Here is a 114193-nt window from a genome sequence, read left to right as displayed (position 1 = left end):
TGTAGAGTAAAACCCCAAGATCAAGTTCAGCCATTTGTTTATCCGACCAAAAAAAAGACCCGGGGGGGGGCGTTAAGACTAGTCTTTAACTTAAGAGATCTGAACCAAAATGTGAAATATCAACACTTCGAAATGAAAGGTTCCCCATGGTGAAACAATTATTAAAAAGGGGGATTGGATGTCAAAACTGGACTTAAAAGAGGCCTACACTTGCATCCCAATCTTGAAGTTCCGCAGAAAATATCTGCGGATCCTCCATAGGGGCAAGACATACCAGAAGCGCACCCTCCCATTTGGGCTTGGCTCGAGTCCAAGGATTTTCACCAAAGTGACGATGCCCATTATTGCTCTTATGAGATGGATAGGGGTACGTCTAGTAATTTACCTCGACGATATTTTGCTCATGAACCAGTCAAAAGAGGGTTTAGTAAGGGACCAAAGCACCCTTATATGGATGCTACACAATTTGGGGCGGATAATGAATTGGTCGAAATCTGTGACCACACTAACATAAAAATAGTTTATAGGTATGACAATCGACTCAAACAAAATGGAGGCATCCTTGCCTGTAACAAAATGCAAGGGCATCATTCAAAAGTGCAGGGACCTATTAAAGTTCACTCAGAATGCGACCTCGGAGGCAGTAGCTCCAGCGGCTCTATACATAAGAGAGCTACAAATGCACAACACAAAAAACCTGTTGAAATAACAAATTACAAAACTATAATAACACTGTCCCCGGAGTGCAAATCAGAAATAAATTGGTGGGTATAGAACACCTACAAAAGTGGAACGGGAAAAATATAATCTTCCCAATCCCTGATTTAATCATAGAAAGCGATGCATCGTCTCTTCACGGGAGGGGAGCAGTCGATAATATAAACAATATAAAAATGGGGTCCTTGGAACGAGCAACAAAAGCAACTGCACATAAATGCATTTGCGTTAAAGGCAGCAATATTTGGCCCGAAGTCTTTAGCAAAATGCTAATAAAAAAAGATGGATAACACGACAGAAGTAGCCCACATACCGCATGGACTCGAAAAATCCCCAAATCTTATGAAGATAAGTCGCGGAATATGGGAGTTTTGCTTCCAAAGAGGGATAATTCTAACTACAGAATTTATCTGTCAGGCAGATAGGGAGTCCCGACTCACGGAAAGTTCAAGCGACTGGATACTGAACAGAAGTGTGTTTAATCAGATAAACAGAGTAACGGGCCCACTGAGTGCTCAGCTGAGCAATTATGTCAGTTGGCGACCGGACCCATTCGCAGCTCTGACAGATGTGTTTCAGATGAATTAAAAGGGCAACGGGTTAAACGCATTTCTCCCGGTCTGTATGATTGCCCGCTGTCTCGCAAAAGCGAATAAAGAGGAATCGAGTCTGGTCATCATAACTCCGTCGTAGCAGACTCAGGCTTATTATCCGATGTTGTTAGAAATGGCAATAGAACGCCCGATTCCGCTACCTCTACTGAAAAATCTGTTGATAAATCCCAAGGGAGGGTTTCACCCCCTAATAGAAACAAACACCCTGAAATTAGTGGCGTGAAAAGTTTCAGGGAAGATCTAGACAAAGATGAACAGAACCTTAATCCTGTTCAGGCCTCTGTGGAATCTGTAGCAAATTTCTTATCCTACCTATTCCAAACGGGCTACGAATACCGCAGTATCAACCTTTATAACTCAGCTATTTCGGCTTCTTGTGAGGAAACATAATTTGAGAAACTAGGGAAACACCCGCTGATTAAGCAAATCCTAAACGGTGTATTTAACAAACACACACCAAAGCCAAGATATACAGACACTTGGAACGTGAACCTCGTTCTTAGGTATCTCAATTCTTTGGATACAAACGGGAATCTTGGTTTAAAAGAATTAACCTTGAAATTAGCGATTCTTCTCCCGCTCACACCGGCCGGTAGATCATCTGACATCCAGAAATTAGACATGAACTACATGTATGTTCGCCCTAGTGAAATTGTCTTCACTCTCGTCAAATTGACAAAAACCAGGAAAGGAAAACTGGTTCATAGCCACACGAAATAGTTTTCAAATCATTCGCTAAAAATGCAAAACTTGATGTCGTGAAGTGTATTTTATCTTAAGTCGACAAATCCGTTGAACGTAGATCTTATGACTCGGGACAATTACTTTTGAGTTTTAGGAAGCCACACGGCCCGTGAAATCTTGCACCATTGCAATTGGCTAAAGCGAGTCCTTTTTTTTGGCCGGTATAAATACCGACATTTTCAAAGCACATCCTACTATAAGTGCTAGCAATTAGAGTTCAAGAGGTACTTTCGAAAAGTTTTATTGCAAGCCCTTTGATGGTCCAGAAACAGAACCGGCCACTTTCCAAACGACTGTACTGGAAATCGCTTAAAGCAAAACAACCAAAAAAATATAAATAAAAAAAATAAAATAATAATAATTAAAATAATATTATTAATAATAACATGAAGAAAGGAAGATAGAAAGAAAATTAATAGAAATAAAAATAAAAATAATTATTTTAATATTATTATAAAAACATACAATAATGTGTATGTAGATCAATTCTTCTTTCCTGGAAATATCAAACACTATTGATACTGGTTAATGAAATCAAATCGGTTCAGATTGGCATTTAATGATAAGCATGGTAGTTATGCCGCACTCCAACTGCTCGTGCATATTCATTAATTTGAATTGTAGAAGCACGTGCAGTCTTGGAGATGTAAAATTTTAGGTGGACTTGGTTAGATATTATCTTAAGGATTTTACAAGATATATAGTTAGAAGTGATTTTTTTTCTTAATATCAGAACTGGTGGTATATGTTAGCAAGTTGAATACCGTATACACATATTATTTAGTTTATAATATAATAATATAGAGCTCTATCTTGTGTTTACTTTTATTTAAACTGCAAATAATTGATTGGATTTCGATACGTGCAGTACGAATCTAAAAATATAGATGTATATTTTTATCAGAAAATCGTACTTCAGTTTTTATGTGAACTTTAAACTTACATTATTGTACCTTACTTAAGTTTCAGAAATAAAACTGAGAATTTTATAGGAGCGCGAAATAAAATTATGATTTTATGATAAAACTTAAGTAAGATATGATACCTCCCTCCCAGTCCCACCCAAATATCAATAGGAGAAAATTATCACATATTGACGGTTTTATAGATATTATCTGCTCTCTTTTTTTCTTTTGCAGCGAGAAATCGCATAACTGAGAGTCTTCATATACCTGTAGGATGTAAACCTGAGATATAAACTGACTTAGCAACCTTACTCCAGTACCAAGGACTTTTTCTAATGAATAAATAAATTTGTTCCAACTTACTTTATTTCTATTAAAAAAGGAAAATTATTTGTGTGTATAATTATACGATTTCGGGAAAGCAAAATCTGTTGTGTATTTTACCATACGAATCAGGATATCTTTGTCAACCATATTAACCAAAATCTAGAGTCAATCATCGTTCCCGGACATTTACTACACTTGCATTCCATTTTATACCAACAAAAAAACTGTATTATGATATTTTGGTATGTCATTACTCGTGACCAGAGTCAGCTGCTTCCAATTGATCGATTAGTCGGTCGTTCTCATCCTGAAATGCACGACATATCTGCCATATGACGTTAAAACTACAATCAATCAACAGAAAAACTACATATATCGTATCGTAAAATTCAGAAGTCGTTCATGCAATAGCACACATGTGGACTAAGCCGAATTCTCTTCAACACACGCAGTGGCAGGTCCAGGGGGTACGGGGCCCGGCAAAGTTACCGACTTGAACACCTTAACTGGTCTTTCCATCCTGTTCTCCTCCATGCGTAAATTTGCTAGTTCGTAAATATCTTCATCAAATGGTAGATAAGTCTAAAGTTTTGCATTTTGCTAAAGATGTTTATACATCATGAAAGTCAACGTCTTTAGATTGATCTAAAAACCCAAAGAATTCAGGTAAGTGGAAGAGCGCGAACGGCATTATTTTTCCAGATTTTATGAGCATTCCATACTTAAAATACACCATGAAACAACTGCTTCTGAAAAAAAGTATGCTTACTTATTGCAATGGAATTTTAAAAGTATGGAAACGATGTCAATGGTTATCATTTTAGAATTAGAATTAAGATATAGCTAATATTTTTATTATAAATGTGAAAAATATATCAGTTTTATTTTAAAAACAGGATTTGGAAGGAAACCGAACTGAATCAAGCTTTTATGAAAAAAGTCACCACTGAAAATGCCATCGTCTTTAAGGGTTTTGAAAAGAGAAATCCAAAAGGTCGATGATTCTTTCCTTAAAATATTTTCCCAAGATTCTATTCGCTGGTTATCCGACGATGCAGAAATGATGCATTTCTACCACAATACAGTTTACTGATCCTAAATCACCCCTTACGAAAACGGGCAATGTATCTAAATCAATGAGAGTTTCTAGATAATAACCAGCAACTACTTCAGGGTCGCTGCTTGTGGACCCAGCTTTCAACCTCATAACTTGAGAAAAACCATCAATACACGAATTAGTACATGTTCCATATGGCTTTAGCTTGTCGTACGAATCAATATACCAAATGCAATTTGGTCCCTTAGCCGACAGTGCCGGATCCAGTTTTAGATAAGGAGGCCCAAAATAAATTTCTTGACAGGATCACCGATGAGGTCACGAAGTGATCCTAATTTGCTAAGGGGTTTAGGGGCATGCCCAATTTTTCAACAATATTCTAAAATTGCAATTTTCTAAGGCCCCCTCCAACCCTGAATCCGCCACTAGACGAATATATTTATTTTGTGCGCATATTTTCTTTTTTGCACGCACAATATAATTATTTTTTCTTTGTATGTCCCTGTAAACTTTTTGTGAAGAGGTCGCTGTATATCAAAGGGTTATATATACGATTTATAGCAATAAACAGGTCGAGATGTTTATATCGGGGCTCGGTAGATTCCAACTGTGAAGTTTTCCCGCGAAATAAAAATTAAAATATGTTATCTCCCTTTTACTTTGCAGTGGCTTCTGATTGGACGACTTGTCAGAACCGGAAAGCATGGCTGCTGTTGCAAAATAAGAAAATTCGTCTGATAGACAAAAGGATTACACAACGTCATGTCGTAGAGATTATGCGTTTTTAACGCTTTTAAATACATAAAAGTCATATTATTGAATAATTCCACTTGATAAACAATCGTCATCTCCCACAGTACGAACGTGATAACTCATTTATATAGAAATGACATTTCACTGTGGTAGTTACAGTTGCAACAATAAGAACATGTCAATGTAGTTGAAAGAGAGAACGTATAATTATGACTGAAATAAAGGTAGAAGGCATTGAGCCTTTGCCTGGATCAGGTGATTTTGTAATTGAGCCATCGAATAACAACCACGAGAATGGTGAAACTGACGACCCCGATGCTCCATGTATTGACATCATAATAAACAATGTTGTTTGCACATTCAGTACAAGATGTCATTTGAACCTAAAGACTGTTGCTCTTGAGGGTGCAAATGTGGAATATAAAAGAGAACAGAATGTAAGCACACAGATAGCAGTGACATACCACTGGTTTAATTTTTTTGTATCACTGTGTCTGATCTTTACACAAATATGATAAAACTGAAGAAACACATTCCAGACCACTTATATGTGTAAAAAATGTAATGCTTTTCTTATAGTTCACTCAAATCATAAACTCTGTAATTAAAGAGATTTGCAACCAGCTGAAATCTCACATTAACATACGATCAAAACAAGATCTCATACTTACTAATTTGACATAACAACTTGAATTTTGAAATAAAATTTTCAGTTTCCCATTCTACAATATCTTAGCTTCATGTTCATACCAAATTTTTCTTTCTACCAAAAGAAACAAAAAAGAAATACTGAAAACAAGTTACCTACCCGGCCATTTTTACAAAAATGAATTACAGAATATGCTTTAAAGTTAAATTCATTAATTTCACATTAACTTATCACAACAGTTTGGTTTTTAAAGATAAATGAATCAAATCTTCAGTCTCCCATTTTTGTCCTTTGGGCATCTGCTACAATTTATTTCAGATCATTTCATCAAAAAGGGAAAAGTAGTTTAATAAATAAGTAGGAAGGTCAGAAAATCTCATCATAATTTTATCGATGGACTGGCTAATTAATGAGTTTCTTATCTGTTTAATTATGGGTCTGTTTCAAATTGATTTTAGATTTTTAGAAATCAGTGTAGGAAGCCTAGGAAGACTGTTAATTGGAGCTTTTTAACAATCTAGAAAGCTTCATGTGCAAAATATAATACTGATTTATGTTGAGAACTATGCATTTTTATTTTGTCATAGTTCGATCATTTGATTTAAATTTTTTTACATCAATTTCTGTTAAGTTGTTGGAACAATAATTTGATACTTTTTTCCATTTTTTAAAATGTAAGGCTTTGGGCTATTGGCAAAAAATGAAAATGAAACAACTCTTGATCTTTTTTACTATTTCAGCATTTTCCTAAATGCAAATGAGGACTTTTGCATAATGTGAAATCAGAACACACACAGATTTTTGGGTTTTTGATCCTTCAGGATCAAAATACATTATGTCACCGATCCATCACTGGAACTTCATTACTAAATCTGAACACTACACAAAAAATTTATAGTCTAAATGTAATTCCTTTTATATCATTCAATACCTATTTTATAATCAGTAAATATGTTCCTTGCAATTACTCATCTCAGTAATATTCTATTATTTCTGCAAATAAAGTTAAAATCTAGTCTTCATTTCAACTCAAGATTTGAGGGACTCCTATTTGGCCTTGAAAGATATTTAGTAATAAATTTGCATTTATAGAGTTTATTTCTTGCAGTAATGTGTCTGGAAGCATGAAATTTGCAAAGTATTTGTATTTTAACACGCTTATTAGTCAAATTCTCCTATTATTAATATTTAACCTTTTATAAACAGGAAGTGAAGAGCAGTGATTTTAACCAAATAAAATTAGCGGAAAAATTAAAATTGATAAAAGTGTCTAGTTTTTGATAATGTTGTGTTACGGAAATTATTTTCTTGAGTTTTATTTAAGTATAATTGTAATGTAGGATAAGTACTCTGTTAATAAACCTTTTGAATGTAAATGCAGGTCAACTTTTGAATAGATTTAAAAATGGGGAAAAGGTGAAGTTGGTTCAGTAGTATGGATTGACTTTCAGTTTCTATTTATTAAAAGACAGTTCTTAGTATTCAGGCCTTTCATTAAGAGGCGTTACCAGGTACTTTTACGCTCTTAAGCTACTGAAAGGTATCTCCTGAAATTTAAAATTTCATACATTTTTATAACAGAAAATGATAAAAAGTACCTCCTACAAAACCAAAGGTACCTGCATTGCAAAAAGTCAATGAAATCCCTGAGTATTTAAAATGCAATTAATTATCACAATTTTATTTAATATCATATAACCTTTGAAGTTTTGTTCATGCTACAATTTCGACAAAAATCAAAAAACGCCAGTGCTATCAGCACTTAGATTTTTTTTCTGTATCTTGCTATATCATTAAAAAATCTTCTCTGAAACTACTAGACCGACAGGTTTTAAACTTGGCATGATTGTTCCTTAGGATATCCCACTCAAAATGATTGGATTTTTGATTCATGAAAAAACATGGCCATCATTACTAAAAAATGAACATAGGGGTCAGAAGGCAGTTTTGATTGAAGTCATCACTACAGAAGTTTTATGGTTGTCATCATAAACTCGTGGATCATTATGGTGTATCCATCTGCGCCATGAAAACTGATTTATTCAAGGTGTCATAGTTTTCCTTTCCTCGTTTGTCTAACCCGGACTTGACTTTTTATGAGCAACTCGGTGGTTGTTTCTAGAAAAGCAGAGGGCGCTTACCCTACCAGTGCACCTGGTTCATACTTCCAGTTTTTAGTGGAGTCTGAGTTGCCCAATTGCTTTTGTTACTTTGTATGTATGATTTTAGTTACTTCATGTTCTTTGTTGTGTATGTCTGTTTTCCATGTCTGGTCTTTGTCCCTGGATTACATTCTATTGCTATATCCTTGATTCCCTTGATTATTCTTTGCAAAGAACTCAAAAACCATTGCCTTTAGCAAATTTCTGGAATAGGATATTATTGTTCAGCATCATTAGATGGACCAATTTGGAAATTTTCAGAACGATTTGTCAACTGATGTAGGAGTTACAGCCCCTGAAACAGTTTTTTTTTGGCATTTTTTTGCATTTGTAACTGAAAATCTTCTTCTCAGAAACCATTGCTTAGAATTCAATGAAACTTGGCATGTTTGTTCCTTAGGGTATCCCAAACAGAATGAATGTTGGGATTTTTGATTCATGAAAAAACATGGCTGCCATTACTAAAAATAGATCATAGGGGTCAGATGGCAGTTTTTTGCAAATAACTCAAAAAACTGTTGCCTTTAGGATATTTCTGGCATGGGTAATATTGTTCAGCATCATGAGATGGACCTATTTTCAAATCCATTCATTGACTCGTGTAGGATATGTGGCCGCTGAAACAGTTTTTTTTTATGTACAACTTTGAAAATCTTCTCTAAAACCATTTGAGATTATTTAATGAAAATTACCCTATTAGTTCTTTAGTGTATTGTGCTCAAAATGACTGTTGTGATTTTTAATTTGTGAGTAGATATGATTGCCTATACTATAAATGGAACTTTGGGGTCAGAGGAGTTTTTTGAAAATAATTCAAAAATTATTGCCTTTAGCAAAATTCTGGTTCAGGTCATGAAAATGCTTTTATAAGTATTTCCTGCATTTGACAATTCAGTTGACTTAGCCTGTCTCATTCCTCAAGTTTTTCAAATAAGCAAATGATTCGCCAGGTGAGTATTTTTTTGCAATTTTTGGCTTCAGAATGGCCTAAAACCGGAAGTGGTTAGTATGTGGGGTTGACATCATTGGAGTGGTGAGAGACATCATTATTCTATAAAAACCAGGTGAAATGTAGCACTAAGGATCCATTCTGCTGTTTTTAGAGGTGGAGAATTAAGCCCTACGCCTCAAAATCTCAGTTTTTTGTGGCCTTCTTAACTCATGACCTCTTGTTCAGCTGTCAAGTCCCAATTTTTGCTAAAACTATATATAGCCTCATTTTTAAGCACATTCACAGTGCTTGCATATGAAAGCAAATTGTGGTTTCCAAAGCCAAAAATAAAATTGTCAGAACCCCAAAATTGGAAAAAGTCCATTACCGTAATAATAAGTTTCCTGCATGGAAAGGGTTAGGAACTAAAATAAATATTGAAAATTAACTATCTTTTCAATTTTCTATGCCTTTTCTTAAATTTTACAATTTGAACATGTACATTTATTCAGAAAATATTACATGTATTAATAATAATTGAGTAGTTTATTGATATTACAAATAATTTATTATAATATATTTTAATTTGATGAGAATCCTGCCATTTGATTGGTTTGTTGACAAAAATCAACATTGTTTCAATTGTATAAACTAACTCGCTATTTAGGCCATGCCCACCTTTTGCGGAACTACTTTTTGTTTGTCAACATCCAAAACAACGTTTTCAGTCACATTGTAATGCTGAAACATTTTTGTGACAATAAATTATTAACTAACTTTATGTCCGCCAGGTTTATGTCAAATTCCTGCTTTAATAACTGTGTCTTCAATTTAGGAAAATAACTGAACCTTTCCCAGTGATAAAATGACAGCGTCTTGCCGCTGATTTTAAAATGACAGCCAATTTGTTTACTAGAATTACTACACGGCGGGAAAATTAAAGTTGCTGTTTACTCAGTGTTAATAAAAGTGATGGATATATTATTTTTTTAAATTTTTAAGTAAAATATAATGAATGTATTCAATTTCTGATTAGTTTATATGCTATAACCTAATTTGGGTCCGTTTACGCTGAAGCATAATCCGCTTTGCGGATTTTTCAGCATAAACAGACCCAAATTAGGTTATAGCGTATAAACTAATCAGAAATTGAATTCAATCATTATATTTTAATTATAGATACTTTATTTCTAAGTGAAGAATTGAGATACCTACATGTGTACCTTAGCAAGTGTGATGAATTAAATGAATGTCATACACAAAAAACAATTATATGAATAAAATTGTCTAAACAAGTTTCCAGTTGACACAAAATTTAACGAAAGACATACATCAGAGTGGGAGGATCAACTTCGGGGACAGATCAACCTGCTACCATTGGCTCTTCTATACCCACATTTTTTTTTCACAACATTAAATGCAGCTGACTGTAAATCCTATGTAATTACATGTTTATTTGATATGCTATTTTAAAATTGAATTTTTCAGGTTGTACAGAAGGGTTGTTCTGTTTTAATTGACTTACCTTATAATTAATATTTCAGATGTGCAATATGAGAATAAGAAGACCATATACAACAGCCAGTATATGGTCCTCAGGGAAGATTACATGTACAGGTGCTACCAGGTAAAAATTGATACAATCATAATTATTAATTAAATGTTAGGTCTTCAGTTTGTTAACTTAAATGTGTTGAGACATTAAAATCAAAGCTAACATTCTGTCAATATAAGACTGATATGTTACAGACACCATCAGGTGAAGTTTATTACTTGTACATACTTATAATGTTCATGCCATGTGGCTATCTTAGGCATCAGCCAGGAATCTCCAACCTGCTGTGGGTTTTTTTTGGCCAATTTCTTATCTAATACAGCTGTATTCATACTTTTTTATTTCTGCCTTAACTGTTCTCTAAGTGTTTCAGTGACTCCCTTTTTTTCTCTTACCTGCTTGTGTCCATGTAAATGCTCTCTTAACATTTCATGAATGTTCATTCTGAACACATGCCATGTACATTTATTTCTACATCTCCACATTTTTCATGTTTTTGATCATGTTGATGTTGATTCCTGTTCGATTTGAATGTTAGATACCCTTTCTGTCCACCTGATCCTTAAAATCACCCATCAGTGCCCATCAGTTTCTTTTAACCTTTTGGAGACAATCAGTTCAAGACTATTAATTATCAGAAAATAATAGCATTAAAACATATGATTTTTCAACACTGTATACTTCTATTCCCCATACTCAGTTAAAATCCTGACTTAAAAACATTATACATCGTTGTTTCTCCAAAAAATATGGTACACCTAGATACAAATATATAGTTCTTGGTAGGGATTCCTCATACTTTGTAAGAAATAATTCCAAATCATCTTCCAAATATACAGAGGAAGATGTTTACAAAATGCTGGAATTTTAATCGACGACATATTTATCCAGTGTGGTGGACACGCATTTCAACAAACGATCGGCATTTCAATGGGAACAAATTGTGCTCCTCTACTTGCTGACCTATTCCTTCACTCTTATGAGGCTGACTTTAAAGCTGATCTGATCTGAAAGAAGGAATATCGTTTACTTAGATCCTTTAATCTCAGTTTCCACTATATGGATGACGTATCATCTTTCAACAATCCTAATTTCAGGGATTTGATACATTGCATCTACACCAAAGAACTTGAGTTAAAGGATACTACAGAAACTATGAAGTCAGCCTCATATCTTGACCTACACTTAGAAATCCATGGTAAAGGAAAACTATTGACCAAACTTTATGACAAACGTGATAACTTTTCATTCAGAATTGTCAACTTTCCTTTCATCTAGGGCAACATTCGTTCAGCACCTGCATATGGAGTGTTCATATCACAACTCATACGTTATGCCAGAGCTTGCCAAAACTATGCAGACTTTTTGTATCATGCTAGAATTCTAACAAATAGGCTTCTGGAACACAGTTATGTTGCTACAAGATTGAAATTATCACTACAGAAGTTTTATGGATGTCATCATGAACTCGTGGATCATTATGGTGTATCCATCTACGCCATGAAAACTGATTTATTCAGCGTGTCATAGTTTTCCTTTCCTCTTTTGTCTACCCTGGACTTGACTTTTTATGAGCAACTCAGCAGGTGTTTCTGAAAAAAACAGAGGACGCTTACCCTACCAGTGCACCTGGTCCATGCTCCCAGTTTTTAGTGGAGTCTGAGTTGCTCATTTGCTTTTGTTACTTTGTATGTATGATTTTAGTTACTTCATGTTCTTTGTTGTGTATGTCTGTTTCCATGTCTGGTCTTTGCCCCTTGATTGCATTCTTTTGATTGCTGCTATAACCTTGGTTCCCTTGATTATCCCTATGCAACGAAGTTGCGAAGGGTATAATGTTTCTGACCCATCCATTCGTCACTTCATCATCTGTTTTCTGGACTTTTTTTTCAAATGCTTGCAAATAAGTTTGTAGTTGGTTCTGCTCCAACGATTTTTACCAAAATCACGGCCCTTTAACTTAGCTAAATTCATAGAAATATACCTTTCCTAAACCCTTGCAGATGATCACATGATTTTTGGCATACAAGTTCACCATGATAAGTTACAGGTCAAGTGTATGTTTTGTTCCGCTACGATGATATTTACTTTGGATTAACTAAAACTCAAAGAAATCAGTCTTGAGTTTGAAAGTACTATTCTGAGTTACAGAATTTAGTGAGAAGAAAAAGGTCTAAAGCCTAAAAAAACACTCTTATTCCTTATGTAGGGGTCCTACATGTTTTTCTCTTCCAAACAAATTTACTTGAGTATCCAACATGGGGACATGTTGGGTTATTGAGGGCACTCACTAAGGTTCTTTAATTATTCTTTTACATTTGTCCAGGGTTTTTGAACCAGTTAAAATACTGATCTTACATTGCTCTTCAGATACATGTAGTTATGACCACCCAAACTAGTTAAAATTTCTAGTTAAAGAAAATATACATCATTTATATTATATTGCATTTAGAGGATATAAAATTATAAAACCCATTAGGGGGTTTTCATTCAAAAAATGGATGAAGTCTGAAAGGTTTTGGAATTCATATTTACCATCTTAATGTTTGGAAAGTTACATTTCACAGTTTTTCTGCTTCATTTCTATGGGTCAATACACAGTACTAGAAAAATATCTTGATTTTATTTTTTCATAAAAGTAAAATGATAAAAAAATGTACTTAATTTAGACAAAACAGGTTTTTTTTCTCATTTTTTTTCCTCAGTGAAATCTATGCAAAGGTTGCTGCCAGAAAGTTTGCTAGACAGTTACAGAAAATTGGATTTGATGTCAGATTTAGCAAATTCAAAGTTGTCAATGTCTTGGGAACATGTTCATTACCATTTAAAATCAAAGTTGCTGATTTTGCCAGGAAGTATCCAAAAGAAGTCAGGTATGTTTGTTATCGTATGTTTACTTTTTTTACATGTTCTGATCTGTAATACTTGCAAGTAGAAGTTTGAATTGTTTATATCACACTGTATTCAGAGAAAATGACAGAGAACTTTTAAGTACTGTGAGAATCACGTGGAATACTGTATTCTTCCGTGTATACCACACACTTTTTTCAAACTTTTTCTTTGTTCCAGTAGGGGGTGCACAGAATACACCAAAACAACAAGTTTGTAGATAATTTTCGGGCTCCGTAATTTTCAGGAATCAGACTGAAGTCATCAACAAAAAACATTTAGCCACGAAAAACCATGACTAGCTTTTTATATTTCTCTTAGAACACGTTATATAACTTCTTCACCTGTGTGCAATGGAGGGTTAAATACATAGTAACAATATCTGTGATAATAATAGTGCCAACCTGTCCTTGGACCCATTCTCATTTAATTATCAAATAACAAAAGACCAATTTATGGATGAAAACAATTGTCACTAATATTTTAATATGCTTGATGAACTGTTTCCAGATATCAAATATCAATACACAAGCTTGGCAAATTAAAAACTCTTGGTCTTGACATCATTATTTTAGTGAAATACCTGATTTGCATACGAACAGGAAACGTAAACATTTCAGCTAATTCATTGAATGGATCCTATACATTACTGTATTTAAATCAATAAATGGCTTGCAAATGCAGGGAAACATAGAAGAATACTTGTAGTTAAAGATTAATGATGAAAGGATACGCATTTCAGGGAATTTATGAGAATCCTTTCATGTCAATGTGGTCTTCTGCTGGTGATTTTTCCTCACTTCCCAGTGTGTGTTTTACACAAAACTTATCTTTTTTTGTTGATCTCCCTTGCCAAGAAGGGGTAGTGGGGAATACATGGATGTGTGTAATACATGGAAGAATATGTTAGAAATGTAACATTAAGTATTGTCATTGTAGAGAAAAAAAAACAAACATCCTGATTAGTGTACACAATTAGAGTTTGTTCGATGAAAAAACTTCATACGAACTCCATGGTAAATTTGTTGATTGTGTTTATTGATAAACAAGGCTACAACTGTTATTTAAAAAATATAGGTCAGAAGTAAATATAATTAATAATTGCAGCATATCTCAAAAACTATAAGAGATCATGAGAAAAAGAATGTGTCGGTGGCTTTCCTTCTTTGGCTTGAAGAGCTTTACAAAAAAAACACCTCTTATTCTATTCAAGAGATTTGGTACTATTTGTTGGTAAGCATGAATGTATATTGTCTATACTCGGCGTCACATAAATAACATACTGTTAAAATTTGAATAAAAATATTTTCTACGACTTTATTGACACCAACCGTCGTTTAAATTGTCTTAAATGACTTGCTCATTCGTTTAGCCAAACAGCTTCTCAAAAACAAGTCGCTTATTAGCTTAAATCATGCGTAACAAATCCTTACGGGAAAATCCCATACTAATATCCGCCATGTTGGTTTTTACGGGACGATTTGTTTACAAACGAAGTTCGTAAGTTCCCGTCGAACTCCGGTGACTATCGTCTGCTTGATCAACTTCTCGGTATTGTACGTTGTTCGCGTAAAATAAATCTGAGATATCCGAAATAACGCCGAAGTGCATTCTGGGTTCTTCGGTTTTTGGACAAACCATTTAAACGTAAACAACATCTCCTAGCAACCCGATCACTGTAAACATGGCCGACTTTTTACAAGGTAAATATTGGCACCTAGAATTAAAATCTGACCGGAATTTAACGATTCAATGTTTAGGGAGAAGCCGTTTGGCTATACGAATGAGCAAGTCATTTAAGACAATTTAAACGACGGTAGGTGTCAATAAAGTCGTAGAAAATATTTTTATTCAAATTTTAACAGTATGTTATTTATGTGATGCCGACTATAAGTCCCCAGAAGGATGATCTTACCACTCACAGGATGCAAGTCCATTAAAAGCAGGAGGTATTCGTTCTGTTTTATAGACTTTTCATATCTTGACACTGACTTCAGTTAAAGTGTATAGATCTTAATGAAATTGTATCACAAGGTGCCATACCATGTAAGAAAGTCAGTGATTGATTTTGGGTTGTAAATTGCACTGTTCAGGAGTTAGGGGCCAGAAACAAGCAATTTCGTGACGTCTAGACTTGAGTATACATTTTTTTTGTAACTTGAGTAAAGTGAATGGATCTCTTTGAAATTATACAAAAAAATGCCATATGTCAATAGGAATGCTGGAATGATTTTTAGGATTGTGACTTATTGAGAATTTACAAGGCATTAGGGTCCAAAAAGGGACTACATGTACTTCAATTTGTGTTCAATTCTTTTTATTAAAGGAAGAACCCAAAATATGAGCTTTATCTTTACTTGCCCAGACTATTCAGTATTTAACATCCTCTGTGTATGTATCAAGCTGTGCCCAGCAAAGCTTATTATTAATTTGTATCTTTAAAACTATAATAGATAGAAGGAAACTTTCTGTCAATAAAATGATGCTTAAAAAAATCCATTGATGGGTGTCTGTAAATGAAAATGATAAAAGTTACGTTTTCCTTGATGAAATAATAGGGTTTGTCATGTCACCATATGAAGTCACAAAATGGGTCCTTAACACTCATTCAAACCATACTAAGTGGTTGTCTTGGCTTTGAATGCTTTCAACAGTAGAAATCCTGGATCAAAAACAAATTGAGAATGAGATGCGCAAGCACTACTTCAGAATTCTTTTTTTTTCTTGAGTGATTCAGACTTTTGAGGACCTCTAGTTTTATATTTAGACATTTGCAAATTTTGCTTCCTTTTTGTTTTTGTATTAGGGTCTAGCAAATTGTGAGACAGATCAAATTCCCTCTGCCCCTTTTCACAAAACTTTATTTGTACTGATGGGTGCACATTTGTTCCTCAAACTTAAAAAAAATATTCTATTGACATATTTTCATGTGTTTTATTCAACTAAAATAATTCTTTTTAATAGCTCACCTGGCCAAAGGCCAAGTGAGCTATTGCCATCTCATGGTGTCTGTCGTTGTCTGTCATTGTTACAATTTTTCAAAGTTCTTCTCCTCTGACTCTACTTGACCAATTGGAACCAAACTTGGTGTGAATGTTCCTTGAGGTATCTTGCATAGAACTGATGTGCAGATTTTCGATTCTGAAATGCTGAAATGATCCATACATGTATGATAAGTCCTATCAAAGTCTTCTTGAGTCAAATTTGTTCGACAACTCCTTGTTAAATTTATTGCCTTTGAAAGGCAAATTTTAAACAGGTGAGCAATTCAGACTCCTGGGAGCCTCTTTCTTCTTTTAATGCAAATTTATGAATTCAACATATTCTGAAACTTTTTTCAGTTATGAACCTGAACTTCATCCAGGGGCAACATACAAACTTAAAGATCCAAAAGCAACATTAAAGATATTTACCACTGGTAGTATAACTGTTACAGGTAGGCTATTTTGATATACAATGTAACACTGCACAAATATGGGTGCATGTAATTGCAGAGTACTCTGGTCATTGGCATCAGTAAACATTTGTTGTCTGGAAAATTGGAAAATATCTTGAGTACATATGAGTAGGTTTCAATGAAATTGTACTGCAAGTTTCCCACAAATGGAAGGCTGGGATTGATTTTAGGACTTCGGAATTATGGAACAAAGAGGGGCCTTACATGTAACAATGTAACTCAAGTATAAGTGAAAGGATAATAAATTAAACACTGCAACAATATACCACAATTTTTAATTCAATAAAGCTCAGACTGAGATAGATTTTTTTGGATGATGACTTGAACAGAATATAGAGTCTATATTGGTGTTATTGTTCAGTATTCAACATTTACTTTGTGGACACTAGTGTTGTTCCACACATCTTTACAATTTACATTAAATCATTGTTCTGATACAGTGCTTAATTATTATTATTTTTTTTTGGTTTACATGTACATGTACATGAGTATAGTTAGAACATGAAGTATTAAGATTTCTTTTTTCTTTCCAGCTCCAAGTGTTGCTAATGTACAGTCAGCTATAGAACATATATTTCCACTTGTGGCTGAATTCAAAGCTGCAAAAAGTGAAGTTAGTGAAGAAATTTTATTGAAAGAAGCCAGGTTTATCCAAAAACATAGAGCGATAAAACCCAAACGTCCCATCAATAAATATGATGAAAATTTAGAATATGATGAAGATATGGATTCATGCAGTGATTCTGAATTTGACAGCGGAGAGGATCAAGAATAGATCTGGTATTTGTTGTATTTGAGGTTGACTTTATTGTTAAGTTGACTTCTTCAGTATGAGAGTCACAGTAAATAGGAAGTATCTTAATTTTTGTTTTGTCTCATGATTAATAAGTTTTATTTCTAAAAAAATTCATCTATGATCATGGTGTGTAACTGCAAGTAAATGCTATGTTACATGTATTGTTTTGATTAAGTGATTCAACTATTACACATTTAACCAGTAATTGAACATAAGAAAAGTTTTGGATGAAAAATAAAAGTATTTAGGACATGCAAAAGGGACCTTGCTTTCATGTAATTTTGCTTCATATCAGTTATCAAGTCATTATTGCCCTTGAAAGGCAAATTTCAACCAGGTGAGCAATTCGCTCCTGGGAGTCTCTTGTTCATTTCAACAAAATTTTGAATTATTTGGTTTCTTTGATGTATTAAGATTTTCTATATCATACCAGAATTTATGAATGAAGAGTTTCAGGTTTTCTGTTTCTTAAACCTATTTTGTGTCAAATATTAAGCATAATCCCTATTCAGCAATGTATCAAGCTTAAATGTAGTGTCCATATGTGCTCCAACTGTTCAGAGTTTTATAAAGCAGCACCCACAGAGCATTTCATTACAATGTGGTACACATGTATCATTCTATTTTCAAGCAAGTTCCCTTAAGTATATGTACCTACATGTAACCCTTATAATGATAAACCAAACTAATTAAAAATAGACCCATCAATTATTCTATTTAGTCACTGATTTTATGATAAATAGGTTTTGTTTTTATTTCTGTTTGATAAACTGGTAAACTAAACATCTGTTATGTTAGAGGGGTTATGTCATATTGTGTTATACATCCACGAAATTTGTGTTTCACAATGATTTTTTTTTTCAACAGTTTAGGCATAAGCTTATTTGTTGCTGTATACGGTTGTGATTAAAATTTGATTTAAAAAGGCATTTTAAGCTCAGTCCAAGTGAGCTTTTATTATCACTTGATTTCAGGAATCATCAGCAATTTTATGAAGATCAATTGATATTGCAAGGGCTTTTAAAAACTATCCATTTTTGGATCTGCTTGTTTGAACAAAGATTGCTTTCCATATAGGAAAGATGTCTTGGCCAATATCTCTGCTAATACCAAGTCAATAGTACACATCCACTTCCCATTTAAAATAGAAGTTCATTAAAAAAAAATATGATAAAGGCTGTTTTGTATTGTATTAAAACTTGACACGAAAAGTAACTTTAGTACAGTCCAATTCCTAAGTGAGTAATGTAAGTTTCATGGAGCCTATTGTATTGTGAACACTGCCATACTGGTGTAAATGTCTATTTGTTATCTTGTTTGGTAAGTGAAATATTACTAGAGATACTTGTCATAATTATTTTGATGGATATTATTTAGTGTATGTGTATTGAACTTTCTAATGAATGAGTGAATGTAACATTAGAAGAATGCATATTGTTGTCTCTTAATTTTCTACCACAGTGGACTGTTAAATGTATGACTCATTTTTGTATTAAAAAATATTGCCACGTGCTGTAATTTTAATTTGAAGTGCCAACTGTTTTAAGCTTAGGCCAAATAAAAAAAATATGGATAGTTCCGGTCACCCAACTGATCCTAGATTTTTTTTTTTGGCCAAAATGAAAAAAAAAACTGGCTGACCATAATTTTCTATTCACTTCCATTTTTATTTTTAAAAAAATGACATGGTTTATTAGTTTGTTGCTGTCATTTGTTTCATTATCTGTAGACACTTGGTTTTTGTGAATAACTTGAGTTATGGTTGATCAATATGTATGGAATTTTGCAGTGATTTTACTTACTACTAAAGGAAAGTTCATACTTAATTTCAAGTTTGTGGTCTGTACTGTTTTAGAATAAAGGGGCCAAAAAGGATAAAAATATGTGTTTTATTAAAACACATATAGACTGTTGGTTATTTTTTTCTGATTTTGATTATTCCTTTTTTATTTCTGGTAAACCCAATGTATCAGCAGATTTGATGTATTTTTGACCATTTTCAAGTTATAAGGAGTTAAAGGGACCACACCCAAAAAAAAAAGATTTTTTTTATTTTTGGTCTGATTTCAAAATTTTTGTTTTAGTGGATTGCTGATAAAAATCCCTGTCTGCATTTTCAATCAAATTTCAGATATCTCTAAGGGTTTACAAGAGGGGCCATACCCCAAAAAATAAGTTTTTTAATTTTTGATCTGATTACAAAATTTTGTAATGTTGGATTTCTTATGAAAATTCCTGCCTGCACTTTTCAATCAGATTTCAGATATCTCTTATGCAATCTATGCAACTTGATATAGTGTAAATTGGTTTTTGTCTGGTTTAGTTACTACTTTTGGGTAAGCAATAATTTTAGCAAAGGTGGAAAAGATGCAAATTGAGAATAAAACGCTTATAGTTTACATGTCCAATAGACTATCATTATCCACAATGTATCAATGGACATATATGTACTGTGTGGAGTCGAGTGTGCCCGATGAAGCATAGTAAACACAAGAAATGCACAAAAATTCTGTATTATCAATCATTTGAAGGACCAGAATTTACCTAACCATATAGTGCTACCAGAACTCATATCTTGACAACACAATACATACATATTCTAAGAGGAATCAAGGGAACCATGATCCTAGCGGAAGTAAAAAAAATGTAATCCAGAGCAAAGGCCAGACGTTGAAAACAGACGCAAGTAACATATAACAACCAAAATAAAACATACAAGTAACAAGTACGAAATTATGGCGTTTTTATACACCCGTCTTAGACGGGACGTATTATGGTATACGTTCGTTGTCCACACTTCGGACAATAACTCAAAAACACTTTCACCAACTTTTATGAAACTTTGGTGAATTGTTCATATCTACTGGTGTAAGCTCCCTTCCGATTGGTATAAATGTCAAATTTTACGTTTCCGTGTTATGAAGTTTTACTCTTTAAAAATAGCTGGAAACGGCCAAGTCAATTTTGACAGGGCTCACAGTATTTCTAGTTGATCATATAAATTCATTAAAAGCATAAGGACAAATTAAAAGGGCAATGGGCGTATCGTGGTCTTAAAGCGAAGCTCTTTATTCAGCATAACTTGGTCACTTGCGTTGTCCACAATTCCAGGATTTTCAGGGTTGTTATGAAATTTCATGGGGTGTTACAATACCATATGGAGATGCGAACATTGTCAGGAATTTGCATTTGGACAAAATTGTAGAATTGACGGCATTTTTTTAGCAAAACTTGGTCTGATACGTTGTCCGCAACTCCTCCTCAATGACTTGAAGCAGGCGCGTAGCTGAGGCCAAATTGAAGTGTAGACAAAATTACGGCAGGGGTCTGGGGGCCTTAAGCGGAGCCCTGGTAGGGGGTCCAGGGGGCGAAGCTCCGCGGAGATAGCGTTTTAGAGCATCATTTATGCCTCTCCTGGATGTATTTTATCTAAAAAAAAAAAAAGAGAACAAACAAAAAAATGGCAAAATTAAGTGCAGGCAAAAGTTTTTTGCCTAACGGCAGCTACGCGCCTGTTAATGTTGGTTTATTTGTTGGGGTTTAGCGTCCGAGCAGCAATATTTCAGCTATATTCAGACGATTGTGATGAAACTCGATGGAGTATTAGATGTGCACATTGTCATGAATTTCTGTCAAATTCTGTTATTGTGTTGTCAACAAAATATAGTACTGATTGGTGTTTGGAGTTGGGTGTTTTAGCAACAAATTGTGTGTATAATGTGATAGACAATATCCCCCAAAAATCCTGTCCAAATGTACAGGGTTCATCATACTGCAAGGTATTAGTCCCGTTTGGGGCAATGCCCAGATTAGTACTGATTTGTTAATCATTTAATTAAGTCATTATTAGTTTTAATGCTCAGAGTTATCTTTGGAGGTAAAACTCATGAATTAAAATAGAAAACCCTGTAATGAAAGGGTATGGACAAGTTGCAACGAATTTCATGACAAAGATTGTAGTTGTACAGGTTACATCTTGTACATAACATATACACATTGAAGATACTACTGTACTGACAAAATTAATATGACAGTGGTGCAGATCCATACCTTTATTGGTCTTGTTTGTTTACCTGGATACCACACGAATGGTTTCAAAATGAAATGCATGAATATAAGGTTATAAGAGAGATTCAGGCACCCCAAAAAATTAAATTACTGAACATCAGTGATAAAGTAATTGTTCCTGAACATTTTTGCTAGGGCCCAAGAAATTTGAATTTTCAAACTGATTTGTATAGAGTTAATCTTATACAAAGTTCGTCGTGTCATTGTGTTCGTACGTACGAGACTGCTCACCATTCTTTTTGTATGCCCTCTTTAAAACAATGCAAGAACCAAACTAACCTACAGTAGGTTCTTGAATTTTGCTATATAAATCTTCATCTACCTAAGAATTCTTAGGTATTTTATTTTACTTGTGTCTAATCCATTCTGTTTATTACAAATAAAATATGTTTGAACTTAACCACAGGTCCTTGTAAGCTTATGTCACTTTGTGTCCGTCTTCATGGTCACTATTAACATTTTCCTTTAAAAAGTCTTCTCTGAACCACCTAAACCAACTCCTGACCTCGGAGAAAAAATGTCATTCTGCCTTTCAACTCTTAACAGAGTTGTTGAACAACTAGTGTGGAGCTCTTCAAGCCCGAAGAGGATAGTAGATTATTTTTCTCTATCTGACATAAGTTTTTAGATAACACCTTTAAATGTACCTTTACCACCATGTTCTATAAATAAATAAGCCTGTTGGTCGTTAATGTGTTTTTGAAAGGACGTATTCGTAAATCTTTTGCTGTTTCAAAAAATTATTTTGTTCTTTGTTACAAATCTACATATTTTTCGAAAACATCACGGAAGAGCAGTGTGCTACACAGAAAAGCAGGTTTGCGATATGCTTGATTTCCTCATTGATAACATATTTGTCACATTTGGAGGAGCTATTTTTCATCTATACATTTTTAGCTCACCTGGCCATAGAACATGTGAGCTATTGCCATCACTTGGCGTCCGTCATAGACTGTCGTCGTCGTTAACAATTCTTCAAGTATCTTCTCTGAAACTACTGAATGGATTTGGATGAAACTTAAAATGAATGATTTTTAGAGTATCCTGCACAAAATGACCGTTTGGATTTTTGATCTGTTAAAAACATGGCCGCTGTTACTATAAATAGAACATAGGGGTCAGACAGTAGTTTTTTACATATACATATGTATCTCCCAAACCGTTAGGTTTAACCAAATTCTGATAAAAGGGTAAAAGTGTTCAGAATGGTGTGATGTATCTCTGATGTAATTTTGGTGAAGATCTGTTGACCCATGTTGGAGTTATTACCTTTATGGACGTTTTTTGCTGTTTTGATGTTATTACTTTAAAAATTCTTCTCCTCAGAATCTACAGTACACAATTTAATGAAAGTTGGTGTTACTGTTTTTATGGTATTCTGCACAAAGTGACCGTTTGGATTTTTGATTGATGAAAAAATATGGCCGCTGTTACTAAAATTAGAACAAAGGGGTTGAAATAGCTTTTTTGCAAATAACTCAAAAACCGTTGAATTTAGCCAAACGGACCCTTGCCAAAATTTTCAAAATAATTTGTTGCCTGTTGTAGGATTTATGGCCCTGAAACAGATTTCTTTGTCGTTTTAATGTGTACAACTCTCTGAAACTAATTGCAACAAAATTTAATTAAAGTTGGCATAACGTTTAAGGGATTCCTCCATAAACTGATCATTTAAAATTTCTCATCAGTAAAAAAAAACATGACCGTCGTTACTAAAAATAAAATGAAAGCTACCCATAAGATAACCATGACAGGCAGTAAAAAATTATTTTTAGGCGGCCATTTTCAAAATGGCTGCTATTTTAAGACCATTTTCACCAGTTGCTCAGGTTACATCTTTAGGAAACTAGGTGTTTTAGGTTGAATGGTGATGACGAAAGATTGTTCTTGGTGGCCAATTTTCCGCTAATTTATATACTTGCTTTGATTTCAACGATAATTGGTTTACATGTAAATATGGTCTCCTGATATGAATGGTAATGATGGAAATTTTGGATAGCCGTGGTTTAACTTCATTTTATGTACTTTTTCAGCAAATTTATACTGGGATAATGCCCCTTCAGACCTGGTGGAACAACAGGGCATGGGGTACCCCTACCCAAAGTTTTTCCAGAGATTCTAAAAACACTTCGAAGGCATTTCAAACATTTTACAGTGCCTTAGGTACTCTTTTGAGCTTACAGCATTCTTCAAAGATGCTCTTTTTTCAGCAGTTTTTGGTCAAACATGGTAACAAAGCATGATACGTTTATTTACTTATTTAATAGGATATGGTTTGTCAGGTGAGCGATTCAGGCTCTTCGAGAGCCTCTTGTTCAAACATTTAATTATATTGTAGAGTATGGTTTTAAATACTACCAAATTTGTGTTCAAGTGAAATGAAGATGGATGACTGAGGTGAACTCATAAAGTTATAATAGCACATTAAAAAGAGCATTAAAATCATGAGTAGGAAAAAACACGAGGCTCCCTGGAGCCTGACTTATAAGGATCATTTCACTAATTGAAAGTTTCTTTCCATTTATCAGTTTTCAAGATATTGGCTGAAAACTGTAAAAAAAAAATATTTTTTCCTTTCCAAGGGAAATCACTCTTACAAGGAGTTGCCTAACAACTATGATCCCTGGAGACTTTTGTAGGCCTTGTAAGGATCATTTCAAGAAAAAATTAAAGGAATTCGGCTAGACCTAACCATTTTGGAGATCTATGCGAAAAACTACTGACTGACCCCTATGTTCTATTTTTAGTAACGGCAGCCATGTTTTTCAACGGATCAAAAATCCCTACATCTGTGCTATGCACGATACCCCAAGAAACATTCATAGCAAGTTTAGTTCCAATTGGTCAAGTAGTGTCAGGAGGTTTTGAAAAATTGTCAACGACGGATGTCAAGTGATGGCAATAGCTCACATGGCCTTCAGCAAGATGAGCTAAAAATGTATAGATGAAAAATAGCTCCTCCAAATCATTTGCTCTTCTGTGATGTTTTAAAAATGAATAAAGAATTGATGATTGAGCAGATTAATTATCATAATACCTATAGTCCCTAGCAGAGATCTTAGATAACAATTGCTACATTTTCCTGTAGGTATTCTTTTGCCACACATCAATCTTCAGAAAGATTTAGTTTGTACAAATGTATATCATCCATTCTATATAATTACGTTTTACAAAGTGGATTTTCCTCAGCCACGAACCCTTAGATCAGGGAGTGAAATTTAAAGTTCCTGCCTAGATTTAACACAAAACAAGACATTTTTAACTCTAATAAAATTATTTTACCATGAAAGAAACATGTTAAATGATGATGATTAATATACATGTATTAAATGATGAATCAAATGCAAATTTCATTAATTGAATGCATATTGAAAACCATGGCTGAGGCGATTAGAAAGCTATCTAGCCAAGGTATCTGTAAATTCGAATAAACTTTCCTTATATTTATACACGCTCCCTGACCCATGATTTTAAGCAGCTCTTGAAACTAATCAAACAGTTGGGAAATGAACTTATATATTGTTAAGGAGCACTCCAAGTTTTACTTTTCTCATGTCAAAAATATAAATTAAATACTTTAAAAGGGCACATCTTTAATAACAAAGCATGTTACCAGCCAATTTACATCAGTAGACACAAAACTTCTGTAGTATTAGCCGTTTGTTAAATAACAGTTAAACAAATATGAATAAATCATAAGTTTTCACAAATGAAAAAAATCTTCACATATTTCTCTGTCAAGATGCGTTAAAGTCATTTAAAAGGATGAATTAAATTTCCAATTGTTCATGACACACATTCCACAATATAATAAGTTCTTCTACAAGTTGCCATGAACAAATAATGGTTCAACTATCAGTCTAATCTTCAGGTCTTTCGGGTGGAGGTCCACATGGCTGTAACATTCTCTCCATCAAGTTAAATCGTACACGAGCTTTCGATTCATTTTCAGCCAGTGCAAAGTAGTTGAGCATGTCGTTGTGTCCCATATATGAAGAATTGCTGTCCCTGTGTTGATTTGTCATCCATTCCCATTTATTAGTGTCTGCATGTCCAGTTCCGATATATTTCGACTGCAAGTGTTCAAGCTGACTATGAATATTGTATCTCTCTCCCATTTCTTGCCTTGGTTAAGGCTCAGACTATTTTGTTTTTGTTGAACAAATAAACGCTTATACTAAGGGAGGTAACGATTGAAACACCGGAAGTAATTTTTTACCACATTCTCTGATGACCTAGTCAACCCAAAAACCAAAAAACGTGATTTTAGTGATAAGAAGGAAACGGTAAAATCTTAAATTTATGCTTAAGTAAAATGAACACGTTTTGAGCAAGTATAATATATTTTTTCGAGATAGTTTTAAAGTGGGTTTTTTTTCCAAAGTCAAAGTTAAATATTTTATTAGGACAACCAAGGAGTTAACTATAGATATAAAAATCATTGGGATAACCACCTCCCCACATTAACATGATATTATATTCAGTAAACAAAATAGAATATCATATTAAAGTTTTACAAACAAATTATCTTATACTAAAGCATATAGAAATACATAGACAAATATTTCTTGCATTTCGTACAGAGATTTAGTTCATTAATTGACACCAATCCCTTTTGGGATTGTAATTGACGCATGAAATCATTTGTTAAACTAGTGCATGAACATGGATCATTTCATTGGTATTTAAATTTAATTTCCGTAAAAGTTGCAGTCTATTGAAAGAAAATTTACTACAAAAAAAAAGAAGAAAATGTTCTTCATCTTCAACCTGATTACATTGCGTACATGATCGATTTCGACAATCAACTTTTGGTCTGAAATATCTAAAGAGGGTATGAGCTAATTCCCAGTTTAGTGAGATCTATTGAAATGGAGACTGCATGGTAGGTATTCTTGTAATTTTAATTCTTTGTTCATTTTTGAAAAGAAAAATAGCTTATTATCATTTTCTTATGTGGATAAATGGTCAAGTTTATTCATAATATGATTAGAATGCTGCTCAAGTATTTTTGTGAAAATGACGTCTAAACACGTGTTTTCGTCTAAATCTAAGTTTCCTCTGGATGAATGTATAAAACTGTACCATGATCTATGTCCTTCATTAAATAATGATATACCTCCTTCATATACCTTATCAATTCAGTATTGATTGTTTACCTAATTCACATTTCATAACTAAATATGAACTTTTTTTATGAACACACACAATATTTTACAAAATTTGTTGTTATTTTTGTTATTTTTATTATTATTATTATTTTTCGAATGGTAGTTTGTCAATATTAGATTCTTTTGTGGATAAGTTATTTATCCAGATTTCTGAACCATAAGTGCAAATTGATTTGATAAGCTCACCAAATAGTTTAAATGACTATCTTGGCGGTTTTAATGCAGATAGTGCAACAACCTACACCAATTAGATTCTCCGATCATAGTGTAGAACTAGTTCACAGGTGAGACAAAATATATTCAATCAGATTTCACGTTTTATCGGATTACTAGTCCATCTAGACACGTATTGTCCATCCAACTCGATTTTACTTGGGTACCGCTAGCAGACCACTTCTGCATTTTATACTGAAAGTCCTTCAGTTGTGTTGATACTGTCTAAATTTTTTTCTTATTTTCAGTTTTTACATGTAATTGTATTTTATTCTGTTCTGATACTTCGGTATTTTTTTTGCCGATGTTTAACACGTGTAGCAATGTCTGTAGATACAAGTCTGATAGGTCAACAATCTGTAAATATAGAATATGTGCCCACTCTCTAGCAATTGAGAAAGGTCGCTATAAAAATATCCCTAAAAATAACAGAATTTGCACAAAATGTACCATTGGGCAAATAGAAGATGAATTGCACTTTTTTATTCATTGCCCAGCCTACAATTTATATCGAAAAGAACTAATTACTAAGCTTAAAAGTAATAATGAAAACTAACTCAATAACAGAAAACAAAATACAATTTGTTTTGAATAGCAGCTCAATAATAGTCCTCAAGGCTTTCATTGAATATATCAGTAAATGTCAAGACCACTAACTTTAAATTTGTTGAGATAATGAGATGTTAAGACAATCGGTTTTCAAGATATTTAATATTAAACCCCAAATTATGCTGTAATTATTTACAACCACTCTTTCTATGATGTCTATTTGCACTTTGTTTTGTCACCTCTCGCATATTCTTACTACGCTTTTTTTTTTTGGCACAATTGAGTCACCACCGCCGCAAGTTCCTGTCTTAATCGAACTAGATGTAGACCATATGCATTTTCTTTGTTGTTGTCAGAATTTACATACTTTGTTTCTATTATTTGTGTTATGACCATTTACTGTAAATGTATTAGAAACAAATAAAAAATATTGAATTATAGCCGTATGATGCAAAGAACCGTACCAATCAACAGAGCCGCTAAATTTTACGCAGTTTCAAACAAAGGGGTGGCCTATCCCTAAAACCTTCCTAACGTGTCTCCACGGTTTCGTGCATTTATAGAGCCTTTCTTTGCATTAGACCGACATGCCGGATAGTAATATTCTTTTATTAATTACAATAGAAGACATTTTTCTCTATGAACGAAAAAAGGCCTAGTAAACAAACTAAAAACTGACATCTAAGCATCTTCCCAAGTCAGGGTTTTGAGTCCACCCTTGCTCCCTCAGCGAGGGTGGACTCAAAACCCTGACTTGGGAGGATAGCAGCTAAGTTGAAAACAAATGTGTACTGGTATTAATCTTAACATATTTTTAGTACGGTTACCGCCTCATGAAATCGGAAGCTCGAGGGTGACAAATATAGGAAGAAAACTTTGCTTAGACGAGGTAAAAGGAATTTACAATGTAGATCGTGCAATTTTCTCAGGAATGATGTCGGTCTTTGGTTAGTATTATTGCTTTTTTTAATAACCATTCTATTTGGCCATTTGACCATGTGTTATTATAAAAGAGCTGTAGGTGCTTAGGAGACTTGAAAGTGCATGGCTAGTGTCACCTTTACCAGCCATGCACTTTCCTTTACCAGACCTTATTTCATAGGTGACAGTTACGACCTGAAGGTCGACAAATTTGATTTTGACTCGAAAAGCTAACTAAAAGTTTGTAGTTCAAATGTCAGTATGTCCGAGAGAATTGTATTCATTCATCTAGGTGTTCCATGTAAACCCGACAACGAATCTGAATACTACATGATATGGCACATTGGTACGATTTCCACGTAAAAAGTCGAGCGCTGTTTTTTTTTTTTTCATTTATCCCTGTTTTTGCTATTTGACAAAAAATTCAAACAATCGATATGAATTGATTCTGTATACGAGTACTTTAATTTTAAATTTCAAAACGCTGAAGAAAAAAAGGCAGAACCCATTGGTAGACCCAGAGGGGGATGCAAAGGGTTGGCACCCCCTTTTTATTGGAAAATTTGTCATTTCATGAGTAAAATTGAAAAAAAAATGGCAAATAATGTCCTAGCACCCACTTTTCTCTGAGGAACCCTGTCTGGCACCGCCTCCTGTTTAAAATGTCTGGATCCATCCCAGGAACCAATATTATCTCAGAATAAAAATCATAGTTCAATGTATTTTATTATGCCAATCATGGGCCCGCTTGGGCATTAACCATCATAGATAATTCTAGCACATACCGGTATCACCGCTCCACTTAAAAATGTCCAGATTTGCGAAAGTGAAAAAAAAAACATGTTCGAACTAATTACTATATTATTTATCTTGTTAACAATATTTAATCCATATTTATGTGCGTTTTGGCAATAGACATTGGTGATCGACAGATCACACTGTAAAGACTGATGGAGGACTGGAGAGCATCCCTAGATAAAAGTTACTATTTCGCAGCTGTTCTCATGGACCTCTCTGAGGCATTTGACTGCTTTCCACATGAAATTTCAGTGGATAAATTGCTTTCATTTAGTATTACACCACATTCGGTCTCTTTACTAAAATCTTATCTGTCCTGGTAGAACAGCTTATTAAACTCTGAAACATTCTTAGCAATTGTGCTGGCATTCATAAAGGGGTCTCATTCTTTTCATTGTTTGCAAAATATGGATCATTTTATGACTATGCGGATGACAAAACTCTGTCATTTTCAAGTCCAGACTATGAAAATCTCATATCAACCCTTGAAATTGAATCAAATCAGCTGATAGAATGGCTTAATCTGAATAAATTACAGGCAAATTTTGACAAGTTGCAGGTAAGAGTAGTTGGGGGAAAAACTTTTGACTTTAACCCAACAATTGAAGTTATTCAAAATTAATTTGTGCAAAAGTAGTCAAATTGTTGGGTATAGAAATTGACTATCAGCTGAAATTTGACGTCCATATTCATATTGGTTATATATGTAAAAAAGCAGCTCAGCAACTCTCTGTTCTGAAACGATTGGGTTCATTTCTTTCCAGGCTTAATATTTTTTTCATACATTTATTCTTAGCAATTAAATTTTGCCACTTGACTTTGCATTTCTGCTCGGAAATTAATACTAAAATATTATAGAAAGTGCAGGAACGAGCAAAATGCAAAAGTTGATAGTAACAACACAGGTTATGAAGAGTTAATGGGAAAACACGGACTCAGTGACATGAATGAAAATGGTTAGAGATTTGCTGACCTATTTGTGATTAGATGTACAGTTTTTCCTCACAAAAATATCCATAAAACAACACGGGTCTCACCAGATCACATCACAGAAAATCAGATTGACCATTTTTGCTTTTGCAAAAAAAAAAAAAAAAAAAAAAAATAGACGATCGTTTTTAATTGTAAAAGTATACAGAGAAGCAGATGTGGCTTCAGATCACTACCTTGTAGTGGCTAAACTTAAAACTCAAGCTTGAGAAGAACTTGGCACCACCAGCAACATAGGACCTTGTGCAACACAGGAAGTTTAAGAGACATAAAATATTGGGAGAATGCAAATTGAAATAAAGAACAGATTTGAGGTACTCCAAGATCAGACAGACGACGATCAGAATATTGATGAAACCTGGAAAGGAGTGAAAGACACTGTGAATACAATGTACTTGTCAACAGGTATTGGCTCCTAGAAAACATAAGCACAAAAATTGGATTAGCGAGGGAACATAAGATCAGATTAAAATGAGGAAAAACAAAAAAGCAGATCTAAACAACAGTAGAACGAGATCAGCAAAGGCTAACGCACGGGAATAATACAGTATTGCCAACTAATTTACGAAGAAAAGCATCAGAGAGGAATAACCTAGCAGAAAAGGCTGAAAAGGCTAGCCAAGAAGGAAACGTGAAACAACTTTTATGATATTTTTGGCTTGTATTTGTTTTAGTTGCTTTTAATTATATTGCTTATGCTTGATTGCTATAAGCATGCGCATTTGTTTTAAGGTTATGTATATGTTATTTATATTCGATGGAAAGCTCACGAGAGCTTATGTTTGTATATTATAATCATGCCGAATCAAAATAAAGTTTTGTTGGTCTATATGTCTATGTTTATGTCTATGTCTATGTCTATGTCTATATGTCTTTGTCTATGTCTATATGTCTATGTCTATGTCTATGTCTATATGTCTATGTCTATATGTCTATGTCTATGTCTATATGTCTATGTCTATGTCTATGTCTATGTCTATATCTATGTCTTTGTATATGTCTATATGTCTATGTCTATATGTCTATATGTCTATGTCTATGTCTATATGTCTATGTCTATGTCTATATGTCTATGTCTATGTCTATGTCTATGTCTATATGTCTATGTTTATGCTATTGTTTGGTGTTAATTTCATATAATTGTTTATAACTGTTCATGCCCCCTGAGAGCCCTTTATTTGAAAATAAAATATGTTTAGTACAAGTTTTGAACGAACTGAGATTCAATGAACGGGGATTCGATGCAGTGACAAAAAAATATCTGGCAAAACTATTATTGCTTTCTCTGGAACCTATAACCTGCATATAATACAACTTGCAAGTTTGCTCTTACACTGCAAGAGGCTGTATTTCGGTTTTTACCAGCGTCACCAACGGTGACGAGTTGCTCGACACCGACCGTCTGTCACAATTAGGGAATACTTCGTTTAATTTGTAAAATGTATTTCGGACTTTAACAATGTTGCTGTAAAAAATGTAGTTAATGTGAACAAATTTATTTCAGAAGAAGAGAAATAAACATAGCAATAGAGATTATTTTGTAAATAAGTGTAAAAATTTGTTAAAGATTAAGAAAAAACAAAAACAAAAAAAAATGAAATTTAAAATGCCATGTTCAATAATTTGATTCGATGTACGTGCATGAAAATTGAATATCATAATCGTTAACATGGCGAAAAATATGTTTTTCCCGAACCCACCCCTCTCCTCAATAACAAATGGTCGTCCCATTACAGCATAGTTTGGAAGATTAATCAAGGGAACCAAGATTCTATCGGGAAATCAAAAGAATGTAATCCAGGGACAAAGACCAGATTTGGGAAACAGACAAAAACTGCAAAGAACATATAATAACCATTATAATACATACAAAGTAACAAAAGTAAATGAGTAACTAGGACTCCACTAAAAGCTGGGAGCATTGACCAGGTGCACGGATATGCGTCCTCTGCTTTTCTATAAACACTCACCGATTTGCACATAAAAAGTCAAGTCCACTGTAGAAGAACGTTGTCCAAGAACATCGGACCAGCTGTATTTTGAATGAACGTCCATATTGCGATTGTGTCGAACGTTGCATAGCAACTTGCATTTAGATAGTTGCAAGGGAGGCTGCTTTTGAAAACAGCGGTAAGTAAATTTTAGTCATTGTAGCACTATCAATTTTCAAATCCTTTGATCTCGAACAATCCAACCGACCTAAATGGAGACAATCGTATCGATACACTTGGTTTCCTACGAAGGAACATTAACATCAGTTTCACTTTACTAAAGAAGGAAATTAATCCATACAAGCCACAAATTATGTAAACTGGACAGTTTTAGGTTTGTCACTTATAAACACTGAGACACCCAAGAGATGTGAAGACGCTTAACAGACCAGTAGGAGAACAGACACACGGAATGATGTTTAAAATCATTCAGTACATTAAAATATACATGTTTGACCTCAACAATTGTCTTGTTGGTTTAATCAAGAGCTGCTATATAATGATATGCCTATTGAAAACAAATTATGAAGGTTATTTATAAAGAGAGAAAATTTCAACTATGGAAAACCCAGGTCTGGGTTTCAAATCAAATCATAAATTAAGATTTTCCTTCAAAACTTCTATATCAAGTGTTTTGATTGGTCGAAATTTGTGTTTAGGGGGAGTTTGAGGAAAATTCTTCGAGTTATGAAAACGCCCCTCCGAACTCACTATACTAGACAGTCTATACCTGAAGATCCAACCAATAGCATTCATAATGACATAACGGCATATCTAATGTTCAATTTTGTCTGGTATATGCCCGGGGTAGGGTGATACTATATCTAGAGTACCGGGTATGTTCCGACAAACGAGTTGAATTTTCTGCTGAATTTTCTGAATTGGGGTAAGATTTTTTTCACCTAAATTGTCTGAAATGGGGTATGATTATATATTTTGTAATTTGGTTAATAATTATTAATTCGTTTTATCAGAATTTTGCAAGATATCCACAAGTTAATCTATGCTTCATTGGAATGATCCTCTGTCAAGGGGTCTGTACATTCACCCATTTGTCTAACATGGCGTATGTAGATCCAACAACGTGTCAGAGTTTTGAATTACCAAAAGAACACCATAGCCTATCTAGCAGTTAAATCTAACAGTGATTGTAAATCATTACAAAATGACTTAGGAAAACTAGGAGAATGGGAAAAAAATTGGCACATGGCATTCCACCCCGACAAATGTAATGTTCTCTCGATCTCCAGTAACAAAAAACCCTGTCAAATATATCTACACATTACATGGCCATACACTAGAACATGTCGATAAAGCTAAATACCTTGGCATTACAATCCTATCTGACCTTAAATAGTACAGTCATGTATGCAACAAAGCCATCAATACATTAAGCTTCCTAAAAAGAAATTTAAACAACAGTTCCACCAAGGTAAAGGAGCAGGCATATAAATCGCTAGTCAGACCATCACTGGAATATGCCTGCTCTATTTGGAATCCATACACTATAGATGACATTAATAAAATAGAAATGATTCAAAGGCGTGCAGCTAGGTTTGTGACAAACAGGTATCACAATACATCTAGTGTCTCCAACATGATACAACATTTAAATTGAAGAAGCCTAGCTCATAGAAGATCACACACAAGAAGAATAATGTACAAAATCAATTATTCCCTAGTTGCCATCACAAAGACAGACCGGTTAATTCCACCTCTCAGACATTCCCGAAACATGCACTCATTGTCCTTCCAAATTCCTCAGTGTCAGTTACAAGTCGGACAACAATCTTTCTTCCCAAGAACCATCAAATTATGGAACAGCATACCAATGAACATTATTATGAGTTACGAGTCATTCAAAACAGCCATCTCAACTTGCACCTACAGTCATTAAACATCTACCAATGCATATAGTTTTGAACTCACTCTTATTGTTTATCTTTCCTTCTTTTTAATTCACTCCTATCGTTTATGTTTAAATTCACTAGTTTAATTTAGTTTGGAATTGGTAAGTAGCATGCGCAGATATAAGTGACATTATCTTCAGCGTGTTGAAGTTGGTCAGGAGATTGTAGAAGTAGATGCACAGCCCCGTGCGTATGAAGTGTTTGACTTATTCGATCTAATTGTTATACAGAAGGAAGTTTGGAAATTGGCATATTGGAATTGAATGAATTACAACCGTCTATAACTTGATACGAGAATAGGTATGGTAAATATGTCAAAGAGACAAAACCCTCACACCACAAATTAGGCTGCAGCTGGCTCCAAATCATCAGTATACCCATTTACAGCGAACGAGTTGCTCCGGGATCCTGTATACTCAAGTAACATAAAAAATAAAATAAAGGTGAAAACGAAAAAGACAAACAGAGGCCTTAATTTGAAATTAAAATAAAATCAATAAATTTAGGGCTATCAAGTTGATGGTCTTAATATAAAATTCTATTGAATTATTCGAACCCAAAATGAAAGACTAAATGACGCTGGAGTTGGTTGACCACGAACCGTCAAAGGGGAAACAATTTTCTGTTTGCGGTGGTAGAAAGCTTCCGGATGTTTTAGGAATAAGGTATGATGGCAGTAGCGCATGTGCAACGCGGCAAAGTCAAAACCATTCTGAATCCGGCAATCGTGAAAGGAAATACAAAGGTCTGTTTCTGCTATTAAGGCTATGAGTCGATCGGTTGCTCCTAATCGAAAAAAACTGCTTTTAATTAGACAATACGCATTTGGTTGACTGCTTTTCTTTTTCTTAAGTCCAAGTTCAACGGAAGTCATTGATGGAAGGAGCTCACAACGACAGAAGAATAATTTGCCATTCAGGCATTTGTTCATATGTCGAAGATATATACATTCGGGACTTTTTGAATGAGCCTTGTTTTTTCTTAAATACATATCTAATGGCATTTTGCAAACTATTCTTCGTGTGAATAGAAAAAAGGTAAAATGTTCAAACTGACTTGTTGAATCAGATTCAGAATCAAAGAAACTATAACTTTTACCTTATTTAGTTATTAATAATATATTGATTGGTTATGCAGATCACCAGAGTGCTAATTATTACTACTCATGAAATTAATTAATTCATCTGTAGGGTAAATTTATCATGTAATCATGATTGGTAGTTAAATTATATATCTTTCCTGAGGCTGCCATTTCCTGTCAGGTAACACCATTCACTGAGTAGTTCTCATTACACAATAAAAAAAACCCTGGTATTGGTAGCTTCAGTTGTTTTTACTAAAGTCTGAGCAATGACACTGTTGACTGTCACCAATCCTTTTGAGCCTAGTTCACAGGGAAATATATCTTCTCTAGAATTGCAGACAGAAGATAATCAAATGGAACGGGAAACTGGACAAAAAGAGCTTTCTAATGTAACCAAAGATGTTGATGAAATAAGTGCTGTACCCAGTGAAAATGTTGATAGTGAGCAAGAGGAGAAATCAAATGAAATTGCAGAAGAAAGGGTTAAACGAGTCTCAACTGAAATTGAAAACAAGGAAAATATTTCAGAGCCAGTTGATACTAGTGGTAGTGGAGACAAAATGGAGATTTCTGAAATTGAAGGCCTTAAACCAGTAGAAATGAAAGAAAACAAAGATGTCCACAAGGAAGACCTTAACAATAAGAAAGAAGAACAAGTGTTTTCCTCAAATATTTCTGATATAAGCCATATGAACCAAAAGGCTCCTAAAAATCAAGTTAATAAAAATATGAATGAGGAAAAACCAGAAGCTAGTACAACGAAGGGACAAGAAGAAAGCATGGACATAAATGAAGAATCAAAAGTAGACTCAGACTCAAAAAACACTACAGAAGGCCAACTGCAGACAGTTGAAGAAGTGAAAAACCAATTTTTTGATTCGCCTCCTAGAGTAAGTTGGTCTGTGTTGTCAGTGGTAGTATTAGCCTTTAGAGGATTTTTGTTAGAAACACAGGTCTAAACAAGAATCAGGCAAATTATGTTTTTCTATTAAATCTGCCAGAACATATACTGTCCATTCAGTAAGAATATGAAATACAGTGTGATAAGACTAGATAAACAGTCTTAATGTTCATGTGCATTATAGTATTGTTATGCTAAATACATACATTTTGTATGACTCATGTTCAGACACATTTTTGCCTGATTCTTATGCAGTCTTGTAACATTTTAATGTGCTTTTGTATGTTGCAGAGGTAATAAGTATCTTGTGATACTATTGTGATTATTTGATTTTCAGATGCCAGGCAGAGGAAAGAAACGAGGACGTACCTCTGATATTACCCCAGAATCTCCTGAAGCCAAGAAGAGAGTTAAAGAAAAGTTGACCGGCAAAGGTATAATTCAGTGGCTTAAGTTATTTCGATGGCAAATCATATCAGAAAAGATGTGATTCTATTTCAGAAATGTTGTACCAAATGCTTATCTTACTCTGATATTTAAGATAAAGAGAACCCATATCCATTTATTTGCAGTATTTAGCCAAAATGATGCAAAAAGTCTGTCTCTTAGTCATATATTTGCTAGTTGAAACTAATAAAGAAAATTGAATATCTTAAAAATCTCCAATTTAATCATATACAAATCTGGAAATGTTATTTCGCTACTGAAATTTGATCACATTTCTCTTTGAGAATAGGGCTGAAATTCTGACCCAAAATTGGGGTAGTCACTGTCTCTAGTTTTAGTGTTCTATACTAATTATGTTTATGTGTATCTATTTTTATAGTATCCCATCCCACCCATCCAGACTTTAGTAAAACTGGTGTAGCTTTAACATTAGGGGAAGGTGATGTTGGCCAGCTTGGTTTAGGTGAAGATATCATTGAGCGAGCCCGACCAGCTTTGCTTAAATTAGATGACCCAATGGTGCAAGTGTGTGCTGGTGGTATGCATACAGCATGTCTCACAAACGAAGGGAAAGTAAGTATCCAAATAAAGTACTAACAATTATTTGTAAGATATTAATATGACTAAAGATTTTTAATATACACTCATTTTGCAATATGTATGACTAGTTTAAAATAAAAGTGAAGGGTTTATTGAAATTTTTGCAGTAAAAACTCCACAGTAAGGCAAGAAAAAAAATAGGATAGGTAGGTAGTAAAAATATTTTATTTTTCAAAAACATTTTACATTGAGTAAATGGGGAAACAATCTAGACCTTACTGGTGTTTCAGCCAAAAAAAAAATACAAAGTTTAAGGTAGGCACAAAAAACTAGAGTAGGAAGTGTGGCAGGAAACATACATTATTTTTGGCCCAAGATATATAAAAAATACATTTGTACACTTGATTTCATTAGTCAGTTCTTTCTTGATGATAACTTGGGGATGTTTTCTTTGAGATGCTTAACAGTACACTACAAACTGATGTTTCTGAAACTGAATAGAAATTTGATCCATTACAACAGATATAAGTTTGTATGAAAATGTCTCATAAAAAGATAATGAGGTCATGAAAATGTAATTCTAGAACTTGCCAATGTATAACCCTTTGTATTTGTAGATGTACACTTTTGGTTGTAATGATGAATCAGCTTTAGGTAGAGATACTTCTGAGGAAGGTTCAGAGACCCTACCCACTAGACTGGACCTGCCATATAAAATCATACAGGTTACATGTGGTGACAGTCATACTGCTATCTTAACAGATGATGGTCATGTCTATGCCTGGGGAAACTTTCGGGTAAGTTATCGTACAATATACTTCAGTTCCTGTCTTAGTAGAATACTTAATATTAAGTGATTCAGTTGAATCATAGTTACCCATATTTTTGATGCGGGTTAGATTTAAGCATTGAAATGATGGAATGAACAATGATTTTTTTCATATGAAGCTGTCTTGTAAAAGATATTTTAGGTGAATGTTATGGCACAATAAGACTGGTCTCTCCTTAAGAGGAAAATTGTTGTACATTCTATTATTGTTATGCTCCCCACAGTTAAAAGTTGGGCATATTGTTTTTTCCACATCCATCCGTCTGCACAATAACTCAAAACGCAACAGAAAGTGATATATGTATAGTAGGTAGCTCACTGATTTTTTTTGAAATTTCAATATTTCATTTGAAAACACTTGCAGCAACTTGTGTGATATGTCCGAATTTTCGCCAGATTTGATCCAAATCAGCATGTTGAAACCAATCCTATTTTTGAAGTATAAACCTTTTAGAAAAACAGAGGAAGCTTACCCTACCGGTGCACCTGGTCCATGCTGCCAGTATTTAGTGGAATCCGAGTTGCTCATTTGCTTTTGTTACTTCGTATGTATGATTTCAGTTACTTTATGTTCTTTGTTGTGTATGTCGGTTTTCCATGTCTGGTCTTTGTCCCTGGATTACATTCTGTTGAATACCACTATAACCTTGGTTCACTTGATTACTCTTTAAAAGTATTGTCATCAATATGTGTTCTTCTTTCATATGCATATGTTTATTAAGGATTGATAGAAAATCTAATAAGCAGCTTTAAAGCTCAGTTAAAAGTTATTATACCCCCACAAAAGTTTGTTGGGTATAGACGGTAGGTAGGTATAGACCCTGTCTGTCTGTCCATCCATCAAAAGTAGTTTCTAAGCAGCTTTAAACGTTGTTATGAAACTCTGAAGAATGTAATATAACCACGTGGATATATGCATACTATCAGTAATTTATGCTTGGACAAAAATAAAATAATGCAGGGGTCGCACTGGGCTTCGCCAATGTCGCAATTTGCGATTTTTTATTTTATCTGGTGACAAAAATAGCCGGTTGGCAATTTTCTTGGCGCCTACATGTAGATTATTTTTTATTAAAATTGACAGGAAGTTCATCAGTAACGGATATTCTCTCTGATTAAACTATTGTGTGACACCTGGTCAGAGTTAATTGATACCAATTTACGACTTAAGGCAATTAAAGGTAATTAGACCAGGCAACTGGACTGACAATACCCTCATGGGAAGTGTCAATCAAATGTAAATATATTATTGAGCCAATCAAAACTCTCATCATCTGGTCAAAGGTAAACACAATTAAGGCCATATGCACGTGGCTACACACACGTTTCACAGCCCTATTTAACAATGTAATACATTTAGAAACAGACTTACATAATAACAGAATAATTTAAATCCATTTAACAATGATTATCCCATCAGGAAGTGTCTAAATACTTCGAAATGAAAGAGTTGATAAAAGAAAATGGATGACATTTGTTAGACTTTTGCCATATGACTTTTTTGGCAGGAAAATCAGTAAACAAATAGAATGGGGATTCCCAAAATCTAATTAAGAATGCTATTCAGATATCAAGATAATTAAACAGGGACACAATTAATGGGCCAACTGTAGTTTGATAGAAATTTGATCACTTGAAAAAAAGAATCAAGTTTGTTAAAAATAATAAAAAAGAAAGTAAATAATATTGTATTAGATATATTAGATCATAAAGGACAGAGGTGAACATGTGTTAAAATCAGGGACTGTATGAGAATAATAATATAGTCTTTGATAGAAGTAAAATACCTGTTTCTGGAGTAGTACTTAATATTTTATGCATATGAAAGTGACAGACTAGAGCTAAAAACATGCTTTATACATGCATCAAGAGTGAATCTTGGGTACATGTATGTCATGAATGGAGAGGTTATTTTGATGAATTGACAAAGATCATTTATCAGTGAACTAAATACTGTCTTTTTTTTTAAAAAAGTATAATTTTTTTGGCACCCTTTGGCTCTAATTTCAGAAAACTGGCGACAAAAAATGGCAGCTGGCGATTTTTCTGGCGACAGAATTTTGGAAGCCAGAGCAGCCCCTGATAATGGCTGTTGAACATTGACATTTTTCAACAAAACTTGATCTGATGGGTTGTTGCAACTCCTCCTTACTGACTTGTAGGATTGTTATGAAACTTAATGGGGTGTAAAATTACCATATGGAGATGTGTACTGTATTTTTTGGACTATTAGTTGATGTGGAGTATAAGTCAAATTGCCTAATTTTGACCAAAATCGATGAAAAAACATAGATAAGTCAAGGGTCAGAAGTGTGCATCTATATCGTAGATGTCTACAGAGATCTAAGTTGAGTGGTTTGTTTTTTTCACAGCATATTATTCCAGTGATGTTACCTTGTATAATATTTCTGAATTGAATTAATATTTGTATTTTTGTTAAAGTGTACTTTGTGAGTTCAGTTATATTTATTGAATTGCATGTCAATTGCTTTGAAGCCTTAGATCATCAGGTGTATGAAATCATAAACATGTCAAGCTTGGGCACCCAGGTGTGAAAAAAGCTGGAAATTAGTTTGATAAATAGGTCATAATTACAAGCGGTAATAAACAATTACCAGTCTTTTCCTTCAAAATTCTCAATGACTAGCCCGAATAATAGTGGACTGTATAGGATTCAATTAGCCCGAAACAATAAATGTACACATCATTTCATTAACCTGAATCAATTTTTACAAGCTCCGGGCTTTGGGCTATTGGCTAAAGGCAAGCACTGCATTACCTGGTATTCAGAAATACAATAAAAAAAAGAATGACTGTTTGTATATTTGTATATGGTTCTAAAGTTTTTAACATCATCCTATTCACTCATGAAGGATAGCGGCTGATCAAAAATCTTCAAATTTGATTGCCGGTTTAACTGTTTGAGTTGCGGCTTTCGTTTTGTTTACCGGGTACCCAATATTTTGAATGAAAGCAGTTCAAAATGAAATAAACAAATCTGATGAAATGCATTGTAGATGAACATTTTTTCTTGAAAAATCCTTATATAAGTCAAAGTGGACGATAAGTAGAGGCTGACACTTTTCTGAAAAAGGTATTGACTTGTAGTCGAAAAAATATGGTATATTGTCTGGTATTCATGTTTGGGCAAAAATTGTAAAAGTAATGGCTGTTGGACTTGATTTTCAGCAAAACTTGGTCTGATGCGTTGTCTGCAACTCGTCCTCAATGACTTGCAGGATTGTTATGAAACCTAATGGGGTGTTTTACTACCCTAGTGGAATGGGCATATTGTCAGGAATTTATGTTTGAACACAAATTGTAGATATGACAGCTGTTGGAACTTAGGTATATTTCAATAAAACTTGGTCTGATGCATTGTCTACAATTTCTTGTAAGGACTGACTGAATTGTTATGAAACTTTATGGAGTCTTAGATTACCATATGGAGATGTGAATGTTGTCAGGAGTTAGTCATATTCTGTTATTGTGTTGTCTACAAGAAATAGGACTGATTACTGTGTGGAGTTGGGTGTTTAAGAAATGGCAGTAAATACTGTCTGAAGTGCTTAGTACATGCATATCCACCATAAAAATTGTGTCCAACATGAATCGTATGTCCAAGATTGGTCCCCAAATGTACAGGGTTCAACAGGCTGTTGCAGAAGAAAACTTTGGTGAATTACAATTTTGTGATATTTGACCCATAAATCATTCTCTTCATGGTTCTGTAGTTGACAACTGCTGAATCTTATTTTTCATGCTTCAGGAAAACCAAAATCCACAATAGTGTTAGGAAAAGGGTTGAAGATAAGAAGGGTCCTGGAACTAGCACCACCCCTAGATTGAACCTCTGGTTTAGTGAACCTTACCTACATCTAATAGATTTATTTATTTGTGTCATTCTTAGGATGCCAATGGATCTATGGGCCTGACAGCTAGAGGTATCAGCACAGAACCCCTGGAGATGTTACCTGGAGAAACTGTAGTTAAAATAGCATCAGGAGGAGATCACTTAGTCTGTTTGACAGATAAAGGAGAAATTTTCACTGGAGGTGTGTATCTAAGTTTATCTGATAGTTTATGATATCGGTATATTTAATACTTACAATGCTGATGCAGGCCTATACCTGTTGAATAGTCTTTCAATCATTAAGTTTCAGCAGTAGTATGTTGTAGATGTCTGGTGAATAAATGTATAAATTAGTTTTACTTATATGTAATCAAAGATCAAACAACTATAAAATTAAGAAAGTAAAGTAGAGATGCATATTTTTTTTTTATTTTAATTTGAAATGTGGTTCAGTGGATTCAGGATTGTATTGAAAAAAAGAACAAAACATCAAGCAATTCATATTACACAACTGAAAATAATAACAAAGATGTCCTTTATTGGATTGAGTTGAAAACATTTATACTAAATAGCTAAAAACAAAAAAAAAACTTTTCTTTGTGCTTATACTTTAATAATCAAGGTCTTGACAAATTGCTTTATTGTGATGCTTATCGAGGTGCATATGTAAAGTGGGCACAAAATAGATTAGTATAGTCGTGCTATCTGTGATGACTCACACGCATTCTTACCATAGTGCTGAACAATTTCTGGAGTTTTCAAGAATATTTCTGTCACATGCTTTAGTGCTGCAGTTAATTAGAAATCATTTGTATGGTTTCTTATCTACTAGGATGTGCTGAACAAGGACAACTTGGAAGAGTAGCTGAGTGTTTTGCTGGCAGAGGTGGAAGAAAAGGTTTAGGTAGGTCTAGTTTCACAAGTTCTTTAAGTGAACTACAATAAACTTAGCTTGTTTTTATTCATGATATTACGGGGTTTTGGTCAGGATTTTAAAACCTTTAGTCACTTTGGCGTGACCTTTTTCGAATGGCCCTGTGCAGGTCCAGAGGACTAAAGAATAGACCTGCAATAGTTCTAAGCTTGTCATAAAAGGCAACTAAAATGTGTTCAGAACCCTGGCCAGGGGCTAGGGAGCTCTGCCCACCGGACAACTGTGTGCCCCAGATGGTGGAATGGGGTACCCCTGGCATGCTACATGCTGGAGTTGTCAGGCCATAATACGGGAAACCTGACTGCAAACCACAGTGGTGCAATGTGTTGGGAAAGATGCCACATTCCTCCCATGTTAAAGAACCCTGCTGTGGTATTCTATCAGAGTATGAACCTTTGCAGTCCACCGCAGGTGGCTAAATTACCCAACCCTACCCACCTCTCCCTATTTACAGTGGCAGTCAAAATTTGTTGACCCTATTATTATTGTGCCCCATTCCATTTTTCATTTCATCATCATTTCATGTTCATTGCCTGGATATAATTGAAATATTGCTACTGTGTATGATCTTAGTGGTCCAATTAATAAAATCTTTGAAAACTGCTACCTGTGTGGGTCCTTGACTGGGAAATAAATTACTTTTCTGTTACTATTTTTATTAAATTCCTAACTCTCTGCTTGACATCTGGATAAAAGGACTCATTTGTATTGAGTAAGTCTTAAATATAGTTTTCTATCATGTCTATTTCAGTACCACATGTGTGCTATTTTATAGACAGGGGATTCCCTTCTATTTATTAACCAAATATTCTTCCGAAATAGTCACATGGCAATCAGATACCCGGCCATTTTCTATTGTAAATTATAGCTTTTCAAAGTGTTTTAGACATTACCTGATGAAAATTTTTAAAAATTTGTGAAAAGAAAACATTAGTTTAGCAGGTAAATCACTTTCTGAACTAATATTTAAATAGACTGTCAAGTCTTTCAACTTTGCAATTTAGTCATATGCGTATGGTAGGGTAGGGTTACCTAGTAGAGACTTATCAATGGAGTGAATACAGGTTACATTTTGGAACTGTAAATTGTCAATTGTTCAACAGGAAGTTAAGTGTGTTCTTGTCATTTAGCTTTTTATTAACCTGTAGTTTCATGGTTTGGTGATATAACCATATTTTGTTAATAAACATAAGATCATGGCTCCATGATATTTTTTCTATTTCAGATTCAATATTGAAGATGGGACCCGTTAGATGTAAAAAACATGGTAGTAGGAAGAAGGCCACATGGTCTGATATCTGGGCAGGACAGTATGTTACATTTGCTAAAGAGGAAGACACTGGAGATATATACTCCTGGGGTCTCAATAACTACTTCCAGATAGGTATGTATATACTCCTGGGGTCTCAATAACTACTTCCAGACAGGCATGTATATACTCCTGAGGTCTCAATAACTACTTCCAGACAGGCATGTATATACTCCTGAGGTCTCAATAACTACTTCCAGACAGGCATGTATATACTCCTGGGGTCTCAATAGCTACTTCCAGATAGGTATGTATATACTCCTGGGGTCTCAGTAGCTACTTCCACATGGGTATGTATATACTCCTGGGGTCTCAATAACTACTTTCAGATAGGTATGTATATTCTCTGGTGGTCTCAGTAACTACTTCAAGATACATATGTATACACACCTGGGAAGTTGGTAGAACACATTTTTTTGTATTTATATTAATTTGAAGCCTTTAAACTTTTTTGAAAATTGGACAGTATGGCTGTATTACAATATTAAAAAAAGGAGGTCTGCTGAATTTTTATTTTAAAGTGAAATGTCTGTTTGTAGGTTTTGATGACATGCAAAATAGATTTGTACCAGAATGGGTGTCTTCCTTTGCCAAACATGACAAAAAATGGGTCAAAGTTCAAGCAGGTCAACACCATACAATGCTACTAGATGAAGCTGGTATGTATGCTATTGAGGTGGTTCTTCATGATCAAACTGAAAGCTACCCTTTTTAATTGCATTTTCTCATTTTTTAAATATTTTAACTCGCTTCGTTTATCCAAATATAAAGTATTTATGTACTAATGTGCCACTATTTTTCCTTATTCATAACACCTCACAAAAACAAAACTAATGCGATGTACAGGATTAGTCAGGCATGATGACCGTTAATAAAATATACAAATAAACTAATAATCACACCGCCAAATGTCAGGCGTACAATAGCAGCTTCTAAGTTCAGCAACACAAATGAAAAATTAAATATCCTGTTTTAATTTCAAAACTAAACTGTATAATTATAAACATAAAGCATAACTTCAATGTAGCACATACTGGGACTGATCAGTGCCCTTCAATGAACTTTAACATATTCATGCTGCTATTTATACCACCAGTCCACTCAACTAACTGGTTCAATTATTCCAGTATTTATAGAACAAAATTCATCCCCTAACTCGTACATAAATAAATATAAAAAGAGTCAGGGCATAATCTAGGATTCAGTGAATAGGAGAAGTAACTTCTCCCTTCCAGGAGTGATAGGGAGAAGTGAGTCTGGAATGGGAAGAAATCATATTTCACTGCTAGAGTATTTTATCGCATTGATATGAAGCTGTATCTCAAGGTCATGTATTCTAATAAATAATAAACAAATAAGATAAGTTTAATACTGTAATTCCATTTTCTAGACTTGCAAATGAATAAGTACATGTATAATAAGTAACTTTAATTGAATATAGTAAATGATCAGATTGTCATTGAGAATTGTTTCTTATAATAACATGTTCTTAAAGTCTAAAAATGGTCTGCACCTTCATGTGGTCTCTTCCTGAAAAAGAAAAAGAAATATTTGTGAAAATTATCTCTGTTCTGACATTATGATGAGTACACTTGTATTGTAATTGATAAAAAGCACAAATCAGTCTTTACAAACATGCATGTACATATAAATGTAGTGGGATTATTTTCAAATAATTGATAGCTGTAATTTAAACTGATAAAGGAATGACTGCATCTTGATATGTCATAATTGTAGTCTATTACCCAATAAATTTCCCTGCTTGATTATCTTTATTTTTGCCTTATCAAAACAAAGTGTCACTTCAAACCCACATCATCACATGCACTCATACACATAACTGTTATCCAAGCTGAACTTACCAATTATTAATTGTCTTTTAAAACCATTGAAATCGCTGTTAGAGTCTCTCATTGAGTAAATAAATTAAATAACACATTTAATCAAGGAACACATAATGTACATGTACCTTACCTTTTGTGATTGTTTTCCTTTGATTTTGAACTCAATAAGTTGAATATGTTTCATTCAAATAAGTTCTGCTGATTTTATCCTTTATCCAAGTTGCTAGAACAGGTGAAATATTTCCTGGATTGCTTGGAAATTAAGTGAACTCCTTCCAAATCAAGTTTTCTCTTCGTTGCGAAAATTGGCGCCATTTTGGATTTTGGTTGTTTATTACCTGGAAGGGCTAGAGTTGTCTCTCTTTGGTCAAGTTTCACAGCGACTTCACTTCTCTTAAAAGAACATAAGCTGGCGACTTTTAACTAGTTTTAAAAATTCTTGGCAACTTGAATCTCCATTTCGCTGCGTAGATTATGCCCTGACAGCATTTTCTGCACTGCTTTTGCAATACGCCATATGTTAATTAGTCTGAGTCTGTCTAAACAACTGAACTGATCCATCACCTGACTAGTTTCATAAGAATGTTTCTCTATAACATTTTCATAGGTGTTTACCTGTACAGCTTGTCCGTATATTGTACAAATTTTGACTACAAATTATGTTCAACAATTATGAATCTCTCCATAGTTCCTATGTTTAAAAATCAGAATTTTATTATTTTTATGAAATAAAGCGACAAATAAGTTTTGTCATTAAGTAGAATTAGCTGGTCTGCATTTTCTACTATTTTTTTTTCATTCAGTTCTCTCTTATCTGATAATATGATAGTTTTAGTAGGTTACGTGTATGAATTAATATCCACCTATAGTTTTGCTATTTTAGGATAATTGATATACTAAAAAAATTTCTAATTCCAATTCTAATTTTTAAGTTAATCACTAATACACTACTATATTTTGATTGGTTTTAGGTAAAGTGTATACTTTAGGTCGAGCAGAGTATGGTAGACTTGGTATCGGAGAAAATCCTGGAGAAAAATCTGAGCCAACTTTAGTAACCAAGTTACCAGGCACAAAATGTATAGATATAGCTGCTGGACAGTCTGTTTCAATGGCATTAATGGAAGATGGTAAGTCAACTGTTGTCCTGTATTTCTGATTGTCCCCTGCAACGTGTGGCAAGGGGGCATGGAAATGTCGGGCATCCGTCTGCATTTTCCACACTTTTTTTTTGTTATGCTTTTACCAAATAAGTTTTTTTTTAGTATGTGGCCTTATTATGAAGAGTTACAGATTAAGTTCAACTTTTGTTATGGGTAAATGATTTTTACGGTAGTTGTGGCCCTAGGACTTTCAGTGAATTTACAGTTTTCCACTTTTTTTTTGTAATGCTTTCACGAATTGATTTAAAATTTTGTATATAGTCTTACTATGAGAAGTTACAGATTAAGTTTGACTTTGGTTACAGTTGAATGATTTTTACGGAAGTTACAGCCCTTGGACTTAGAAAATTTCAGTGAATATATAGTTTTCCACACTTTTTTTTTCACCAATTGATTTTATATTTTATGTGTAGTCTAACTATGAAAAGTTACAGATTTAGTTGGACTTATTTTGAATGGAGTAATTTTTAATTTTTGTGTTTTTTTTTTTTCTGCATTGACTTAATTGATGTTCATTCTCTGGTTATTATTCTTTTCAGATTTATTATTTGATAATGACACTGATACAGTGGAACTTCTCACAAAACCAGTCTTCCCTTCAAACCAGCTGTTTTCAAAAGTCCCAGCCGATATACCTTAAAACCTGTGTGTTTTGTCTTCAATAGACCGGTCACCCCCTAAAACCGTACACCGGCCAGTTTTTCATAGTTTTAATTACATATTTCAAATATAAATAACCTTTCAATTCCGGCCGCCCGGTTATTGTTCACCTGTAAAATAATAAGTGTGTCAACAAAACTGTAAATGATTACGTAAAATTATGTAATTAATAATTCATTCACTGACCGGTTTTGCATTTCATCAGTGGACAGATGATAATTGAAGGAGACAGTAGTTTAAACAACAAGTTTAATCCAGACATTACGTTTTGTCACTGGTTGGCCGTTAATTGGTGTGTACACACATCAGGCAATCGGGGTCATTTAATAGTTTGATCTTTACAATCTTTTAACTGTCAGTTAATGTGACCTGTACCCATACCAAAACAACAAAGGGCTGAAATTATTAGACTTTGTTGATAGGTTATTTTTTAAAACAATACAAATGATTAATTACCATCAATAGCCCTTTGATCTTTAATACACATTCTTTCAAAACCAAGAACATTATTTTGTCGACAGTACCGTTAATTAAATCAAATCATTTACAAATAATGCAAGCTTTGAAATGTAATAAAAGGCCAAAAGTTTTGAATTAGCATTAAACATGTCTCGACCAACAAACAGACAATGTGAAGGGTGGTAGAACACATTAATGGAAACAGCTCTTGGAATGCATTGCTGTTTTTCACAAAACCGGCCACCCCTATAAACCGGCCATTTCCTCTTGTCCCAGTGGTGTCTGGTTTGAGAAGTTTCACTGATTTAGCTGATGTTGTGTCCAGTTTGATAAAACTGTTTATAGTTTATACAGTTTTGAAGACAGTAATTTGATTATTACCCTTCAATTAAAACTAAACCAAATTATTGCTTGTTTCTAATCTAGGAGTGGTATTTGGTTGGGGTATGGGTACCAGTAAGCAGCTTGGAACTGGAGATGAAGAGGATGTATGGGAACTAGTTCAGATGAAGGGTAAACAGCTAGAAAACAGGTTGGTTGAATATTTCATTGTCATTGTAAACCAACACAAGCTACCTGTCTTTTTGAAGGGTTTTATATCATCCTTTACATGATCTAAAGCTCTCACCTCAATCAGTGGTGCAAGAGATCTTGTGCCATCATTTATTATTGGTAAAATTTTAACCATTTGTTTACCTGAAAATCCTTCACCAATATGCACTGTACTTGGGAGGTTTGATGGCTGCAGATTTTTTTGGGGTTTTTATCAAACAAGATAGTCTTAGTATTTTCTGATTGGACAATATTGTAACTATTCTGAAACTATCGTGCCAATATTTTTTAACTGAATAATATTGTTGACATTATATTGAATATTTAGAATTTTCAATGACCAGAGTTTTTTTTATTTCAGATTTGTAATTGGTGTATCTGCAGGTGGACAACATACAGCCCTGTTAGCCAGGGACAAATCATAGCCAATCAGGACTCTTTAATCTAGTATTCTGTGATTGCTGGTTTTTAATCCTCATTTTACCAGTCAAGATATTTTTAGATTTTATATCCTGGCAACTTGGCAGCAGTACTAACTATTAATAACAGAACAGCATCTAGCCAAGTGGCATTGAAGCTGAATAACAGAATTGGACACTATAAGGCAGTGTTAATACATTTAAGTGTCTGTGAGTGAGGCATTAGACCTCATTCAGTACACATAATTAGCATTTGTCATTTAAACATTATAACTTTAGTCAGTACATAGTATCCCAGGGCCAATGTTTGAATCATTATCAGGGATTATAGCAAGTTATAAATTTATGAATTAGCTGTAATTTTAAAATAAGTGAAGAATTAATGTATTGTCTATTTTAATTCTTTTATAAACTTGTATGCCAGACATAATGTGTAATAATATTTTTAATCTGTTGAAATTTAACTTATTCATTGAAATAATTCATTTGGTACTCTCATAACACCCCCGTCACACTGTCAAGCAAGAGAAATGATCGTGAACAAATCAGTGATATATGTCAAGTTTTGCAGCTTAACAGTGAATAGAGCAAGCAATGATCATAAACACATATTTTGTTACTTTTTCAACAATTTCAGTGGAACAGCAACTTTTACAAAAAAAAAAAATCAGTGATCACCATTTACAAAGTATATAGAGCGATGCATCTTTTATTTTGATAATTCACTTTTCGGAAAAAGCAAAAGGGAACATTTTGGCCTACATATAGGCATTTCGGCTTACATATGTATCATATCATTTAGGCAGATTTCTTTGATTTTTATGTAAATGTAGCAGTTGTGCTGAAATTGTCTAAGAAAAACAAAATTTGTGTTTACAGTTATTCTCTCTTGACATTGTGACATGGGTGATAAATGTATTGCAAGATCTTTAACACTAGATATCAACCTGCATAAAAGATTACATGTAACCTCTTAATTAACGGCACCAATACTGATGTGGTCTAGTAAAATGTATATGCATGTCACAGAAATTGATAACTTTTCATTCACAAAAGAGTGGCAGAAACTTCAAAAAGTGATAATACCATTGAAAATTTGTGTAGAATAAATTGGGTTTTTTTTTAAGATGATTTGGCATTCTGTTATTAAAAAGTTACCTTGCCAAAGCAGCAGATGTGTCATACAAACCTAGTGTTGTTATACCATACAAATCATGGTTAGTTCTTTATGAATGAATGAATAAATAATTTATTAAAGTGCAACCTGAATTTTTCATGTTCAAATACATAGATTACAGATATATTTTCAGCCAGCCAGATAGGCTTACGAAGCACTGTCATATGTACATATTAAGTTAAGTAGAAAATGAGGGTTCTATAAATTTAACGTCATTTGTTATAGGTGAAATAAGTTTGAATAAGCAAGTTTTTATGTAACACCACATCGTATATCTAAACAGTCTATGATATAGTTTGCAACAATTTTGGAGTTATTCGTCAGTAGTTCTTTTAGCGCATCTAAAGGAGAGTCAAAATTTATGGAAGATAGTTGTTGTATAAGTTCATTTCGCCTAATTGCATAATAATGTAAGGTGACTTTCTTAGGATTTTCTATCCATAACCTTTCTAACCTTGTTACTGTAGAGAAAATTAATGTGGAAGTAAATTTCATGGACTCCTGATCTTATCTCTCAATGCGACCTGAAAAAAAATCTGGTTGAAATGAAAGTACCTTCTGGTCTGACATGCTATAGTCAATGTGTAATAGGCATATGCACATCTTCTAATACACGTACATTTATTTTTGGAACCTTGAAACAACCTCTCAATAATGAAGATTTATAAATGTTGATTATTTACTCAAGTTGTTGGAACTCGTACAGTGATTTCATGGCTTTCACTTTATTATTTTATCCTAATTTGTTGATAACAAGCTGATCACTTTTAGAATGTTTGTGTCAAACACTTAATATAATACTTTGATAATCATGTGTAAAGTTGATTTGTCAAGATGCATAATCAATAATGGTCTTTGATCAATCCATTAGATATTAATATTAGTAAAGAGCAAACATTCTTTGATTGTAGTTGTATTTTATCATTACCATGTATTGTATTTGTGAAGTAGATGATGAGAAATTATCTCCATTAATGTATTTCTGGATTTTGTTAGCATTGGTGATGTAATATTATAACAGTCTTATATAATGATTTTTGTTCATTAATTTGATTAGAAAACTTTCAAGGTAAGTGACTTCATCACAAAAAGAGACAAAAGAATCACAGAGAACCTGGCATTATAATTATTGATGTAGTTTTATTATGTTTATATTGATTGTAGGAGTGGATACATATTTGATCAAACATTGAGTACAGTCAAATATTTTGTAACCGTGGATATAAGTTTAAAAAGTTAATCTTTATCTGAATGATGGACTTTCCATAACTCACTCAACTAGTGGACCAAAACTTATGGGAGTTTTTAACTGTTAATAATGAAATATGCAATAAAACTATACAGCATATTCTTTCTTTATGAATCAAATATAAACCAGTCATCTGTAATTATTCTAAAATTACCATTAACTGGGTAAGTAGTTTTTAATTATTGTGCAATCCTGATGTAGACACTACTATTATCAGGTTCTGTGTTATAAATGTTCTTTGTTAGATATTCTATTACTTTTAATCCGCATGATTTTAATTAAAAAAATTGTGATATCACAAATTGTTTTCTGTTGGATATTTCTTGGTCTTGAAAATGTCTTTAGGATGATGTACAGATGATTTGAAAAATGGAATAGGCAAAGTTATTGATAATTTATTTGGCTATTCCTTGCACACTTGAATACTATTATGCAATTCAATTAAACCATCTTCCTATCGATCTGTCAATCCCTCAACAATTTTTGCAAACGTGAATTTACATCTTGACAGGGTTAAACTAAAATTCATCATGCACCATTTTCATCAGAGCTTGGTTTCATTGATTGGACTTAAGACTCGTGATGTGGGGAGTCCCGTCAATTACAGTGTAGTTTGCATGACAAAAACCCGGACTTGATAAGACCTAGTTCTCACAAAATGTGTGTTCGTTTGATATCAAAGTCGCTGTACAAAAGGTCAAAACGAAATTCTATAGAATCACATGAGCTCATCAAGTAGTTTGTTTCATTCAGTATTGCTTGGCTTGGCTTAGCAATACTCTGTTTTTTAAATAGATTTTGATAATTCTTCGGAGTGTTTCAGCTTTTAAGCTCATCTGGCTTAAGACCATGTGAGCTATTTCCACCAGTTGGCGTCCGTCGTCGTCGTCGTAAACAATTTTTCAAACTTTTTTCCTCTGACACTACTTGATCATTTGGAACCAAACTTGGTATGACTGTCCCTTAGAGTATCCTTAATAGAACTGATGTGGGGATATTTGATCCGACGAAAAACATTGGACAGTATTTTTTCGCATGCCTCCCAAACCGTTAGGTTTAGCCAAATTCTGACATGGGTAAAAGTGTTCAACCAATGAGTATTTGCAAAAATAGTCATACGCAGAAATTGCCCCCGTTCCTCATCGTGCTGTGAAAAAAAAGTTCTCATTTTATTTTAAAAAAATTAAAACCGTTTCTGAAAGGAAAAACATTTCTGTACATTTTATAGATGCACTTTGCTTCTTGAGATGTGAAGTCTAGTCTATAATGATTTCTAAATATACCCCTATCTTGTGAAAACACTGGGATTTCCAATGCTATTTATAGACCCCTCACTTCCAGTGACCAGTACTGCACTGCAAGTCTACTAAACCCACATGCCATTCTGGGGATTGTGAGCTCGTGCTGATATAAAGTCCTCTACAGGTTAAAGCTAAGGTAAAGTCCAAAGAAACCATTGAATATTATATTACCATTGGAGCTTATGGGAAGTAGAATTAGTGGTTCCTAGCATTCAGCGTGATGAAAGCTATCCGAAGTCTAATTTTCTTTTTAATCTGCTAAGTCATATCGGAATTATTGTCCTTTTTCGATGTTTTGTGCTATTTTTCATGTTATTTCTTTCAAAAATCTTCTACTCTGACACTATTTGACCAATTGGAACCAAACTTGTCTTGAATGTTTCTTGGAGTATCCTGCATAGAACTGATCTAGGGATTTTTGATTAATCAAAAACATGGCTTCCGTTACTAAAATAGAACATAAGGGTCAGACAGTAGTTTTTCGCATATTATATCTCCAAAACCGTTAGGTTTAACCAAATTATTGCTGAAATGATCCTCCTTATAAGGCCTACAAAATCTCCAGGGATGAAAGTTGTTAGACGACCCATTGTAAGAGTTATTGCCATTGAAAGGTAAAAAATGACTTTTATACAGTTTTCAGCCAATACCATGAATACTATGATAGATAGAAAGAAACTTTCAATTGCTGAAACAATCCAAAAACACCAGAAGACATTCCATTGGATTGTTATTAAATATCATGTCTTCAATGAGCAATATGCGACCCGATGCTTTACTGTAATTTTCATCTAAATAATTTAATTGTACTAAATGTATTGATCCCAAGAGTGCATTATCGTTAAAAATGTTACTTTTGTATGGATTTGCCATCGCCAGTTGAAAGCTACTCTTCGGCTATGTCTTTCCGACCCACTGTATCTATCGCCGAGTTCATTATTACTGTAAGCATGTAAATGTATAACAATGGTTTAAGACATTCTACCATGCGGTTATCGACAATCTCTAAACGTTCGATGACGTCATGTAGCACACCTATGAATAGATGTTTGTGGTTGGGTCGGAAAACGGTCGCTAAATGAGAAACTGCAAAAGTTTTCCAACAAACGGGGCACACAAGCGAGTTCGAAATCAAAATTCAACGTCTGTGCAAATCGATTTTTGACTTTTTAATGAAGATTTCGAACTGGCCTACTTACTAGTTTCTCGAGTTTTATCACAGAAACAATCCATGATAGGAACATGGTTCATAAGACTATACAGCGTATTTGTTATGAGTTCAAATTCGAAGGAATATGAATGATCAAGCAAATTATTTTCGGGGATGAATAGTTGAGGCATGTACCTGTTCTTGTAACAGAAGTGTATATATAACATGTTTGTCATAACGTTTGTTAAAAAATTCTGTCTTGTCCACATATCCGGATCAGTTTGTTCACACAACCAAAGAGATGTTTTCATGCAATGACTACGAGAAAGATACTTGTTTTTTAATACTTTGTTTTACACGTTTTTGTTTTGTATTGTTTTTTGTTTTTTGTTTTTGGATAAATTTCAGACAGCAGTAGCTTGCTATTTGAATATCAGATAAATTGCGAATCAGAAATTGTTCTGCTGTTGCAAATGAAAATCTGAACTCTGCTTCCGGTATTGTGCTATTTTCATTAGACGCACACACTACAGCACATGGAATTTTCACCAACTTATCTAGTGTTGCTTGGTCTGGCCATAATCTTGAGCGTTGTAAGAAATTGAAAAAGAGTTAATGCAGCTAATTCCGAAGACAAAATCTGCACTAATATCATTGTCTGTAAGAGCCGGACCATAAAAATAAATTCTTTCGAAAAACTTTTCATAAAAAGTTCTTTGATTCTTGTGGCGTTTAGATAATATTCATCATCAATTTCCATTGTGTCTCCGTTTAACTCCTCTACGTTTCCTTCGTGACATTTCAATCGACAGTAACCTTGATGACACGTTGTCATGTCAATGAGGCAAGTGGCAGCATCTAGTTCCGGGTCAACTGATGGTAAACTGACAAACCCATTTCTATTAATCAATGGTAGATCAGATCGAGTTATTTGCAAAGTGACCAAGTCCTTCTCCTTTGCTGCCTACAGATTCGTATTTTGTCTGAAAATAGTTGTAACCGTATAATTGTCTCGGCTCAATAAGACAACTTATTAAAACAGTCAAAAAATTCTCGTTGTGCCTCAGAGAGTGTTCTGCCTGATGTAAAGTCCAATGTACATTTAGCAGAACATCAATCAGTGCGTCCTGTAATTTGCTGTAAGTATTTTATAGTAACTTATAGAAAATCAGGAAATCGTGGATATTTTCTTTACCAATTTTGAACTGTTAACCGTACTTCCTGGAACACCTATCGAAACTACTCCGTCTTTCTCGTCAGTCTTTCGGAAATGACCGAGTAGTCCCGATTTCCCTTGCCTCGAATCTTTACAAATCATAGTCGGTTGACTTCTACTTCTGACCTTGTTGAAATGGAGTAGCCAAACATAGATACCAGTTTTGCTAAGTGAATTAATTCCTCTATTGAAGCTTAAATTTGTGGTCATTTAAATAGACACCTTCATTTAAGCAATTAAGCAACTGAAAGAAAGATATTTTACCCACAGAATAGATTTTTATCTGCAGGAAAAAGACTTGGTGGTTGTCAACTTCAAATGAAAAAGATTGGGATTCTCATAATATTTGTATGAAAGTAGAATAACATTGAATTAATTGTGAATTATTAATTAATAATAATTTTTAAATATATTTTTATTATTAGTGGTAGGGACATATACATGTTTATACCTAAACTATGCAAAGACTTGGACTAACTTCTCATTAGTCAAAAACAATATCCCCACCAGACTGCAAAAAAAAAAACAAAACAAAGCAAGACACAACAAAACACTATTTAAAGGAAGCTCAAAGGAAAATGAAAGCAACTCGGACTACATAAATTGTGATGCCATTAAAATTGCATACGAATTAAAATATGATTTAAGTCATTCAGCGGCGATCGGCTGAAAAACAAAAAATGGTGCTAGTTCTACTGAATGAGGAGATATCTGGTTTATTTCTTTCCCATGACCAGGCAGGACCAAATGTCCCGTTTGACCGAACCACAGGCACGTGCAATTATTATGTTGTACTTATTCTTAAGCGGTACTATAATTATCTAAATAAAAATCGACAAGCATCGTACAGTAACACAAGTTTAATATAATTAATCATAAAACAGGAAAGTGTATGATCTGATAAAAATCTTATTTGAAATGAGATGTAGTTAGTGATTCGTGGTATAGAAGTGATGACATACATAAAATGACGAACAGCCACAAACTTTCACAAGGTCAATTGACATGTGATGGAAACCCGGGGGTAAGGGGTCGCCGTAGGGAGGAAAGTCAAAATATATGGAATAAATTGGAGTGTATAGGGAGAGAAGTGGGAACCCACGCATAGTTGGGTATTACAAATACAGTTTAATCGTCTTTCTTAAGTTTAACTCTCTTGGCCTTTTCATACTGGATGTCGGATTTCACTCTAATCTGTGTATATTTATACAGAATCAAAAGCGCAACCATTCCAAGAACTGTGTAGGCGCCTAGTGCCATGAAAATGAAGCGTGGAAATGGTTTCTTCATTTGAGGCGTGTATAAGTGCAAATCAATCATGGCAGCATTGAACTGCTGAAGGCTACCTAAAGCTGATAAAACATGGAACACATGATGTCCCTGACCGATATAGTCAAAAGTCCCTGGAAAACTTGTTTCGGGGATGTGACTTGAAAAAAACATAACAGATACAAGAATACAAACAATGTACCTTGAATGATGATTTAGGTTTGAAATTCCTTCATTTTGATATGCGTCGTAGTACCTAGCAAGTAACCCTGAAAATGCCAAAGCACACTGAAGACCAAATGAGAAAATATTCCATAACTTCCTTTGGGGAGGGTATGGACGTCTGTAATACAACTTTGATATCGTGCAACATACAAAACCGAAAACACTCATAGTAACCATTATTGGCAAGAACACTAAGTCTGATATCAAATAAAAACTTTCCCGCCAGCTGAAGTGGTAAACCAAGATACAGCTTCCAAGAGTGTAGTAACCAATACCCAGGTAGTCTAACTCGTAACAAATATAATGGTAAGTTGGAGACTTCGAATGAACAGTATGAGCCATTGTACTCAAAAAGGTGTACGCAGCACAACATAGTCCAAAACATACAATCGTATCGTAATAGCCTGAAGTGTTTTCAAACGACTGAATACAGTCGTAACTTGTTTTAATCATCAGAATAAATGCAATCAAGTGGCTCCAGATATTAACAGTTTCGTTATGAAACAGAAAAATGCTCTTCAGATAGTACGAGATGGATTTATTTTCTAGTCTATATCCTCGGATTACACCTGGTTCTACATACAAAAGAGGTATATTGTCTGCAGTCACTGTGACTTGTTTCCCAAAAAATGTCGTTATAAGTTCCTTAATATGACTAGTCATCATCACAGTCCCTCTGTAATAAAACAGACACAAACACAATCTCGACTCTAAACTATTGAGAAATATCAATGAAGCATGTGGAGAGTGTAACACTGCATTTTTACGACTATTTACCATTGAAACGCGTCTTTTATTTGATTAAAAATAACTTATCCTTATATTTATAGTACTGTATAAAAACAATAATAAAAAATGTGTTATTCGATATTCAACATGCAGAAATCATATACTAGTAAACATATTTTATTTTAAATACAAACCCAGAAGTTGAAAACTGAAAACCTAAAAATGTTTGTCACCATAAAGTGGGATTTCCGTCGTAGATGTTGTGTAAAATATACTTTAACTTAGGTTACAATTAATAGACCGTGGAACGTATCAATGTAAATATTATTGCATTTATGCTTTAAACACTGTATTCAAAACATTTAAAAGTTCCATGTTCGAATCGGGAAGTAAAATATGAGAAGCATGTGAAGGAGACATTCATGTCTTACACGGTAAAAGGCGGATGTTTGTATTTGTGTCTTGTATAATACAATTTGTTGATTCGTTGGTGACGACATAAACTTTAATTAAACGTCAGTAATCCTACATAACACAACATGCAGCTTCATTTCATGTATTTTATTATATTTTCAGTGAGGATTAACTTTTTACTTCAAATTCATGATCTACTTTTGATTAGAATATCATGGAGTTATCTATTCATTATATCTAAATCTAACCGCTTGTTTATTGTCATAATCTGTTTCAAATGACATGAAATTAATATTGAAAAAAATGACGTACCGCTGGTAAAGTTTAATGAACGACAACAAAAAAGTTCATGTTTCATGTGTTCAGCTTTATTTCAATCAATACTGTTTTTCCATTTATAATTCTTACCAAAAGTATCGCACATGCACATTTTGTTATAAATATTATGGAAGTGTTTAAGGGTCATAAATTACGATTTTTAAGGTGTCAGCTTAAGTTAGTCGACTTGAAATAATATCTTACTAATTTTCGCAGAAGTTGATATATTTTTTAACGATTGTACACATAATCTTTATATTTCAGTTTAAATTGATTGCTTTATCAGAGATAAAATGGTAGGTCAACTATATATTATATGAACATAAAAAAAATTAAAGCGTCGTCAGTTTCTTAATTGTGACTTATTTAATGTTAGAATCTTCCTCTGTAAAAGATGCATTAAACAAGATAAGTCAGTTTACATACTGCATTTTGTAAATTTTAATTGAATGTCAATTTATTTGATTTAAGTCAAAACAGTTAAAATGAGTTAAGTCAATATATACTAAAAATAATCGTAATTTATTACCAGTATACACTTTCATGAAGTATAATACCCATAGGCTACAACCCTAGTAAACGTCAACATCACCGGAGTTGGTTCTTGCTGCAATTTATGTAGTAGTACTACAATTTTCGACAATGAACTGATCATGCTTTCGTACCTACAAGACAATCATTTGCCTTGAGCCCTGAAACGATTAAAGCCTTTAGAAATGTTCAGTCTAAGCAGTTTGATTTGGCTAACAACAAGTGGAATGTCTGATACAACAAATATTACTAGTAGGATAGACAATATAACGGCAGCAGCTGAACCAATTCCGCGGGAACTCTCACGTGGATCAGGAGCAGAGATCCTCTTGTTCCGGTAACTAGACAGGGTGGTTTTGTCTATAGTTAGTTCTCTAATAAGCTGGTCTATCCTTTCTTGAAGTGTTGCATTAGATGGGTTAAACACATCATTGATACACGTATCTTTACAGCTTGTACATTTATTTATACAGTTACAATCTAAAAACGATTGAGACAATATGTAAGTAAATATGTCATACTGTTTAAATAAAGGATATTATTATTATTATTATTATTATTATTATTATTATTATTATTATTATTATTATATAGAGCGTATTGAATAATATTGAGACACGTATCTAAGGGTATGCTTTATTTCAGTGATTGTGGCTTAAGTTTGAATTGTTTTACCGACAGTTTCGACATGGAGATCTTTAAATTGAATTTCGAATTGAAAATTTAGAAACTTGGAAAGGCAACTAGTAGTTTGTAGTTCAAATATGCAGTATGTTGGATGTTTTGTGTTAATTCATCTATGTGTTCCATGTAAATCATCATCGAACCTGAATATTTCGCAAACTGGTGCACTACTTGCCACGATGCATCGCGAATTGTGCTGTGTGTTGTGTGTGTTAATTGTCCTTCGAAATCAGAATGGTGAATTTAAAAATAAATACAAAAAGTTCCAATATTAACCATTTACCACAATAAGCTTGTGTTTATACACGTTTAAATTCGACCCCTGTACTTTCCTTTTATCCCATATTTTTGTAATCTGACGATTATTTGAGGTATAAAAATTCACACGATCGATATGAATTGATTCAGTACATGAGTACTTTGATTGATTATTACTAGTGGACATGTTTATACTAAAACTATACTAAAACTTGGACTAAATTTTCATCAAATTTACTGAAATACAAAAAAGATTATGGAAATATGCATTAGCTTATGTCAAATAAAACCACTATAAGCACTTTTATTACATGAAAATAAAAATCACGAAATTTGCAACCCTCACTCATCAACTTCATGGTAATTTTAGGTACCTTTATACCTCCCATTACCGAATCAATTTGTTGCCAAGGAATATTCTCAGATTCTTTTTCAGTAAAGGTCTATATTTGTTCCCCACTGAGTCAAAAGCCAAGATTTTTGTGACTCAATTGTTTGAGTGTCTAAGCCTTCCTTGGATAGCATGTGTGAACAAACGAAACAAATTTAGGTATCACCATGTAGCCCAATGTCTCAACTTTACAATGTTATCAAAAAATTTGCAGTAATACTTAGGGTTATAGAGTGAAATGAAAACAAATTCACCCCTACCCGCCGAAAAATCGCTTAAATTCATATATTTTTCAATGTCAAAACCCCTCGAGTATCAATGCTTCGGGGTAAAAAATGGCTTATTTGGTATTTTCTGTTTAGTATTATCACAATTATAATTCGGGGGTTCTTTTGATGAATTTTTGGCGACTTTTGTTGTCCGAATTTATCAAAAAATGCAAAACATGGGATTTTCGGTCAAAAGTCATATAAATTCGACTCTACAAATTATTACACAAGTAAAACGTCTCAAATTTGGTATCATTCGATGGATATTTTAATTTTCTACATAAATAAATGAAGAAAAACTAATTTCCAAGGAAGAATTTTCAAAAAATGTTAAAAATATTACCCCTACCCCTAAAAACAGTAGTTTAAACAAGCTTTTGTGTGATACAGTACATTAGTATAGACGTTGCGTACGTTTTTGGTGTCACATTCGACTGAACCGGGGCTGGTTACGAAAACTTAAATGTTGCTATTAGAATGTGGAGTTATCAAAGCAATATAGATATTAAAATATTCGAAAATGGTTGTTGTTTTAGGATTATAATCATAAATCTTTGAAAGATGCCATTAATTGTGGAGGGAAAGCACTATTCGATCACAAGAACGTCCATTTTCATATGTGGAGGGGTAACAAATATATCTAAGTTGTTTCTTGGCGTATGTTGATAAAACAAACTTTTTTTGGAAAGAGTAGTTTGTGCTGCAGACGATGTCATATTTTTTCATTACGTAATGATAAGATCAAAGCGTATTACAATATCACAAATGTCCCCCCTTTGATGTGGACATTGTAAAAATGGAAAGAAATCGACTTGAAGACAAAATGATAGACATTTTTTTTAAAAGTTATGCGAACAGCGGGACTTTTATTAACTATATTGACAATTTATTACATAACCCCAATGAATATATATATAAAATGATCAGTCTTTTTGTTAAAAGCCTTTTTGTCCGTATTTCAATTATGTCACAAATCTTAATTTTGTTGACGTTGGCCATTGGCTATTTTCTTGCCTACGATTGTAAAATATTATAACGAATAGTGTTTTACCAAAGTATATTCACGCTTAAAGTACTGTATAAATATTCAGAATATCATGCTTATTCTAAAATATAATGAGTTTATTGTCTAATAGTAGATAAATACGCACGTATGTTGTGACGTCACGTTGTCTTTTCCCGACGTTTTCTACACGTTCCATGCTACCCGGTCTTTATCAAAAGCTTTTTTCGTTAGCTTTGAGTGAACTAATAACTATGAAGTTGTGAATTTTACATGTATATATGCTGCAGATAGTATATTCTAAAAAAAATTGTACTTGGTTGAACATGTATCTTAGCCCAGCATTTTGTCTGTGTCTAACCAAAATGTCACATTTAAAATTTGTATATTTTATTTATTCACGCGTACACCATGCCAAATTCGAGAATTGTTCAAGAGGGCAAATGATGTTGAGTCGATTTCCTCATATACTTTAAAATGTATTCATTCTCCTCTATGGTTTTATCGTTTCATTTTTTCTTTGTCTTAACAAATGGGTTATATAATATATATGTAAAACTGTGTCTAACAAAAATGTCACAAAGCTTCTTTTTGATGTTTCCAAAGTAAAGTTCTGTTTTGCGACGTAAAAACTCTTTTAATGTCAATTTTAAAAAACAATAAATATTGATGAAATATAATGAAAGAACTGTTGAAAAGAAAGCACAGGAAAAGGAAAGCCCCCCCCCCCATTTGCGCGCACTCCCGTCTGTTCATATGCAATGATGTCCTGGTGAAATCGGGATCAGCGTGTCTGCATCAAAGTATTTTGTAGTATGTAGACACACGCTTGCACATTCGCTAGTGAAATTAGTGAAATACTGTAAAATCAACGTATTTCATGATCGTCTTAATTACCTCCATCCTCCCAAATCAGGGTTTTGAGTCCACCCTCAAAGAAAGAAAAGAAAAGAAATAAATTCACTATGTACGCTTCCCCAATTTGATTTCTAGGGGGTGGGGTGGGGGTGGTCCTCGGTAATACAGCCCATCTTTGCCAAGGTAAACTTGGGTTTCCCGCCGATTGTAAGTATTTGTACACATACCCAGTACTTTCGATTACCCGGTCTACTTCCAATTTACCATCCTGTTACAGATTTTTGTAGGCAAGCTCAATTCTCCTGGCCCTTTCTTTCTGCTGCCGCTTTCGTTTTCCCTTTGCATTGCAGCTTGCTGTCGCTGGACCAACTTTTCCACCAAATATCGCAATCATTCCTTGTAAACTTTTTCGTCGGCCAGTTTCTTTGCAGCAGATTTTTCCCCGATTAGCACAGACCACACCAAAGTATCCAATGCTTGGAAAGTAAATCGTCTTTTGCTAGCTTTGTTTGCTCGTTTGGTCGCGATGTAAAAGTTTAGTGGACCTGCCAGGGCAATTCCCATTTTCTCTGGTTGCTGCGGGGTTACTGCAGTCTCCTTTTCGTCCCAGTGCTTGTAAATATGCACAGTTTCTACCATACGAATGCGTTTGTCTTGGCTCCCAGCCTTCCGAAAGCTCCTAGTCCCAATTTCTAGCATATCTGCCTCTTTGTCTACCCGCAGGTAAAAATTGTGGATAGGCAAATCGAAGGCAAGTTCGCTCGCCATCCATTCCATTACGGAGGAAAATTTCTCCTTCTTGGGGCACCGACAAAAGATTCCGCCCATTTTGCCAGTATGTTGGTTTACCCAGCGTGCAAGAAGAATATCGTTGGTTTCCTCGCAAATAACCATAGTGTTAGATTTTACCTGCTCCGATAACAGCTGCCATCGCATTTTGGTTGGCGTCGAAAAGCAAATGCTCGGCGAAGCATACTCTTGCCATCGTCCCTGCACTTTTTCGATATCTTCCCGGCTTGGGACTGTATCGCAAAAGATTACCTCTGCCCTGGTTAGCCCGTGCGCCAAGCTTTTGGGAATAGTTTCCTGTAAGCGAGTTCCTGGATTATTGCATCAAATGGTAACCCATTCTGTCAGAGACGGATGCACTTTCCAAATTCTGCACAAACCTGTTTTAAATTTTTCTGCGAAAAGCTTGTCCATTACGCATATCTATGTAAACTAGGCAGTTTCCGCCCACATCTTCCGTATTTCGCAAAATAGTTGGGGAGTCTTCCCACCTGGCGGAATCCACATCGTCGTCTATATCCCCGAAACAATATCCATCGTCCAAATCTGCATGGTTATACCTTTATTTTCCATACGGAATTAGTGGTTTTGCAGCATATGGTTTCGGATGCTAAAAAATCAAAAGCTGCCCGAAAAATCCCTGGTTATATGCAGATAGTGCAGTAAAATTCTCTTCACCCAAAATACTAGTATTCGAGCGAAGGGCAGCTAGTACCCGGTCTAAATTTTCGTCGGGGCAAGCCACCTTAAACGTCTGCCGATTTCCTCCCATTCCATTTGCCTTTAGGTGCCATTTTTCCAGTCCTATTTCCTCCAACGTCTTCCTTAGTTCCTTGTTTTGCCAGCTACACCACCCATTCCTTTGGATGCCCGTAGTAGCATCTTTTTCGATATACTTTTCTCCATGGGAAACGGAACTACGAAATCATCATTTCATCTTTCCAAGACTGTCTCCAAAGAAGGGGAAAGTCTGGTAGACATTTCTTCTGTCGGATTTTTGTACTTTTTTCAGCCATAGCCCACCCGTATAAATTGTTTGCATCCAGGTAAGTCAAATGTTTGCTAGGTTTTTCCGCATGGTAATCGCTCATATATGGATTATTAGCCTGGGCAAATCGATGGTAAATCATGAACACACATCCCATGGTCGCATTTTCGAACATCAATAACATATCTGGTTTTGAGAGGAGCTCAAGCCGAATTCCAGTATATTTTATCGCCGCATCGTAGGCTAGCCCTGGAGACGTAAAGTATTGTGCAGGATCAAGCCCGTAATTTTCCATACAAATATCCCTAAAATCGTCGAAAATATCTTCCAAATTTGCCACATTACTTTTCAAGTAGAGATTGTGATAATCCCGCAAATACTGGCAACCGAATTCCTTGAAAGTTCGCTGGGCGTGCCAATATTTCCAGTCAAAAATATTTATCGTCGTGTAGTTTGCTATAAAATTCCTCCCTGGGTGATATCTATGTTTCTTCCAGCTTGGCAGGCCCATTCACATAATCGTAGGGATATATCCCCTTCCTAAGCATTATTATAGTCGGAATAAGCAGTGTGACTTGATATTAATTGTTGAAAAAAAAAAGGTTCGCCAAAGAACTTTTGCATCGGAATTTATCCTTGCTCAAATTTCCCGCCAAGACTTCGAGAAAGCATGCCATAAATCTGTTTGAATCGATTTAATCTCATCTCCAAATCTTCCGCCTTCTTTGAAAAGCTGATATATTTTTCATCAGTGTTGGGAATACAGGTAATCTTACCTTCCCCAGTACCTAATTCCTTTACAAAAATGTGAGCGTCATATCCACTAAAATTGTGGAATACGATGGGTATAAATTTTGGAAGTTTTTGAACCCAAAATTACACTTATTGTGTGCTTCGCCACGAAATTTACCCGTGAGATGATTGTGGTCGGGAACTTTATCTTGACCCAAAGTTTCACAGCAAATATGACATTTTGTACTTGCTTCGAAACTCTCCTTATCCACGTCAGTCATTTCCATAGGAAATTTGTTGCCATAAATTTTAGCGATTTCCCTGATTTCCTTCTCCATACACTCTACGAATTTCATAGCCGCATCTTCTCCACAGTAAACGACCGAATATTCACCGTGGGCATATTTTATATGGTAGAAGAATCAGGAATCGCTGGTGCAGCAGGTAAGATTTTGTGTAAACTTGAAAGGAATTGGGCTGGCAAGTATCCATTTTTACTGTGAAGCATTTGAAATCTGCATAGATTATGAACGGCACTCTCATCTGGCGTTTCGTAAACTGATGAAAGGATAATCAAGGGAACCAAGGTTATAGCGGTAATCAAAAGAATGTAATCCAGACATGGAAAATGTCTTTCGGCATTTCAATTCTGACCGGCTTCTTCTGGCTACAATATTCCATGTGCTCGTCCATCCTGTCTGGAAAAGTGGCACAAACATCTGCGGCAGATAAAGAGCTTGTGATCATAATCTGTAATTTGTGAGCTCAAAAGGCGCGAGAGGCTTTTGATTCAGCAGTAGTGCTGCTTTTCGTTACCGGTTAAAAATAAGAGATCAATATGTTTCGCCCTAATATTCTTACGGTATTCTCAGGGGGTAAAGTTGGAGATCCTCCTCCTCTCCAACTTCAGCTTTCTTCAATCTTTTGAAACAAAAAAGTTAATGTTAAAATTTGTACTTTGCCTCTCGAATTTTTCGATTGCCTTGAGCGAAGCCGGAAATTCGATTCCATTAAAATTTAGGTCACGTTCCCATTTCTCATACTGACCCACCCGCTTAGGACAGTTTTTATCCACTTCCCCATTGTGTAAGACTGATAATACTGACAACTAGAAACATTTTTGATTCTCATTTTGCACACTTATGATTGCCTTCTTTTGGGCAAGTTGCTTTGGGAGTGCTAAGTGGTTTGAATTGGTTTAGGTGGATTTCCAGTTTCTCGACTTTGCTGAAAGTCCATCCGCTGCCATTGCGCGTATACTTAGCCATATTTTCTTTGTTTTTCTCCCTACCATAACAAAGTCAAGATCTGTAGATAAGGTAATCGTTGCCGCCTCAGATCTAAAATATGGAGTTACGTATATGTTTTCTTCAGTCGCAGGATTCGTTTTGACCAATTCCACTTCCAACACTAGATGGACCTTCAACCCCTTCTTTTGGGCCAGTGAATCTTCGATTGTGCCGAAAATGGTATTGTAACTTGCCTGGAAAAACGTTTCTAAATCGTTCTGCTTGAGTGGTTCAATGTTAACTGTGCCAATAAAACTCCTTTCAATGCATCGCGCCGATCAGTCACTTTGATGTCTTCTTCCGCGGGAGCATTTTCTATATCCGTCTTAATCAGCTCGGTAAGAACAGTTTTCCTAATCGGGAATAGTGATTCCCAGTCTTTTGGCAATGTTCTTCAGCTGCTTTCTGGTGAAAATCTCTTCACGGGTAAATTTGTAGGCGGTTTTGGTCTCAATTTACTTTACCAATTCCCCCTTGGATTTCCTACTGTATCCCTGTAGCCTTCTATCACGATGGCTTTCACCGTAATCTCCCCTCCTAATAGGGTATCCTCCTCCTCTTCCTCCTGCTTGCGTGGTTCTTTGCTATGTCTCCAACAGAGCCTATCTTTTTCCGGTTTATTCTTGCAGAACTGCCCCTTCTTCCTTTTCAGTAAGATTATCCTCGATGCGATTTTGCATCTGAGTACCACAGTTTTGACACATTTGGGTTCTTTCATCCATGAGTATCATCTGGGGATCGCTACAACACTGTTGCTTCTTTTGGGGAGTTGGGGTTGGGGTGATATTCTCCTCCTCAATTTCTTGGAAGAAATCCTCGAAACCCTTAATGTTGAATTTATTACCCGCTGCCATCCCTTTATTTATTTCAATTGGGGCACACTTCCCTCTAAGATGTTTACAGATGATGGAGTTGGGATGGAATTGTATATAAAAGCCATACTTGTATTTACCCTAGGACTAATTGGGATACGCTGCATTTGCATTTTAAGTTTGGGTTTGGGATCCTATGCAGGATGTCCCCTTGAAAATGGCAAGTGCCGCAGAATCAGCCTCTTTACACTACTACTATTGTTTTGGTCAGTTCTGTTCCATATCACGTTCACAGTCTGTTTTGGATTTTGGTCCGCGAAAACTATTGATGTTTTAACTTAAGTGATATGCTAATTCTGTCAATTTCTATAATAGATAAAACGATCATCGAATACTCACTATGTTCACCATTACCAGAGTAGAAACAGTCATCTGTCGACAATGGGTTAGAATTCTTCCCAGTCAACATACATGTCTAAAAGGAAAAATATAATTTGCAACTACAGTTACTTATCTCTAATGATAAAATAAAATCACATGCTTGGCAAAAGTGTCGTGAACAATCTTGTAAGCAAGGTTCAAAACATTGTAGTAGACTCTTTTCGAGAAAAAACTGAACCTAATAAATGCTCAATCGGAACAAAGAACATTGAAAGTGATGTGTCAAAGACAAGTTTGGTAACAATATCTACCAACATCTGTATGTAGATAGTGGAATGCCAATTAAAGTGATAAGAAGTAAATGTCAAGATAAATACTTTGCGTGGTTTGTACAAGGTTTGATAAAAGTATGAACGAATTGTAATCCTCATGGTGTGTCCAGTACATGTGTTTATCAAGGGCAATTCTATATAAAAAAAAATAACTACGCTTCTATAGTCCAGACGATTTACCCTATATGATTTACCGTTTAAGGCTGTCAGGTCTACAATATATCCCCAATGACCATTTAGGGTTGTCTGTCTACACTATATCTCAAATCAAACAGGTAATTGCAATATCCGTACATTTCCCACTTCCAATTCCCACAAACCTTATAAAACCTTATACGTAGATCATTTGCTGATCCATGGTGGGGGAGGGGGTACTTTATAGGAATCCCCTTTTGTTAGAAAATTGTTCTAGACATTTTAGCAAAGCAAGGCGCCTCTTAGGAAATTCTAGGACATGGTTTTTAGCAATATAAAGGCTTTGTATCATTTGTAAGATAAAGGGCAAAGACAGTGTAGTGAAAAGGTGGAACAACATACAGAAATACAGATATTTAATGGAAACAAAGTTTCTAGCAAAAAATATTGACATGGTGCTATGAAAACGTAATCATTATCACCAATATATATACGGAAGAACAAAACTTTGGCAAAGGGTTAATAAGATATACACACCTAATCGGCCAATTGTTGCGGTTGTAAAAGGTTTGAAGTTATTGCCAAAAAGAACAACTCATTATGTACCTCGATGTAGTAAACAGTGAATATTCTTACCATTTTTCGTAACCTTAGTGCGCCAATATTTGAAGCTATCAAATCCCCGTCTCTGTATAAAACAATCTTCCTTTTGGTAAGGACATCCGCAAAATGTTCTATAGCTTTAGACGGTAATGTCATCATTTGCTGATTGCCAGGAACAAGGGAAAATGAAACATCGCTAGCATTACGAGAACAGACCGACACAATTAATACGCCGAGGTTTGATTTTACGGTAACATCATTCAAAAGTAAATCTAAAGACTCCGCCTTGGTTAATGTTTTCTTTATGACAACGCTCCCGTCTTCGTCCTCAACCACAATTTCTGTGTTTATATCTGACGTAATCAGTCTGTAGATACACTCATCGAATCCATTCACTGATTCTATGTCGCGTAGAATAAATTCCATATCCCAACCAATGACAGGAATAAGTTGTTCATAGAACACGAACTTAGTCGAGTGTCCACCACAAATAAGTTGGAAGGGTTTGTTTCCTCTAAAATATATTCCACTTAAATCAACTAAGCTGGAATCAATAATCACAACTCCTAAACTATTCAAATGAATGATTTGCCCACTTTCGACAACCTTGTCACCAAGGAAAACAGCCTGGGATGAATCATTTAGAAAAATGTATATGTCCGTATTGGTGTAAACGCTCGAAATCAAACAAGTGCTTGTCTGTTGACCAACAAAGGATGTATTCCAATATGACAAGGCAATATATTCATAGCCAAGAACGTTCAAAGGGAGAGCGAGATATGCAAACAATCCATGTTCCGTAGTACCTGTGACATAGACCGTTATTAGCGATGTGCACTTGATTCTGTAGACAAAAGTTAGATTAGCCGAAGTTGTAATGTTTACTGCCTCCAGTTGGTTGGTACCGTTGCAGGGTAATATGTCAAATTCTTCCTCACCAATGACAGAAATATTATAAAGAAGAACATCTTCTGTCCCGTTGCAAGCAATTAAGAGTTTTAGCTGTGCATATGGAGGTTGTACAATTACAAATTCATGTCCGTAACTATCTTTCTTAGTATCTGTAAAACATAATATTTACATATGACACAAATACATTTCGAACAATACGTAAGCTACATGCAAATTGTTATAGCTATCCCGAATGGGAAAGTATTGTGATAGGAATCTATTATTGAAATGGCATTTCATATTGTTGTATAGCTGTGTGAATGATTGTGCACTATGTGTATTAGTTGGACGTGCTCGTTGTGAACTTTTGGCTCACCTGAAAAACTAAAATTCAAATAAGCATGTACTTGCCATTGTCTGTATTGTACAATATGCTAGGAAAACCATAGTTTTCTATTCTATCCTGAAATGCATTAGAGAAGTTGGATTAATAATAAAACAAGAGCAATAAGAATACAAAAACAGGACGGCCTACCTGCGTTGTAGTAGGTAGTGAGATTTAAATAGCCAGTTGATTGACTTGGCTAAAGGATTAATTTTTTAGCCAAATCAGTTTGTCGCTGGCCTGTCACCGAGCGGGCTAGGGTTCGATCCACGGTGGCGGAGTGTAATTTTGGGAGTCAAATCATGCTCTCCCGTTACATCTGCATAGAAACAAACAGTGCCATTGAGTATGTATTATGTATGCAGGCTATTGTGTAACTTGTAGAGAATTCCTACCACCATTGAGCATAATATTAGATTATTTAATATTTTTAAGCATGAGAAACTCCCGCGAGTTGAAAGAAAAAATAATAATCTGTTTATCGCTGTTTTGCTGATATGTAAGGTATTAGTTTCCTTTGATTTTCAATAGTCCTGACCTAAATATGTAAGTTTTATAAGCACTGCAAAATTTCCTTCCGATACTATTTTTCGGCGACGTGCTACGTGACGCCACGTATGTTGTGCACATCATTTGAAAAAAAATCGGTTAACTATGACGGTCGCGTTTAAAATTTGTGGAATAATTTTGGGATTTATTCATTCTAATCGGGTAAGTTACTGTATTTAATCATTTGCCATTGTAGACTAGACAATATTGCCACAAAGCAGTCATTATTTCATACGCAATAAACAAAGAGACGGTTATTTGGGTCGTCAAATATTCCTACGCTGTTGCTTGTATGTCACGCGAGGACATAGAAACTAGCGTGAGATTGAAAATTATCGTATAGCAAGATCAAAGGGATTTTAAACAAAATGGCGATAAAGCACACTACTAGTTCAATCTGGAGTAACTATTATCCTTCAGTAAGGAACGAACTATTTCAGAATAAATGATGTTTATTTGACTAACCACCGTTCAATTCAGTTTTCAAATGCGTTCTGTATGAAATCCGGACACAAATGCCCCCAAATGGAGTCTTAAATTTTACGATTGACATCAACTTGGTCCAATGAAATGCGATGTTGTAAGCTCCGATAATTATTTTGCCATAGTTAAGACGTGTTCTGGCCTCTGAGATTATTTTCACATTGAAGCGGAATTTACCAATTAGTTCCCATCTTTTCATTGTATAACGAGAAGAGGTGTGGTGTATATGTGAAAGAGATAATCCCACCGGGATGAAAATGTCAGTCCAAGGCAATGTGTATTTTTGTTGTTTGAACTTCTTTCCTTATTAACTTGATACAGTGTTTTATTTGTTGTTACAATTACTCAGTCTGAGTTTTGCAGATTACGAAATTCACTTGGAGTGATACTGAAACGAAAGGTATATAGGTATAGTGAAAGCAAACTTCAGAAAACGAAAACTAGCTTTTTTAAATGGAAACCTGGTAAGATGCATGAAAATCACTGAAAGTTTATTCATATTAGCCTAAGAAAGCTTACAAAGAATACTTACAAAGGCATTTTGACCGTAGGTATGTACCTGGTAATGGTTTTGACTGTTAATAATTATATATCCAAAAACATTTCCACTAGTCTGAACACTACATCCCGTCTCGTTAAATAACATAGTCGACATCAGGTATTCCTGGCCTGACATTATAAAACTGACGTCACTAGACGCATGGGAACTTTGGCTTGTATTGCCCTCACAACTGAAGTCAACTGTTCCATTTGAGTTAAGAAATAATAGTTGTATTTTTGTAGTTGTGTTGTCTAATCCAAGACAGATAAAACTGTGATCAGCGCTGGGATAAGATACCAGAAATGATGAGCTTGTTCTATCTGCAGCATTTCCGTAATGAAAAATGTACAATGGACTAGAACCTTTTATCTCCAGAAAGCCTTTCTGTCCGAAGTTAGTTGTCAAAGCGACCCCGGCAAATCCCGTAACAACTGAGGAATGCCCCGACACTTTCACGATTGAGCCGCCTTCAGATGTTACGATTACCACCGTCTCATTAACATCAATTTCATTAATTGAGACCAGTTTAAATTCAGACTTCCATAAGTCAATCGGAAGTAATGGCAGTACTGTTAAACCGGAAGTCTGATTGAAGACCGAGAATATACCAAACGTAGTATTGCTAAGTACGCGAACACCTGTAAGATCGCAGTCACAGAAAATGTGAATGTACCGTTCTGTTGCAGTAAGAACAATTTCTACAGTGGTAGAGTTAATTTTTTCTCCATCTAATCTGAGATCGTACAGTAAATGTTCGTCTAGAAAAGTGATAACAATGCAAGAGGTTTCCCCTACAAACACGGCGACGAATAAACAATTTTCATCGGCTTCGCGCAAACAGACGAAGAAGTAAGATTTTCCGAGACGATCATGACCAGGGGCTTGGTAGGTTGTTCCTTGAGGAAGAGACACTTGCACCTGCATATCATCACTGCCACAAAGTTTAGTAAAACTGTTTTGGACAGTGCGGTTGTATCTGATGGACGCTATGCAGCACGAGGGAGAATTGATGTTACAGTTGAATGTCTGTTGAGGAGATTCGTCGAAGCTAATATTAAAAGAACTTCCGGTTGTATCCACTGACACATCGAACAAAGTATAGTTGTAGTTCTCAGGTTGGTACACATAAAAGCAATTAGGATTACCTGGAAATGTAAATGACTGTGTAATACACATATTAGGTATCTACCATTTAATGTTTATGTGTGTGTGTGTGGGGGGGGGGGGAGTTGCTAAAATGAAATGCAAAAGAAATGATTTTAAGAACCAAAAAGGCTATTTGCTATACACATATCGGAAACTGGAAGAGGATAGTAACTGCAGTTTGAGGTATTTTTTGCATTTGTAGTGACCCTTGTTTTATAGAAAGAGGGAAACAATACGTGAAATGTTTGTCAGATAGAAAAAAGGGGAGGGGTACCCAGAGGCTCATTTAAGGACCTGTTCTCACATACCTGTGGCAACGAAAAATTATACTTCTACAAATCCGATTTAGATTTATTTGGTGTACTGTGTAAAAACAGGAAAAAAGTAATCAAATTTCTCCATAATCCATCTTTATTATGTCTATGATTTTGGTTCATACGGATTACACAAAAGTAGGTACTGTGGTTGATTCAGACAGGGTGCAAGGGTTGTCATCCCCTTTTTATTGGGAAAATTGTAATTTCCATGTGTACAATTAACAAAAAATGGTAAAAAAAATTGAGGAAAAGTGTTTTGTTACTCAGCCATGAATAGAAAAAAAAAATTGATTCATTATTTCCCGATTACTTAACATTGTAGGTCTTCAAATAAAATTGTGAACTTCGGCTGCTGCTGAGTAAAAAAAATTATTTCCGCGCTTGTACGAAAAATAGTTCAAACTCAACACAAAATACCCCCTCGAAGAAAACGGTCGGTACCTTACTTATACTCGTGAGTATAATGTCACAGAATCATTTGGCCACATGGTTTAGTTCTATTTGGGCTGATAAGTGACTAACTATATAAGCTATCCAATATTTTATTTACACTGAAAATACATTAATAAATGAATTACAATTATGTAATTAAAAGTTTCCTTATAATTTGGACCGTGAATTTGACAGGCAAAACATGCAATAAAAAGCCTTTAAAAGTGAAAATGTGCTTACCTGAAAATAGGGAAAAAGTTATAGATCCCGCAGCTCTAATGTGCTGAGTAAGTGTGAACACCCATATTTTATTGGTATACAGTGTATATAGCACATACAATTAGTGGCGGGATTACATGCATTAAATTATCGTGCAGAAAGTATATATATAGTGAAAGTCTATTGTCATTGTCTGTTAATGAATGAATGAATGAACGCGTAAATGATAGTAAATCGAAGTCGGGGGCGTAGCTAGGCCTGTTTTATTTGTACGCAAAATTACGGCGAGGGTTCTTGGGGGGGGGGGGGCTCGCTCAAGGCCCCCAGTGAGTCATTGCATAAAAAGTTTATTTCATCTTTAGAATGTGTGTTTTTATTTTTGTTACTTTTTCCGAAAGTACGCAACTGCGTATTTGCTTATAGGCATCTACGCCCCTGGAAATCAGTATAGTATTTCTCTTTCTTTGTTGAACTGATAATTTGTTACAGTGACACATTGATAGGAAAGCTGCAAAATACTCAAATAAATAAAAATCAAACTATCTTTCTTCCGGTTCGATCTCCGATGTAGGAAGTAAAATATCTTCCTTCTGGTTCGTTCTTTTGCATAGACAAAACAAAACTTATAAACATTCTCTCCATATTACATGAATAAGTAACTACATAATTACTTTGCACGCATCAACAATAATAACTATACAAAGTATAATTGAAAGAAAAAAACAAAACAAAACAAAAAATACATACAAACATAATGTACATATGCGCTCGATCTTTCATAACATGCTGATGGGTTAATGTTCAATTAAAGTCCCACTATTGTTTTTGCTAGGATTTAGACAAGACAGAAGAATGCGAATTCAAAGTCTGCAAAAGGGCGAAAAAAAAAAATGAACAAATTATTGTGTTGTTGGCAAACTGCAAATCATACCATAATTAAAATCATTCCTCGCCAAAAAAAAAAAAAAAAAAAAAAAAAAAAACTTGGATCTGCCGTGATAATTATTTTCAAACTCTTCGAATAAAAACGTTTGTATTTAATTGTGCAAGGGTTCTCGTTTGCAAGGACCAATAATAGTGTAGTACTGGTAATAATACAGACCTTCTACGGGAAGCAATGGTAACAGCACCCAGATAAGTCGAATGCAGCCCATCTCCTGGAATAAATTATTATAAAGAGAGTAAACCTTAGATCATGATAGACCCACAAATACTTGGTTTTATGTTATAATGAAAATAAAATCCGTTTTTTAATTACATTTACCATAAACTTTTCTAAACGCAAAAAAGAAAAGGATGTGCCAGTAACCGATAACAAGTTTAATATTAACTTTTACAGTCATGTCACTTATAAAATTTAAGTTATAAGTGTGCTTTTGTGCTTTTTAGTAGAATCAAGCGGAATGTTATTATACATGCAAAGTATAACAAATCAATTTCAACCTGTTCTTGATTTCGACCTCCAAACCTTTCGTTTGGTCTGACCATGCAGAATTATATTTTATATACAAACGAATGTATATTTGAATGGCGATACAGTGAGCCCGGCTAATGATGGCAGATTAAAAACCTTTTATGGTAAAAAACTATTTAACATTTTGTTAAATAGATAGTTCGGAAGTGAGCTTACTTAGTCGATGTGGGAAACTTCCTCGTTACACTAAGTCTGATTATTATTGGGGTTTTAATAGCATATAAAAATTGCAACACTCTAAAACTTTAAATTTAACAATCGATCAGAAAATCCAGAAAAATCACAACGTCCCATTCTGAACACAGAAACATGTATTTATACATGCATACTAGTCCGACTGCATATTAATTGATATTGGGAGCAAACCCCTGTGTTCAGAATGTAAGTTCTAGCTTGAAAAGCTGTATTCACCAAGTGTGTTTGTTCTTGCAGGTAGTGATAAAAATTGCCATCTATCCAAGCTAGCACGAGAACTTATTATTATTATTATTTTTTTGACTGAAAAATAGACAATTCGAAATATTCGGAATGGCCACCTTGCGATTTTTTTTAATGTTTCGATTGCTTCTTAATTTGATAGTTTTAGAGTGTTAAGCATTTTTTATTTAGAACCTTGGATGGTTTTTATTTATAGTTGTCTTCATGATTACAGGTCTTTGGTGCCGCCATCCACTTTCTATGTTTCAATTGTGACTGTTTTATTTGCCAAGTCTGTCCTTGGCTTCCGAGTTTAGAATAGTGGTTTGAACTTTTTGATAAGTACATATTTATTAATTTCTTAGAATTTTATGAAATTAAAATGTTTAAATATTACATCGAATATGCTTTGATAAAATTTGATGATGTAAATCTAGATCTCTTTTTGTATTACCGCACTTCGTGGTCAAACTGTAACTTATCATTTAAATTACAGTAATCTTGTATTAAAAAATATAAAATATATGTCGATTTTCTGCTTTTTCAAGACACGAAAACGTTTGTTTTTACTTAGGCATCATAATTAAATTTTAAACAAATATCAGAATTCATTAAATATAAAATGTAATAATAAAAAAATGAAAACGCTGTATTGATAAACAATCAGAAAGTACTTCTTACCTGTCTTCCTAGACCAATGTTTTCATAACATAAGAATTGTAAATAAGCTCCTAACATTTATTGAACATGTTTCAAAATTAGATGAAACCTATAAAATACAGTCAATTTATCGCTACACTAGTCATTAGGTACGAAGGAATCATTGACTATCCTTAGTTCCAGTGAAGTTTCCAATCTATAGTGTCATAAAATATAAAAAAGTTTATTTGTAATGGGTTTAACTCACTAACAGAACTATTAACAAAACTGAATTAAATCAAGTTTTCATCAATTTTAAATCAAGTTTAACAATCTCAAAGCAAACTTTGTGATTGGAATTGCCAGTGAAATATTTTCACTGCAACCCTCCTATTGATTATAGATGGGTATCCTGCTGAAATTTCAGGAAATCAAAATAAATCACTATAAAACAATTATCTCAACATACAAACGACTCCAACCGACTACATACTATTATTAGAATTAGACGACACATCATTACAATTTGCGTTAATGAGTCGTTATTTTTTTCCTTTTAATTTTTTGCTGGAATGACAATGAATATAAAACCATACTTCCTTTGAAAATTAATAATTTCGCCACTGAAACTTGAATAACCTAGGTAACAGATCAACACTGCAAAAAGACTAACATACAAAAACGATACACAATCCTCTACTTAAAATGGTGTTGTTGGTTTTTTTTTTTGTAAACTTGACCTTTTTTACTGTTTCATGTTATGAAAAGTCCATAATTGTCGCCCTGCTGCACGGTTTTTTGTATGCTTGTGTTTAATTCATAATTCAATACAATATACAGAAATCAAAGTGTTTTGTTTAACATTTGTTACATGAAAACATTTCATTGGTTTCTACCGCTTTGTGATAAACGAAGTAATAACGCGAAAGGTTCAATACTTGTTAAATGCGTCACAATTGGCAAGAATACCTATTACTATGGAACGCCTAAACTGTCTGATGAGATACACATTTGTTTACGTGTTGTCAATTTTATATTACTTGCAGTGGTTTTATAATTACATGTGGTCGTTTTGTATTTACGTTATGTAGGAACATCTTTACATTACGTCGTTTTGTCTTTACGTTCTGCCATTTCGTCTTTACGTTCTGTCATTTCGTCTTTAAGTTCTGTAATTTTGTCGTTACGTTCTGTCGTTTTATGATTACGTTATATCAACATATATTTACATAATGTGGATTTATCTTTAGGTGCAGTGGTTTTCTTGTAACATGAGGTCGTTTCATCTTTACGCTATGACGATCTCTAAATACTTTATGTGCATTTTCTTTTCTTTACGTGGAGTGATTTCTTCTTTAGGCTAAAAACCACTAATTCCACTTTCCATAGGCTTCTATGCTAATTTCACAATATTCAATGGCTTCTCTGGACTTTACCTTTACTTTAACCTGCAGAGGACTATATATCAGCATGATTCTACATATGTCAGCTCACAATCCTCAGAATGGCATGTGGGGTTAGCAGACTTGCAGTGCAGTACTGGTCACCGGAAGTGAAGGGTCTATAAATAGCATGGGAAATCCCAGTGTTTTCACAAGATAGGGGTATATTTAAATATCATTATGGAGATTAGGCTTCACATCACAAGAAGCAAAATGCACCTATAAAATGTACAGAAATGTTTTTCCTTTCAGAAACTGTTTAATTTTTTTAAATAAGATGAGAACTTTTTTCACAGCACTATGAGGAACAGGGGTAATTTCTGCGTAGGACTATTTTTGCGTACGTTCCAAATGCTCATTGGTTGAATTGGTGGTCTGTAACCTAAATTTACAACGCCGATTAGAAAAATGCTGAACAAAATACACTTGGGTAGTCTATCCAATCACCCTAGAGTATTTACTCTATAGTAAAAAATAGCTTTTTTGTTATTTACGTTCAATATTATCACAACTATACTGCACACGTGTTAAATAAGCAAGCAAGAAACGAAAAGTTGCCAAACGCCGAATTCCGATGTTACCGCATATGATGCAATAGCGTGGGCATTAAATGTCTTAGCATTCAATTTGTGACCGGATAAGCAATCATTGTTTACTGGCGCGATAAACGGATATATGATAGCCTCGGACCAATAACCCAGCCAATATGGAAATTTTACGCAATCATACCTTATTTATTAACTAGTTAGAAACGTTATATTGGCCATTAAACCAGGCCAATATGACGTATTGGACTGCTAAAACCCGTAATGGTGCTCTTTTGTATTTTTTTACTGTACGTATCATTCAATTAAAAAGGAGTCCGAAGATAATCCCATTTTCTTTTTAAAGTATGGGTTATTGTTATAAATGGTTTAAACTGAACACTTTGTTTTATTTTTAAATTCACCTTCTGATAACGAAGGACATTTTAAAAAAAATCAATTTAAGTCACAATTATTGAAACAAATATCATTAGATACACGATAGTCTCAACTAACTGCATTTCTCAGTTGCTCAAGTGCTACACGTTATTCCATAGATATCTATGTGTCACATAAAAATCGCTTAGACAGGTACATTAACATATCCATGAACGATAAAGCCTTAATATAATTTCAACAATGGTGTCTAGTACAGGAACATTAGCCATGCATTATAAAAACACACAAATGGCCAAAATAGACAATCATTATTGACCATTTGTTTATCTTTAATCAACCTACTGAACAGTAAGCCGACTCTGTTTGGGACAATTGTACTTTACAAGATCCCAACTTACTAGAAAGTGTTCAAATAGAGACGACACGTATTATATCTATTCTAAGACAAACTACATCACTCCGAAAATTGTACTTGGAACTTGATCTTGACATCTATTCTTCAATATAAATAAATTTGGTATTTCTGTAATCCTCATATACAGAGCTTTCCAAGAAATACAAAATATTTCTATGTAAAAACAAGTCCTTCTCCTTAAGTTTGCACTGTACAAATGGGATTTAGATGCACTGATTCTTACACACAACTGACCCGGTCTAATTTTGTAAAACATAAAAATAAGAGATGGTACTTGGTGGAAATATTGATTTTCAGTAGTAGAACAATCATTCATAAATAGATGCAATACTTGTGAAGGTGAAGACGTGTAAAATGCATGCTTAAAGCTATCCGGAATGATTCACCGGATTGGATTCTCTACCCTGCAACAACAGGCTGTTTTTCAAAAATGCAAAATTTCGGACGAACTTTAAGAAATAAAATCAAGAACAAATGAGCAGAAAAGTACACTTTTTATTTGTTTTTTACAATAATGCCATGCCAACTTACTTTTTCTGGCAGTTTTTAAGTGTCTGATATTTTAGAAAACCTGTTTTTTGACAATTAATTTTGGGAAGGCACCCAAAATTTGTTATGAAAACTGATGTATATTTTTATTGTTACCATGGCTACAGATTTTCATAACAAAATAGAAAAGAATATTTTTATGGATCTCCATACATGTAATATAAGGTTTTGAAAAATATATACTTTTTACAGGAAAAATGTTGGATTTGCTTGTTTAAGTGTCTCAATATAGCTTTATTTCCACAAATTGTCATAAAGTTATCTGCAGTGACCTATCTATATAGTGGAACCTACTTCAAGTATGAAAAAAGCCACTTAAAATTTGTATAAATACGGTTAGGAAAAGTGCATGCAATCACGTGGACAGGTGGCTAAAACAAAATCTTTATCTGATTTAATAACAGAATAATTATATAAGAACATATATTTGATAATAACCACTTTTAAAGTAAAGCACGAAGTAAATGAAACAAAATGATAAAAGCTCTTCGACTTTTACGTACGTATCTACTCCACGTGTTTTAAGGTGTAATTAGGTTTCACGGGTGGCCAGGTGTATTGTCATGTGCTAGTATGTTAGCTTACATAGCTTTTATACCTTGGTCATATAAATACTTTCGTGTTTTCAGAAGGGAACCACTTCTGGAAAATATATACCAAGATAGTTCTTATTCATTCTTGTTCATAAAAAAATTCAAGTTTTGTGGAATTCATACACTAGAAAATATTAGAACTTTTGTCTTCTCAGTATTTATTTTTAATTGCCAATTTTCACAATAAATAGCGAATTTATTCAACAAAACCTGTCACATGTATATGATGCCCTACATACATGAAATGTACCGTATAAAATAAATAAATAAATATATAGAATATATTGCGTGCATGTGTGTGTGGTGGGGTATAATTGTTCTTAGATTAATTGAGACCTAACATATTTCGTTGGAAACTAATCGGGTCGTAAATTTTGAAGAAAAAAAACACAACAAAACCCAAGCCGTGTCGTGCCCTTAAAGTGAATTACTTTCTCAAGGGAATGGGACTCTTCAATCGTAATTATAAGATTTATTCTAACACATAAAAATTATTAGTATTATATATACTAATAATAAATAAAAAAAATGGATGGTCACCCCTTTGCGGATCTTGAAGTAAGCTGTTTCAACTTCATGCTAAATGATATAGCAGAATACACACATAGACACGCTTGGTACCGAACTATAGTGTATATAACGGGTATCTCGTTTACCGTTGTCATGTGCCGAAATCAATACGTACCGAAATGACAATAACATTGGATATTATCCGGCATGCAAGTCTTCCGGAACAAGATTTAATAATATGTTAGGTGTAATACCACTATTTCGGAAACCAGTCGCCTCAACATACAAGAAAGTAGTTCGTAATGACACGAAGTAGTCCCAATATTGCACCCTATCATTCTCCTTGTGTAGTAGAGGTATACAAACTTGGTGTCATCTGAAAGCTGAATGAATCAACAATACTCTAAAAACTTCATTTTCTTTATTAAGTGTAGGGTAGAACAATTCTGAACAAAAACTCTAGGCCCCTTGATATGGCTAAATTTCAAAACAAAAGTAGTGATTTCTGCACCTGTCTACTTTCACTTTACCGTTCTTTCTTAGAAGGCACATAAGGTATGTCGATATTTTTATGAGAGTTAAGGTAAAAGGTGACCATCATAATGATACCCCTCTAGCACCATCAGTACTAATGTAAAAAAAAATTGAGCCTTATAAAAAGCTGAATTTAACATAGAAAGTAATGGAGACCAGAAATAGTGGTATGACACCTGTTAATAATTCGTTCTATTTATTGATATTAATAAATGATTTATGCACATGTTGATAAATATTTATTAACATGTTATTAAATATTTATTGATATCATTAAATGGGGAATAAATTCCACAACGGCTTGCCATACGGATCTATCAAGTTAGTTAGATCGACCGGTATATAATTGGTCGATTATCACTTTGATCAATTAGTTATGTCGGTTTCTTCTATACATGAGTATTTACTTTAATTCAAAATTGAACTTTAAAATTATTTAACAGATATAAGCTTCCCCACAAATATTCCGTAAATGAATGCGTCAATGTACATCTAGTATGTATGTACTTTTTTACTAGTATTACCATTAACCCTCTTTGACAGACAAGCGTTTGTTCAAATTATCTACGAAATAATCAACAAACAAAACGTCCATAAAACCAACTTCGCGGAACCAATATTTCAGTATCTTTTTTATAATCTGAGGGAAAGTAGGGTCCATTCCTTTGATCAACTACTGTTATCTTTTTATTGGTTGAAAAAAAACTTATAATATCTAAAATTAATGGAATTTAATATAAAAAAGACATTTCCATTAGATTTCATTTTATTAATTGACGAATCACAAATTGATCCAATATTAAATGTCCCAAAAAGAGACAGAGAAATTGAAAGTTGATATATTTAATTTTAAAGCTGGCAAATACCACCCACCTTTTCCAATCATCATTGGTAGAATAACATTCTGAAAGCACAAGTAGACAGGTTAAAACAATGGCGACTTCTACCATCTTGATACCATTAAAAGGCAATCGGTAACAATCAAACGATAACTCGCTCGTTCTTATCTGTTGTCAGTCTAATGTCATGGCGTCCAGTGGATTAATATTTCATATTGTCATATTTCCTTTATTATGGAATGCCCTAGTGTATTCCATAGAAAGAAGAGGACCTTTGTCTTATGTAGTAGAGAGAGGCTGTCCATTCATGACACAGTAAGCGATTTAATGGCAATGGGTATAGACTTACTATGGGGACATATCCTCCTTACAATGATTATTTTATATAACAGTTTGTATGTAAGCGGTTTTCTCTCTCTCTCTCTTTTCCGTGAATGGGCACACGTCCTTTATTCGCATGCATCAGGAATAAAGGTACGAGTCTGTTTTCTGCATGATGGCATATACTGCTCATTTTTTTTACACCATTCTATTAATCGAACGTTTCTGTCTATCTTTAATAATGAAAAAAATAATGCAAAAAAAAAACCTTTTTCGCCTTTTAAGGATAATAACTTAAACATGGAACCACCATAAATTTTCAATCCAATAGACATTGTCGTAGGCGTTATTTAAGGTCATGCTAAAGTAAAAATCTAGGACATTTATTGTCGAGATAGTTTTAGTCAAAATGTTTAGTATGTAATTATTATGTTCTTGAAACTTTGCTTAATGATTCTTTGTATAGTGATCTACATAAGTGCATGTTTCCTTCCCTCCTTCACAACCGTATTTTCCTAACATCAGAAGTGTAAACATCAATTTTTAAAATAAATGTACAGATTTATCAGACCAGACTATATAAATTTCAGACTTCAAATATCGTTTTTGACAGATGTAGATTTATTCTAAAATATGTTGATTACACTTTTGTTTTTAATGATATATAGAAGTTATAAAACATTTATCCTAAGTTGCACTTGTGTTTGTGTGACAAAATGCATATAAAGATGCATTTAGCAATGTTCCAGCGGCTAATTTAATGTATTATCAGAACTATTAATAAAACATTTCATTAAGGAATGTCCTAGATATTGACTTTGCTGAACCTTAAATACATGGTAAATGGCTAAAAAGTGCAAAAAATATTGTTTACCTTTCAAGGACATAAACTGTAACAAGGATATAACTGTTTAAATACAAATGGAGACGTTTGTAGGTAGTATCAAAAGAATCAATTCATCAATTGCAATCTACTACGGTTTTCTACCTGCCAACTAGGTCATTTTTCACCTATAATGGGAATAACTCAGTGAGTCGCCCCACACCATTAACTAAACGGGGATATTTGTAGGCCCTATAACAAGAATCATCAATGAAACTTTCTTTTTCTCTATCATTGCTGTGAAGATATTCGTGGCTTAAACTGCTTAAACGACTTTTTCGCATTTCAAGGCCTATTACTCTATAACGTTCTGTGTATTGATGGATTTACCGTACAGGTCCGGTCTTTGCTATAAACGTATTCTTAATAGTATAAATGGTAAAATGTTAGATGTTGTTCAAAATATATATAAGAATATTAAATCCAATATTATTTATAACAAAGGTGCATCTGAATATTTCCCATGTGAAATGGAGGTCAGACAGGGTGAAACTTTATCTCCTTTTTTTGTTTGCTCTTTTTCTCAATGATGTAGAAGATTTTATTGGTAGACATGATGCACCAAGGTTGTCAACAATATGTGATGAGATAGAAAATGAGCTAAATTTGTATATGAAAATTTTTATTTTATTATATACAGATGACTCAGCTCTGATGGTTGAAACGCCAAAGGACCTACAGAATCAATTAGATATTTTTCTCCTGTGAAACTTGGAGACTTAAAGTTAATGTTAACAAGACTAAGATTCATTGTTTTTGTAATGGTAGATTGCCCAACAATATAACATTACATTTCAATAACCAAAATATCGATATTGTTAAAGAGTTCAGGTGTTCTCCCTTCAAATAGTGGAAAATTTCAGAAAGCAATACAAGGACAGGCAGAAAAGGGACTGAAGGCTATGTATGAGATACTCAAGAGAGGTAGACACCATAACCTATTGATTTTGATAAGAGAGTAAAACCTATATTACTATATGGTTCAAAAGTTTGGGGCTTCGGAAGTAATGAACCAATAGAAAAGGTTAATCTAAAATTTTGCAAAATTTTGCTACATTTAAAGTCTTTGACTCCAAGTGTTATGGTTTATGGTGAATTGGGTGGCCATCCATTACTTTTAGATGTAAAACATAGAATGGTAACATACTGGACAAAACTTGTTTCTGGAAAACAAACAATATATTCGTATGTAATGTATAAATTATTGTGCAAGATACAATCAAACCGTGGTATTTCATTTCCATTGCTTTTTTATGTTAAAAAGGTACTTGATGAGTGTGGTCTTTCTTATGTATGGATTACTCAGACTTTTTGTAGTGATACTGGGTTAAAGGCGGTGGTTAAAACATGTTTATTAGATCAATTTCAACAAGAGTGGAATGATATGGTTCATAAAAGTGCTAAAGCTATAAATTATAGAATTTTTAAGAGAGATCTTGTATTTGAGAAATACTTAGATATTTTGGAAGATAAAGATTATATTTTATTTTGCAAATATCGGACCACTAATCACAGACTGCCTATAGAACAAGGTCGATGGAATATCATTTTAAGAGAAAACAGATTATGAACACTATGTGATGTTAATGATGTAAGTGAGGAATATCATTATATGATGGCATGTTCTTTTTTCTAGAGTATCGAAAAAAGTTTATCCTTACAAAATTTTATACTAGGCCAACTGTTTGTTGTTTAATGAATTGATGTCTTCACATAACAAAAATCAATTGGTCCAAATATGCAAGTTTATACGTTTTATTATTAAGAATGTGTGCTCTCCTGGCTAAACACATACTTTATGATGTAAATACTGTAAGTACATGGAGTGTACATATTATGCATAATATCTCTGTACCTATGTAATATGGTGATGAGAAATAAAGATATATATAGGGTTGGAATAATTAACAGAATTATATATTAGGTATGTGCCGCTCCTTGGTATAAGACAATAAGCTGTAGGTACGTACCCGTACCCGTACCTATGAATTAATTAGGTCACAGGTACGGACCTATTTTTGATATGAATGGATAAGAATCAGAACATTTGAAACATCATCCAAAAATTTCAGAAAGAAACTGGTCTGAATGTGAAAGTAGTTGTGAGTGAGAAAGGGATATGTTTAAAAATTCTATAAATAATAAGCAACAAAGCATCACACATCAAGATGAACGCTTAAAGGAAGTTGAGGAGAGGAATATCAAGAGGCTCACGCATCAGCATTTATATCAATTTTAATCTAAATCACAATCTATAACCAAATTGCAAACTACTGAGGAGATATGGTATGGCATATTCATGGCCTTATTTATATGTATTCCAATTTGTAGATATCTTAAAGGTATCTTCTGTTTTATAAGAAAGTTTATGAGATATATTAATTTTCTATATATGACATCTTATAAAAGATTACTTCTACAACGTAAGAGGTTGGAATTCCGTTCCTCCATACTCCAACCTCTTACATCCGAGTGCCATTTTGCATAACGCTCGTTCCGACGTTCTTTGAAATCGACTGAATTATAGTAAACTATTTACCATTTAAAACGTTTTATACACTTTCTTTACTATAACACGGGAGATCGTGACTAAACTGAAGAAAAACAAATGACCTACCTGATAAGAAAATTGAGTAATCCTGGAAATCCTTTGTAAATGCAGTTAAATTGAATTTCATATTGGTTTTTAGATGTTTGAGTGTGTAATTTTGCGAAACGAAATATTAAAGTAACCAACGAATGGCCTTTACAACTTTAAGTTCGTTTTGTCAAAAATATACTGTATTCTGTAAAATTAGTGACCTAATTCACAATTGCTGGTCATTTTGACACCTGTCTTCATTACAAATGTTTTATAGGTATTTAACAAATATTTAGGATTTCTATCGACCGATTTCCGGTAGGTTTAACTTCTTTAATGTAAGTAAAAGACTTAAAATATTTTAAAACACATGTTCAGCTAATTCACGTTTGCGGTGGCTATCAACGTGTCAGATGTTAGAGGTGAGGATGGCACCAAGTCAGAAAATAGCTTGCCATACAACCTTTACCATTGCTGGAGTAATAAAAGATATGAGATATCTTATATAATTTAGTTTATAAGATATCTCATCAACTTTATAAGATATCTTATTAATGTTTTTGATAAAAGATCTCATAAAATTTATGAAATATCTTAAAAATGATATAAGATATTTTATATGTTTTATGGGATATCTTATAAAAGAAAGTTTATAAAATATCTCATATAATTTACAAGATATCTTATTAACATCTTTAATGTAAGATATCTCATAAACTTTATGAGATGTATTGTAAAGTATATAAGATATCTTATATGTGTTATAAGATATCTTATAGAAGAAGGTTTATAAGATATCTAATTAACTTTTTTTAGATATCTTACTCCCGTCTTCATTTAGAAAGCCCCTGACAACTATTCTCGCGGAAAATAAGTCTTCATCTTCTTAGTGTTTACAGTCGTCACATTAAGGTCCAGACTTCATACATATGCTTGAAATAAAACCCCCAAAATTTTGTATAATATGACACATTAGGTCCAAATACACAAATCATTTACAGCATGATTGTTCTCCACCAAAACAAGGTGCTCCACGAATAAGATTTAAACTGGACTTCATACCAAAGGTCCATTCTCCCAAGTCAGGGTTTTGAGTCCACCCTCGCTCCCTCAAACCCCTGACTTGGGAGGATGATCAAAGGTCATGCATTGCACATTGAAGATCATCACATTTAAGCTTCAAATGGACACTACCTTCACATAATATTGCTAAAGAGTACTCAAGGGAAGCAAGGTTATAGCGGTAATCAAAAGAATGTAATCCAGGGACAAAGACAAGACATGGAAAACAGACATACACAACAAAGAACATTAAGTAACTAAAATCATACAAAGTAACAAAAGTAAATGAGCAACTCGGACTCCACTAAAAACTGGGAGCATGGACCAGGTGCACCGGTAGGGTAAGCGTCCTCTACTTTTCTAGAAACACCCACCGAGTTGCTCATAAAAAGTCAAGTCCGGGGTAGACAAACGAGGAAAGGAAAACTATGACCCGTTGAATAAATCAGTTTTCATGGTGCTGATGGATACACCATAACGATCCACGAGTTCATGATGACGACCATAAAACTTCTGTAGTGATGACTTCAATCTTGTAGCAACATAACCCTCTTCCAGAAGCCTATTTGTTAAGAGTTCTAGCGCGATATAAAAAAGTCAGCGTAGTTTCGGCAAGCTCTGGCATAACGTATGAGTTGTGATATGAACACTCCATACGCAGGAGCCGAAGGGATGTTGCCACAGATGAAAGGAAAGTTGACAATTCTGAATGAAAAGTCATCACGTTTGTCGTAAAGTTTGGTCAATAGTTTTCCTTTACCATCGATTTCTAAGTGTAGGTCAAGATATGAGGCTGACTTCACAGTGTCTGTAGTATCCTTTATCTCAGGTTCCTTTGGGTAGATGCGATGTATCAAATCCCCGAAATTAGGATTGTTTAAAGATAATACGTCATCTATATAGCGGAAACTGAGATTGAAGGATCTAGCCAAACGATATTCTTTCTTTCTGATCAGGTCAGCTATAAAGTCAGCCTCATAAGAGTGAAGGAATAGGTCAGCAAGTAAAGGAGCACAATTTGTTCCCATTGGAATGCCGACCGTTTGTTGAAAAACACGTCCAAGATGATTTGGAATTATTTCTTACAAAGTATGAGGAATCTCTACCAAAAACTATATATTTGTATCTAGATGTACCATCTTTTTTGGAAAAAACAACGATGTATAATGTTTTTAAGTCAAAGTCTTGGCAAGCAAGATAGGGTAAACATAGGCATATGATTGCTCGCTTCTTGTATCATCAAGAACTGCGTATGGTTTTCATACAAGCAACTTGCCTAAAGAACACGCCATTTGGAATCCATAAGCAATAAAAGAAAGATTTGAAGGAGGCTTATAGACAGGGTACGAACGCTGTACTAGTTTACAAGATGTTAATTGATGGATCTCGGTACATTATAGAAAATGCTATAGTAAGACAAATTATGTCTGAACAACCAGCTTTCTTTGGTGTCATTTAAACACACGATGACTTTCCTGCTTTACTTAGTTCTTTAGAAATGTCTATCAAGCGTAAAAGTACGGACAAAATGAAAAACATGCATAGTACTATTTTGTTGATTTTTTACAAGCGATTTTAAATATTACAGTATTATTGCGTAAGGCTTTCCATATTGGCTTAGTTATTGGTCCAAGGCTAGCCTTACGGAATTAAACCTTTATTGACTAACTAGTCCAATACGGATTTTAACCAGGCCACATTTTAATCAACAGTTTTGATCATCTTGATATTAGTCAATAGTTAGTCAATAAATGTTCATATTGAATGATAGGGCAAGAAGTGACAAAGGAGGTGATAAAGTTACTTGTAAAAATACTTGTGTTCTGTATTTCTGTATACACAGTCCTGAACTTTTAAAATTAGAATTTTTTTAAATACTAAAATTCAGTCGTCTTTTATCAGATGTTCATTTGCCATCACATACTGCTTTTCACACAATAAAAACTTAGGTATTTTTTATTATTTCATAACCGCGAAAAATCCTATTTTCTAATTGGATAAGAGGTGGTCATGTGTCATTCTTAATTCCACGATAGAATCTCCACCAGTCAATACCACGAAGAAAAACGGAACAGAAAACCGGTCATTATCAGAACATTTCACGATAATGACCGGCTGGTGAAGGTTAATAAAACGCAGTTGCGAATTAGACGTACGTGTGACTAAGTCACACTTCTTTAAGTTTAATTATGCGTACAACCAAAAAAAATAAGGATATGGTTCCTCAATGAAATAAACATAATAGTTGTTAATTAACTGGTCAATATCGTGATATTTAGACTGCGATAATGACCGAGCAAGGACAAGGTCATTGTCGTAGTCAATACCACTGTCCCGTGGGCAGGCAGTCTACATATCTCAATATTGGCCAGTTTATCAACAATTATTATATAAGTAATGATGGGACTATGAACAGCTTTAAAGGGTCTGATATAAAGCAAGAACAGCAACAAGGATATGGAATTTCGTTGTAACATTGATGAGCAAATTAACCTTACTCGCGCTTGATCAGACGCTTCGAAGATGCTATATTAGATTAACTCCGAAACTTAAATTTAGGTAATTCAAATGAAACAATGAATGAAAATTTAACAGAAGATGAAATTCTCCGCTGTATTATGAATCTAAAAAATAACGAAGCCTGTCGAGAAGGAATCCATCAAATCAACAACAAACCGCTTGTGAACCTTTTAAGCAATTATCTTTGACACCGGAATATCACCCGACACCTGGTTAACTTTTAATTATTCAACTCTCGATAATGTTCATGTGAATTTTACACTATTCCAAATCCAATGTATTGTGCATTTATTGACTTCGAGAAAGCCTTCGGTAAGGTATGGAAAAATGGCCCATTTTATAAAATGTAACTGAACAATATAAACGGAAAGAGATGTATATTCAATAGATATAGTGATATTAAGTCATGTATTTCATAATGATAATTATGTCTATTTCAGATGTGAAACGTGCGAGACAGGGCGAAAACTTGTAACACTTTCTCTCTGCGATGTTTCTAAATGACTTAGAATGTCTTTTTTTTTTTGTATTAGAAAATATTAATGGTCGTAGTACTTTATATAAATACATAGGAAGAGAACTAGAAATATTTATGAAAGAGTTCATGTTATTATATGTTGATGGTATTGCTTTACTTGCTGAATCAGTTGAAGATTTACAACGCAAGTTAGATAGTCTCGGCAATTATTGTGATATTGGAAAACGAAGCTTAACGTAGCAAAAACAAAAATAATGATTTTTGGTCTTGGTAGACAGAAAAGTGATTTAAACTTCGTCTATAGAAATTTGAAATTTGAAATAGTTCTAGGGTTAGAGTTTAACTATCTTGGAGTCACTCTCACAAAACTTGTAATTTCGACACTACGAAAAGAACTAGACAGACCAAGCTCGAAGGGCAACACTTATATGAACTTCTGAAAATTGGAAGATCATATACACTGTCGGGACTATGCTTCAGTTAGAGCTTTTTGACAGTCTATACTTTTGTATGGATGTGAAATATGGTGGTTTGGGAACAATGATTTCAAGAAGAATTGCTAAATAGATTTATTTTGTTTATATATTTGCAGCTATGTGAGAGAGAATTATTTCCGTGACGACGTTACAGCATCTTCCACTGTTAACTGGGTTCAGTTGGTACACCAAACCTTTGTAGACAGCTATGTTCCTCTAGAGTTGTTCCATGGTTTAGTGACGTGTGGTAAAAACTTCGCGTTGTATGCCATCAACCCGTCGCCTAATATCTCTGCTAGGCTAAATGCAAATTTTACTATTATCCCAGGTGTGGGAAAATAAATGGCTTTTCATTTGAGTAGTTTTTAATTTCGCGAACTTCAGGAAGTTAAAATTTTAGACCATAAGAATGCTATTACTTTATGTGGTAATACAATGTCCACTTTGGCTTGCCATAGAAATGATTGGTTTTTTTTGGCACCTAATTTCTACATAGTTCATGTCCCAAAATCCTAAATCAATCCAGCCTTTCTTTTGTAGTATGGCACCTTGTTGTGCAATTTTTAAAGGGATCCATTCTTCATAGTAAGGTTATTGTCCAGAAATTATATAAAAGCTTGTTCCTTCCCAGTTTTTGGCCAAAAAGTCCATAATGGTTTAAGTGACAACCCTCAAAAATCAATCCTAGGCTTCCTCTGTGGTATGGCACCTTGTAGTATCATTTCATAAGAGGCTGGACTAGGACACCAACATTATACAACCACACATTTTTTATGGTCTTATAAAAATGGTTTTTTTTGCTATAATTTTTTTTAATAAATGTCTCAAAAAATGGCCATTCATGTATTGGCTATATAATTATAATGGCCTGGAATGGTCATTTATGTTACATGCATTATTACTACAGTAGTTATAAAATAAGACAGAAATCATGACAGAAGGCTTTATTAATGGCAGATACATGTTCAATTTTAAAAATAAATCTAACATAATGTCATGATAATACTAAATTATCTTAAGAGTGGCAGTAAAACTGTATAAAAAGTTGCTACTTATTAAGTGACCTAAAGCCCTGTCCTACAATATATAATAAAACAAATAATACAAAATGTCAAAACAAAAATCACAATAAAAGCTCCTGCTTTTGATTTAACTACTTTGTCATGTGTCCATATTTGGTAATATGTTCATTTCAGGCGTTAATTTCAGAGAGACTTCTGAAAGATCAATTTACAACAATTGGTAAAACATAGAAATAACAAGAACATATGAATTATAAGAGTATAAACATGTTAATACAAAAACAATAGTAAAAAGCATATAAAAAGACAAATGTAATAAAATTAACAGTTTAAGACAAAAGTTAATAATTATCAATACTTAAACAAAGTAAAAAAATATTAGATTCTCTTCCAAATGGTGACCATGGCAGAATTTCCACCTTGGTATGACAGCTCACGTTTTCCAATGAATAACATGCTGAAAAACAAAACAGGTTTACCAACTTCATGTTTATTTTAATTGCCAGTATATTGGGAAGTACCAGCAGGATGATTTTTTTTATTATTCATTGTAAAAAAAACAAAAAAAAACTGATAGTTTGGAACTTCCAACCAGGATACCTTAATTATTCATGTTAAAATAGTTAAATTTTTAATGGAAAGGGTTTCACGAGCAATTTCTGACGTTTCCATTGCTTTACATGTTAAACAAGAGGCACCAAGGAGCCTGAATCACTCACCAGGTTTTTTTTTTACTTTTCAAGGGCAATAACTCTAATAAGGAGTTGTCCAACAAATTTGACTAAAAAAGGACTTATCTCTAAAAAATCTTCTCCTCTGAAACTACCAGTCCACTTTGAACCAAACTGGTATGAATATTCTGTAGGAAATTCTGCATAGATCTGTTTTGGGGATTTATGATCCATCAAAAAACATAGCCACTGTTGCTAAAAATGGAACGAGTGGGTCAATAATCCCCATGCCAGTTCTATGCAGAACACCCTAAGGAACATTCATACCAAGTTTGGTTCAAATTGGTCAAGTAGTTTCAGAGGAGGAGATTTTTCAAAATAATAAGGTTAAAAATATCCAAAAAAAACATTGGAAAAGGCCAATAACTCCAACATGGCTTAACACATAAAACTGAATATTTCACTACGAATAAATCTCATCAAGTTTAACCCTTTTACTCTGTCAGAATTAGGCAAAACCTAACAGTTTTGGAGATGTATATGGGAAAAACTTCTGTCTGACCCTTATGCTCTATTTTTAGTAACAACAGACATGTTCCTCAACAGATCACAAATCCCAACGTCAGTTCTATGCAGAATACCCTCCGGCACATTCATACTAATTTTGAAATAACTACAACATGGCTGCATGCATTTATCAAAATTTTGTCTACAGGTAGATCAATTGGAACACTTTTACAATAGTCAGAACTTAGCTAAACCTAATGGTTTTGGAGAAATATGGGAAAAAAACTTTTGTCTGTTTCCCTATGTTCTATTTTAAGTAAAGTGGCAATATTTTACAAAAGATAAAACATTCCCACACCAGTTCTAAGCAAGATACCCCAAGGAACATTCATACCAAGTTTAGTTTTAATTGGTCAAGTAGTGTCGGAGGAGAAGAGTTTTGAAAAAATTGTTAACAACGGGCGCCAAGTGATGGCCATGGCTCACATGTCCTTTAGCCAGGGGAGCTTAAAAGTAATTATCAAACTTTCACTGCGACTTCCCATGACAAAATAATATCTTAAAAGTGCATACCTTTGCAAAGCTCGAAAAATAAGCTTTTAAAATCATAATGCTTATGATAAAATGATTGTGGGAGTTTTCTTTTTAACAAAATTGACTTGAATAAAACAGAAAATGCTAAAAATCTACATTTTTACCTCTTCTGCTGACAGAATGGAGGCAAATTACTCCCACATGTAAACAATATTCATACACTTTTCTAGCAATTTACAACTATGATTTTTAAGGATGCATTCACAGCTACATTTTGACCACTTGTGATCTAGTTTCAATGTGTTTTTGGTACTATACAGGAGGGTGGCAGGAAGTGGTGAGATCAAGAAAGTGGCACTTGCTACTAGTATGTCTTTTATTATCTTGGGTAAAGTAACGGAATAACTTAATTTATATTACACATATTCCACTAAATTCCAATCATTTGAAGTACTTTTAAGTCACCTTAAAAAAAACCCAGACATACAAAGCTTACAATTGGAGTTCAATGATGATTGAGTTGGATGATCTCTCAGTCCTCTGACAGTTATTATATTACTTAATGCACGTCTACAAATGATACCTATAAAATTTCATCAAACTTTAACAGTTTAAGAGTTGTGCTTTCATATAAGAAATGTCATCTAAGAGAGACAGACCAAAAGACAAAGTGATTCCTATATATCCCCCTAATTCTGTTTTGGGTATAATAATCTTAAGACCAAAGTACAAGGTCATAAATATTTAAGCCCACAAGGAATCCAAAAGATCAGTAAGTAACTGTAACACATCTAAATTTTATATTCAAGTTCAGGCATTAGAAAGTTGGATGATCTATCCCTTTTTTCATTTAATATTTTGTAGTAGTTACGTGTTTCTTTGCAGTTAGGTTTCTTTGTAGTTTATTTTAGTGCCTTTGTCAAATTATTTGTGGTTTTAGGAAAAAATGTAGATTTTCTCAGGTAAATATGTGCTTGCTGTTTAGTGCAAGTCAATGAAAAATATGTTCTGGCCTAGACTAAGAATGCATTCTAAAATTTCCAATTTGATCAATATTATACAAAGGTACCATGATAACATAAAATACTTTAAAAGTGATCTCCCCACATCATTATCATGTCATATCTTAGATGGCTGATAAACTACATTTGACAAAGTAACTATGGCAAGATGCCACATGTCAGAATATTTCACTGACATTTTCTTCCAATGATTAAATAAAGAAAATACTCACCATCTCTGCATGCTAGCCTGTAGTTTTTCCCTCTCCCAGTCAGAAACAATCAGAGCAATTCCACCTTCTTTTGTTACTTCCCAAACACGGGCCAGCCATGCTATTAAACCAGGTTTACAATAATAAATAATGTTGAATATAACATAATGCATTATTTTCAAACAAGACCAAGAATCTCTTTGAAAATGAAAATGTAATGTTGACCTTTATAACAGCATAAATTTTCTGGAAATGAAGTACATGTAATTGATATTTGTGTATTTAGAGTATCAGGCTTCTACTGACAAACTGAAGTCTTTCAATTATCATAATAGTATATATGGTAATTGTATTAGACCAAAAAAAATAATAATAATAAAATAATTGGTAGATTTTCATCCCCTCACACCCTTAAAAAATTGACAAAAATGAAAAAAAAAAAAAACAAAAAACGATAGGCTCCCAGGAGCCTGAATCACTCACCAGGTTAAATTTCATCTTTCAAGGGCAATAAATTTAACAAATTTTGACTCAAGAAGACTTTGGTAACACTATCATAAGGATCATTTCAGTGATAGAAAGTTTCTATTTTAGTTTTCAAGATGTTGGCTGAAAACCGTAAAAATTCATCTTTAAAGGGCAATAACTCTTACAATGAGTCACCTGACAAATTTGATCCCTCAAGACTTTTGAATGCCTTATAGTAAGGGTCATTTCAGCTAAGAAATTATTCTGCTAAACCTAATGGTTTTGGAGATATATGCGAAAAACTAGTCAGACCCCTATGTTCTATTTTTAATAATGGCGGCCATGTTTTTAGACAGATCAAAAATCCCCACAACAGTTCTATGCATAATACCCCAAGGAACATTCATACCAAGTTTGGCTCCAATTGGTCAAGTAATGTCAGAGGAGAAGAGTTTTGAACAATTGTTAACGACGACAGATGACGACGGACGCCAAGCGATGGCAATAGCTCACATGGCTTTCTGTCAGGTGAGCTAAAAACTGCTGTCGGACCCCTATGTTCTATTTTTAATAATGGCAGCCATGTTTTCTGATGGGTCAAAAATCCCCACATCAGTTCTATGCATGATACAAGAAACATTCATACCAAGTTTGGTTTCAATTGGCCAAGTAGTGCCAGATTTTTGAAGGAAATAACATTAAAAATAGCAAAAAAGCATCAAAAAAGGGCAATGAAAATTTGACCACAGATAAATTTCATCATGCTGAACACTTTTACTTGCATCAGAATTTGACTAAACCTAGCGTTTTTGGAGATATATGCAAAAAACTACTTCCTGTTCCCCTATGGTCTATTTTTAGTAACAGGGGCCATGTTTTTCGACAGATCAAACATCCCCACACCAGTTCTATGCAGGATAGCCCAAGGAACATTCATACTAAGTTTGGTTCCAATTGGTCAAGTAGTGTCAGAGAAGAAGATCTTTGAAAAAAAATTATATAAAAAATAGCAAATCGTCAAAAAAGGGCAATAACTCTAGTGTCAGAGGAGAAGAGTTTTGAAAAATTGTTAATAAAGACGACGACAGATGCCAAGTGATGGCAATAGCTCACATGGCCTTCCGTCAGGTGAGCTAAAAACTGCTGTCGGACCCTTATGTTCTATTTTTAATAATGGCAGCCATGTTTTTTGATGGGTCAAAAAGCCCCACATCAGTTCTATGCATGATACAAGAAACATTCATACCAAGTTTGGTTCCAAATGGCCAAGTAGTGCCAGATTTTTGAAAGAAATTATTAATAATTTTTTAATATTTTTAATAATTATTAAAAATAGCAAAAAAGCATCAAAAAAGGGCAATGAAACTTTGACCACAGATAGATCTCATCATGCTGAACACTTTTACTTGCATCGGAATTTGACTAAAAATACATAAAAAATAGCAAATCGTTAAAAAAGGGCAATAACTCTAGTGTCTGAGTAGAAGAGTTGTGAAAAATTTTTAATAACGACAATGACAGATGCCAAGTGATGGCAATAGCTCACATGACTTGGGGCCAGGTGAGCTAAATATTGTTAACGACGACAGACACCAAGTGATGGCATGGCCTTTGACATGGTGAGCTAATAATGAATAACATTCTCCCACCTGCCCCATATTTTTTAGAAAATTTGATGAAAATCTACCACTTAAGTTTACTTGGCCATATGTTAAATGACAGGTAGGAGTAGTACAACATGTTGAATAAAATAATATAGTCTTAAACTTAGCAAGGTTGGCAGTGAACCCTTTGAACATCACCTAAAACCAGGCTTAGCCTGATGAAATTTATCTTGACAAAAACACATATCACATTTTTGTTGTTTTACCTAAGGACATGTGGGATATGCAAATGAAATGAAGTATGGTCATGTACAATATTTGATTAAACTACCTTTTGGGTTGAGCGTTCTGTCCAGGAAAGTAACAGCTACCATGTTGTGACTGCTCACTTCATTTGGTAACCATGTTAACTGTAAATAAAATCCATTTCATTCAGTGTTGCTTCATCGTAAATAAATGGATCGATCGATCAATTGATCGATCTATCTATCTATATAGCTTTAAAAAGCCAAATTGATTTGGCTAAAGGATTAATTCTTTAGCCAAATCAGTTTGTTGCTAGCTTGTCATCAAGCAGTCAGGTTCCATCCTCCGTAGTGGAGGTGAAATTGTGAGTCTAATCATGCTCTCCCAATATATTTGGCTCCAAACTAAGAAACCCATGAAGTTTGGATAGAGTGAGCTAGTTTTAGAGTTGAATGAAGACTTACTGGAGGTTGGGTAAGTGTGGCAGGATGGCCTACCATTGAAGTATGTTGTAGATTTAAATGGATCCATCCTCAGTGGCAGCGGTATAACTAAGTACATCAAATATTGATCTTCCCTTACATACAAAATCACAACATGATCTTGAATACCACCATTTTGATTCAACATATCTTACAGGAGTAACCAGGCTTTATTTTAAGTGTTGTAGGAATGTTGTAAGTAGGTGGTGATATATAACACAAATATCTACATAAATGGTTTCTGACTGTTAAACATAAAAATGTGAGAAACTATTCAAGAGCACACCTGTTTAAAAGTAACATTTTCATAATCCGCTTCATCAAACATGGCCACTTTCGTTCTTCCTTGAGAATCTCTGTATTCTATTTGTCCTCCTTGTTGGAGTTTTAAGGCAGTATCAATAAAGCGACCTCCATAGTCAATTGCTAATATCTGGAAAATTACAGTGTAACCAAATTAAAATGTAAAAACTTGAGAACCACAACTATTAAAACGTTTTTTTTGTTTCAATACTGGAAAGAAATTCTTCCTTAATTTACTTGGTCTTCTCTCATTGACAGAGTATCAGAAAAATCATTAAAATATTCACATTAAATCAAAGGTTTATTTACAACATTGACTGGTTATATGTGCTTAATTCCCTAATTAAGAGTAAAGACTCAGTTACAAAATATGGTGCATATATATATTTGTCTTTTCAGCCTTTTATCCTTCTATTTCTGTATAATTTCATTGTGAACTCTTGGATCGTTATGGTGTTTCAATCTGCACCATATGATTTGATTTCTTCACTCTTTTATCTACCCCAGATGTAACATTTAATGAGCAAGTAAGGAGGCATTTATAGAGAAGCAGAGGATGCTTACCCTACCAAAATCCCATGCTCCAAGTTTACAGTGGAGTCCGAGTTGCTTATTTAATTTTATTTCTATTATGTTATTTTGGTTATTTCATGTTCTTTGTTGTGTATGACTATTTTCCTTGTCAAGTCGTTATCTCTGGATTATGTTCTCGTTTTTTTCAATATCTTGATTTCTTACTACAAAGTCTATATATCTTGATTCTGAGGTACCTTGATTCCCTATTACAAAGTCGATGTATCATCAAACAAGATGATGTGGTTTGATACACTTGAAATAGGAGAACTCGTCATTTCAAAACTGTGTATCAAATATAAAATAATTCTGCCCTAATGAAGTCAATAAAAAAACACAACCAAAATTGTTTTGGAATGCATTGGCAAACAGACAACTGGATAAAGGGATAGACAGACAATGGGAATGAAGTGAGTGGGCACTATAATATCATCCCAAGAATTTACTGCAAGGCATCAGTTTGGCACTGTCATATTTTTCTATCGTGAATAATGTTATTACCTGAAAGCTATGTAGAAAAAATAAATGTACAATTACAAGCAGCTTAGAAAAAAAAACTAACTTCATGAAAGACATTGTGTAGTTGCATTGGTCCCCTTCCAGTACCTGCACCAATCCACAAAAATGACTGGTTACCACTCTCTTTTTGGTATTCTTTACATATTTGAGCAACAGCTAGAGGTAATGGATCACGATATCCAAACTCTTGTTCCAGGATTCCATATAACTGGTCCTTCTCATCATATTTATACTGTGTATTGGTTGTTGACACCTTGGTAACACTGTGTCCCTGCTCCTCAACAACAGACGAATTACCTGTAAAAAGAATAAAAAGTTAATCAATTAATACACGACAAATTCCAAATTTTGGAGAAAAATTTTATTTTACTCATCCTTTGACAGTAATAAAAATATAAATTTTTCATTTTCCTCATTCCTTAACAAGGTAGATTTTCAATAAAAATACTAGTATTGATTTCTGTTTCTGCTGAAATATAAATAAAGTTTCTTATCGGACTTCAAATTCTAGCTCCCCCCTCCCATCAGGACAAAAATTCCTGAATATTAATTGACCTTGATTTGAAGATCAGATCTCTTTTGAGTTTATAATAATACCTTGAACACCAACTCCAAGGACAAAGACTTCTGAATCAATAAGACGAACAGGCAACTCTGTTGAATGGACGGACCTGGCTATTCGGAATCCAGCATGCTGGATAAAATGACGTCTGAAAGCATATCTTGCAAATCTGGAGGCTTCATCACCAGTAGAGATCCATGATCCTCCCTGACAATGAAAAGGAATTATTTTCTTTATGATATACTGTAAGATAATATGCTCGAAGACTTTTTGTAATTTAATCATACCTTTATAAATTATGGTGTATTTAACAAAGAATCTATCTGAAAAAAAACATACCAATATGATGTTATGTCGTCCATCAAAACAAGGCGAGGAGAAATCATCATAAAGGAAATGAGATTTGTAGTCAAACAATCCATTAAAATGATCTTCTGTCCAATGCCACACATTTCCATAAACATCATGGAAACCTGCACTAGTAGCAGGGAACATATTTACTGGCTGAAAGTAAAACAAAGTCAGAGATGAGATTGGTTTTCAGATTTCAATATCAACAAGATTATGAAGCAATATTTGAAAACTCCACTTTTAGAAAAAGGAATTAGGTATGATATTGATCAAACATGTAGGAAGAAGAAAATCAACCTAACATTGTTTCACATGTGCTTATTCATAAATAGCTAAATCTTATATATTCACATATTGGTAGCTCAAACTCAAAGGGACCACTTAAAGCAGTACAAGTTATCAGGAAAGTGAAGTTCAAGGATTTATAGATTTATTTGTTCCATGTCTTTTAGAAGGTTGTGTTGCTTTGTAGACATTTTAGACATTAAAAATACTGTGTTTGCTTTTTAAAGGTTTCAGTGTTTGAGTTGTGGGTCAGTAACATGTTTTCTTTGAATTTTCTTTGATGCTTTCATCATGCCGACTGGAACATCCTTGAACTTCAATGAGTAGTGTTAAATAAAGACTACCTAATTAGTGATGACAAAAATATTACCTGTAATTAACTTTAATGGCACTTCAATTAAATATAGGGCTTCAGTTTTTCAGACCTTTTTATTACCCAAGCTGACAAAGTATTCTGATTTATTGCTGGGTGGTTTCAAGTGTTCAGGAATTATAACTTCAAAAAATCTCAGGATATTAACATTGATTATATAGAAGAAAATTTTGGTACTTTGATTTGTGTTCAAGAAGTCCTGGATGTTCAAGTCATCTAAGTTTGACAGAGTGAAGTTTGACTGTATAATATGCTAACACTAAAAAACATAACTCAACAGTTGTTATTGTTGTATTGTGACAGTGAAATAAGGTAAAATCTTCACTCACAGTTGATGATCCATATCTCAGATTGAGATTAAATTTGGCATCATCTTGATAGATAACATCACATTTGGTTCCGGCACTTGGTGGCAATTTATCTTCACGAATAACATTCATTTCAGCCTCTGTCAGCAGGCGATAACCTTGTCCTCTCCATGAGCAGAAGGCATGAGCTTCGTGGTAATTGACCTCTACAGGCCAGTTTAAGGGCATGTCAAGGACATCAAACATAGCTCTGTACCTGTAAAACGTAGTCATCTGTTAATGCTTCAACATCGCACAGTAATATGCTGTTTAATTGTGTCAAACCTCTTACAACGATATAAACATTGTAGAGTTTTAAAGCTCTATGGAATATACCCACGAAGTTGATGATTAAGTTTTAAAGCTCTATGGAATATACCCATGAAGTTGATGATTAAGTTTTAAAGCTCTATGGAATATACCCACGAAGTTGATGATTAAGTTTTAAAGCTCTATGGAATATACCCACTAAGTTGATGATTAAGTTTTAAAGCTCTATGGAACATACCCATGAAGTTGATGATTAAGTTTTAAAGCTCTATGGAACATACCCACGAAGTTGATGATTAAGTTTTAAAGCTCTGTGGAATATACCCACGAAGTTGATGATTAAGTTTTAAAGCTCTGTGGAATATACCCACGAAGTTGATGATTAAGTTTTAAAGCTCTGTGGAATATACCCACGAAGTTGATGATTAAGTTTTAAAGCTCTATGGAATATACCTACGAAGTTGATGATTAAGTCAAATAACTCTTGAAGTTGGTGCTTAAGTCTCATAACTCTATGGATTATACTCTTGAAATTGGTGATTAAGTCCCATTATCTATGGACTGTACCCTTGAAGTCAGTGCTTAGGTCCCATAAGTCTATGGACTATACACTTGCATTAGGATTATGTCCCATAACATTTTGGACTATACCCTTCAAGTCTTTCTAAGTTGGTGATTAAGTCCAATAACTCTATGAACTATACCCTTGAAATTGGTGATATAGTCCCATAACTCTATTGACTGTACCCTTAAAATTGGTGATATAGTCCCATAACTCTATTGACTGTACCCTTAAAATTGGTGATATAGCCCCATAACTCTATTGACTGTACCCTTAAAATTGGTGAAATAGTCCCATAACTCTACTGACTGTACCCATGAAGTTGGTGATTAAGTCCAATAACTTTATGGACAGTACCCACGAAGTTGGTGAGTCCAATAACTTTATGGACAGTACTCAAGAATTAGGTGATTAAGTCCAATAACTCCCATAGCTCTATGGACTGTACCCATGACATTGGTAATTAAGTCCCATAACTCCCATAGCTCTATGGACTGTACCCACAATATTGGTAATTAAGTCCCATAACTCCCATAGCTCTATGGACTGTACCCACAATATTGGTAATTAAGTCCCATAACTCCCATAGTTCTATGGACTGTACCCATGATAATGGTGATTAAGTCCCATAACTCCCACAGCCCTATTACCTGTACACAGGAAGTTGGTGATGGAAGTCCCATCACTCTATGGACTGTCACCAGAATTTATGATTAAGTTTCATAATTCTATGGACTATACCCAAAAAGTTGGTGATTAAGTCCCATAGCCCTATGGACTATACCCAAGAAGTTGGTGATTAAGTCCCATAGCTCTATGGACTATACCCAAGAAGTTGGTGATTAAGTCCCATAGCCCTATGGGCTATACCCAAGAAATTGGTGATGAAGTCCCATAGCTCTATGGACTATACCCATGTAGTTGGTGATTAAGTCCCATAACTTTATGGACTATGCCCACAAAGTTGTTGATTAAGTCCCAGAACTCTGACACATAAAATGATAAATGATGAAATATGATATAACAGCTTTCACCTATCAATACCAAGAAAAAAAATGCAAGAAAGAAAATTTCCTTATGCATTTTAAGTAGTCTGTATATGGCATAATTTTGCAGAATACACTTTATTATGGCATTTAAATTGGTTAAAAACAATGGACAAAGGAGTATCTTTCAAAAATATTTTTACCAAAATGTAATTAACAATTCCTGAAAAGCAAGATGATCATACCATCTGTCTTTGAGAGATCAATTATAATAATATAATGGCCACATCGACGTCAATATTTTAAATAAAATAAAGTTTTTTTAGACACCACAAATAAATGTACATAGATTTTTATTTTTTTTCTAGAGAATCTCTATCAGTCAAACAGACCTGAAGACAGTATTGACTCCATTGATTTGGCCATTGGTTTCATCGTTTGTATAACCATTACTATGGCCATTGGTTTCACCATTTGTATAACCGTTACTATGGCGATTGGTTTGATCATTGGTCCGTCTGGTTGATTCATCAGTGTTAAAATGACAATGTGAATATGTTGACAAGGCAGATCCACATCCACTTTTACAACCTGTAATTTATACCTTTGATCTGAGAGACTAAAATAACAGAATTATTATTCTGTACTGGGCTGTCAAAACATTATAACTTCTCAGCAAATATCAAAATTAAATTATTGGTGCAATTGAAAAACTCTCTAGAAAATCCCTGTTGAAATATAACAATTTAATTTTGAACTAAGATTTGGGCAAACTTGGAAATGGAGCTAAATGGGAGAAACATAAATGCACAGATTCAGCATAATAAAGGAAATCTCACTGACAATGGCCAAAACTAAACTGTGCAGAAAAAAAACGAAAATACTTGTTTTTGGCCACTTTAGATCCTAACTCTCAAATATATTGTTTACCAAATTTTTGTGCAATTTGTGCAGTGTATAAATAGGAAACAGTAACCAGTTCCTACCATTATCACAAACCCAGAATGTTGGATGTTTAGCTTGTCTGAATTTTTTCCAACTCCAACCCTCTTCTGACCAGTACTCCTCTTTGTTATACCCTCCATCCTGTATAAACTCAAGGTACTGTCTATTTGTCACTAAAAATTTTGACGCTTCAAACTCTGGAACTCTGAAAGACAATAAATTCAAATTAAATTACTATAAAAAGATATAATCAAAATCCCAAACAATGTATGCACTGTCTATATAAAGCAACATACCTACTTCAAAATCAATCAATCTATTTGGAATCATGATATTTGTGGGTGGACAAGGTGATTCCAATATACCACCCACTCACAGAGTGATGGTATGAAAACTTTTTAAAAATATGGCTACTGATTAAAAAAAACACATTTTTATTTCCCCTTTTATGATATTGTTCAATTATTTTTTAAATTACATTTACCCAATACACAGTTAAAACCTAATCATATCTAATGATTTCAAATAAACACAATTGAAACCAGTCACAATTAAGCAATATACAAATGCTCTCTGACACCAAAATGGAATGGACCACTATCCCCAAGTTTAATCCAAACCTTCCATCCTGGTAACTTGTGACACCTTTGCATATGGTTTTGTCAACTAATACTCAGTTTATTGTCTGGAAACTGTTTACAATGATGATAACAGTGCTGTCACATATTCAATGTTACAGGCTAAAAACCACTAATTCCACTTCCCATAGGCTTCTATGCTAATTTCACAATATTCAATGGCTTCTCTGGACTTTACCTTAACTTTAACCTGCAGAGGACTATATATCAGCATGATTCTACATATGTCAGCTCACAATCCTCAGAATGGCATGTGGGGTTAGCAGACTTGCAGTGCAGTACTGGTCACCGGAAGTGAAGGGTCTATAAATAGCATGGGAAATCCAAGTGTTTTCACAAGATAGGGGTATATTTAAAAATCATTATGGAGATTAGGCTTCACATCACAAGAAGCAAAATGCACCTATAAAATGTACAGAAATGTTTTTCCTTTCAGAAACTGTTTAAATTTTTTAAATAAGATGAGAACATTTTTCACAGCACTATGAGGAACAGGAGTAATTTCTGCGTAGGACTATTTTTGCGTACGTTCCAAATGCTCATTGGTTGAATTGGTGGTCTGTAACCTACATACTATGTACAGTCAAATAAAAATGTCAATGTCAAATTTTCTTTATAAGTGTCGCCATTTTTTAACAAGAGGCTCCAAGGAGCCTGAATCGCTCACCTGCTTAAATTTTGTCTCAAGGGCAATAAATTTAACAAGGAGTTGACTCAAGAAGACTTTGGTAGGACTTGTCACAAGGATCATTTCAGCAATTGAAAGTTTCTTTCTATCTATTATAGATATTATATCATTTTTCATCTTACAAGGCTGATAACTTTTACAAGGAGTCATCTGACAACTTTGATCCTTCAGAGACTTTTGTAGGCCTTATAATAAGGATCATTTCAGCAGTTGAAAGAATTTGGCTAAACCTAACAGTTTTGGAGATATAATAAGTGAAAAACTGATCCTTTTATTCCTATTTTTAGTAACAGCAGCCATGTTTTCTTTAAAGATACAAAATCCCCACATCACTTTTATGCAGGATACCCCAAGGTCAAGTAGTGTCAGAGAAGATGTTTAAAAGAAATGACATTAAAGATAGCAAAAAAAACTTCAAAATGGGCAATAACTCCAATATGGTTCACAGATTAAAATGAAAAATTTTACCACAGATAGAGCTCACCATGCTGGACACTTTTACCTGTGTCAGAATTTGGCTAAACCTAAAGGTTTTGGAGAAATATGCGAAAGACTAATGTCTGACCCCTATGTTCTATTTTTAGTAACAGCGACCATGTTTTTTGACAGGTCAAAAATCCCCACATCAGTTCTATGCAGGATACCCCAAAAAACATTCACGCCAAGTTTGGTTCCAATTGGTCAAGTTGTGTGAGAGGAGAAGAGTTTTGAAAAATTGTTAATAACGACGTCAATGGAAACTCCAAGTAGTGGCATTAGCTCACATGGCTTAAGGCCAGGTGAGCAAAAAAGATGATATGAAAGTATGATAGTTTGAGGAGACCAAAAATGTAATTACTTAGAAGTAACCTGTCCATATTCATTATCCCAGCCATAGGAAGGGAAATTATCTGGTTTACCATATGTCACATCCTTTTCTTTTACTCTGATCATTGGGTTGTTCATTACTGGATCACCTACACAGGAGTCAACAATAAACTTTATGAGATAACGTCACCATTTTCATTAAAGACATTTCAAAGATTAATTTAAGCTACAGTTTGTTAACTTGTTTGTTTACATATCTTCCAGACACAAAAGGAGAAAGGCAAACTGCTTTTATCATATTGTGCTGACCCTAAATAATGCCTCATACAGTAATTTTAAAATAAACTTAATTATCAATTAGGAGAGTCTCATGTCAAATTGGGTTATTTAACTTCTTATTGCTGCTGGAAATAAATGTTGAACTCTTAATCATAGGTACTCCACATTTCAATTTTTTTATTATTGCTCTTAAATGGTATGCACAAAAAAAACACCATAACCTTTGACCTTCATTTTCCTGACAAAACCTCTTACAAATAGGGAAAAGAAAATTAGATGTCTTTTTGATAATTTAATCAGTTAGTATCCTACCACATTTGGCTGGAGCATACATCCATCCCTCTGGTTTTGTTACCATGTCAACAGGCAGCTGGCGAATCAGAACTGATGATGTTTCAATATGGATTCTCTCATGTTCCATTCCCATCAACAGTCCCCACTGCAAATAGTTAAAACAAAAGATATTTAAACCAACTTGATACAATATTTTCAGATACAAGACTCCAAATAACTAGAGGTTCATAGTAGCATAGTAAGCAAATTTTATAAATTTAAACCAAATGAGATTTCTGAGAGGGTTTAAATGGCAACTTTAAATGGCCTAACTCAGCCACCAAAGCAGCATTATCAGTCAACCATTTGTACAGCACACTGCTTCATATAAGTTTTTACCATTTTGCATTTGTAGTTTCAGAGGAGTTAGAACTTAAAACTTGCCAAACCAGATGCTAACAAGATGTTGCATTGAATTTCTGTCAAACCTGGAAAACTTAAAACATGGTACAATCATCATACAAAAGCAATATACCAAATGTCTAAGCATTCCCTCCAATAGAAGCTGAGAAATCTAATATGAAAATTTCTGCATCACCTAAAAAATGACTAAGTTATACTGTAAACAGGAAGTTGGTAAGTAATAAACCAGAAAAGGGGAGGCACAATAGCAATATACCAAATGTTGTAACAGGTTTGACCTGTTGGAGTTACATCCCTTAGCACCTTAAGCTTCATGTTATTCATGCTGGTTCATTAATATGTTTTAAATTTCATTTACAGTTCTTAAAATCTGTTTTATCTCCACCTCAATATATGCTACTGTAAATAAAACCTACCCAGGGGCTCTCCTTGTTAATTGGCAACACAAGTGGTGTGTCTTGTATCATTTGAATAATCAAGTTTCGTACTGTCCTTCGATAGTCCATTACATCATCAACTGTCGGCCATTTATATTCTCCACCCATACGGTAGTTCTCCTACAAATAAGTTGTCATCATAAGAATATTATCCAATGTCACCTAACTCAACCTCTGCAAAACAGAATTCATATCCACTGAACAAATATTTCTTTTTTAACATATCTATACACAAGTATTAACAGAATATCCATCAGCAAACCTAAATGGAGCAGAGGTGATACTCATTCCTTAAAAAACTTTTTCTTTATATTGAAAAATTCATGAAGTTTCATTTCTGGATATTTTTAGCATCATGATAAAAACATGAGACAACAGCTGTGAGAACAGTAATATGTTCAAATTGCCAACAAAATTAGTGTTGCTTAGGGCCCTGCTTCATAAAAAATCTCTGGGATTTTCCTCAAATCTTTCCTGGACTCAAATTTTGACTACCTTTTTACCAATGTAACAAAGGGTTTTTATAGCAGTATAAAGTCTGTCTTTTTGATTATGTTAAGTGAGTGCATTGTTGAGACATATGTAATATCTGATGGTTTAAAGCATGTCTTCATGTAACGTAAGAGTGTGTGTTTTGCTGATAGTGTTACAATTGTGCAGTTTTGTATGTGTAAATTGTGTTTTCTGGAGTTGCGAAATGTGTAATTTCTTGTGGTGAACAGGGTGTGTTTTCCTGTGTAATAAAGGGTGTTTTTTCATTGTGGCATTAAATGTGTAATTTCTGGAAAAGTAAACCTACAACTCATAATTTTAATTATAACTTATTCTGCCCATTATATACACTATCAGTATAAACTTATATTGGTGAATATGTTTAGGATTTGTGTATGAAAAATTGATCTGACAGTAGAATGCCTATACATACTGTATCATCCCAAGACATTTCATCAACTCCAGTCTCAAACATGGTCTCAAACTCCAAATTCACTCTCTCCTGCAGAGGAAATCAATTAAGAATAATGTATGTAGTTAAAATAAAAATTTGTAAACTTTTTTTATGGATGACTAAGAGATGTAGCAGATGATCTATCAAATGATGACATAAACCCTCAGTGTAATACCTATTTAAAACATTTCACTTCTACCATGTCCTGTATTTGTCAAGGTCAACTAATGCTGATTAGGGACAGAGTGCCGACGACATCCTATACTGGTATACAATATAGTATATAGATACACGAATGGCTCAAAATCTTTCTGTTGGAATCGATGCAAATTGGAAATGACATAAGCAGCAAGGAAGTGATTGTTTGAACTTTTAACACTCAGTATATGTTATAGGAAGTCTCACATCTTATCATGGTTGAGACATTAGCAATACAACAAGATAGTTGTGCATTATTAACAAAGTCAAATGTTGTTTTATATAAATAGCTTCATCCCTTGTATGCAAAGCCTAAAATTATACTATATTAATGAATACTTCCTCAGCCATTTGTTACTTTTTCTTAAGGTACTCTGAAAAATAGCTTAAAAGACGAAGGTAATATTTTTAATAGCATTTCAAGGTCAAGAATACTGAATTATCATAGTTTAGATACCTATCACTGTCAATGATAGAAAGATCTTGTTTATAGACAAGCTAACAACTAATTAACAAAACCTTATAATTTATATAAAACAAGAAATTTTAGGCTTTGGGGGATTTGTTTACCTTCAAAAGACCACTTAGTATCAACTTGTTGACATAAACCACAGAAGTGTGGCAAAAATAAAATATCAGTGGTAGACGTAGCCGATCTGGACATTTGTAAAACACTGATGTGTCTGAAATGAAAATAAATCAATAACAAACTTTCAAACACACTGAGGCCTGAAAAAAAAGTAAATAGGAGAAAGAATGAGTATATATATATATGTACACAGTTCTGAAAGAAAATAAATGCTTCCAATTCAGAAATTAGTTCACATACCTATTGTACTTTCAATTCTTCTAATTCAGTTTCACAATCAATTTTTCCTCAGCGATGAATAGGTTGTACAGTTTCTTTAGTCAATAAAATTTTAAAAATTGTATCAACATTAACTCTATTTCAACTGTACTAATTTCTGAACTATTATTAGAAAAATAGCATTTCATTGTCTTCAAGTTATGGTAATGTAAGTTGTTTGGTTATGGACAACACTAAAACGACAACAGAACAATGAAGTAGTCTAAAAAATGTCTGATAATACTAAGGGAGCAACCGTTTTATATTTATGGGGGGGGGTGGGGGCTAGGATTAAATTTGAAAAAAGGCAAGATGGTAGCATATGGTAAAAAAATCAAGGATGAACATTTGAGTAAATAAAAGGCAAGATGCATCAGTTGAAAAAATTCAGAATATGTTTATGTAAGTATTTTAATGTGACAATTATTGTCATATTTTCATATTTGTATGTATAATGAAAAAAATTCAGGACAGGCTGGAAACAAAAAAGGATAGTCAGGAAAGTCTCAACACAAAGCAAAAAAAAATCAAGGACAAAAAATTTGATCCTAATCCCCCACCCCATAAAAAGGACAAAAAATTTGATCCTAATCCCCCACCCCATAAAAATCAAATGGTTTTTCCCTGAAGACCACCACCTATTAACTCGGCTACAAAAGCAATTGTACAAATTAAACAGTACATTTGTGTACACTCCAGTAATGAAAATGACCTTTCCTGGAGATAACTTATCTATCCCATAAAAACAGTGATTATAATTAAAACTGCAACCTGGATAATTTTGAGAATTGCAATGAGCAAGCCAATATGAAAAGCAATATAGCACTAAGAATTACTCAGAGATACAATTGGCATGGTTTTATTCGATGAAATATTTCCTTTTTGTGATAAAAACTGTTTTCATTATTGCATATTCTTAAAACATCAAAGTTTTTGAAAGTGTCAGAAGATAGCTAAAATTCATGTTTAAATTTTTAAGAAAGGTTGGAGAAATATCATTGAAAGTAATTAAATAGAAATAGCAGGTTCTGAGTTGGATAAATTTTGTGTTCTAGACCTGCATTATCACAAGCTTACATAAAATGTAAAAAAATCAGTAGATTTATCTCTCTTTAACTGCTTAGGCCGCTACTGTTTTCATACACCATAAAACACTACTGTACTAAAAATAATGTTTTTAACTATTCTTTTCTGGGTGAATGCATTTATACAACATTAAATGTAATTGATGTTCTACAACATTCTGTGGTTTGTATATAGTGATCAAAATCTAACTGCCTAATATATTCATTAATGATGTCAATGCTATTTGGATTAAAATATGTTAACATAAATATCCAATAATCTAGCCAGTAATTACAGTAACAATCAATGGATGGATCCCAACATACATGTATGTAATTGATTAGTTACACCTGAGTTCTGTAGGTTCTGTTCCATTCTCATTCACTTTAGGCAACACTGCTCATCGGTAGAATGCTTTGCTAATCATACAGGTAGACACAGATTTTAACATCCCTGATCTTACAATGTCATTATTCTGGGTTTTTTTTCTGATAATAACATACTATTACACAAGATTTAAATAAATACTGATCTCATTTTATACAGTTAATACATAACTAGTAAAAATTTTTAAATACCTTTCAAGGACACAAATAAACTCTCATTCAGATCATAGCTGTTCTCAAAATACTTCTGCAGTTCTCTGAAATGCAACATGTATTATCATAATAGGTATATTTAGAAAACAAAAAAAAAACTTGTCAATCCTAGAGGTAAATTATTATTATACAACATTTGTATAGTGCATCATGTAGTATATACACTCGAATGTGAAACAATTAAGGGTACTGAAAAGATCTGTGTGTTTTCCTATTCTATTTTCGAACTCCATTATTTTCATATACATTAAAACTGAACCTTGCATGTTCATTTAATATCCCCTTCATATACAAGAATCTTTCTTACAAATCTTTACAAATTTACAAGATTGGTAAAACTAAGATGAATCCTTACCAATTCAGCCACATTAACAAGTGATTGCTTTATGACTGAATACAACTTTAACTGTTCACTTTACAATTAACTAAGATTGTTGTAAAGAGTAAGTGGAATGATTTACCATAACTTCAAAACCAAATATCATTGCATATATAATTTACATTGCAGTTTGGAAACTTAGCAAAGTCTATATCTGTTCTGAAAATCAGTAAATACTAATTAAATAATGGAACAGATGCATGGGGAGTCTCAATCATGATTACATGTATCTTGAATATGTTGGTTATACTGAACCAGAATTTGGTGGAAATTTCAATCATGAATGATTACATGTACATGTAGGTTATGCTGAACCAGTCACTGGAGGTAATTTCAATCATGATTACATGTAGTTTATACTTGACATGAAAATGGTTGAAATAAGATGGCTTAAGCTCACTTGGACATTTGGTCAAGGTGAACTAACCGGGAACTAAAGAACTTGGACATTTGGTCAAGGTGAACTAACCAGGAACTAAGGAACTTGGACATTTGGTCAAGGTGAACTAACCAGGAACTAAGGAACTTGGACATTTAGTCAAGGTGAACTAACCAGGAACTAAGGAACTTGGACATTTGGTCAAGGTGAACTAACCGGGAACTAAGGAAATTTCAATCATAACTAATTGCATGTAGTTTATTTTTGTTTTCACCAGGAACTGGTGGGAATTTCCCAATTACTTAGAATTTTTCTATGACTTGTATACATATCCAGTTTTGATAAAATAACATGGTGAAGTAAAATATAACTAAAATTAAAACATAACTAAAAAAAGAACAAATGCAACCTTTTGGTTTATTGACTAAACAGAAATTATCCTTAAGTAAGTTAAAGGACCAAGTAACAACACTGATATAAGTTAATATAAGCCTCAAGTACTAATTTGTAAACTTCTCTATTGTAATGACTGTAAGAAAGGTACTAACACTTTCAAAAGCTTATAACATATCTTATTGAAGTAATCAGTTCCATTTTAGTAAAGCCATTTTATACTTAATACTGTCCTGCATACTGACCTTTTAATCCCCCTTAAAGTTCATTTTTCTAAATTAAAGTTAAAATAAAATTCCATAATCATGGTTAGAATATATTGTATGTATGTTATCCTGATTATTTGTTGCAATATTATTCTGAAAACACAACTTGGATTGAGAATAATCCCAACAATCATATTACATGTATATTAGGTAAACAGCAGAAATGTTAGGGAGACTTGTTCAGTTTACTTCTACTTAATAGTCAAGAATCTGGAATACAGCAAATTCTGGCTCCTTCTTTCATTTCAAAATAGCTTTTTCAACAACAACAAAATTCTTCAACTCCATCTATCCTTTAAACTGGTCTGTCCTTAGCGGACATATTCTACTTACGATTTCGTACAGCATGTAAGATCTGGTGGTTTCAGCGACTTGAATGTAAAATTTCCTGTCAGTAATGAAGACATGTTTCCTGCTTCTAGCTACTATGCGTTAAATGAAACAAGACACAGCACCTGAAATAAAGTATTCTGCAATCAGGATTTGTATGTTCATGTGTGTATTCAAGTTCGTTGCACAAGATGTAATCAAGGATGATATTCAAGTCTAATAACTCATAGGGACAGAGTGTCAGTAACTTCCTATATACATTGTATGAAGACACTTCCAAAAATGAATGGCTAAAAAACGAAAAATGCCACAAGTAGTTAGTAGATTGATTGAACTATTAATGCAGAGACACAGCCCAAGTCCACAGGCCCTTTTCAGACAGAGCACTGCTCCCTCAGTACTACTACACTACTCAGGGGTGAAGCTCGGTGTGAAATGGAGACCTGTGCTAAAGGCTATTACATTTGTTAGAGACATTGCCCATTACAAAACAAGCTGTGTAAAGGGGGGAAGGGCGCAACTGCACCCCCTTGATAACCAACCATCACTATTAAACTCCTGGTTTTGATTAAACTGTGACTACTGAAGACGACATTTTGAATGTATAATAAAGTATGCGACCCTTATGGAAATCCTGTGTATGGGCCTGCAAAGTTACAATATGAGTACAATAAAGGTCCTTTATAGGCAAAGCCTAAATATGTTTAAATAGTTCATTAAAACTTTGACAAAATAGCTAGTAAATTTAATGGAAAAGTGTCTTAATCTTCAAGAATAAATGCATATAACACTTGATAAAAACCTTCTTAAATGAGGTAATGATGTTGATGATGAATATATTTTTTACATCTTACACTGCTTAATGAACTTGTGAATCAACTTGTCCTTGTTGATTTTATATGGCAATATCCCTTAGAATCTTTGTGGGCCTAGTATAATTTTTTTTAAGCCCACCGCCAAAATATTACTACATGTACATGTATTTTTACCCTTTTGGATTACTTGTATTTTTGACCATGTCATTTCTCATTCTATATGTATGACACTGCACATGGTATGTTTAATAGTTTATGTTTTGTAATATAGTGCTTATATATAGAGAAAATAATGTGTACAAACCCTTACAAATAGTGAAAACAACAAAAATAATAACTGAATGTCAATCAGACTACATACATGTACAACACAATTAAAATCGTGTAATGCCCTCATGGCGTATGCTTGAAAATAGCTTACAAAAGCCTCGTTAACCTCATCCTTAACCCCCTGCTTTAATGTTCAATCTTAGAGTAGCTTACACCAAAAAAAAAACTTTTAATAGTTGCAGTTTGGTCAATGTTGAGATTTGACGATCGCTTAGCAATTTTTTTTAAACTTAAAAGACTAGGGAAGGCGACCAAGCCCTCCGAAGACGTTACTCATATCGTTTTTGCTCAGATCGACCACCATGACAGTACAATACAACTTTACCTTATGCCGCAAGGGTTTTTTTCCTTATGCACTCACGGTACAGATCGAGTAACATATATCAAGTCCATAATAATAACATGGCACACCTTCCCTAGTTGACCAATGGTAAGCTAGATTTAGACACGCCCCCTCTTCGGATCATACACGTGGTTGTCAGAAACGTGGATAGTATCACGTTATGGCCGACTATAACGACAATCAATCGTGTGAGGCCTTATTATGCATAATTAATCATATTACCATTACGATGAAATAAGTGCCTGCCTTAGCCTTAACTGGCCACACGTCATTGATGGCGTCGGGGGTTAATTTCAGGGGCGGATCCAGGATTTTAGTTTGGGGGGTGGAGGCGTTAATTGACTGATGGCACGAGACCACACAATTTTCAACTGCATTTCAATATACGCATTAGAGCAGATTAAAAAAAAATCCACCGACGCAAACTAAATAAAACTTCTCCGGCCTACAGATATGTACAAACAGGATTTTATATATGAATTGTAGAAAATTTTACCATCATTTTCTGTAAATAGTACATATGACCCGGAGATGGGGTAAACATGACAAATGAACTAAGTTAAAAGTCCTAAATTTTAACCTTCTTCCACTGAACCAAATCACAACTTTTAGTCAGAATTGATTAATGAAAAAAAATCCTTGCAATTTTAAATTGTAAACTTGTAAATGCCCTCTTTATGACGAGATGATAAAAGAATATAAAAGAATATAACAAACCAATGTAAGTAATTTCATTATTTGGAACATCACCAAATGATGGAAAAATCTATATTGAATATTTCGGATAACCGATATCCTTCTTCAGCATAAAACTTACAAAGTTCAAGATCAAAACATAGATTCCGAAGCTGAATCACTTTGTGAGTGATTGTACCTCGTCAAAGGCATGCACACATAAGCAAATGATAGGGAATCTGAATGAAAACGAGAACGGGAGTGTTTTAATCAAAAACTAGAATTGCATTAAAAGTGAAAAACGATTAAGAAAAGTCAAATTACAGTAGTACGCCGTATTGATATACAGCATGAACTGCTGTGCCAGCTTTAGACCA

The 114193-nt window shown here is 34.0% G+C and overlaps 7 protein-coding genes and 1 long non-coding RNA gene across 15 annotated transcripts; 3 read left to right on the top strand and 5 right to left on the bottom strand.

The window, feature by feature from the left end:
* Positions 1-5054: 5054 nt before the first annotated feature.
* On the top strand, positions 5055-19069 carry LOC148630157 (TATA box-binding protein-like 1). Its single transcript, XM_088561999.1, has 5 exons — positions 5055-5554; positions 10404-10486; positions 13120-13287; positions 16645-16739; positions 17294-19069. The coding sequence occupies exons 1-5, from the start codon at positions 5327-5329 to the stop codon at positions 17533-17535; spliced, it is 816 nt and encodes a 271-aa protein (XP_088418125.1). The 5' UTR covers positions 5055-5326; the 3' UTR covers positions 17536-19069.
* Positions 19070-25200: 6131 nt separating this feature from the next.
* LOC148630156 (splicing factor 3B subunit 5) lies at positions 25201-25846 on the bottom strand. Its single transcript, XM_088561986.1, has one exon. The coding sequence runs from the start codon at positions 25740-25742 to the stop codon at positions 25485-25487; it is 258 nt and encodes an 85-aa protein (XP_088418112.1). The 5' UTR covers positions 25743-25846; the 3' UTR covers positions 25201-25484.
* A 6522-nt stretch (positions 25847-32368) lies between these two features.
* On the top strand, positions 32369-51686 carry LOC148630154 (regulator of chromosome condensation-like). 4 transcript variants are annotated; one of them, XM_088561958.1, is made up of 12 exons: positions 34846-34912; positions 35582-36141; positions 36490-36586; positions 36979-37172; positions 37757-37936; positions 41879-42023; positions 42654-42725; positions 43981-44139; positions 44604-44723; positions 46880-47038; positions 48617-48722; positions 49104-51686. In XM_088561958.1, exons 2-12 carry the CDS (start codon positions 35605-35607, stop codon positions 49165-49167), a joined length of 1833 nt encoding a protein of 610 aa, XP_088418084.1. In that variant the 5' UTR covers positions 34846-34912; positions 35582-35604; the 3' UTR covers positions 49168-51686. The 4 variants fall into 4 exon arrangements, with proteins under 4 accessions (XP_088418101.1, XP_088418084.1, XP_088418097.1 ...); XM_088561964.1 differs by lacking the exon at positions 34846-34912 and adding an exon at positions 34936-35204; XM_088561975.1 differs by lacking the exons at positions 34846-34912; positions 35582-36141 and adding an exon at positions 32369-32396.
* Positions 45478-46392, bottom strand: LOC148630155 (uncharacterized). The gene is made up of 2 exons (XR_015919373.1): positions 46039-46392; positions 45478-45594 (listed from the first exon to the last, which is right to left on the bottom strand). It is a non-coding gene; the product is annotated as an uncharacterized LOC148630155 (long non-coding RNA).
* A 3965-nt stretch (positions 51687-55651) lies between the features above and the next one.
* LOC148630153 (membrane progestin receptor beta-like) lies at positions 55652-58105 on the bottom strand. Of its 2 annotated transcripts, XM_088561937.1 has the most exons (2): positions 57672-58105; positions 55652-57424 (listed from the first exon to the last, which is right to left on the bottom strand). In XM_088561937.1, the coding sequence occupies exon 2, from the start codon at positions 57412-57414 to the stop codon at positions 56383-56385; it is 1032 nt and encodes a 343-aa protein (XP_088418063.1). In that variant the 5' UTR covers positions 57415-57424; positions 57672-58105; the 3' UTR covers positions 55652-56382. The 2 variants fall into 2 exon arrangements, with proteins under 2 accessions (XP_088418063.1, XP_088418054.1); XM_088561928.1 differs by lacking the exon at positions 57672-58105 and having other exon boundaries at positions 55652-57654.
* Positions 57885-90241, top strand: LOC148630151 (uncharacterized). The gene is made up of 3 exons (XM_088561947.1): positions 57885-57911; positions 58474-58505; positions 90000-90241. The coding sequence occupies exons 1-3, from the start codon at positions 57900-57902 to the stop codon at positions 90223-90225; spliced, it is 270 nt and encodes an 89-aa protein (XP_088418073.1). The 5' UTR covers positions 57885-57899; the 3' UTR covers positions 90226-90241.
* Positions 58238-81712, bottom strand: LOC148630152 (uncharacterized). 3 transcript variants are annotated; one of them, XR_015918668.1, is made up of 8 exons: positions 75800-76133; positions 74330-74384; positions 71105-72258; positions 69567-69618; positions 68298-69325; positions 67213-67288; positions 61494-61645; positions 59089-59220 (listed from the first exon to the last, which is right to left on the bottom strand). XR_015918668.1 is itself a non-coding variant. In XM_088561890.1 (7 exons), exons 2-7 carry the CDS (start codon positions 74379-74381, stop codon positions 58886-58888), a joined length of 2697 nt encoding a protein of 898 aa, XP_088418016.1. In that variant the 5' UTR covers positions 74382-74384; positions 81597-81712; the 3' UTR covers positions 58238-58885. The 3 variants fall into 3 exon arrangements, 2 of the variants coding, with proteins under 2 accessions (XP_088418016.1, XP_088418008.1); XM_088561890.1 differs by lacking the exons at positions 61494-61645; positions 75800-76133 and adding an exon at positions 81597-81712 and having other exon boundaries at positions 58238-59220; XM_088561882.1 differs by lacking the exon at positions 61494-61645 and having other exon boundaries at positions 58238-59220; positions 75800-76127.
* A 571-nt stretch (positions 90242-90812) lies between the features above and the next one.
* LOC148630150 (uncharacterized) lies at positions 90813-113265 on the bottom strand. Of its 2 annotated transcripts, XM_088561906.1 has the most exons (18): positions 113124-113265; positions 111657-111778; positions 109886-109950; positions 107966-108078; positions 107177-107245; positions 106231-106371; positions 105431-105557; positions 104871-104988; positions 102748-102911; positions 102154-102352; positions 99926-100160; positions 98927-99091; positions 98623-98794; positions 98069-98322; positions 96917-97063; positions 96234-96312; positions 93852-93951; positions 90813-91362 (listed from the first exon to the last, which is right to left on the bottom strand). In XM_088561906.1, the coding sequence occupies exons 2-18, from the start codon at positions 111728-111730 to the stop codon at positions 91284-91286; spliced, it is 2301 nt and encodes a 766-aa protein (XP_088418032.1). In that variant the 5' UTR covers positions 111731-111778; positions 113124-113265; the 3' UTR covers positions 90813-91283. The 2 variants fall into 2 exon arrangements, with proteins under 2 accessions (XP_088418032.1, XP_088418040.1); XM_088561914.1 differs by lacking the exons at positions 107966-108078; positions 113124-113265 and having other exon boundaries at positions 111657-111732.
* Positions 113266-114193: the final 928 nt, after the last annotated feature.

The sequence above is a fragment of the Perna viridis genome, chromosome 1 (assembly GCF_037379345.1).
Source record: "Perna viridis isolate PV_CMFRI_1.1 ecotype Kerala chromosome 1, ASM3737934v1, whole genome shotgun sequence".
In the NCBI taxonomy this organism is placed as follows: Eukaryota; Metazoa; Mollusca; class Bivalvia; order Mytilida; family Mytilidae; genus Perna; species Perna viridis.
The sequence above is the reverse complement of the archived record's forward strand: the minus strand, read 5'-3'. Positions and strand labels throughout refer to the sequence as shown.

Coding starts and splice junctions, on each gene's coding strand:
- LOC148630157 (XM_088561999.1), top strand. CDS start 5,327: ATGACTGAAATAAAGGTAGAAGGCATTGAGCCTTTGCCTGGATCAGGT. Junction 10,487..13,119: donor ACATGTACAGGTGCTACCAG/GTAAAAATTGAT, acceptor TTTTTTCCTCAG/TGAAATCTATGCAAAGGTTG. Junction 16,740..17,293: donor TGGTAGTATAACTGTTACAG/GTAGGCTATTTT, acceptor TTTTCTTTCCAG/CTCCAAGTGTTGCTAATGTA.
- LOC148630156 (XM_088561986.1), bottom strand. CDS start 25,742: ATGGGAGAGAGATACAATATTCATAGTCAGCTTGAACACTTGCAGTCG.
- LOC148630154 (XM_088561958.1), top strand. CDS start 35,605: ATGGAACGGGAAACTGGACAAAAAGAGCTTTCTAATGTAACCAAAGAT. Junction 37,173..37,756: donor GTCTCACAAACGAAGGGAAA/GTAAGTATCCAA, acceptor TTGTATTTGTAG/ATGTACACTTTTGGTTGTAA. Junction 48,723..49,103: donor GGTAAACAGCTAGAAAACAG/GTTGGTTGAATA, acceptor TTTTTATTTCAG/ATTTGTAATTGGTGTATCTG.
- LOC148630153 (XM_088561928.1), bottom strand. CDS start 57,528: ATGGTAAATAGTCGTAAAAATGCAGTGTTACACTCTCCACATGCTTCA.
- LOC148630151 (XM_088561947.1), top strand. Junction 58,506..89,999: donor GCTTTATCAGAGATAAAATG/GTAGGTCAACTA, acceptor ATATATTTGCAG/CTATGTGAGAGAGAATTATT.
- LOC148630152 (XM_088561882.1), bottom strand. CDS start 75,856: ATGTTAGGAGCTTATTTACAATTCTTATGTTATGAAAACATTGGTCTA. Junction 74,385..75,799: donor ACATTGGTCTAGGAAGACAG/GTAAGAAGTACT, acceptor AATTTATTCCAG/GAGATGGGCTGCATTCGACT. Junction 67,289..68,297: donor CACTAAGGTTACGAAAAATG/GTAAGAATATTC, acceptor TTTTCCTTTTAG/ACATGTATGTTGACTGGGAA.
- LOC148630150 (XM_088561906.1), bottom strand. CDS start 111,730: ATGTCTTCATTACTGACAGGAAATTTTACATTCAAGTCGCTGAAACCA. Junction 107,246..107,965: donor TACTAAGTGGTCTTTTGAAG/GTAAACAAATCC, acceptor TTTCCTCTGCAG/GAGAGAGTGAATTTGGAGTT. Junction 99,092..99,925: donor TGAGATATGGATCATCAACT/GTGAGTGAAGAT, acceptor TTTTACTTTCAG/CCAGTAAATATGTTCCCTGC.